At 41.9% G+C, this 103,847-nt stretch overlaps 2 protein-coding genes and 1 non-coding gene across 4 annotated transcripts; 1 reads left to right on the plus strand and 2 right to left on the minus strand.

Annotated features, from left to right (window-relative positions):
* The first annotated feature begins 336 nt into the window (after positions 1-336).
* On the plus strand, positions 337-50,762 carry IGSF22 (immunoglobulin superfamily member 22). Its single transcript, XM_048484575.1, has 24 exons — positions 337-489; positions 1,519-1,593; positions 2,087-2,224; positions 2,567-2,698; positions 2,915-3,051; positions 6,479-6,578; positions 8,471-8,510; positions 15,348-15,525; positions 16,169-16,282; positions 16,932-17,094; positions 17,544-17,816; positions 18,683-18,967; positions 19,848-19,888; positions 20,576-20,717; positions 25,458-25,754; positions 26,918-27,220; positions 35,741-35,914; positions 37,903-38,031; positions 39,091-39,387; positions 42,031-42,119; positions 43,721-43,913; positions 45,882-46,181; positions 48,460-48,786; positions 50,471-50,762. Exons 3-24 carry the CDS (start codon positions 2,119-2,121, stop codon positions 50,536-50,538), a joined length of 3,888 nt encoding a protein of 1,295 aa, XP_048340532.1. The 5' UTR covers positions 337-489; positions 1,519-1,593; positions 2,087-2,118; the 3' UTR covers positions 50,539-50,762.
* A 9,256-nt stretch (positions 50,763-60,018) lies between these two features.
* On the minus strand, positions 60,019-87,420 carry TMEM86A (transmembrane protein 86A). Of its 2 annotated transcripts, none has more exons than XM_048487022.1 (3): positions 87,254-87,420; positions 69,895-70,159; positions 60,019-64,722 (listed from the first exon to the last, which is right to left on the minus strand). In XM_048487022.1, exons 1-3 carry the CDS (start codon positions 87,272-87,274, stop codon positions 64,295-64,297), a joined length of 714 nt encoding a protein of 237 aa, XP_048342979.1. In that variant the 5' UTR covers positions 87,275-87,420; the 3' UTR covers positions 60,019-64,294. The 2 variants fall into 2 exon arrangements, with proteins under 2 accessions (XP_048342979.1, XP_048342977.1); XM_048487020.1 differs by lacking the exon at positions 87,254-87,420 and adding an exon at positions 79,295-79,368.
* LOC125427606 lies at positions 77,154-77,260 on the minus strand. The gene has a single exon (XR_007243723.1). It is a non-coding gene; the product is annotated as a U6 spliceosomal RNA (small nuclear RNA).
* Positions 87,421-103,847: the final 16,427 nt, after the last annotated feature.

Raw genomic sequence — 103,847 nt, forward strand, 5'->3', positions numbered from 1 at the left:
ACACGATGCTGAATTTATTATTGTGGGAAGAAAAATAGGTTAGAATCCATATGAACGTATACTTCAGCGAATGTAGGTTTTACTAAATTCACATTATGAATTAGGAAAAACAAAAACACTTTTAGTGTTTTGTCGAACAATCTAAAATCGTACACCATGTCTTTTATGAGATAGTGTGCTTTAATTAAACTTTCATTAGTTGTGGGTTTTGCTGTTTGGTCCTCTTGCCCTTAAGAGTTTGTCATCTTAGTCTAAGTGCTGAAGATGTAGAAATGGATGTAATCACATAGCCCACTAGGGACTAGTGTGTATTTAAAGCATGAACTAAACAGAGCCATGTTTGATATATGTTGAAGGACCCAGCTGTCTTCACAAGAGTGCCAAAACACTTAAGACAGTTCACATCTACTATTGGAGTTGGGATTCATGATCCAGAAACTACTATTTTGTAACAGAGACAACCAACACCCCTGGTAGCTAAAAGAAAAGGTACAGTTCATAATTTTTCATCTTTCCTTGATAAATATAACAAGTTTCAGAAGTTATATGCTTAGTTTTTTTAAAAAAATGTTTTCTTCACATGTTTTATATATATGTAGTAATCAGTTCATTCTAATAGGTGGGTAACTGTAAAAATGTCCCACATTTTGAATAAATAAGAATTTTATTGGACTGCCACCAGAACTCTGGAAGACTTCTTCAACAGGACCCAGAACTAATGATCCAGAAACTTCTTTAATGTAAGAGTCTTGGAAACCAGAAGAAAGGGCACAGTTTACAGTAATTAATTATTGCTTGTGATATTTAAATTAGGGACATAATATGAACAGGGTTTTTTTAATATGTTTTCTTCAGGGTATTTATAATGAGTGGCATAATGTTGATTTTAATAGATGGGTAAACATGTCCAAATAATCAGTGTTTTGAATAAATTATCAATCTATTGAGTTATGTTAGGCCTCTCAACATGCAGGATTAGCTGGGGAATTCCATGCAAAGTTCGTTATCAGTTGCCCCATCATATAGTGAGTTGAAACTTCTACCTTTAAGAGCCCCATTGGCACAGAAACCCTTCCCTTGCCACTTGGAAGGTGGTAAAGTAGGAACGTATTTTAGAAATGTTACATAAAGAAACAGGGCTGTGATGTGGAAAGCATCATAGAACTTCTTAAAATACTATGTTTTGTGACTGCCACTGGGCATTGCACTTTATTCAGGTACTAAATGTTAATTAATAATTGTATTGTCAAAGGCTTTCACAGCCGGATTCAACTGGTTGTGGTGGGTTTTCCGGGCTGTGTGGCCGTGGTCTGGTGGATCTTGTTCCTAACATTTTGCCTGCATCTGTGGCTGGCATCTTCAGAGGTGTATCACAGAGGGAAGTGATACCCACCACAACCAGTTAATTAATAATTGGTTGCCATCAAGTCCCAACTGACTCATGGTGACCCCAGGACCATGGTGTTTTCAAGGCAAGAGAGGAACAGAAGTGATTTGTTTTTTTCTTTCACTACATAGCAACCCCACTCTTCCTTGATGGTCTTCCGGCAAAGGAATAACTGTGGCTGATCCTGATTAGATTGGGCTATTCAGGTGGGTATCAAATGTTACTGATAGAATATACTAATATGACTACCAGCAGAAGGAGGTATTATGTGTGGTTGCAAGGATACTGTCTAGATATCTTTTTGCACAGAGACACATTGCCCCTACACATGTAGGATCTATCAATGAGGACAAGGGTCACTGTGCTTTTGTTTAGTGTTCTACCATTCTCTCATGTAGAGAAAACTAATAGATTATACAGAAGAAAGTTAAATACATTGAAAGTCATTAAGGCAGGGGTTAAACTGCACTCTATTCCTACTGATATCATTAATTCAGAATTGAGCTTGCACTTGCCAGTTTTGTTCCATTTCTTCATATGCTGTATATGGGTTCTGGCTTAGCCACTCAGGGATGAGTCAAAATGTTGAGTGCTACTTTTAAGTACATTCAAACATAATAGTATGAAAAGTAGAAAGATGGGAATGGACATTTCAATTCCTCTGATAGTTTAAAATAACTGAGATTTTTATTTACACAGATCATAAACGCAGAAAGCCCAAGTGTGTCATTATGGCAACTGAGGTCATTCAGATGGAAACAAAATTCCAGCAGCATCAATCCTTTGAGATGTCCAAATCAGTGGAACACACATCTCAGACCACCAAAATTGTAGGAGGCAAGTATTTTTGATGACAGTTGCCAGAAACTCAGTCTGTTAGTTCTGATCTCGCAAAAGGTAGTAAAACTGAGGGCCAAACTACACATTACATTGGAGATCTCTGCTTGATCCTCTGACATGTAGCCTAACTATGGGGGTGGGGGTGATTTGATGGGGGCTGTGCTTCTAATAAAAGGGATTTAACTACCATACTATTTAACCAATAGTTTTCCAAATAATTTAGTGAAGTTCACCAAATAATTTAGTGAAATGGTTAACAATACCATGTTTACTTTTGAAATCTGTTGTAAAATCTGGTCAATTAGTTTTATATGACTAATACATGGGTTTTGGTTACAGAGGAGATGGTTTCTAAGGAATCTTCTTCTGTTGTGGAGTCCTTCAGCATGGTCACCCTCTCATTTGAGATCCCTCCAGGAGAGAGCATCCCAGAATTTTTGGAGAAACCTCGTCCACTAACAGCTCCTGAAGGTAAGTGGCATCCTGATAATCACTTCATCACCAAGAAAACAAATATTGTTTCAACACCAAAACTGAAAAGAAAAATGATATGTGAATGCCAGAAAGCAGCTGTAAGAATGATTGGCTGAGCAAATGAAATAATTAATTTGGAATATAATGGGTAGTATGTCATTAAATAAAATATTTTTTAAAATTCATTGGATAATTTTCCTCATTTACTGACAGGAGACAAAGCTGTATTTCGAGCCAAAGTTCAAGGCAATCCGAAACCTAACGTAACATGGAAAAGGGAAAGTGGGATCCCAATAAAAGAAGGATCAAAGATGTTTTTCGACAGCATTAATAAGGAGTATGTCCTAAAGGTAATTTGTATGAGTAGCCGTTTAAAATCATTTCATTTGCTTATCTCCTTCTTAGTGTATACTGCAGTATTCCTTCAGCAGTGATCTTCAACAATGCAGTTTGCAATAGTATTTATGGTGACCAAAACACCGGTGAGATGCAGTAAACACATAACACATGAAGCTGCCTTATACTGAATCAGGCCATTGGTCCTTCAAGGTCAATATTGTCTATTCAGACTGGCAGTGGTTCTCCAGGATTTCCAGAAGAGGTATTTCACATCACCCACCACTGGATCCATTTAACTGGAGATGCCAGGGACTGAACCTGGGACTTTCTGCTTGCCAAGGTGGAGGCTCTGCTACTGAGCCACAGGCAAAATGTATGCTGTCTTATAAGACTAACACTTTAATTTTAGAGCCACTGTCTTTATTGATGAATCTCAGCATGATGTAAGTATGACAGATTACACTGCATTTAGATGTCATAACAAGCTGCAATTAAGCTGTCCTCAGGTATGAACACACCTTGTTTTCTGCATTCATAACTCTCTGCAGTTTTGAAACACAGATGCTAGACTTTCCAATGTGATCAAGCTCTAATTCACGATGACATCCAAAAATGAGGTTGTCTTCATTTGAACATCACAGTGAACTGGAACCTTATCAAACTGGCAATTTCTGCATTGAATTCTACACACAAAAGGGAAGAAGGCATAAGAGTACAACAAATAAGCTTTGTCAGTGCCTGCTTGTAGTTTAATTGCAGCTTGTCATGGCAGCAAGATTCTGCCACCATAATTTATTTTCTAGCAATGTTGACAGTGCTCAATCTAGAGGAAGGATGTCGGATGGCCCTACAATTGTTTTGTGACAATCACATTCAATACTTTTTTGAGAAGGCTACAGGGCAAGGACCCTGAGCTGGATGACCCAGGCAAGCCTAATCTCAACAGATCTCAGAAGTTAAGCAGAGTTGGCTCTGATTAGTACTTGGATGGGAGAATGCCAAGGAAGTTCAGGATCGCTACCCTGAAGCAGGCAATGGCAAGCCACCTCTACATTTTTCTTGCTTTGGAAGCCCTATGGGGTCTCCAGTGGACTGCAACTTGACAGGATTTTTCATTCATCATCAAGTAAGAGATATGGCTTGGTAACCATTCACTCTCTCCCTACTTTTCCCCTCATAATCTGGGCACTACATTAATTTATTTGTTAAAATATTTGAATCTTACTTCTGCCCAGAGAAGTTTCAAGTTGTTGTTTGTTGTGCAGACCCCCAAAAGAACTCTGGCAAATACCAAAGCAATATAATGAAACATTCCAGAAAGAATAATATTCCAAGACATCAGAATATTCTTACTCTTTTTCCAGTGCTCCTGAACAAGTTATTTTTAGAAGCTTCCTGAAAACCAGTTGATCAGGGGTCTCCCTGACATTCTTAGGTAAACTGCTCCAAAAATTGGGTCTACAACCAAAAAAAGCCCATGACTAATTGACTGCAGTTTTAATCGGCCTGTGGAAAAAATAAAAAGATGAAATTGGGAAAAAAGCAGTGTTGTTTCACAGATCATCCAGTTTAATATTTATTTATTTATTATATTTATTATTTAGATTTCTATACTGCCCTATCCCCAAGGGGCTCCGGGCTTCATTCATGTATGCCTTCTACATTATAAATAATTTTAATCCACTATCTCGACTGCACAACTAATTTTTCGCCTCAAGATATTTTTAATCCAGCTTTCCCCAGAGCTGCTTACTATATACCTAATCTTCAGATATAGTTATATCTTAGGTTGCTTCCACATGGCAACAATTCTCAATGGAGCTCTCAGGCCCCTTCCACACATGCAGAATAATGCACTTTCAATCCACTTTCATTGCACTTTGCAGGCTGGATTTTACTGTGAGGAATGGCAAAATCCACTTGCAAACAATTGTGAAAGTGGATTGAAAGTGCATTATTCTGCACCCCTTATTCTGAAGGGGCCTCATTGCCTCTGTATTCACAGCAGCAGCAGCAACCAAGCAAGCACATTGCCATCTACTCCACACTTCACTTGTCCCAGCGTGCCCATGGCTGTCATTCCCCCTGGTGCCACCAGAGGACCTTTTCAGGATTTCAAAAATCTGTAATTGGCATATCAGTATAGCATTAAGCCACAGTGATTGATTACTGATTTTTAAGGCTCACCTTTGGTAGTGTACTTTTTGCTGCATTGGAAATTAATTGACTTTGAAGGATTCCATTTCTAGTAAAGACTTTTTCTGTTTGTAGGTGTGTTTAATTGGATAAACCTTTAGAGAATGCTTGGGTTGGACGTGGGATGTTACTTGCTAAGTATGTAGTAATTACATTGTCAAAAACATTCACATCTGGAATCAACTGGCTGTTTTGGGTTTTCCAGGTTGTCTGGTTATGGTAGTTTGTGCTCTTAACATTTCTCCCACATCTATGACTGGCATCTTCAGAGGCATGTCACAGTGAGATCTATTTCTCTCCATGGCACAGTGTGGAGTGATATACCCAACCATAAATCACTCCACAGTGTGCCACAGAGAGAAACACATCTCACTGTGACATGCCTCTGAAGATACCAGCCATAGATGAGGGTGAAACATTAGGAGTAAAAACCACCAGATCATAGCCATACAACCTGGAAAACCCACAACAGTCAGTATGATGTAGTAGTAGTAGTAGCAGTAGTAGTAGCAGTAGTAGTAGTAGTAGTAGTAGTAGTAGTAGTAGTAGTAGTAGTAACAACCTTTATTGGGATATTCATTATACCATTGTGAATTCATATCAACTTTAAATATTTAAAATGAATAAAAGATTAGTATTAAAAGAGACTAAAATTATACATAGTTAATTAAAACAATTTACAAGTTTCGGTAGAAAGAGAAACTTTGAAGGATTTCATTTTTAGAGCTTCCATCAGTCTGTTTTTCTCACTAAGGGTCTGTTTTTCTCACTAAGGAATTCCTTTCAGGGACAAAACAGACCTTGTAATGCAAAATCTATGAATGGATTCCCTGCCTTTTAAAAATTAATTTAAATGGCAACTATGGCCCTGATCAGAGCTTCAATAGATAAGAAGGGGGTTAACTCTTTTCACTACATTGTTGCAGTGCACTGCATCTGCATCCCCTCTTCAAATTATTATTTGCCCCATATGGGACTTCATCCTTTGTTTGTGGGGTAAATAATCACCCTGCAGATTCTGATTGGAAAAATGGTGCAAAAGAAAGACTTAACCCTAATTTTCCCTATGCCAGAGCTCTAATTCAAATCATGCCAGCGCAATTTTATACTTAAAAAATACAAAGTTGCTCACAACTGCTGATTTGACTTTCAGGCATCAGAAATATAATACAAGTAGGAAAGTTATGTTGGCTGCATGACGTCTGTAAGCATTGTTTGCTTGGTTTTGCTCTTCCTGTGCAGTTAGAGAATGTCACCTCAGATGATGCAGACAATTACAAGTGTGTTGTTTCCAATCCCCATGCTGACATCATCTACACTGTGTCTCTGAATGTAGCTGAAGGTAAGCACCAAACAAGACTTTGGAGAAGTAATCACCCTGCACAATCAAAAGGCTCCCTGGACTTAAAAAACAGGGAAACCCTACAATAGCAATGTAACAATGAATTCATTTTTCTGGCACAACACTGCGACAAAACAAAAAAGGGGGCAGATCCCTAATAAAAATGTAGATAAAAGAGAAAACAAGACTAAGGCCGTTTCCGCATGGCCTCTAAGCGCCCCCACGCCGGCAAGAACTCTGCCGGCGTGGGGGTGGAGGCCCGTTCGCACACAAGCCGCATAGCGGTAGCGCTTTGGCCCAGCAGAGAGAACCATCGGCAGGAGAGGCGGCTCCGCATCGGACGCCTCTTCCCCTTCCCTCTCATTACCTCAGTCAGCCTATGCGGTTGTCCTGCGCTGGCCTCCTAATTTTGCCTCCTTTGCCCTCCGACCTCCAGAGGGTCGGAGGACAGCGTAGGAGAGGGACTTAGGAGGCCAGCAGGACGCACGACAGGGACGAGGGAAGCGGGAGAGGGAAGGGGAAACAGCGTGGCGGTTCCTGGCGGTGCTGTTCGCGACCGCGCTGGGCTGAAGATCGCTGTCCTCAAAACAACCTTTAAAGCTGGTTGTTTTTTAGGCGCCCTGGACGCCGCCTCTGAGGGAGGGGAAGGGCAGCACAGGTCGGCGCTTTGCTTTATATTTCAGCAGCGCCGGCTGCGCTTGTGCTTAACAGCGGCCTAGGGCGGCGCTTTTATCGCCTCAAGCCGCCGTTTTTGGCCCATGCGGAAACGGCCTCAGAAAGAAAAATAAAGTACTAAAAGTAGTCCAAGAATCTATGCAATTGATACCACAAGTAAGAGACTGCCAGGAGTTTAGACTATGGTTTGCTGTGATTGTTTTGAGAGTAATGTTTATCTATTCATTTGAAACATTTATTAGCTGTGCTTCTACTGTGCTGCACTCAAAGTGATTTGCAACATTGACTGCGCCCAACCGCAGCTCTCCCTGCTCACTCTCAGCCTTTGGGAGGCTCGGACAGGAAAAGACAGTTCACTTTGTTGAGGGGGAATGGCTCACCACTTCCCTCTTGGGTCCACTTTCTGGAACATTGCATGCACAAGCCCCAACTCAAAAACAATAGTTATAAAACACATCAGAAACATCAAAATCTCAATTAGGACTACCAATTAATTAAAATTAATAAACATTAAATTACCCAAGTGCAGTTCTAAATGAAACTATCTTCAGCTGCCTCCTGAAGATCGAAAGTGAAAAAACCAGGCATATTTCCCAAAATTGTGAGGCCGTCTCATGTACCCTCTCGTGCCTGTGGCCAAGGCGAGCACAAAAACCAGTGTGGTGCAGTGGTTAGAGTTTCAGGCTAAAATCTGGAAGACCCATGAAAGCTCACTGGGTGACTTCAGTTCCCAATAATGGAAAAAGGCCAGTGGCATGTCTTGGGGGCAGGGGGTCTTGCGACCCAGGCAACACTCGCCTCGGTCACAAGGGGAGCACATTCAGCCGCCTCTTTCCCCCCTGCAACTCTACACACCTGACTCTGCTCACACAGCCCACCACCTCCCAAAGACAGTCACCTTACCATTGACACACACACACCCTAGTTGTAATACTATGCAGGCTGTCCTTGCAGCTTGTTTTTAAGGCTCTCTGGTGAGTTAGAAAAAAAGCAGCAACATGCTTACCGGATTGCTACAGCAGCCCCAACTCCGGCCACCATCTTGGAATTACCATATATACTCAAGTATAAGTCGAGGGGGGCTTTTTCAGTATTAAAAATGTGCTGAAAAAGTTGGCTTATACTCGAGTATATATGGTACTCCCTTTTACTTTTTACTCCCTTTAGAATTTAGGTGGTCTATGTTAATTATGTATTAATTTTTTTTCATTTTTTAGGTCAAGAAAAGTTGGACTTCAAAAAAATGTTGAAAAAAAGGTGAGGTTCTTCTTTCCATTACTGTGCAGTTTTCCTCTAGAAGGCTTCACTACAGACATTCCCATTACCATGTTCCAGTGTAATTGTTAGTAAGATGTTGAATTGATGCAGAGTAAGCAGGAAGTAGTAAGCAAGAAGACTGGAAGATGGCCAATGTCACACCAATCTTTGAGAAAGGATCTAGGGGGGACCCAGGAAATTACAGGCCAGTCAGTTTGACATCTGTTCCTGGTAAATTAGTAGAATCTATCATTAAAGATAACATTATAAAACATGTAGAAAAGCAAGACCTGCTGAGAAAGAGTCAGCATGGCTTTTGCAGAGGCAAATCCTGTCTTACAAACTTACTAGAGTTCTTTGAGGGTGTAAACAGGCATGTGGATAAGGGGGAACCAGTGGACATTGTCTACTTGGATTTGACAAAGTTCCTCACCAGAGACTGTTGAGAAAACTCAGCAATCAAGAAATAAGAGGGGAAGTCCTCCTATGGATTAAAAACTGGTTGAGAAACAGGAAGCAAAGAGTGGGTGTAAATGGGAAATTCTCACAATGGAGAGATGTAAGGAGTGGTGTCCCCCAAGGATCCGTTTTGGGACCAGTGCTCTTTAACCTATTCATAAATGACCTGGAAGTAGGGGTGGGTAGCGTGGTGGCCAAGTTTGCAGATACCAATTATGTAGGGGGGTGAGAACCACAAAGGATTGTGAAGAGCTCCAAGCGGACCTTGATAAATTAGGTGAGTGGGCTAAGAAATGGCAAATGCAGTTCAATGTAGCAAAATGTAAAGTGATGCACATAGGGGCAAAAAATCCAAACTTCACATACACGCTACAGGGGTCAGTGCTATCAGTCACAGACCAGGAAAGGGATTTAGGCGTCTTAGTTGATAGTTCCATGGGAATGTCAACTCAATGCATGGCAGCTGTGAAAAAGGCAAACTCTATGCTGGAGATAATTAAGAAAGGAATTGATAATAAAACCGCAAATATTGTCATGCCTTTATATAAAACCGTGGTGTAACCACACTTGGAGTACTGTGTCCAGTTCTGGTCGCCACATCTCAAAAAGGATATCGAAGAGATAGAAAAAGTGCAGAGAAGGGCAACAAGGATGATTGAGGGACTGGAGCACCTTCCTTATGAGGAGAGGCTGCAGCGTTTGGGACTCTTTAGTTTGGAGAGGAGACGTCTGAGGGGGGATATGATTAAAGTCTATAAAATTATGCATGGGATAGAAAATGTTGACAGAGAGACATTTTTCTTTCTTTCTCACAATACTAGAACCAGGGGCATACCACAAAAATGCTGGAGGGAAGTAAATTAGGACTAATAAAAGTGAAAACACTTCTTCACGGAACGCGGTGGATTGGTGTTTGGAATATGCTGCCACGGGAGGTGGTGATGGCCACTAACCTGGATAGCTTTAAAAGGGGCTTGGACAGATTTATGGAGGAGAAGTCGATCTCTGGCTACCAATCTTGATTCTTCTTGATCTGAGGTTGCAAATGCCTTAGCAGACCAGGTGCTCGGGAACAACAGCAGCAGAAGGCCATTGCTTTCATCTCCTGCATGTGAGCTCCCAAAGGCACCTGGTGGGCCACTGCAAGTAGCAGAGAACTGGACTAGATGGACTCTGGTCTGATCCAGCAGGCTCTTTCTTATGTTCTTAAGTTCTTATGAGATGGATTGACTCTGCAAAGGAAGCCACAGCTGTCAGTTTGCAAGACCTGAGCAAGGTTGATGATATGACATTTTGAAGGACATTAATTCATAGGGCCACCATGAGTCAGAAGCGACTTGCTGGCATTTAATATATATACAAGCAGGAGCTGTTAGTGTTCTTACAGAAGACTTATCAATGTGTGGGTAAGACTACAAGAGTTAATCACAACCATTAATGAGGAATCAAACAATACATGAGTCAATTTTACCTATTTGCTGTTTCAAATGGTTTTCCTATCTCCCAGCTTTCCAACATGGATTACAAAGTAGTATCCAGAAGATCATACAATGGTTCACTGTACTTTTCTCCTATAGTGTCTCAGTCTCTATGATAAAAGTTATAGCCCATAAATACTCATACAGACCCCTAATGCAGCAAATAACATCTACTGAGTCCATTTTGAGTCAGAAATATTGCACTCAAAAGACTGAAGCCCCTCTCCTTCCACACTATGGTCCCAGTTTGAATCTGTGTCCTGCGTACTTGGGAAATGAGCTCCTTCTTACCTGATGTCTGACTGTCTCAGTCAAAATTAGATCAGGGAAACCAAGCACTGAATATTACAAATTGTAATATGTAGTTTGACCCTGAGACAATGGAGTTATAAGCAGACGATTCTATATAGAACTCAATAGGTGTGGTGGGGAACAGGGAGAGGCAAGAACTAAGAATCATAGAGTTAGGAGAGGCCATACAAGCCATCTAGTCCAGCCCCCTGCTCAATGTAGGTTCTGCCCAGAGCATCCCTGAGAACTGTTTCTCCAGTTGCTGCTTCAAGACTGCCAGTGAGGGGGAGCTCACCACCTCCCTAGGTAGCCAATTCCACTGTTGAACAACTCTTACTATTAAAAAAATGTTTCCCATTATTGCAAGTTTTGTCCTACTCCTCTAAGTGCACCCCTTCAAATAATTAAAGAGAGCAATCATATTCCCCCTCAACCTCCTCTTCTGCAGACTAAACATACTCAAGTCCTTCAGCCTTTCCTCATAGGGCTTGGTCTCCAGGCCTCTAATCATCCTTGTCACTCTCCTTTGTACCCACTCCATTCTATCCACATCCTTTTTGAAGTGAGGTCTCCAGAACTGCACACAGTACTTCATGTGTGACCTGACTAATGCAGTGTGCAGTGGGACAGTAATATCTTGCAATTTGGTTGTTATGCCATGTGGGCTGGAGTTGATACACCCCAAGATTGCATTAGCCTTTTTTGTCCCTGCATCATACTGGCTGCTCATATTTAACTGATGGTCCACTCATATCCCAAGATCTTGCAACCCAGAAGTGTATCCCCCATCCAGTATGCATGTTCCTCGTTTTTGTTATCCAGATGCAGAACTCAGCACTTATCTTTGTTGAATTGCATCTTGTTCACATTCACCCACCTTTCCAGTGTGTTTAGATCTCGTTGAATTCTATCTCTAACTTCTGGTGTATTCACTGTTCCCAATTTGGTGTTTTCTGCAAATTTCATGAGTAATCCCTCCATACCTTCATCTAGGTAATTTAAAAAAATTGAAAAGTAGCAGCCACCAAACTGATCCCTGTAGCAACCCACTGGACACCTCCCTCCATTAAGATGGCATGCCATTGACAACTATTCTTTGGGAGCAGTTCTCCAACCCGTTCCCTATCCACCTAAGTATCATATAGTCCAGTCCACAGTCTTCTAGTTTATCCATCAGAATACATGAAGAACTCTGCCAAAAGCTTTATTGAAATCCAAGTCAAAAGTTTTATTGAAATCTAGCATTACTCAATCCAGTAAACCTGACAGTGTATCAAAGAAGGGAAAAAGGTTGGTGTGGCAGGACCTATTGGGGACAAATCCAAGATATCTAGGCAACTTCAACACTAGCTGTAACACAAACCTAATGTGGGGGGGGGGGGGAAGGAAAGGGATTCCCCTTTCACACGTTCCAAGCCCCAGGGAGTTATTCCCTCATGAATTATTCCTTATTGACCTTAAGGATCTCCCTAATAATAACCACCAGAGCCTGTATCGCCTTACAGTTCCACAACAAAAGGTTTTATTTAAAACAGCAACGTCAAAGATTTGTATTGTCGAAGGCTTTCACGGCCGGAATCACTTGGGTGCTGTGTGGTTTCCGGGCTGTATGGCCGTGTTCTAGCAGCATTCTCTCCTGACGTTTCGCCTGCATCTGTGGCTGGCATCTTCAGAGGATCTGATGTTGGAAAAGCAAGTGGAGTATATATCTGTCCAGGGTGTGTGGGGAGTGTCCAGGGTGTGTGGGGAAACCTTGTCTGTGAGTAACAAAGGCGGCAACCAGGTCAATAGTTGAGGGCATCTGAATAGAAGTGTGAGTAACAATGAAGACTATAGCCTGGGAGTAACCCTGTAGATAGCAAGGTCACTGGTGGGAGCATCTGAATAGAAGTATCCTGGCCTTTGTTTCTTTTGTCTATGGTCATCCTGTGTTTGTGTGGAGCTGGTTTGACACAGTCTTGACCCTAGTATTTTTTCAACACTGGGCAGCTGCCCTGTCTTATTTTCAGAGCTTCTTCCCTTCCTGTTAAAATTGTCCATGTGCTTATGTATTTCAATTGCTTCTTTGTGTAGTATGACGGAGTGGTTTTCAGAGTGGTCCAGAATTCTGTTTTTTCAAATAATATTTTATGTCCAGGTTGGTTTATCAAGTGTGTTCTGCTATTGCTGATTTTTCTGGCTGAAATAGTCTGCAGTGCCTTCTCGTGTCTTTTGATAATGCGGTTCAGGCGCTTCTCATGCTTGGTGGTTCCTAAGTGTAGACCTTGTCCACAGCCAGCTGGTATGAGTAGACTCCTGCAGTGGCTAGAGGATCCCTCTATCCTTTGGTTGAACGTGAAGCATCTGTTGAATTTTCTTTAGTGCGGGTCTGTAGATTGTTTGTAGGTTGTGCTTCTTCATCAGTTTTCCCATGCGATCAGTGGTTCCCTTGGATGTATGGTAAGAACACTTTCCCTCTAGATGGCTCTTCTTATCTCTTGTTCATGTGCTTGTTCTTGGTCTTGCAGCCCCCTTCTGATTTCTGTATTAGGAGTAACCATTAGCCTGTAGAGCCCTGTTTAGTGGATTCAATTCATCTCTTGTGGTAGAGGTGAGGTTCACAGACCTTGCTGTTTGCTGATGTGTACCAAGCTTTTATGGTGCTCCTTTTTTGCCCTGGATGGTGATTGGAGTTTTTGTGTAGATATCTGTCTGTGTGAGTAGGTTTTCTGTATACTGTGTGTCCCAATTGCTGGTTTGGTTTGCGGATGACTAAAACATCTAAAAATAAAATACCATTTTATTGGTATTGAATCACCTAAACAGATGAATTGAATCACCTAAACAGGGCTCTACAGGCTAATGGTTACTCTAATACAGAAATCAGAAGGGCTAAAAAAGCACTTCGGCTAGAACAAGCCATGAACAAAGATAAAGACATCTAGAGGGAAGGGTGTTCTTACCATACATCAAGGGAACCACTGATCGTGACAGGGAAAACTTCGATGAAGAAGCACAACCTACAAACAATCTACAGACCCACTAAGAAAATTCAACATTACTGCTCAGCAAAGGATAAGAGGGATCCTCTAGCCACTGCAGTGAGCTCCACGATACCATGCAGCTGTGGACAAGTCTACATAGGAACCACCAAACGCGAGCGACAGACACGTGACAGAAACACGAAAAGGCACTGCAAGTATCATTTCCAGCCAGAAAATCAGCAATAGCAGAACACATGATGTAAAACCAACCTGGACATAGAATATTAATTGAAAAAAACAGAAATTTGGACCACTTCTGAAAAGCCACTACTGGCCAGACTACACAGAGAAGCAATTGAAATCCATAAGCACATGGACAATTTCCAACAAGTGAAGGAAGAAACTCTGGAAATGAACAGAACTTGGCTGCCAGTGTTGAAAAATACTTTTCAGGGTCACACTGTGTCAAACCAGCTCCACACAAACACAGGATGACCATAGACAAAAGAAACAAAGGCCAGGATACTTCTATTCAGATGCTCCCACCAGTGACCTTGCTATCTACAGGGTTACTCCCAGGCTATAGTCTTCATTGTTACTCTTCACACTTCTATTCAGATGCCCCTCAACTATTGACCTGGTTGCCAGCCTTTGTTACTCACCAGACAAGGTTTCCCTCACACACCCTGGACACTCCCCACACACCCTGTGACAGATATATACTCCACTTGCTTTTCCAACATCAGATCCTCTGAATATACTCAGCCACAGATGCAGGCTAAACGGCCAGGAGAGAGAATGTTGCTAGAACAATGCCATACAGTCTGAAACCATACCACAGCACCCAACGTCAAAGATTTCTTTGGCAGGGTTGAGGAACACATAAACAAAAAAAAAGAACAGAAGTATGTATTGACATTCAGACAGTTTGTTTAGGCTGTCAGATGGTCCTGTGACCAACAGTGAAATGTTTGAGTCCCTGCCTAGAATCCCCGTGCATTCTTAGGGTCACCCTAATTTTATATTTTCAGCAGCTCTGACAGGTTTTCGGGCTTAGACTCCTTTTCTGGAGACTCCCCTACTCCTAACTTCCCAGAGCAAAGACCCTCTGCAGCACTCTAGCTGCCTCTTTTTTTTTCTCCCAGGCAATTCCCCCCAGCCAATCAGGACTGGGCAGGACTTAACTATTTCAGTGCAGTTTCTCACTGGAAATCACTTCTCAAATATGGGCATTTGTCACTAGCCATCTCTTAAACCACGTGGACCGGGGCTGGACAGCTCTGCCTGTCTATAAAATATGAGAAAGCACAATAGTTAGTAAAATCTTGAACCTAAAAACTGCCAAGAAAATTGGATCCCAGATTACCCGGAGCCCAAAGCCCAACTAAATGGAACTTGAACACATCCTAAGCCACACAGGTCAGAGCATTTTTAAAAGAAGGGAAAGATGAAAAAATATAAGTATCTAGAAAGTAAAGCACAGTGCACTGGAAATAAGTCATCTTTAGGTATTTAAACAAGTTGAATGATCATAGGTCCTCCTTTGAGCCCTGGACATTTTATTTTTGTGAGAATGCTGGAAATTATAAGAACTCCTCTCAGCTTAACAAATTCATGGAAACAGCCAGTTCATCTCACACATGCAGGGGGCCACCAGCACCAAAGAAAAAAGAGAAGAGGGTAGTTGATGAGAAAGAAATGTTGGAGATCCTCTCCAAAGTACCCAAGAAGGATTTCGAGAAAGTCTGCATGGAATATGGGTTCACAGATTTCCGAGGGCTCCTTAAAAAATTGAAGGAGATGAAGAAAAAAGTAGAAGTTGAGGTAAGTGATGCCATCAAACTCCAAAGTGCTGGGTCAAGATATGTCTGTTTCTGAGTACATCATAAAATATTTCAACTGCATTGCAGTATTTTTCTTCAAATTACGCAGTGACAGTGGGTTGGATCCCACCAGCTTTTCTGGTGAGTAAAAAGGAAGCAGGTTTCCTCTTTGATCACCAAAAAGATGGGAATTATGTCAAACTGAATGAAAAAGATGGCTGGATTCAATACAAAATTATCTAGTGTTGCAGTATTATTCACATAGCAAGCAGGAAATGATTGTTTTGAATTTACATTGGAACAAATAACACAGATCAGTGTATACATAGCTGGAATGTAGAGCTTGGTTGAAGGGCAAAAATCAATAAGAATATAACATTCTTATATATAACATTTTTTACAACCTGAAAACAAAGAAATGTTTAGTTATAAAGAGCTGTGAGGGATCTGCTGGGCTACAAACTATGGGTTGGATCCAGATATGCCCTTGTTTCCACTAGAAATGAAGACACATTTTGCTATTTCCCCCCTCTCATGAATAATAAACAAATCAAAAGCAGAGTTTTTAAGAAATAACAAAACAAAGTTGGGATGTGGCAAATTATGTAGAATTCTGGTTTGTTCTTAACTAATTGATATTACAGGCGGTACGAATTCTGAAACCCCTGGAAGATGTTTCTGTTAAAGTGGATGCTACAGCAATATTTGATACTATCTTGGAACTCAGAGACCCCAATACTAAGCTGATATGGTCAAAGGTAATCTTTATTTCAGTTTCAAATAATAAAGCTGATATCCGGAATCAAAGGCTAACTGCCATAGGTTTTAATCATATTGCCGATGTTGGCTTCCATAGTTGTCTCAAGCCATTCTAATTCAATCGGACTTAAAAGAGGAATACCACGACAGTCATAAGGTGGCACAGTAGTATATACAGAACATAAACATAGCAATACAAATTTTAACACTCATTTCTTTTGCTACTTTTGGGGAATTTTTTCCAAAGTTTCACTGTCATTTGTTTATTTGCCCTTGTGCTGCTATCCATAAATTCATTATTCAAGCAACATTCACTGCTTTTCAGCCCTTTACTGTCATCGCTGTCTGGGCCTATATATGATTATCACTTGGGACTTTCTTATATAGTGTTGCCTTGCATATCTGAATGAGTTGTCACACATCTAATGACACAAAGAGAAATCTCATGTTACCTGAGTCACCTCAAAAAGAATACTTCTCAATGTAGTCATTTCATACATTCAAGTGCCAGGCAGTGCATGCTGAGCAATCAAATTATGCCTGTGCTTATGGAAATCTACATTTAGATACTACCACTCCCAGTTTATATGCCCAGTTTTATGCCATCTCTGTGTTCTTGCTAAGATGTCCTTTTTTTTTCTTTTACAGGGCGATGAACCTTTGCGTATTCAGTATTCTCTTGGGAAGTACGACACAAAACAGATGGGCACCAAGTATATGCTCTACATCACTAATGTGAATGAAAGTGACATGGGAACATACAATGTTTTCGTAGGTGACACAAAGCTCTCAGCACAACTGAAAGTAATAGGTAAATTTGTTTTTTAATTATAGACGAAAAAGAAAGATAAGCATTATCAGTTAGATCCAATTACTCTCTTTTGTTAGTTACATCCAGTGATTCTCTTCCTCCCTGTCTTCTTCCAGTGAAGGAATAATTCATAATTAATTATGATTCAAATAGTCCCTTCCACCACATTGGATCCAATAACTATTTTGCTAAGCCTTTGTTTGACTCCATTGGAAGAAGCTGAAGGAGGAAGACTTATCAGAGGGGCCATTACATCCACTTCTTCCATATCTTCAACATGTGCAAGTCTTATTAGTTCTGATATACTATCATTTCTAGAACTACACCAATTAGCTCGCCTTTGTAGATCTACACAGGAGCTCATGTTCCAATCCACACTGTAGATATTTTCCCACTTCTAAGGACAAATATAAAGAGTGAAGATTGTTGTTTGTCTCATATTTTAATAGATGAGCCCTTGAGGTTTTTAGCAGACTTGCAGCCTTTGAAAATAACTGAGAGGCAGACTGCTATATTTGAGATTCGCCTGTCAAAGAAGGTGCCCAATTTCACCTGGAAATTCAATGGGAAGGAGCTGAAGCGGGATGACAAGTATGAGATCATCTCATCAGAAGATGGGTTAACTCACACATTGAAAATTAAGGATGCACGCCCAAGTGACGTGGGTGAAATCAGTGCTGAAGCTGGACAAATGGTAACAAAGGCTGCACTTTCCATCCAACGTGAGTAATGCTGAAGGTGTACGGGTATCTCATTGCCTGTGCTACTCAAATTTAAAGCAAGTAACGTAAAGCGCTCAGCCACAGAAATTAAGCGTGACTTTCCGGCCACTGTCCCTCTTTAGTCACAAGTTCCTTTACTGTCAGATTCAATGCTAGCTAAGGAAAAATTACATTGAAGTCAATGGGTGTAACTCTGCATCAAAAAGAACTATACACACTCTGAGAACCATCTGCTCTCATATGAATAGAATAGAATTAGGATCAAAGTGGAGTATTCTAGGGTGGGGGGAGAGATGGTCCAGCACATTGCGGATGAAGTTACAATTCTACTTAGTTCTTTTTGTTGAAAAGATTATAGAAACATAGATTTACAATGTTTTAAATTAATAATAAAATAAATATCTAATCTACTTTTTGCTTTATAAATTCAGTATTATTACCTAGATCAAATTTTAAAATGTGGGAGCAGTACCAAAACGAAATTTAGTAAATACATCTAGCACATAAGAAAAGAATTCGTGCTTGGTTGTTGACTATAACACAAAAAGCAAACAAAAGCAGTGGGTTGAGGAAGCCATGTCATTTGCACAATCTAGATTTGATACATTTCAACAAATGATAGAATTATCATTGTTGATTATATGGGTTAATAGTGAAGTACAAGGAGACTTAATTCTATTTTTCAGTTCTATTTTTCTGAACACTGCTGAGAATGAGAAGTGTTCTGTTTGCAGTACTTACAGACCCATCTGGAGGGGTGGGGGGATGAAAGTACTTGGGGGAGAGGTGTGGCATTGCACTGGCGCATTTCCAAAAGTTGCTATTGGACAAACTCTACATAACCAATCTCTGTCCCTTCTCTCAAGGCACTCCGATTAAGTTTGTCAGGAATTTGAAAAATGTCCGAGTCAAGGAAAGGGGCAAAGCTTGCCTGGACTGTGAGCTGACTGCTAAAGATGTTACTTTGAAATGGATGAAGAATGGGAAAGTGATTGAGAGATCTAGCAAATATAACATGACCCATGAAGGGAAGATGGCAGAGCTGATTATTGATAATACTGAACTGAATGACTCAGGAGAATACATGGTAGTTGCTATGCAAGAAAATGACCCCACAGAGTACTACAGCAATTGCAATGTAACTGTGGATGGTAAGGTTGACCAAAGCAATGTGCTGAAATATGAAATGAAACAGTGGCACTGGAAGAGGGTCTCTGGTTCTAAGTTGTTAGGATGCAAGTGGCAGAATGGGGAGGAGATTGGCATCATGTTGATTTTAGTTTCCAGCCAGATGTGGCTTCTGTTTATTAAGGACTGAATCATGTGAACATTATGCACTATATAATCTGGAATAAAGTATAGCTGTTAGTTGAAGTGCAAAGCTATAGTTAAAACACTAGACATAAAATGGATGAGCTTAACTCAATGGTATCTCTTTTCCCACACACAAACCTTGTAAGGGAAAATGCAGAAAATGACTACTCTGAGCTGCTTGGAGGATCGTGGGGGAAATGTAATAAAGAGGATGAAAAGATTTACTAGCCCACTATAATACACTTAGTCACTTATTTCAGTTATATTGCTACTATCCAGAAAGGGGGAAATTGTTGTAGTTGCTATATAATTGACTATATAATTGCTATATAATTGACATTGCATAACTACTCTTGTCTGAGAAAGCAGCCATGCATAGTCATGTATCCACAAATACAGGATGAACACTACCCATGCTAAGCCTATAAAGTGGGAGAAGCACTGAAATCTGATTTTAAAAAGACCCTCAACCTGAGATTGTATTTGTAATAGAATTTCAAACCCTATTTGCAAGTTCAAGTATACCTTATTATTCTCAAATCCAATGATGCCATACTTGGTTTCAACAGTATGTTTCAACAGCCTTCATCCCCTGCGCTAATTAAGAGTATTTCCACCCTCTCCAGAGTATTCGCTACCGTGAAAAGTGGGTACGTCAGGATGCCCGAGCTCCAAACATAGAGACCGTCCAGCAGAGCTTTGTATTGGTTCACCGATGAGAAGTGCAGGAAGGTGTGTGGTTAAAGGATGGTAAAGAGGTAAGCAATTTATTTTGCTGTCAAAAGAACTCATATGTATGAACCTTATCACTAGTGTGGCTGACCTTTTGTAGAGTCAATATGTGAAGAAAAATATAGCAGCCATTTGAGCATGAAACTGAGAACAGGTTGGAGGTGAAATTATGAAGTTCATGACTTAGCTTTTTCAGACACTGACAATTGTAGGCCATTTGTGGTATAGAATTATAGAGTTGGAAGGGACTTTCTAGGGCTTTGATCTTTTGGTTGAATGCAGGAAACTAAACAAGCATATGGTTGTCCTGGCGCTAGTTTGAAAAAAAAACTCCCCCTGTGAGGATTAACCCCAATGTACTCCCCCCGAGCACTTTTATTATTAAGTCAAGCTACCCGGTGCCTGCCTGCAACAGCATCCTATCATCTTATGTACCATTGACATTATTTCATTGCATTTGAAGACTGTGCAAAGTACTCGTTTCACATTGCCTTTGTTTTTAAAGAGGAAAATAGTAGTGCCGTTAAAAGACTGTACAGGAAAGGTTTCGCCAAACATCAATTATCTATATTTATTAATTATTAACCAATAGGCCAACTCTTTGAAGTGGCTTGGTCATAAACTTGACTCCTTTTCCCACTAAGGACCCTTGAAGCTTCCCGCTCTTATGATTATATCTTTTAGAACAATTTTGTTTTCAACCTTTCCTTCAGATAACAGATATGAGAGGAATCCAGATTGTCAAACAGGGTGCAGTCCATAAACTGATCATTGACAAGATGGGAGAACAGTTTGAAGGGAAGTACACCTTCAGAGCTAAAGGAGCTGACAGCGAGGCTACGGTCAGCATTGCAGGTACAGCACAGAGTTTTCACCTTCGAACTCCTTGTCAAGAACCCTTGCTCCAAGGAAGTTCACAGAAGGGGCAGTTACTACACATACTACAAAACCCCAAGTTTTGAATCCCCACATCTCAGTCTAGGTAGCTGCCACCAGTCTCTTTAACTACCAAAACAGCCAGAAGCCAAGGGGCAGACTTTTAACCTTCCTGGGATTAAACTCAAGAAATTCACCACTGCAAGGCAAGCCACTTGCAAAGTGAGTTTCACAAGAAAACAGTTAACTTGGTAGCAGAGGCTAGCATCCCAGTGATTAAGGCAACGCTGAATGCACTGAGCTGTACCCCTGTGGGGATGTATGGCTGCATTCCGGGTGTGTGGCAAGGGAGCATTCTGGGGGGCGTTCCCAGGGTGGGCAGGGGCAGGCAAGATGCACCAGTGCACTGGATCGCCTTCTGGCAATTGCTACTCTGCTTGGTAGCCAGAACCACTCCTATATTGAGTCATTTTTTTGTGTTAAGCCATAGGCCATACACAATAACAAAAACATTAAAACCCTGAATTACAAAATATTACAGTTTAGATCTTGCATTTAAAATCAACATTTTTTTCTTCCTAATAAAACCTGCTAAGGACATAAAAGAAGCAAGTTTAAAAGTTATGAGGGGAAATACATCAGCCATCAAATATGCATAAGCTACCAGGGGAGAAGAGTGTACTTTACGACGCAGGGTAAGCCACAATTTTTTGGGTCATGTGTGGGGCGTAGGAAAATTCCCCTGACCTGCCCCTTCCTGACTTCGTGTATGCCTGTGGCTCAGGACTCATTGACGCCCCCCCACACACACACATTTACGTTACAAACCGAAAGGCAGGTTGGAGAATCAGAGTTAGCATGCCCTGGTGAGGGGGAACTCTACATTTCCCAAGAGTCTCCTGGGAAATGTAGTTCCCACCAGGGCCTCTTGAAGCCTGGAAGGGAACAGGCCCTGTTCTCCAGCCTGCTCAGTTTCTAACGTAAGTGTGTGTGGGGGGGGTGCTGCAGGAAGGAGTGTGCCATGGGGCGGGTGTGTGTGAAAAAGCCAGTTGCACTCTGGCCCAGCTATGCCTTTGGCCGTCGAAAAGCATAATTTCTCTTCCTCCGATCCTTGAACCTGCATTAAAATATCAGCCAAGATATTTGCGGCCCGAAGAGTGTGAGTATAAAAAGGGCAATATAAAATGTAATGAGGAAGATTTTCAATTTGTCTCATTTCAAATTAACATAATTGCAATTCTATTGGGTGTCTACAGAATCTTCCCAACATATATTCAGTTTGAAAAGTCTGGAAGTGCACAGTACCTTCCTTAATGAGGGAGAAAAGGTCAGTCGATAAATAGGGAATCAAATGATCAGTTATTTCCTGAGAGATAGACTTAGAGGATGCATGAGAAGTAATTAACTGCTCCCTTGGGGCCATGACTTCACCTGTACACAATGCTAGTTCAGGCCCTTTCGGCACAGCAAATTCTGAGCAGGTTACAGCCAGGATTAATGAACCTGGCATAGCCCCAGACCCTTTGCATGGCTGGCTGTCCCATAGACAGCTATACACAACAACAAAAACATTAAAACCCTGAATTACAAAATATTACAGTTTAGATCTTGCATTTTAAAAAACTATCTGTTTTACTCCGTTTACTCTGTTCTTGGATGCCTGGAGAAGAGAGCCTGCATTTCCACACTCCCTTAACTTAATTGCCTAGCAGAGATAAGAATAATTCTATGCATGTCTTCACCACAATTACAGGCTCCTCCTTTTGATGTTTAGGCTCTTTGTAAAGGTAATAATAGAATATAGGGATTTATCTTTGAGAGAGAAGTGTTCAATGATGCATCTCCTTAGAAACCGGAACACCAACAACAACAACAACACCCCCAGCCAAAACCAATCCAGGCCAAGGTACTGAACTAAGATTGAAGTTTCCTGAAGTCAGAGACACCATAAGAATATAATTAAAGTGATTTATTATAATTGTGCAAAGAATATGAATTTAAAAAGTGAGTAGTGAGCATAAAAATAAAATCTAATTCAAAACTCTAATTCAAAATGACTAATTACACAGTAATAGTATTGGTTCAGTTTTCAGAGTCCACTCCTCTCCAGGAGCAATGAGGTCAGCAAGAACCACCCACATTACAAGAAAGGAACAGAATCAGGGTCCAAGGTCCATGATTAGGAATCAAGGAACAAAACCAAAATGAAAGCTCTGGTCAATATGTTCAGGGTTGGCAGGATCTTATTTGGTCAGTCAGTCAGAGATGTACATTCACCAGGTAACCCTGTTACTAGCCATGTGACCAAGAGGGGTCTGAAGACTTTGATGGCATGATGACTAGACTCATCTGCAGGAACTTTGGCAAATGGTCCAGGTTTAAATTCAGACCTGGCTACCAGCCTTCAGTTGCATAAAGAGCATCTGTTCCATGGCCTTTATCCACTTTGCCACTTCCAGATATGTAAAGTGAGAATTTGTACATACCAGTACTGGGAAAAAAGTGATCCAAATAAACATAGAATTTTTTCAAGCTGCATAAATTAAGCACCTTTGCATCTGTGCTTCGTGATATAATCTGCTTCTATGGACTCAGAGTTAGTACTGTACTAGACAATGAAACAGTATCCTCTGACCATTGGAAGTTCTGTTCAAATATTCCTTTGGCTGCTGAGAATTTACCAGTTTTAACCTGATATGGTTCACTGATTTTCAAGCTTATCTGTACTGCCTCCAGGGCTGCAGTCTTGATTGTTGTTACCGGTATTTTAAAAAAAAATTATGATGAAACATAACATTCTTACTGAAATACTGAAGGTTACATCAGTATCAATTTCAGCACTTGTGTTGGAGCATACTATGTACATAGGATGCACACAGCCAGGGTAAAGAATTCATAATTTGGGGGGGGGGGGGGCAGTGCTGCAGCTTGGCTTGCTTTCTCTTTCTCCAAAGAGCAGAACTAGAGCTAATGGACAGAAATTACAAAAATTAGCTAAAGATTAGGATAAACTTCCTAACTGTAGAACAGACTATGTATTGTCGAAGGCTTTCACGGCCGGAATCACTTGGGTGCTGTGTGGTTTCCGGGCTGAATGGCCATATTCTAGCAGCATTCTCTCCCTGATGTTTCAGCCTTGCATCTGTGGCTGGCATCTTCAAGAGTGATCTGGATGTTGGGAAAGCAAGTGGAGCATATATATCTGTTGGAGTGTCCAGGGTGGGTGGAGAAACATCATCTCAGAGTAACAAAGAAGGCAAACTAGGATCAATAGTTGAGGGGTATCTGAATGGAAGTATGAGTAACAAATGAAGACTATAGCATGGGAGCAGTCAATGGAGATAGCTTAAGGTCACTGGTTTGGGGAGCATCTGAATAGAAGCTATCCTGGCCTTTGTTTCTTTTGGTCTATGAGGTCATCCTGGTGTTTTGAATAATGTGGAGCTGGTTAGACACTGTCTTGACTCTAGTATTTTTTCAACACTGGCAGCCAAGTTCTGTTCATTTTCATAGTTTCTTCCTTCCTGTTAAAAAAATTGTCCATGTTAGCTTATGGATTTCAATTGCTTCTCTGTGTAGTCTGACAGTAGTGGCTTGGTCAGAGTGGTCCAGAATTTCTGTTTTTTCAAATAATATTCTACATGTCCCAGGTGTTGGTTTATCATGTGTTCTTGGCTATTGCTGATTTTTTCTGGCTGGAAATAGTCTGCAGTGCCTTTCGTGGTTCTTTTGATACGTGTCTGCTGGGCCAAGTGCCAGGTTCCTTTCTTATGTAGACTTTGTCTCACAGCTGTACAATGGTATGCAATAGACTCCTGCAGTAGCTAAAGGATCCCTCTTATCCTTTGCTGAACGTAGCATCTGTTGAATTTTCTTAGTGGGTCTGTAGATTGTTTGTAGGTTGTGCTTCTTCATCAGTTTTCCTATGCGATCAGTGGTTCCCTTGATGTATGGTAAGAACACTTTCCCTCTAGATGTCTCTTTATCTTTGTTCATGTGGCTTGTTCATGGTCTTGCAGCCCTTCTGACTGATTGCAGCCCTTCTGACAGTAGAACAGACTGTCTTGGAAGATGATAGACTCTTTAAGATCTTTACATATAGGCTTTATGACCATGTTTCAGGGATACTGTAGCTATACATTCTTGCAGTGAACAAGGGATTGGAACAGATTACCACCAAGGTATCTTTCACTTCCACCATTCTTAAAATATGTGAGTAATACTAACCTGGGATGAAGCCTTATTCTTTGTTAATGCATTATTTATTATTTATTCATCGTATGGCTTGCACTTCTCATATACATATGCTTTAAAAGCATTTATACACTAAATCTTGAAACCAATTCTGAAAAACTATTGTATTATTTAGGCGGACTTAATAAAATACAGTGACTAAAAACATTACACAGACAACATTGCCTGAATTAATGCATGAAACATTGCAAGTCAATTGAAATTACCTATACCATATTTATACACACTCGAAATTTTTGCCAACATCATATTAACAACAAAGAACCTTTATTGGCATAACAACATTATATACACAGATCCACTTAATATTAAACACAGGGTTCCACTGGAAATGGAAAATATGATCAAATGGATTTAAGCTTTCATAGGTGATGACCACACAATCAGGCATACACACACATGAACAATTCCACTCTGTGTTTGGGACTGCTGTTTTCAGACGTTTTTCCCAACTTTTCTCTTAAGATCCTCCTGTTATTGATCCATCCATTCTGGAAGCTTTTGCTGCACATCCAGTGACAGTGAAAGCCAAGCAGACAGCCTACATCAAGGTTCCTTTCAAGGCCAAGCCACTGCCCAAAGTTACCTGGTTCAAGGATGGTATTGAGGTGACTGAAGAAGAGAAGGTAGTGATGGAAAGAACCAATGACCATGCGCTACTCACAATCAAGGACTGTGTGAGGGAAGACAGTGGGAGCATCATGTTAAAACTGAAAAGTGATTGCGGAACAGCCTTTGCTCAGTTGCATCTCAATGTTGTTGGTAGGTCCTGGAAAAATCCTTTGCAGTAATTCTGTGTCAACCTAATAAAGACAGACATTTTATTAAACTAATGCTCTGTAAACAAAAGCTGTCTCTGGTGCTCTGTTTATGCTCATGTGCTTGGAAATATTTCCTAAAGTGCTCAACAGGGCTTATTCCAGATAAGTGTCCATAGAACTGCTTATTTAATTCATGTCTGCAACACTGACCTTGGTGTATTTCATTTCATTTCACTACATTTCATTTCACTATTAATCACTCTACAGAATTAATCACATTTTCTGTTCACTTTCACGAGCTTCTCTGAGAGTTGCATATCAGATCTTGAAGTAGTTAGTTGCAGAGTCATTGAGTGACCATGTTTGGAGGACATTCTAAAGAAACTGTGTCTTACTTTTATCTACTAGTAGGCTGGATTAAATGTTATGCTGGTATATGTCGGGAAGTTATATTTGCTGGTTGTTGTCTGTGCATGCAACATTAACTGTGATGTCATCCTAGAGCTACATGCATAGCTATTTAGGTTTGTCTATGATACTGAATGTATAATACTCTGCATAGGAAAGTTACAGGAGAAATTATTAATGGGCGATGGGATTAGAGAAAAGTGTTTTGTTAAAGGAAATAGAGTTTGCAAATGTAGTTTATACCAAAGTTCCACACAGATGTTATGAAGAACAATGAAATCCTAGTTTATAGTCAAGAGGACAGTCCATACTTACCTATAAGTGTGAACATATTGGGCAACCCATGGAGTGAGAGAAGTACCATGGTTTGTCTTTACATCTAACAGCCTGGAAGAATCAATAGCTTAAAAATTAGTTTTGGCAAAATGCTGCATTATTCTGTTCTGTGAGAACAAAACTGTGACTCAAATTAGAAGTTAGCTTGCAATGACATTAATGCCGATTCAGTCACCATTAACACTTGAGACTAAAAAGCTGATTTATCCATCTGCTGATTGCATGTGAGCCCACCCTTTCTATGAAGAGCTCAGGGTGGCATACAAGATTCACCTCTGTTTGGTAATATCCCTATGAGCATCAGACTGAGCATCAGACTGAGAGTTTGTCATGGGCCCATTGAATGATTACTTGATTCTGAGTGGTCTACTTACCAGGCCTAATTATGATCACTTTCCTATTTATCTCCCTGTGCTTCAGACATACCAAAACCACCACAAGGAAAAGTGGAGTTCCTGGAGAAATCAGGAAAGTGTGTCAAAATGAAATGGAAAGCACCCAAAGACAATGGAGGCAAGCAAGTGACTCACTTTATCATTGAAAGAAGAATATCTGGGAAGAAATCTTGGATCAAAATTGGAGAAATTGACAGCAAACACACCACATTTGCTACAGATAAGGTAGAAGAAGGAAAGGCCTATCAGTTCCGAATCCTGGCTGTTAATTCTGAGGGTCTGAGTGAGCCGCTGGAAACAGAAGAAATTTTTGCTGGTGATCCTATTGGTAAGCACCTGAGCATGTTATGAACAGCTGTCCATGTGGTTCTGTTATCATAAACTAAATTTCCAAAACTCCTGTTAATAATGTACCCTGATTTCATTCTGAGTAGAAAAAACTAGCTAACACCTTCCTCCTACTGTGTGAAAAATATTATAAAGCATTTAGGTATGGCAATAGAAGTAGACAAGCCTTTATTGGCATTCCAAGTTATAATAAAACAATTGTCCATAAAAGACAGATGAATACATCAAACATTCAAAGTCTTATCAATAGTGAAGTCCAAATGAACTCATCAAAAGTGCCATTCCTATATACTTCTTTACAGACCAGACTGAAGACTTATCAACAGAACCTAAGTATCATAATAACATACAGTATTAAAATTTTACTATAAAACACAGAGTTTGTTGGGGTGGCATCAAATACAGAATAAGGGATAGGGGACAAGGAAATGGGTGAATAATTGATCTGACTCTAATAGGTTGCCACAGCCTTCAATTGTTATACCATCTGGCAATCGATAATAAAACTATGACATCTTTCTATAAGTCACCCACAGGTTATTTGACTTTGGATGACTATGAACCTATAGGTTACTGGCAGAGGTAGGCACTGTATACCAGTAGCAAATAGTTAATGTAACCAACGTTATTGTTGTTATGATGCTAGCAATCTAATGCTTAATAACCATCTAGAGTTGCGTCTATAATCTTTAAAAGATATTTTGCTATGCTTTTGCAAAAGTAAGAATCAAGATTATCTAAGATTAAAGGAATCCTAAGAGCATCAGTTAAATGATTGTACAGGAGTGAAGTAATGATGGGTTGGGTCATTCTGATCTTGGCAAATCTTGCACAATGAAACAAAGTGTGCTCCAGTGTCTCAACTTCTGCCTTTAAGGAGCATAGAGGGCATTAAATTGAAACGGGCCAAGGTTATTGCTCTTCTGTGCCTTGGATTGGTAAGCCAGAAAAGATAGTTGACTGTATGTCCTTGTTCAAGAGGGATAAGCAGATTTAGAGGAGAGCATGTTTTCCTCGCTTCAGCTATCATGTTCCAGTACTCATGTTCCAGCAGCCTGATTTTCAGGCAATTATAGGCCTCCGATAGAGTGAAAGAGTAAAATTACTCTAATGGGAGGCCGATAGTGCTAATTTTTTCTTCCACCAACATCATCTGAGAATTACCAAATCAGAGAGCATCGAGTGGATTAAACTAGAATGATCGTGTGAAAAATGGATGTGCAGCCAATATTTGATAGTTCTCACCCAAGCCATTGTGATATGGGATATTTGCCCAAGTTCTAAGCATAGGGCTGCATATGGGGCACAGATGGGTAGGCCCATGATTTTGTAAAAAAAACGGGACTGAGATCTATTTAAGATTTTGTTCGCCACTTCAATCCAGATAGGTGCTCCATAAAGGAGCTTGGTTCCACATTTGGCATTGAAAACTTTCAACGCTGACGGTACATACTGATGGCCCGATTTGTGGAAAAAGCACAAAATTGCTGAAGCGCTGTTATTGGCTGCATAGTTTCCTGTGTACTGCCCAATTAAGATTACTTGTAAGAGTAATGCCCAGATATTGAAACTGTTTGACTTGCTCTATAGGTTTCTTGTTGATAGTCCATACCTGTCTAGAGAATTGTCTGGTAAACACCAATATTTTAGATTTCCCATAATTGATTTCCAATTCATTTGACTTGCAGTATTCCACACAGTGATTCAGAAGGCGGGTGAGGCCAACCTTGGTGCATGAGAGAAGAGCAGTGTCGTCTGCATAAAGCAAGACAGGGACATGTTTAGAGCAGTTTCGGTGCATGTCCGTTGACCTTTAGAAGAATAGGCACTAAATCACTGAGAAAGTTGTTAAACAATATAGGGGCCAGTATGCAGCCTTGTTTGACTCCCCTAGTAGTAGGGATGTTGTTAGATGCGTTAGGAGGGGCCCATTCGGGGCACCTCTGATTTTACAGCTAGTGCCAGTGTACAATTGTTTTATTAAAAACAATAATCTAGGGTCAATGTTCAGGACAGAGAGTTTGCTCCAGAGTAGTTCTCTTGAAACTGAGTCAAATGCCCCTTTTAAATCTAAAAAAGCAACAAAAAGTTTATGGTTGGCATGAATTGTATATTTATTGGCTAGGTGTGATAAATCAGATAAATGATCAAGGGTTGATTTATTTTTAGAGAAGCCAATTTGTTCCGGACCAATTACTCCTGTTTGTCTGATCCACTCCTCAAGTTTCAGGTATAAAAATTTGGCATATAATTTGCCTGTGACTGAAAGGAGACTGATAGGGCGGTAACTCGAAGGTTTGGTAGTGTCTCCCTTTTTGTATATGGGGACAATTATAGCTGTTAACCACTCGCTCGGTATAAGGCCTGTGTTGTTAACATAAGTGAATAGTGAGGCCAAAAGTGTCGCCCACCATCCTGGAGAAGATTTAAATATTTCAGGTATTATATCGTTGGGGCCAGGGGCTTTGCCTCTTTTTAAACCATTAATTAAATTGATTACTCAGCTGAAGCTGGGGCGGGAACGGGTTCACAGTAGTACCCACAATGAAAAGGTTGGAAAAATAACTGTGCCAGTGAGCTAGAGAAATATGTGAGGCGTGCCATAGGTTGAGGTACTTCTATGTACCAGCTGCCAGAACTGTTGGATGTTATTAGTTATAGTGGCCTGGTATAGTCGGTTCCATTGATATTCAGTGTAGTTCGTATGTTTCAGTTGAACTACAAGTTGGAACTTTCTTTTTAATTGAGTGATGTTGCTGAGTAGCTCCTCATCCCCCGTACTGCAGTATCTTCTATAAAGTGCACGAATTATATTATTATGTTCGATGCAATAATGGTCAAACCATGTTGTATTGTGTTTGGAGGCCTTAGGTTTGGGCAAGGAAATTGATTGTAAATTTTGCACTAAGACAAGAATTAGTTGTTCAAATTGACATATTCCCAGTTCTGGGGAAGCAGCCCTTATTATATCCTCTTTTAATTTAGTTATCATAGGAGAGCCAAGCAGAGCCTCTGAGGCGGCTGCTACCTGCGGTGACCATGTTAACTTATAGAGCTTGGGTGTAAAAGAAGGGTCCTCACCAGCCCCAACCTTATTTGAAAAGGTTAAGAGTTAGTGGTAGATGATCACTGAGTAATAGGTCTCCAATACTAAAAGAAGTAACAAACTGATATAAATAGGGTGACATTAAAATATAATCAATCACACTCGAACCCATGGAGTTAACCAGGGTAAAACTATCTGTATTTCTATGATGTTTAAGCCCATTCAACCGTAGTTTATTAAATTTAATAGCAAATTTGATTAGCTGGATTCCAGCAGAGTTCACATGCGGATCTTTGGAAATCCGGAGGGCAGGACATAGGAGAAGCTGTACAGAGTCATCCTCAAGGTTGAGCTGAGCCAAAGTTATGGATAGTTCCACACCAACCCTTCGGAGCCCTTCGGGGATCGGGCGGTATATAAATTTAAGAAATAAAATAAAAATAAATAGAAATAAAACCCTGGCATTAAAGTCTCCTGTCAAAATTATCTCCATAAGCGGATGATTGTTTTCCAGGTTCTCAATAAATGATGATCAACTGCTCCAAGTATTGGATAAGGAGACTCGTGATAGACTGGGAGAGATATAGAAGTTTACTATGATCATAGTCAGATCTTCCCCCGCTGTCAAAATCGCATGGGCAAGAGGTGGACAGGAGCCCAAAGTGGATTTAATACTGTTGATAACAAGCAGTGCGAGACCACCCTCATAGCAGCCAAATTTGGATACTCTAGTAGCTGGAAGGGAATATTGGTGGTAGCCTTTTAGGAATAAATTTGTGTTAGACCAGGTTTCTTGTAGAGCTATAAACTTAAATCTACTTAAATAAGAGGTAAAATCACGGTTCCTGCTTTTGTTGTTCCATCCTGCGATGTTCCAGGAGATAAGGGAGGCAACTTCCCTTCCCTGGCGTCAGTCCGCAGGAGTGATTTCTTCAATGGGTATGGCAATATTATTTGAGAAAAAAAATGAAGTTGGACTTTCCAAGATAAATTCTGGGGGATTCACAGTCCTAGAGGTCTAAATGTAGGCACTTGTTCAATTGCTACTCTCCAGTCTTTTTCCTTTGAGAGCCTCTTGAACTACAACTATTTTAGGTTTGTCAGTATTTCCAATTAATCCTTCATCTATACAGTAGGAACCAAAACTGGCTAGCATATGCTTCAACCCTACATATGTATATGATAATACCATATCATCTGTGTAGAGTAGATTTTTTAAAATTAATTTTATTAAGTTTGTTAAAACATGAAATAAACAATAAGAAAAAAATTACATATTGTAAATAACCTTTCAGATCTGTCTAAATTCAATTATTCTACTGAATACATGTCTATTAAATAAAGAAAATGAAAGAGAAAAGACAGAGAGCAAAAACAATAGAAATAAGTGAAAGTGTGACAGAAGATAGGTAGTTAAATAGAAAATATTAGATTCTAAATCCTTATTTTCTTCCATAAGAAGATGAAGAGAAGTAATCAATTATTCAATCATCAAAGGTATCAATCTTTATAAACTATATACTAAACTGAACATTTTAGCCTATGAGAATTACATTTAACATAAATTTTTCCTTAATTAACTCAAAAGTCAACCATTCTGAGTTCATAGCTGAAAGAAATAGAATTTATACATTATCGTCCATATATATCTTTCAAGTCTTTTCAAACTTTTCAGGGTTGTCCCTCAGCAACCAAGTTAATCTGTTAATTTCCATTATATGCATCATCTTCTCCTCCTACTCTTCAACCCTCTGTGTAGAGTAGAATTGAAAGATCGCATTATTTAAGAATGGGTGCATAATAAATGGGGTCTGAAACATGTTTGACGATGTCATTAATGTACTGATTTAATACATAGGGAGATGAGAGAATTTTGTTGAACACCTTGAAAGGTGGGAAGAGAATCTGTAGTCTGGCCTTCCAAACTACATCTAATTTTTAACTTCAATACCTTGATAAGAACTAATCAGAAGCCATAACAAATTCCTTCAGTTTCTGCCACAGTCTGGTTCTAGAAATACTATCAAAAGCCAAGCACAATCCATGAAGGCTATATATAGATGATTATTTACAGAAGAAGCAAATTTCTTTGTCAAGGGAGATAAAAACCAGACAATGGTCAACCACAGAGTATACTTGATGAAACCTACCTTGTTCTTTCCTCAAGATTTCTGATTCTTCCATCCATTCTTCCAATTTTAAACTTAAATAAGCATCATATAATTTTCCAGTGACAGACAGAAGGGTATTTGGACAATAATTCTGACTCTTATCTATTCCATTTATTCTTAAAAATAGGAACCATCAGACCTTTCTTCCAGATAGAAGGAAATACACCCTGTGTTATTTGTCAGAAAATAATGGGCCAGGATCACACCCCACCATTTTAGATTTGATTGTAGTAGAGTAGATCTGTTGGAACTCCATATAGGGCAAGCTAGAGAATATCACACAGAACAGCAGTGGAAAGACGCTTGCATAGCATGGCTCCTTTTTTATCCTCACATCACATGTGAAGAAGGGAGAGGTGGACAAAAGTCCTGGGGCTGGCTTTTTGCCCCCACAAAAAGAGGAATGAGACTGCCAGCTGTTGTACTGCCCCAGGTATTCATCCGTTTGCCCAGGATTCTGCTTCTCAGCTCTCCCCTTTGCTGTACCCAGGATACTCATAGTGTATCCACTATGCCTGCCCCACCACCATACTAAGATCAGCATAGACTTTTAGGCACTAGCTGTGCTGTGGGAGAATGTGAAACCCAAAGCATGCTTCTGACGGAAGCATACTCCCAGACTGGAAAGCTGCCTAAGGCAGGAAGTTGCAAGAGGTGGGCTGGGAACTGAGCAGAGTGGCAGGGAACAGTCATAGTCATGCACCCCTGTCTCCCTGTTGAATTAGCACTGGCATGAAAGCAGAGACATGTGCAGCAGTGGCAAACAGCAGAGGAACTGTGCTGGGCACAGCCATGTCTGTGGCAACCTGGCTGGTGACACAGTTCCAGCCTCACGGAGAGGGAATTTGCCTCAGTCGTCTTTCAAGGCCAATGCTGGTGTCATCTAAACTACATTAATCTGTAGAAGCACTCAGCAGTGGCTCATAATCACTCAGCTGCAGCTGCTGCAGTAGGCTTTGATTCCCTCTTTGGCAGTTCCCCTGAGAAATTTACTGGGATCCTTCCCTATTGCATGGTAGAGGCCATAGTAGAGGCAGTGGCTCAAGCCATTCCCACATGACTACAGTGCAAGGCATGGCTGTGGGGGGCAGCATTGCCAAGGTGGCACACAGCCTCATGCGAGGGAATGGGCAAGCAAGTTGGAATCTCAGTTCTTGCTTACCTATCAATGTGCTGTCGTCCCTTTGGGTTCAGCCTCCTGATGGTTTCTGCTCTGAGACATGTTAGCCACACAGTTTGGACATGGCTGTTTCTCTTTGGTGTTTGCACTGTGTGCTCTCCCAGTAGTTCTAAGTGCGCACCTTTTTCACCCACTACCAAAGTACCCCACAGCTCACTCTAAATCAGCACAGAGCTCTGGGACAGACCTGTGCCTCAAACCCTACCTAATGAGTTATGGAGCATCCTGGCTGGAGTTCTGTGGGGTGAGGCAGGGAGCTGATTGGCTGCTTGGACGAGGTTTGCCTACTGCAGGGGTCTGCAACCTGCGGCTCTGGAGCCTCATGTGGCTCTTTCAGCCATATACTGTGACTCCATGTGGCCTGGAGGTCGGAGGGTAGCTTGGGCTTGTCCCTCCAGCCCTCCAGACCAGAACTGGAAGGAAAGGTGAGTGGAGGGGCCAAACCAGAGGCAGCTCCGTGCGTGAGGGCACCTCTTTTTGCATCCCCTCCTCTCACCTCTCCTTCCAGCACTGTTCTGGAGGGCTGGAGGGACACGCCCATGCTGCCTTCCAACCCCTGCAGGTCGGAGGGTAGTGTGGGTGTGTCCCTCCAGAGCAGCCGCCATCCCCCCTCTGCCCCACAGGGCAGGCGGCTGCCTGCTCCATCGGGAAGAGGAAGTTTCCCTGCCTGGTGCCACTGCCTCCCGCAGTGCAAGAGGTGGCAGCACCAGGCAGCCCACCGCTGCCATCCCCCTTCTGCCCCATGGAGCAGGCTGCTGCCCGCTCCATTGGGCAGAGGGGGTTTCCCTGCCTGGCACTGCTCCCTTCCGCAGTGCAAGAGGTGGCAACACCGGGCAGGCCGCAGACACCATCCCCCCTCTGCCCCACAGAGCAGGCAGCTGCCTGCTCTGTCAGGCAGAGGGGGTTTCCCTGCCTGGTGCCTCCGCCTCCCAGCGCTGGAAGGAAGGGTGAGTGGAGGGGCCAAACCGGAGCCAGCTCCGTGTGGAGCCACTTCTCCGTCTTGGTAGATCTTCGGGGCCGTGGAAAATGGGTCCAAATTGATCTTTGGGTGGTAAAGGTTGCCAACGCCTGGCCTACTGCATGTGAGGGAGATGATTGGTTGTGTCTGTAGTCTATATTCTCTGCTCCTCCAGGCCTTTTGGGTGGAGCTGCACCAGTGCGAAGGGCGGGATGGGGGAACAATCATGTTTGCTGTTTGCACAGACATTTATGGCTGTGCATTGACGTTTGCCGCCATAACTTTCTGCCATTGATAGGGTTGTCCCTGGACTAAATCAGTTTAAGAAGCCAAATAACCACCCCCACCCCGGCCCTCTTACTTCCATGCTGGTGCAGAGCCTACGCCACCAGCCCACCAAAGGGCAGCTGCTGCAGGAGTACAACAGCAGCCATGAGCAGCAAGGTGGCATTTAGGCACTTCACCTACACAACTCCTACTTATACTGGTGTATCTCCAATAAATGACAGCATAACAACTAGACAGCTTCCTGAGCATTTTCAACCCCCATTTAGTACTATGCCACAAAAATGTCAGTCATCAAATTAATTAGTCAGTCCATCTATCAATAATTTATTATGGTCATGGGTCAGCAGATTAAAATGTGATTAATAGTGGTTATAAGTGTGGCTATAGGAATGGTTATAAGAGTGGTTATAAGAGTATTTACACAATCTTCTGTTAAACAATATAAAACAAGTATGCATCACTAAATCAACACTGTATCTCAGTAGACTCTGGCACCTACATAGAATCTGGCAACTCTTTGTGGGGTTTCAGATTCAAGGTTTGCAAGAAGAAAGGAGGTTACAATTCCTCTGATCTTCTCAGGGTTTTTTGGTTGGACGGGTATAATAAATACATGTCAAATATTATAGAAGGGGCAGTGCAGCAGCACATGTCCAGCTGTTTCAGGTTTCCCAATAGCTCAAGGGCATCAATATTTGTGAAGCAGTACACCATGGTGTCTTCCTCCCTTCTAACAAAGTGGATGAAAGAACATTGAGACTGACCAGAGTGAAAGCTATCCTGTTATCAGGGAATCAGTAAATTAGCTAAAGTATGCCAGTGTTATATTGTTTCATTCATGCCAAAACTCTTTTCAGATCCTCCAGGGCAGGCCACTCAACCTCAAGTTTCTGATGTCACCAAAGAAGCTGTCACTATAACTTGGAATCCTCCAGCACAAGATGGAGGCTCCCCAATAATGGGGTACATTGTGGAAAGAAGAAAGAAAGGCAGCAACCTGTGGGTTCCAGTGTCCAAAGAACTAGTTCAAGGTCCATTATTTATTTCCCCTTTTCCCTTGTATATAAGCAAAATGATGTAAAGTGAGAAATTGAGTTTTATTAAGATCATAATAGTCTCTTAAGTTCCATTCTGGCTTTTTATTGAGAACCATTCAACTGATGTTTTGAACCCGTTAGTAGTTGCTCTCTCTCCCATTAGCAATTCATGGGCATTTGTCTGACATGCCCCCCCCCCCCCCCATGTCTATGCTAGAGACATGCTAAGATCTCCTTAAATTCGTACTGAAAGTTTTAAAGAATTGGCCTGAGCTGAATGAAATGTCACTTTAATATTCAGCTGGTGGTGCTTGGTGTAATATACTGAGAGCACTTTCCTAGGATGTACATATTTGGCTTCAGACATTACAGATGATGGCATTTCTATATTCTGAGTTGCTCTTTAAATAAAATCATGACTGCTGTAATGTACATAATCTCTGGACTTCAGTAGTCAAACCTTACGCACATTTAAAGAATATTCTGCTTGTTAGCTTCTCCCTGGGTTGCGAGATATTGTGTGATGACTGTTCTCATCATAGTTCTATTATAGATTCAATCATGCAAAACATTTCCAAACCAGCACAAAGATTCTTGTAGGCCTCTAACTGCAATGGAAACACTCCATGCAGGCCTGCAGCTCTGCATATGAGGAGCTGGCCCAGAGGTTACAGCTTCAGGAAAGACACCTGCTATGCAGAAACCTCCTGCCATGGTGATGTAGCAACATGTAGACCTTTATTTAGTCTCCTGCAATTTGTGTTATGCTATGTGGATTATATTTTTAGGCTACATTGGCTTGAGAAATCAAAAAATCTTGTATAGTAGACTTTGACGTTCTGGTTATTTAAATATAAACATGTGATAAGTAGCAGCAGCAACAAAAGCTTCATTTTAAATAGCCTATTGCACTGCATTTCAAAATGATAACAATCCATTATTATTTTTAAAAACCCACTGCTGTTTTAAGGATATTACATCCAGCTTACATTCATTGACAACAACAAGTTTAGAAGGATTGCATTTGAAGTGTGATAGTTGGATTGGCTTTTGGCAAGAAACTTTAATTTCCTCTTTAAAAGCATCCATATTCAGTTAACCTTCTTTGAAATGCACAGAGCACTTTTAATCATTATTGATTTGCTTAAACAAACACCCACAAAAGGATTGGGTGACCAATTTATTACTCCTCAAAAAAACGATCTGCTCAGTTACAATATTAAATGTTTATATGGTAATAGAGAAAAATGGTATCTTAAATATAAAAATTAATATTCTCACAAGAACTAAACTGGAAGACCTGATAGCACAAGGGAGGGTATCAAATGTGTCAGAGAATTCAGAGAATTCATCCACAGCTGGTTCAAAATACTGTAATTAATCTGTAATTAATGCCATCACATCTTCAGTCACTGGCAGTATAGGTACAGTTTTGTCACTGAGCATGCTCGTGATTTTTCTTGCATAGTGACCATCTGTATCTAGTCAGTTGTACCACCATCCATTTTATCGCTTTCCCCATCAGTATGCAGGCCAATTTAATGAGGTGAAAGTGCACAAATATTCCCAAGTATGGCAGATTTCTCTGTGTGAAGCAGTTTTGTTGCCACCAGGGGGAAGCAAAAAGCTACAATGTGCCACTAGTACCAGAAAACATTTTGTCCCGATTGAGTACATTTTAAAGGATATGATCACTAGAAGGCGGGAAGGTGGCATGGCGTAACATGATCTTGTCAGATCTCAGAAAATAAGAACTTGGATTAGAGACTATCAAGGAAGGCTGTGCAGTGGAAGGCTGTGACAAGCCACCTCTGTTTCTCACTTGTCTTGAAAACCCCTGACTGGAGTTATCATCAGTCAGTTGTGACTTGACAGCGCTCACATGCATACCTATTAGCATGTGAATAGTATTATCTGCAAGAAAAATCTTTTCCTACTAGTTATTAAAATGGTGTACTTTTATAACCACTATCCCATTTTAGGTACTAAACACAAGGTGGATGGCTTGTTAGAAGACACAGAGTATGAGTTCCGTGTTATAGCTGTGAATCGGGCAGGGCCTGGACATCCCAGCAGCGCTTCAACCTCAGTTGTGGCAAAGGATCCCATCAGTATGTCTCTAATCTATTGCATTTGCTCACAAAACATTTATTTTCAGTCATAACAGCTGGCCTTGGCTCGTGGTTCCCAACATGATGTCCGTAGGAGCCATGACAGTTGATTCTTCCCCAAAGCATCTCTTCCCTAAAGCTAAGAACCAGTCCTGTGTCTTTTCTCTTCTTCGTTGCAATAGACAGTGATTCAGAGGAGCCCATGAGACATTCCTTCTAAGTCTTTAGAAAGCACCAGTTTGGAAACAATTGCCCCCACAAAATGTTGTGATGCCCCAGTCCCCTCCACAGCAGCCATTTTGTTGTGAAACCCAATAGCTGCTCTCAGAATTCCCAAAATGTCCAATAGTTCAACAAAGTTGGAAACCCCTGGCCTAGGAAGTTTTCAATAAAATAACAGCAAACCTAAAAAATGAATCCAGAACTATTCCTAGCATTGTCTAAAAATATTTCAGAATATAAATTTTATTGTTTAGGCAGAAAAATGGAATGAACAGGGGTTTTTTGCTTAGCTGAATTTTGTGTCCATTGCTCCCTACTGTCGGTTTCTATAACTGATTTCATGATACCATAACCAACTGAAATTCTGCATGGTATGTATGTGAGACCCTCCAAAAACATCAATGTCGCTTATGCAGAGGCAGGCAATGGCAAATGACCTCTGAACATCTCTTGCCTTTAAAACCTTACAAGGTCACATAAACTGGCTGCAACTGTTAGGCACTTTCCACACCCACTTTCTACCCCTGTGCTTTGATTCATAATTCATAATGTGCCAATTGTTCACAAATGTGAAATGGGGGGGGGGGCGGCTATAAGTTAAGTTTTACAGCTTTCATGTTGAATTACTATGGCTCCCAAGAATGAGTGGAGTGTTTGGGTTTGTTTGATGGGGGGGGGGGGGTGTTGTAAAAATACTTTTCCAAAAATTTAACTTGAAAAAAATGTTGCTGTTAAATTTTGCAGCAAGTCTAATTACACTATTGTACTGATAAATAGTTATTTGCAACCACTGCAAACTCTGCAGCTCAGTCTGATCTGGTTTATCTATGTTTTCAGAGCCTCCTGGACTAGTGAAGGGCTTACAAGTCACTGATTCTTCCAACTCAAGCATTTCATTGGCATGGCAACAGCCAGATGAAGGTGATGCACCTTCAGGATACATACTAGAGATGCGAGCTGAAGACACCAAGGAATGGTCCAAGTGCACCAAAATTCCAATTTCTGGTACCAGCTACACTGTTGGAGGCTTGCAGGAAAGGCAGAAATATTTCTTCCGGATTCGAGCAGTGAATGAAGCTGGTGTAGGAGAACCGATTGAATTAAAGGAAGGAGTTCTGGCCATGCCCCCTCCAGGTAATGGTTTAGTGCAGATTACAGTTTAACTGTAACTATGTCTGCCCTGCAGAGCTATATTCTCCCTTTGGGCAAGATGGGAGAAACACTGACAAGCAGATCAGTGCTGAATAAAGCTGTCTACAGCCACCTCCCTCAGAGTGCTGTGAAGTCTCCTTCTTTGGAAGTTTTTAAAGACAGGCTCGATGGCCATCTGTCAGGAGTGCTTTGATTGTGTGTTCCCGCATTGCAGGGGGTTGGACTTGATGGCCCTTGGGGTCTCTTCCAACTCTGTGATTCTATGATTCCAAGAATATAGGGTGGGTGCATATCACAAAGTAAATTCATCAAGATGGAAGTATGCTGATATGCACCTAAAACAGATTCAGCTACAGGCATTGCCTTCATATGTTTACTGCAAATGTAGACAGGACTGGCAGTATAGGGCAATGATGGCGAACCCTTTTGAGACCGAGTGCTCAAATTGCAACCCAAAACCCACTTATTTATTGCAAACTGCCAACGTGGCAATTTAACCTGAATACTGAGGTTTTAGTTTAGAAAAAACGGTTGGCTCCGAGGTGTGCGTTACTCAGGAGTAAGCTTGGTGGTAGTTGGTGGCTTTGCTTTGAAGCAACCTTGCATCTCTTCCAACGGGTGAATCATGACTCTAGGAGGGTTTACTCAGAAGCAAGCCCCATTGCCAGCAACCGAGCTTACTCCCAGGTAAAGGATTGCACTTTTGTTCTTTGCATGAAAATCAGTGGGGTTTAACAGCACTTAACAGGGTTACCTGCACTGCTTCCCCAAAACTTGGTCTTAGGTTTAATGCTAATAATCAAGCCCAGTGGCCCAGGCTAGCCTAGATGTGGGGGGGGGGGCACTCTGTTTGTGCGTGCCCACAGAGAGGGCTCTGAGTGCCACCTCTGGCACCCATGCCATAGGTTCGCCACCACTGGTATAGGGTTTTGGGGTTTGTTTGTTTTGTAGAATTGCTTTTAATATTTTCATGTGAGAAAGGCCTAAAATTCTCAGGGTGGGAGGAGAAAAATGCAGACGCAAACTTAGCTTTGAATTGTAATGAACTTTTTCTGTCTATCACAAAATCCCACCCAGTAGGTGAAACTGTTTCTGATACAAAATAGGGCCGAAGAAAGAGGTGTGATTTAGGAATAAAACAAGGGCTCAACATTTTAGAGTGTGACTGATAACGTATCACTGATTTGTCTTTTGGGATCATTTTGCCTCCTTGTCCACATTATTTGTATGCATTTGTTTTTACACCAGCCAATGGACTCCTTCTCTTGGCAGACACCAGTTTCTTACTCTTGCTAATGTTATTGATATTTAGATGATACAAATAACTTTATATAATTCTGCTGTTGTGTATTCTAAATGCAGGGTATTTTTTTTTTTAAAAATCAATTAATTGTAAACTCTGTAAGATTGGCTAGGGCCAGGCTAAGTAATGGTGAGTTCCCAAGACCATGATGTGGGCTCCATTGCTGAGCAGATACAAGACCTTTTACATCAACTTCATCATGTTTGCCACCCACCTTTGAGATAAGGAACTGGGAAGCTAAAATTGGAAACAAAATAGCTGCCCCCGCTCCTGCCAAAAAAAGCCAGAATTGTTTTGATCATTTTGTCGCACTCTTCTTGCTAAGGCCAAAAGTAGCAGAAAACACCTGTTGCTCAGTCGCAGTCAAACTAAACACAATTGTGGGGAAGTGCTTTAAAAAACTTTAGCACAGCTATATGGAAGGGAAACTCTAAGCTGGAGAAGTAACATTTATTTTATTGGCATCTTAAAAAAACAATCTGCAGTCACTACTGAGGCTGTCAAGGAAGCTGGTCCAGGAGAAGTTCCATATCTGCATGCTAAAAAAATTGTCTTCCCCAAACTGGTCTTCTCTCTGCAAGAGAAAAGATTTGAACTTGGTATTTTTTCCACTGAGGGCGAGAAAGCAACCTTGTGATGTCAATTTTGCTGAACCGGGCAATCTGCAAAGATATGTTTCCCCGCATCATTTTGTCTGTTGTGTGCCAAAACTTCCATCAAGTTCAAAGTCCCCCACCCCCACCCAGCTGCATTCAAGTGTAAATAAACTGACAGGAGAAATTTAATGTCTCAAATCAAATCTGGCTCTTTGCTGTTTGAACAGTTTCCAGACTCCCATGTCAACTAATGGATTATATATAGGGTCGGATCATTCTTCCTCTTGGGTACAATTAATACACACTAAGTACCCTGAAATAACTACTGCTGCCCACATGAGCAAGAATAATCCATATTTAAGAAAGATGTCCTGAACACACATCATATGTTTTAAACAACAGCTGATTATTCCTCAAGAGCATCTCTTTCTTGCCAGCACCTCTTGCCAGCTCAAATATTCTTTGATACTTCAGTCAATCACTTCATTTCCATAGTGATTGCAACCACTTGTCATAATGGCTGAGATAATGAATTACAGTACTGCTAGCCTAAAGTAACACTATTTGATAAGAAATGTACGTTTTATCGCTGCTTTTCTTTCTAATGTTTAACTACTTATCCTTTGGAGCTGAAAGGATACAACAGTTGGGGCAAACCTTCTAACAGATGGTTTTGATTGTTTTTCTTTCCCTCTCTCTTTGTTGTTGGGCTGGTTAATCTTTTAGCTCCACCGAAGTTTGATCTGATGGCTAGACTGAAGAGTCACATGGTAGTTCGTGCAGGGACTGCCCTCTGTATTCATGCCTCTTTTACTGTAAGCCATCTTTTAATTATTTATGAGTGTCTCTAAAGTTTATAAGGCTTCCCCATAGGGGAAGTTTATAAGTTTGCTTGCAGTTATCATTTTGTAACCTTCTCTTTCCTTTGTGACTTTCATTTCACTCATATATAAGGCTTGAATTGCCACTGGGCTGAGGGAGACGGGCAAACATGAGATCCTCATTTCACTCTATACTGGTCCAGTCAGCCTAGCTGATCATAGGAGGATGCTCTCATCCTGAGCTAGATTTGTGCAGAAGCTGAGTAAGCTACAGTTTGAGGCTTCAGATTATGAAGGGCATAAAATTACTAGATTTTAAGTTTTGCCGATTATTTTTGGTAATGCTGTGGGGCCTTTTAAACTTGACATAGCATGGGACCTCAGCATGTGTAAATTTAGCCCTGCTTTATCTTCAACAAAGCCAAAGCCTACATGTAACACTAGTTGCTCACATTCATCTCTTGTTTGCTTATGCTTTCCTGCACATCTCCCCACACACACACCTTTACTATCAATAAATAGATTTATCCTGCAAGTTTTGGGGAGCAAAAATCTGTGTTTTGCTTATACTGTTCCATATATCCTGGCACACTGATATTGCTATATCAGTAATAATGACAAATAATTTCTTATTAATTACTGACCATTCCAAATAATTTTTGATAGTTTTGAACTTATTGAACTGAAGCTGGTTTCTCAGTAAGGTTCTTCCTGTTATTCTGCTTTTGTTCGTCACCTCATCTGTGGATGTCAGGCACTACTCTGAGCATTGTTGCGATGAGTAGCTATGGAAGCACAGAATGCCATGCATGGCTAACTGTTGAGTCTAGTTTGTGAAAAGGGGGCTCAGGCTGGACAGGGAATGCAGAGTACTCACAAGACTGCCCTAGTATGTGGACAGATTGCTTATTTAAGTATGTACTTAGTACATAGGCAGAATTAGAACCTTCGTAGGCATATGAGAAACTCCCCCAACTTGAAATAATTACTAGGAGAAATACAGCATTTTGCTCACGCAGGATTAAAGTAATCACAATAATGCACAGTAATGCTGATTGGGATGCCAGACTAATAAGAGCTTTGTAAGCCCCATAATCTCCTCTTCTTTCCTCAGATCCATGCCATGGAACTGTATCCGTGGGCTCAAGCAATTCCATTGATAGGATCATGTTTGCTGGGGATTCATTAATATTCTCCAGGCTACTTTGGACTTTTTGGGGTGGTCATCAGAGTTATGTGGGATTTGCTGTGTGTGATTTTACTATTCCTGATGATCACAGAAGCATGGAGTTCAGAGGAAAACCTGGCAAATGGCTCCCTTTTTTGTCATGATCTCAAAAGTCACCTCCTCTTTATAGAATTACAGTTGCCAGATCACAATTCACTTTAAAACAGCTGTTTTTAATAAGAGACACATCAGCCATGACTCTTCCCATCTATTGGTTTTGTCCATCCCTTCCCCAGCCAGCTGTAGCAAGCGTGATTCCAAGTGTGATGCACAGAGCAGGTGGAGGGAGAGGCAGATGAGAGAACCAGGGAAAGAATAGGTGGAATAAGTTACAGTTTCTTCTTTTGACAATTTATGTTTCTTGCAGGGCTCCCCTCCACCAACTGTGGTGTGGCAAAAGGATGGGATTCCCACAAGGGGAAGGGAGAGCATCACCAAAGGCAAGAACCACTCCCAGTTCCTCATCCACAGCACCAAACGCTTTGATACTGGACTCTACCGTATCGTGCTCAGCAATGACTATGGGGAAACCTCCCATGATATCCACGTGCAAATAGCAGGTACAGGAGGGTACCCTAAAGGCTTGGGATTAGACAAAATTGTGAAACTGAGACTGTGTTCCCTTTCTACCTACCCATACAGTTCTGTTTACATGAACAGAACCCCTCTGCTTATTTGGGGAAGTTGTTTGAACTTCTGAATTGATATTGGAACACCAAACTGGTGGCAAAGAGGACTCTTGAAATAGGGGAATATCTGCATAAGAGGCGACCATTTTTTATTTTGTAGGATAAGAGTCTCCTCTTAGAAGTCATGCATGATGATACATAAGCATGAAGTCAGGAAGCTGATAAGACTGAGGTGTATGTGGTACCATTTCTGGAATGTATGTGCTGTTTTTCACCCCCTTTTTGTTTATGAGCTTCATTTGATACCTAGACTTTTAAACTCTGAAACAAAGTAGATGTTCTACTGTCTTTCTCTCTTGTCATATTTTGTCTTTTAAATTTCGCCCTGGAGAGGTGAAAATCTTTGAAACATATTTCAAGCTAAGAGAAGTGCTACTGAGCAAAGTAGGACTTCTGCATTTAGACTGCATGATAAACCACGGTTAGTACAAACCATACTGAATAAGCCAGGTACAATCATTGTTTGGGATTCCAGTTTAGCACCCACTAAAAATCATAATTTGTTGGGCAGCTTGGACTCAGACATCATACTAACTTGGAATTGAACTTTGATTTTTAAACTCTGATTTATTGTACCATCTGGACACAGCCTGTGTCTCCTAAATATAACTTGGCTAATAGCTTGAAAAAGATACCTTGAACTGGCATTATTTTTAATGTCTAGAAAATATAAATATTATTTTGCAGATCGCTGTATTAAGAAGAAGAAGAGTTTGGATTTATATCCCCCTTTCTCTCCTGCAGGAGACTCAAAGGGGCTTACAATCTCCTTGCCCTTCCCCCCTCACAACAAACACCCTGTGAGGTAGGTGGGGTTGAGAGAGCTCAGAAGAGCTGTGACTAGCCCAAGGTCACCCAGCTGGCGTGTGTGGAAGTGCACAGGCTAATCTGAATTCCCCAGATAAGCCTCCTCAGCTCAGGCAGCAGAGCTGGGAATCAAACCCGGTTCCTTCAGATTAGATACACGAGCTCTTAACCTCCTATGCCACTGCTGCTCCCGTGATTACATATTACATGATTACAAGCTCATAAAATAATATCATGTGATGCTTTACTGGTACATAGGGTGTTAATTTTAATAAGTGCCAGTGTGGTATAGTTGTTAAGGTTTCAGACTAGGACCTGAAAACTCAGGTTCAAATCCCCACTTGTACCCAGAAACCTTTGCTGGGTGACCTTGGGTCAGGTACACACTCAGCCCTGACCTCAGCTATTGTTTGAATGGGAGACTGCCAAAAAATACCAAGGTCATGATGTGGAGGTGGGCATTGGCAAACCACCTTCCAACATCTCATCTTGAAAACCCTGTGGGGTCACCATAAGTCATCTGTGACTTGACAGCAAAAAAAAAAATCTGCTACTGTGTGCTGTTATTTTATGATGCAATGAAGACAGCATTTCAGCTAATGAACAATGTACATAGGTGACAATGAATCATGAATACTGACATCTGATAACTAGTGGAGATAACTCCATCATTATGAACATACAATTCAGACCATTGAGGTAATGAAGCTCAGTATTGTCTATTTTAGCTGCAGTTCTCCAAAATTCTTTCTCAACACCTCCTTCCTGAGTTCCTTTAACTGGAGATGCCAAGGATTGAAATTGGGATCTTCTGCATGTGCAGTAGATGCTCTGCCATTGAGGTATGGCCCTTCTCAATCTATTGATTGTTCCTCAATAAGAATCTGCAGTGTCATATAGGATCATTAGATCCCAGAAATATACGGAAAATAAAATGGACCAGTTAATCCTCCTAGTGAGAGATACTGCAAAAATGCTGGATGGCCACAAACAAAAATAAGCTCTGGCTCATACGTAGTGTTTCTGCCTTAGATTTTCCAAGGCCTCCTACTAACCTGAACCTGTATGAGGAGGTGCCTAACACTGTCTCTCTGACATGGGATCACTCTCCGGATATCAAAGAAGATGGAGGAGCTCATTATGTCATCCTGAAACGAGACACCAGTACTGCCACTTGGTTCACAGCAGCAGAGAAAGTTTACAGTAACAAGTACACTGTCACAGGTTTGCTTCCTGGCAGAAAATATTTCTTCCGGGTCTTTGCCCGCAATGATATTGGTGATAGTGATCCTCTAGATTCAAAGGATTCCTGGCATATCAATAAAGACAAAGGTAAGCATGTATTTTTCTATATTTTCATTTGTGACAAAGAGTGATTTTCCAGATTTATGTGTAGCTTGCAAGTCTGTCAAGGGTTCTCTCTACCTGGAAATCATCAAAGCCTTTCTATTGACTGGTTGTAATTTTATCTTGTTTTTCAGCCAGAAATCTTCAAAGAATCTTGCATCATTTAAATATAAAAGCAAATATAAACCAGAGCACAATTTAAAAGGGTTGGTAGAAGACTGTCCAGCTGCTATTTCAACTCTTTGTAGCATCATTGATGGTAGCTGGGCTCACTTGGCATGATGGAAGAGTCCTTGGCTATTATCTCTTCTTCCTTCAATCTTGCTGTTGGTAGCTACGAGGGAAAGACTGAGGGCTGGAGACATTATGCAGGGGTTAGGAAGGGGGTACATGCATTTGCTATGATGATAGGAATGGGGAGTTAGGAGAGAATCTAACATTGGGTGCCTGCTGATTTTTCCTTACAAAGTGACCATGAGACCACTTTTCTTCCCACTGCATTTTCTTCTGACTTTGATAGTGACTGGATAAAAGAGTCAAAGCCCCTGGTCTAAATGGTGTTTATTATTAAAAGAGAACATATACTAGTGGCCACTATTTTTAGCTTTTCTGTTTACCCATATTGATGAGACTGGCCATATCCCTAAGGATTGGGACACTGTTATTGTAGTTCCATTCTTTAAGAAGGGTAACAGAGAAGACCAATCAAATTATAGGCTAATCAGTTTATTAAATATCATTAGTATGTGAAGCACTTACAGGGAAACTGTTAGACTTGAAAAAAAAGAATGTCTTGGCTATTGAACAAGTTGGATTCAGAGCAGGAAAGTTTATGTTAGATCACTGCTTAACAGTCAGTACAACACCTAATTATGAAATAAGAGATAATACATCTCTCCATGCCACATTTATAGACCTCAAAGTTACATTTTGACATGGTTAGTGTATGGCTCATTTTTAGGACCACCATCTTCTTCATTTGTTCATCTCAAGCGAGCTCAGTCCAAGTTTCTTAGAACACACTTAAAAGTCCCTAAATGTGTGTCTAATTCCTGGATCAGACCCAAAACTGTTATGTTGAAAACTGAAGCTAGAATCTGTATTTTATGGATTTTTAAGTGGCTATTAGGCAGTATCAATCCTCAGGGATCATTTCCATTGATGATGCAAGGCAGCTTTCATTCTAGCTGGCAAACGGCTATCTTAAAAACTAGGCCTCTGTCCTCAAGCTCTTTCGGACCTTGGGCTAGAGTGGGTAAGATCAGAAGTCAAGCAAAGAGTAACTGACGCTGAGAGACCATTGGATTTATTGGTCTCTCCAGGCTTTATTTCTCTTGAGACTTTCAGATACAAAACATCCCTGGCAACTTTTTTATATTTCCTGGAATCCAATAATGCTAGAAGGGTATTTATGTTGACCAGAAGTAAGTCCTTGCCCTCTGCTATATTGGAATGAGAATATAAGTGAGTCCCTTATGATCAAAGACTCTGTGCCTGTCCAAAAAGAGAAATTGAACTGATTAAGCACATGTTTTTTAGCTGTGCTTTTTATAGTACAATTCATAATGAAACTATTGGACTATTATTAGAAGGGTTTTCTGGAATATCAAATATATCAAATGACACATGTAATTGCTAGATTTTGTACATAAGTTTGTAAATTTGGAAAAATTGCATGAAGTCTTTAATATTAAAAATGACAGAAATTTTAAATATTTTACTGTTCTTTTATTTTTTAACAAATTGCCATGATAAATTTGTTTTTAAATTAGTGCATTTAGTAATCACCACATGGTCTACATCGTCTGTATATATACACTTAAATTGTGAGTAGCGATGACCTGTATTTAATTTTTTTGTGACTGGTTGTTGACTGTAATAAAATAAAAGCAAGTATTGTAACTGTGTTTTGAGTTAAGCATATGATTCTATTTCCTAAAAACAAACCTCAGTTATTAAAGGAGGAAATTTCAGCATAGAATTGAGACACACAAAACTAAACATGTGTTTTCCTGGACTGAAGGATTTTAGAGCCAGTGTTGATCATATTCAGAGGTGGGATCCAACCAGTTCTCACCACTTCTCTAGAAGTGGTTACTAATTTTTTCTGAGTGCTGAGAAGGGGTTACTAAAGCAACCTCCCTGCCCAATAGGGACTGGAGGTGCGCGTGTGCGGCAGAACCACTGTTTGAATCCCACCACCATCGGAACCTGTTATTAAAATTTTTTGATCCCACCACTGATCATATTGTATCCTCAACAGAACTGTTCAGTGCCAAGATAAAGGAATACCATGAGCGGGACTGGTGCCACGCCCCTCGATTCATCAACCCACTGAAAAACCATGCAGTGCGCCGGGGCCATGACTGTACCATGAGTTGCGCTTTCTTGGGAAATCCCCGTCCCGTGGTTACGATATACAAGAGCAATGTCAACATCACAGCCAGTTCTAAATTCTGGTACAATTCAACAAGTGGTGTCTGCACACTGATGATCCCCGCATGCACTACCAAGGACAGTGGAGACTACTCCATCCTGATTGAGAATGAACTTGGGCAGGAAAAATGCAATTGCACTTTGACAGTGTATGGTAAGTTGAACTCTTTCTTGGCAGGGACTAAAGATATTAATACTAGACAATTGGTGTAACCATACTGAGCAAGAAACAACATTCTAAGTCAAGCAAGATGTGCACCTATATTGTAGTCAAAGAACTAATTCAACCCAAGTTGGCCCTTAATCATATTCGCCCAAAGGAAAATAGGGAGTAAGTCCTACTAGGGCAAGATAGTTCCAATTATACTGAGAAATTTGCTTTCAGTTTGTCTTGTGATTTGCAGGAGAAGAGGGTCACAGCAAAAAAAAAAATAGCAGTGGAATGGGAAGAAAAAATGTTTTGTTCAATTTTACTGGCCCTGAACATTTCACAGCCTATTCATATCCTAATTTTTTTTTACCCCAGTTGTCAACCAGAAAGAAGCCATCCACCCTATTATTCTTGGAGGCACTGCATGCGTCACACATTTTCTTCCTGCAAGGAACAGAACACAAGCTATATAAACTTGACCATATATGATGACAACCTGCAAATATACATTTCATTGTACAAGGCCATGCTGTGAAGCCATGACTTGGTACTGTTTCCCAGCACATGTACATTCTGGTGCACATAAGCAGTTGTTACTTATTTATGCATCTATTTATTCACTATCAATTTGTATGACCTTTTGACAGAGTGACAGAGGCAACAGAGACAGATCCCTGTCCCAATTTATGATTTACAGACTTCAATTTTAACATTGGCAGAGGCAACAGGGAAGGAAGAGGGAAGCCAGATACCAACATAAACATTCTGTAACAGTCGCACCCTCCCAAATTCATTGACTTCAATGGGTTCAGAAGGGTGTAATTGCATGGAATTGCACTGCTAGCTTTTGTTTCAGTTGCATATCAAGATTGAAGCCTTTGCAGAAAAGGTGTGGCTTGAAAGAAGAGACAAATGGCACAGCATAGATGTTTCTGGAAACAGTCCTAGGTGTCAGAGGACTGCCTCCAGTTCTCTCCTACTCTCTTTTTTATCCTGCTGATTTGTATTCTTCTGCCCTGTCTTCCCTGTTCACCATATAACCGGCTTCAAGGCATGTGTTAGTCCTTTTTTAATGAAATTTGAGAATGATGTTTCTAGGCACAGCTTATAAACTGATACAGCCCCAGTAGTGACAGTTTATATTTGACTGTATCCTAAAAGCCATTAAAGGTTTCAGTTCAATCTACCCTATACCAAACCAGCTCTCAACTGTGTGTCTCCAACCTATTGCATTATCTGTTAAATTTATATCTCACCCTTCCTCCTTCATGGAGGTCTAGATGGGGTACATGAGATTCCCAGAAAGTCTTTTGCACAGGCATGGACCAGACCTACTAAGCTTCAGCCAGGTAACTGTGTCACATGTTCTCCAGCCATAGCCTGGGACCTGTTTACATGGTGATAATCTTGGTGTGCCAGAGCAATCTGCCTTCTGGTTTTAAGAGATAGAAGGATGACTTCATGGTGAGTCACTAAATAATAACAGCTTCAGTCAGCCAAGATATCCTGAAATAACTGCAATCATTTGAAGCACATGCAGTGATGTGGGTGTTTCTGTGTTGTTCAGACCTTAACACACATACCCTGCCTTGGAATCTAGTCCTAGCAACCCTAGGTAGAATTTACCATGAGCTCAATAGTAAACAGCAGTATCGTATATTAACATTTTATCATTTCTCTCCTGTAGATAAAGACGATAAGAGCCTCCTGGATTCAGTGACTGAAAGCTTGCAGAAGTCAAAGCATATCATGTGAGCAGCACCTAGCGAAACCTTAATTTTGCTTAAGCACTATAACTAGTGTGCCACCTGTAGCAATTATATTACATAAGAAAAGATGGTGGTGATTACCACTTTGTATTTTTCTTAGGGATAGCTGATATGTAGTTTTCTTCCAGAGCTTTGTGATGACTGAAGGGTAAGAACCAGAATTTTGTTAATCCCAGCAGAACCTTCAAAATAAAGAGATGCTGTATCTGAGTTTTTGTTGGTCTTTTAATTTTTGTGCTGTCCTTTCTCTTCCACCAAAATCCTATACTTTATAATCCATTCAGCAAAAACTTCGGAGGTGGTGTTTTATTATTCAGCACCAGTGTGCCAAGGCCAGAACAAATGGCCACTCCCACCCACCGAGTAGCCCTTTGCTCAAGAGCAAACTACCCTTTCAGTGAAATCCTGTGGCTCTCATTCAGAACGGAGAGAGGCTAGAGATGCCGGCTGCATCTAAATGAGGAACAAATGAATAAAGCTCAACAAGCAATGGATTTCAAAGAGTGGTTGCAACAGATGCCAGATTTTGTGTGACTTTTATTCTGTTTGAATAAAATTTCTTCAACATTTATAGGAAATATCAGCCTTCAATAACCCCATTGCTAATTTGCCCTAGCTGCTTTTCTGGTTATTCGCCCATTTATTTTATTGAGATACTGACTTCTTACAAATTCAAACAGCCATGTAAATCCATTCGCAGTTCTGTTATGATTTTTTAAAATCTAGCAATTTAAAACATTTCAGAGATCGCTTTTGATCTCCAATTCTTCATCAGTGTATTTAATGGATTTTTCCCATACTGCCTTAGCCACTCCTCCACAATACTGAGGTTTGAATTTTATTATTCTGTTCCTCTAATGGCAGTGTTTTTCCCTAATGCAAGGAGATTTCCTCCAGTGGAACATAAGCCTTCTGGTGGGGGAAACTATGCCATTAGCTGGGTGGAATCTTAACATCCAGCAGCAAAGCTTTTAAACTGTGCTTTCTCTATAGCATTTTGCTGAATTTGGAACTCAGTCCATGAAAGAAGGACAGTCTCAACTGGCAATCCTATAGCTTTTACTAGTGAAGACCTGCATAAATCCTCCAATACTCAGTGAGAAAGATATTATAGACACCCAGATCTGCTTGACTCACAAAAAGGTAGGCTGAAAAAACTGGAAACATGAGCATATCTGATATGTGGGCTGAGTTCAGTGAAATTCTTGGCATCATTAATCTGTGATTTCTAAGTGAATTCTCTGAGAATTATAGCCATTACTTTTAAGACCATAAGGTTGCAATCTTAACCACTTATTACAGTTATCCCACTAAAACTCCACTGGAAATTAGGGTCACACCAACCTGTGAATTATTTTCGAAATGTTTAGTACTTGTCCAGTGTAAGGTCAAGGGCTGAACTTGCCTCTCTTGTACCCTATTTACCATTTTGTGCATACCTAGAAAAATATTTCAGGCCAGGACTAGGAAGAAGGTTGTCATGGAAACATATGAACTGGAGAATCAGAGCAACTGTACATCTTGTTTCCTTCATACTTTTCATAGTCAGATTGAACATTAGGCTAAAGTTAAAAGACTGTTGTGCTGTCATCGTGGCATTGGCATAGCCTTCAGTATTAAAGTCTAGGGATCATTTTCAGTTCAGTTTGACAGATGTATGCAATAGAGCAGCAGTATCAGCCTATAGTTCTCATATCTTTCCATATCTGTGAGTTGGACTGGAGTACATAGAGGTCTCTGGATTTGTTATTTTATTTACTTCATTTATATTCTGCCTTTTTCCCCAACTGGAACTCAAAACAGCTTAGTTAATTCTTCTCTCTTCCAAATTATCCTCCCAACGTCCCTCTGAAGTAGGTTAGGCTGAGAATATGTGACTGACCTAAAGTCATTCAGGTAGCTTCCCTGGCAGAGTGAGGATTTGATTCTGAATCATCCCAATCATGACACCACACTGGCTCTACTGGATCCTAAGAGTGGGGTTTGATTGCACAGGTGGGTCTACACAGTCCTGTTCACATTTAAAAATATGAACCGTGTAAAGGGGTCATGATAGTTGATTGTGCAGAATATCTTTAAAATTCATTGGAAATGTCAATCATTGCGCCACTAACAGTACAGAAATCTGCTTTCATAGCTTGCATCAAGCATCCAAACTATGCAGCAGAAGGCTTTGAATTAGGGTTTATCCAGAAAATAAAAGCCCCTGGCCCAGATCAATTAAAGTTGAAGCAGCATTAACATTTTGAAACATCACAGATTTTGCTGGGAAAATGTAGAACAACCACAATATTATGATGGACTTACATAACAGTTGGATTTCTTCTGCCATTGATTTTTAGCCACAGCTAATAACAAAATGCACAACACATATTTGCTTTTTGGACAGTGACCTTTTTATTATCATGATGATATATATTTATCTGTATTTTTGGTTTTTTACATTACAAAGAAGAATGTACACAACCAAACATTCTCTAAACTGGAATTTAAGTAAAAAACTGAATATGAGAAAAAAGAATACAACTTTTGCATTGTGTTTGCCTCTGAGTTTCTGTTAGTTTACATTTTACTGCAGCTATTTGAGTTCTGCGCTCAACATAAACATTTTTAAAATTGTTTTAATATATGCTGCTTGGAGCTCATACAAAGGGTTTATTTCATGGCAATAAAGTTTAGAAAACTTTGTAAGTTAGTAAAATATGAATTTGTTACTTCCTGAATTAATTTGATATCAGTAACAGTGCCAATTTACCTCTCAAGTCAGCATTTTAATAGGAATAGTGCTCTGGAAAAAATGATACAAATGTTATCTTGCACACAAAGGATTTTATGCACCATCAACATAAACTTATACCATCACCATAAATAGCAAAGACTAGCAGAATCTCCATTATCCAAAACTGCCAGTTAGTCACTAAGCTGTCCCCTAGCACATATAGCTCTGTTGTCATTGTAATCCTATGCTCAACAACTAGAGTTTGTTTGTTTTTTAATTAAAATGTTACAATTTAAAGACTGCAGATACTTGGGGGGGGTACTGAGATGAGAAGAATGTACCAATGGTTCTAGTGGTCCTCTATGACATCATAAGACAGTGTTTCTCAAACTCAGCCCCACTCTAACCGTACTCTACTTCCCATCCTACTACCCTCTACAGTTCAAGTTGAAGCCATTTTTCCATCAGGTGCCAACATAGAGGCTATGTAGAGTAGAGCACTAATACTCCACATAGAATTAGCATCAGGACATCTCAGATTCATACTAAAAATAGCCAGTCACATAAGGAAAGGGAGGCTATGCTATCAGAGGCGTAGCTCCAAGGGGAGGCGTGACGCACCGGGCGCGGGCCCCAGTGGGGGTGGCGAGGGCATTCAGGGGGCATTCCAGGTCGGGATGGGGGGCGTTCCGGGGCGGGACAGGGGCGGAGGATGTACCGGTTTACCGGATGCTTTTCCCTCTTGCTATGCCTCTGTATGCTGTGGCTAGAAGCACCCCCAAGGTTCCTACCATTCTGTGGCTGGTTTCCATAGTTAGCATAGCAGGCTTACTGGCTGCCACCAGATCTGATATACTTCGCAAACTTGTACCACAATCTGAGAACCAATTTATAAGCCTTACAGCCCCATCCAAAGAGGGGAGGAATCATGCTGCAAATTTGGTGCACACTTGTGCTGGTGGATTTGCCTTCCCGGATACTTATCCCAGCAGAGAGGCAGAAATGCCAATGGCCATCACTGAGTCCCATGGTGCTCAGACTTAGCACCAAGCACTGAGTTGGTGCAACAGAAGCATGGCAGGAGTGGTCCTGAGGATGTAGCTGATGTTACTTAGCTTTCACCCCAGGTTTACAGCAGATATGCCATGGCCGCAGCTCTTGGACTTATACTACCTTTCAGCTGGCATGAAGTCCATTGAACCCAATGGAGGGTCCTCTGGTGGCATGGGTTTTTTCTTTGTTTTTTGCCTTCTCATGCCACTGGAAAGCCCTCTTGGTAGTGGTAGGGTGGAACCATTGTGGTGCCACCCGCGTCCCAACTCCAGGGCTCTGGATGGGCTGTAATAGTCCAGTGGAGAAACATCATTCTTTATAACGTTTTCCAGAAGTAATGTTTCTTTCCCAAACATTTTCCACAGAGTTGCTATGTTATCATAAGAACAATTGAATCTGGTCAACAATTTCTTTGTGAAGGTTTGCTGCAGGTTGGTTCTGCTGAGTTAAAATTCTTTTGATCAATATTGAATTTGCAGGGAAATTACCAGAGTTTCACTATAACTTTTGTTGCGCTGCCATGGAAGATAATATTGCTGCTACACTTTGACAAATGGATTAAATGCATGAAGATGTGAATGAGCTTATGTGGTATTTGGTTACCATGATTGCCAGGTGCTGGTTCAGATCCTTTGCCCCTGCTACTTTTGGGCACAGGCCAATGAACTTTAACTGTACATTGAAAGGTTTATTCAGACGTTACATTTTTATGTGTACATGGTTAAAAAGTTACATATGGGAGAATGAAGTGTGAATGCAACTTATACACTTTTGCATGAATACTTATCAAAGTCAGGACTGGCTGCTGCTCCCTGAAAGGTGCACACTTATTGAGAAATCTGGGCTTGTTGTTGTACACAAGAGCTCTGAAATCACTTTGACATTAACAGATCTACAGTATGCTTTTCTGGGTTGGACTTTTGATTAATCTACTGACACAAAATGTGAACTTATTTTCACCATCACTAGGGACTCCAGTGTTACTGTTCTTAGCACATTTGCAGTGTCTATGATTGTGCTAGTTCAACATGGCAGCAATGCACAACCATGCAAACAGGGCCAAGATGTGCACTTCACTGATTCCATTGGACATGTTTTAATGGAAAAGTCTGACTTTGAATCTGTGGCTCTGCTGGAAAGCTATTGACAAATGGCTGTTGTGGCTTTTCCAGGCTGTGGGATCATGATCAGTGCCATGAAGAGAAACATGCCTCTGAAGGTGCAGGCAGGCGAAAAGTTGGGAGCAAAAACTACCAGACACTGCCATACAGCCCCCCAAAAAACCCACAACAGTCAGTTGATTCCAGCAGTGAAAGCCTTTGACAATACATCTGCTGATGAATACTGACTATTCGATTCACAAAAGAATCTTGTCTGAAGATTCTTTTTTTGAAGAGTCTTTGTCTGAAACAAGGTGGTATTCATAGATACTGCTTTAAAATGTGATTGTTCAAGCATTCATAAATGATTAACATTGCAGTGGAGTATATAATAACAGTGTCTCTGTATTGCTTCTCATTTTGAAGGGATGGGAACATATGAATGGTTCCTCCCACCATTCCAGGGAGGTAGGCAGGCAGACATGGTTATTACTTCATTCTTGATGATAGAGGGAAAGATGTGGAAAGCTAGATTGTCAGCTGGTGTAACCCTGCACAGGCCCTGAACTTCAATGACTTTATTTAGCTACACTGTGTGGATCATGTGATCCAATCCAGAAAGGGGAATCTGCATGCAGCGACAGCCTGTACGCATCTGATGTGAATGCAGTTGGATCTGCACGTGCATGCTTGTCCACACTGTGATGCTCAAGTCTCATTAAACCTGGGCTTTTGATATGCCTTTCCCTCTTACTGTACATCTAGTTGCTCATGATCAGTATCTGCGTTGTTTAATCTGCTCAAGGCAACAAGTATGGAAGGCAATGGAGGTCATTTTGCCTGACTTTAGCCAAGGGCACACTTCACACATGCCACCAACCATAGTTCAGCACTGTGAGAAGCATCCTGATGTTTTACCCTTCCTCACCCCTCAGCAAATCACTGTTTCTTTCCATCCAAACCAGAAACTATGGGGGTTTTTGGTTCTTCTCAACAAACCGTGATTCCTAATCAGGATTAAACCAGATTTTGGAATCCTGGTTAAGCACGAATAACAGAAAAGGTTTATCATTCAGATATAATAACATATTGTGGTTTGCTGCAAAAGCAGAAGGCTCTCATTACTGAGCTGTGCACCAAAGGAGGGGCATGAGGATTCCCCCAGGCTTGTTCAGATAACAGTAAGCCACAGCTTGTCATCATACTTTAACCATGTCCCTTTTTTTACCCTCCCCTAAGACCAAGTAACACAGCCATGACCACCCCCACCCCCACCCCCAAATAACCGCTTAAGGAATAAATTGTGCTCATATTAATGGCGTGAGATGGAGAAAAGTATGCCCTTTGTTCTGGCAATTTTAAAGATGATTTAAAAAAATTATTATTACATGGTTTCTTGGGCAATTTTTTGCCACCATGGTTTCATTTATATTGTTCTTACTCCACCAGGGTTCCATTCCAAAGCTCCCTGCTGGTTGCAGTGGCCTGTGCACTACTAGGGAGGAGACATCTAGGGCTGAAAGCACTGTCAGTGCCTACAGTGTTGACCTGTTGATAGAATGGCCATTATGTAGGGCAGAAGCACCATATGCACACTCTAAATACTGAACGCGTTTCCCTCCACAACCCATGCTGTGCCTTTTTATGTGTTAAGACAAAATCTAACCCATAAACTCTTGATTCTACAGCCTGAGATTAATAAAATATATTTAATGACTTTATTTCAGCAGCCTACATAAAATAGCTTCTCTAGAGCTGAAGAAAGCTAACCCATGCCAAAGAAGGATAGAAACCACAGAACTATAAAAAGTGTAAAAAGTAATGTGCAAAACAAATACTTTAATATTTTTCCTCTCAGGAATAAAACAATATTTAAACAGCAGTAACACAAGAAAACAAGAAACAGTCATATTTATTAAGATTGTACATACTTTAAAGCTAGGATTCAATTTGCCAACTGGCACTAATGTTCAGTGGAATTATACTAGCTCATGATGAAAATATAGTGGGATAATGCCCTCTGTTATACTGGTTCTTTTCCAAAGTAAAAAAGCACACTCTTGTTCAGTTACTCACTGAGAAGTCCTATTTATTTTTCATTTGTTTATATCATTCCTCTCTGCATAGTTAAAGGCAGCTTTTAAACAAATTTTAAAAGGAATTACACCCAAGCCATGTTTTTTTTCCCACAGAGATGGAGCATGTGGACTTCCTCCATTGCTGGTGCAGTTGTCAATGTAGCAACAGGCTTCCATAGGGCAGGTTTCCTTGGATTGTCTCTGCCCCAGTGCCAGGCAGCAGCCACCTCCACCAGCATTGATGTCTTTAGCCAGGGATTTTTTTTGGATTTTTTAAAAAATGGTACTTGACCTTAGGAGAGTTTAACTGTTTCAGACTGTGCTAACCATGGTGGACAAAAAGCCTTCATAGATCAAGCCAAATGACAACACAAATGTGAAACTATCAAGGAGGCAAATATATGTGCATAGAAAAGTGTTGTTTTAACAGACATTGTAGAATCAGACTGCCAGTCTCAACGCACCATCTCCTGCAAGCTTTAGTGAGCTCTGCTTACAGCAGAAGAAATAAACTTAAGTACTATCCTCCCAAAAAAAAGTAAATGAGACTTTTTAGCAATCTCCATACTCAGATTGCTTAGGTTCTTAATACAAAGCAAAAGTTGCAGAGTATATTTCCCCTAAAGTGCAGGTAGAAAGAAGGGCAAAGCAGACCCTTTGGTTCTGCAATAGGAGCAGAGTCCATGGTGAAGACAGAAGATAAGCAAAATGCCAGCTGGCTAAAACCTCAATATAAGTTCCCTATAGCAGATCACAATTCCACTCATAAATGAAATAAAGCAATGTCCCTACATTATTTTAAATCAGGCCTTCCATTCAGCCCCATCAGACTATCCCACTGCTAGTGTTTCCCCCCATTTTCTGTTTTTCTCCTCTTTTCCTCTAGCTCAGGGGTCAGCAACCTTTACCACCCAAAGAGCCATTGGGACCAATTTTCCACAGCCCCAAAGATCTACCAAGCCGGAGTGGTTCGGCCCCTCCACTCACCTTTCCTTCCAGCACTGGGAGGCAGAGGCGTTGGGCAGGGAAACCCCCTCTGCCCAATGGGAAAGGCAGCTGCCTGCTCCATGGGGCAGAGGGGGGATGGCGTCTGCAGCCTGCCTGGTGCCACCTCCTCTCGCGCTGCGGGAGGCAGTGACGCCGGGCAGGGAAACCCCCTCTGCCTGCTCCGTGGGGCAGGGGGGGATGGCAGCTGCAGGGATGGCAGAGGGGGGATGGTGGCTGCTCTGAAGAGACACGCCCACACTACCCTCCAACCTCCAGGCCCCGAAGTAAAAGGCTGAAAGAGCCGCATGCAGCTCCGCATGCAGCTCCAATTAACAAAAGTATAGAATACCAAATGCACACAGTAAAAACAATTACTTCTTTTTACACTTGAAACACTCTGTACACTCCGTAGCAGACTAGAGGATTGTACTATCACATCCTGTTTCTCAGTTTGATCTGGCATTTTTAGTCTTAGGAACCTAAAAAAAGAAAAAAAATCGAGCAACATAAATACTTACAAGTGGTTGACTTCAAATATCCCATTTGATTTCTCTGCTGCTTTTCAAATACTTATAATAAAGGATGATGTTTTTGTTTCGCCTTCATGAGGGGAAAGGATTTAAACACGGGGCCGCTGCCGCTTGACATGGTGATCAAAAACCGAGAAAAGCAGATGTTTGGAGAAAAATATCATTGTAAACAGGAAAAATATCAGAGAATTTGTTCTGACATACATAGTAAATGTAATGTCATGCACAATGGTGTACAGAAAAGTAAAATGTTTTATCACCATGAGCGGTTGTTTTTGAGACAATCTGCTGTAAGTATAAAGATTTATTTTGAAAACCAACGCTTTTGAAAACCAGTGGAGCCCATTGGTCATTATCTGCATATGCAGGGGAAGACATCTTTGCCAATTTTACCCTCCCTCTGCAGACTTCTAATCCACCCTGTCCCCCTCCTTGTCCGCCAGGAATAATATTTCAGAGAGTGTTTGGGCTGCAGCAAGAGAGGGGAAGTGGCAAGTTTCTACTCCACAGGCTAAAATCCTTCAAATCCAAATCAGCAGCTTCAAATGTTTAATGTATTGATTTTCAATTATGGAACCAGTGCCAAAAGTTGGAGGGGGAAATAAAAACTGGTACTATTTTTTGTTTGTAATGGCACCAATTTCATGACAGACAGAAATTCAAGAGGTAAATTTCTACATTCTCAAACTCCTGGGACATCTATCAACAAAATTTCTCACAACTGCACAGGGAGGAAAAACATCTACACCAATGACTGAACAAGAAAACAATGGGATTAAAATCTATTTAGCATGTTGATAATAGTGGGGAATTTGAAGAACTTTCCAAAGAAAGAGTTCTTAGAGTAGAACATGCTTGAGTCTCCAATTGTGGCTCAAGCGATATCTCAAGCAGTGTTAACTGAGACTGCATGCAATCACTTGTTACTCAGCTGTGACTGAACAGAAACTTTTTCCTAGTGTTACTTCCCATTTTTTAAACATTCCAGACATCTCCATATTTGGTTATACTATTTTTATTCCAAACTAACAATCTGAAACACACTGTGCCAAACTGAAGAGGGAAATAGTGGGCTCTAGAAGAAAAATTGCAGGAGGCCACATCTTCTTGAAGAGAATGTACATGACTCAGCAAGGGATATTTCATATGAGGGTCTTGCTTTAGTTGGTTGTGGGAAAGTAAAAGCTGCATTTGACCAGGATGTCCATTTGCATCAGAAAAGCATCTCACCCTTTCTCTGTGCATTAACAATAATCAGATATCTACATAATCAGTATAAGAAAGATTTAATGGAAATGCTCTAATCTAAGAAAACAACTTAATGCCTAACAACAATCATACAGCAGTTCAGAAAGGGATGAAATTACTTTGCTAAATAACCTTTTCTGAATCATGAGAATAAAAATCAAACTGACCATTACAACTAGAGTTCTGGTTTCACATATATGTAAATAAATTATTTTTTCTGCAGCTGATGAAAAGTCTGATTAAATTTTGCAGCCCTGACCCGGTTCAGCACAGAACAGAAAACTCTTACAAAGGCTCAAGTACAATTCTTAATAAACTCAAGTAGATCCATACTACAATCCACATGTAGTCTGACTCACTTCATCTCTACTATCGCATGTGTGAGCATAGCGTACCACAGCAGGGATGCTAGGAGATTATTCATTCCCTAACTTGGGTTCTAGCACAGAACTGCACCTAATTGGAGCTCATGCAGGCACATCATAGTAAATTTTCAGCTATGAATGTACGTGCCTGTGTATGTGAAAGGGGTGAAAGGCAGCCCATCAGAATCCAAGAACGTCTCAGTGTAACAAGGCATCCTTCAGCCATGTTTTCACCAACAAGAAGAATAGAGGGGGGAAAGATCTTCCTGTTCTGTTTCACTTTCTAGGCAAGTGGGCTGATCATGAGTCAGTGTCAGAGTATAACTGGAGGGACCTGGGTTCAGATTCTCAATCTGGCATGAAGCTCACTGAGTGAGCCAGTCACTACCAGTCTCTTGACAACTTTGCTGCAAGGTTAAAGTAGGGTTGCCAGGTCTCATCCCACCAGGAATCATCATTGCTTGCTGCTACTTTGAGCAACAGTAGAAGGAAAAAACAACCAGTGTTGTGTATGGTATGACATCCCTTCCAGGGGAAATCCAAAAGTGACACCATGTCACTTCAGGAATTGCCAGTTTTACCATGGAATTTCTGGCAGTTCCTAGAGTGAAGTGACATCATAGACATACACTGCCAATGCTTCCCATGTTCTCACTCTCAAAGTTCCCCACTGGTTGCTAGGCAAAAATGGGTGATGATATATTGCTAAAATGGATGATGGTATATGTGCTTTCCCAAGCTCTTGGAAGAAAGGCATTAAAATGTCACCAATAGATAGATTAGCTCCAATTAGCACTTTCAGATGTAGAGCAAAAAAAAAGTATATGCCACCCTTGCTGATCTAAAGCTGATCTGCTTTTCTACTCTATCATAAGTTCAGGCAGTAAATAATTCTAACCTTTTTCTATCTTCAGGCTTTTAGAAAGGTATGCATTACTCTGGGAATATTTGCACTACACATTTTAATTAGTCTTACAGTCATCCCTTTTGGGAACTACAGGTTGGATTCTAAGTAGTGTAAACAGAGTCATGCTAAAGCTACTTTCCTGCCTCCTCACTGCAACCTTGAAATGGTGCGCTCTCTCTCTCCCCTCTGCAGCTGGACAAGCTATTCTGTTGGAGGAGCTATAGCCTCTTTGCTCCAAAATCTAGGTTGGGAGCGCGGTCTAGGGAACAATAATGGGTATTTCTCAGCATCTTCAGTATAGGTCCATAATGTAGACTTGGCCAGTCAGGGTTTTCTCAGTTGGCTGCCGGCATATTTTCATAGGGAATCGTTACAAATCAAAACACCTAGCCAGTCTGGACTGTGGAAATTATGAGACCATCCCATAGCTAAATAGGCCTAGGTATGGTCTAAGTCAGTGGTGGTGAACCTATGGCACAGGTGCCAGAGGTGGCACTCAGAGCCCTCTTTGTGGGCACGCTCGCCATTGCCCCAGTTTGGGCACTCAGCAGTGGCATAGTGTCAAGGGGACAAGGAGTGCCCAACGCACTGGGTGTGTGCCCCTGTGGGGGCATGGCAAAGGCGTTCCAGGGGTGTGACAGGGATGTTTTGGGGTGTTCCAGGGTAGGGGGCAGACAGGGGCGTGGCGGGGGTGCAGGGCGCACACATGCCCCAGACTCAGTTTTCCTTTGCTTCGCCCCTGGCACTCAGTCTCCAAAAGGTTCACCATACTGGTCTAAGTCATGTTTCTCTCCTCCATTTAATCCTCACAACAACTCTGTGAGAAAGGTTTAGCTTAGTATGTTTGACTGGCCCAAGGTGACCCAGCAAGCTTGCATGGCAGAGTATGGATTCAAACTTGGGTCTCCCAGATCCCTGTCTGACAGTTTAACCACTGTACCACACTGGCTTTGCACCTAGCAATTAAAACAAGAAAGACACTATATAGTCTGTGGGAGTATACAAACCAGATGCGCAGATGTGGCACTGTTTAAAAAGTGGCTTTCGAAGACTAAAGTGATGCTTCTTCAATTTTTACAGGCAGATAAAAACTTAAACTCCATGGCTGATTTGCAGACAAGTGCAGAATCCCCAAAAAATATAACAGTGTCAGGACTACGTTCAGGAAGGAAATGAACATTTAAATTATTTCCATTTACAAGATAAGGGAACCCAGGAAATTGTATTGGAATTATTACCTCTGGAGCATCCAGCCAAGTCCTGTGGATAACCAATGGGTCATGCACCCAAGTCTTCACACTGACTGCTGCAGTGCAGGTCAGCCCACCTAATTTTCAACCCAATTAAAAAAAACCTGGGAAGCCACAGACAAGCACATTTCCCAAGTTGCATTTCCTTCCCAGTCTCCTGCAGAGTGGTTCAGTTCAGTGCTGCCCAAGGAAAATGAATGAATAGCTTGGGAGAGTAGCATATTGATTTGTCTTTCAGCACTTTGGTGATAGGCTATAAAATGTAGGTGTGATCCCTGCATTGCAGCTGTGGGTATGAAGGCACCCACAGTCTCTACAGCTCTGTGGTGGGGAAGTAACAAAATATTTATGTGCATGTACAGACAGATATAGGAACACAAGCAGATATATGTAGAAGCCCATCAGCTTCCTTTGAAATTAATATTGTTCCCTGATAATCCATCAAACCTATAGCAGAACTAATGACTTCTTAATAATACTTACACGTCCAAAATATAGGCTAGTTCACAGTGACCAGAGCACCTGTTGCTTAATGTGCATTACTGCCAATGCTTTATTTTACAATGCATCAACTTTGTTTTGGATTTTGCAGATGGGGAGAAGAGAAGACAATTCCAATACCATCATTCATCCAAGAGATAACAGTAGGCTTGACAAGCAGGTCATTGCCACAGAAGATAAATTCAGCCAGCAAAGCAGCTGGGTATTAGACATTGAAATGCTCCAGCATAGGGAACATTTTCCAGTTCAATCTTCTCATATTCTAGTCTGAGATTTTGCATACTAGAACCTGCCTATTGCAAAACCCTTTCATTTCCCATTCTTTCTCCCAAGCCTGAGAAGATTGTTGCATTTTGTTGTGCTGTTAAGTCTGCAGAACTACAGATGTTCCACAGCATTCACATTCAGAACAAAAAAAAGGCTTTTAACAACCTATAAATAAATGGTTGCATGAATCTGGAATTCAGACTGGTTGATCCAGGGATGGCAAAAGTTTTACTATCCACACAATTCTCAGAAGTGCTCCAGCATCCTTACATGATTCAAGCTAGGGGAAGGGGGGGTGTTCTTTGTGTATACAAACAATTATTTCACAGTTGTACTATAATGCACGCAAAATGGGAGCTTGGTCAGACATGAACTGGCACATCCAGTGCCAAAGGCAAGCCTGTTAAAACCCAAAGTACAGCCTCCATCTGTTGTTGTTGTTGTTGTTGTTCTACTTTGCCGAAATGAGCCTTCTCCATTTTGGAATGTTAAGCACTAGCTTCAACATTATACAAATACAATGAAGTATCACACAGGCCTCCCAAAGCTTCCAAGACAGAACATGTTGCTAGTAGGTCTGGTAATCTACATTTCCAGTGTGGCATCCACAATCCAGCCAACCAGTTGAACATCAAAGACAATGCAATCATCATTTCACCTAGAGAGACGATAATCTCCCTCATGATGAATATGGTTACAGTATCCCAGTAGAGTCGGAAAGTCTGTGGGCATCATGTCTACTTCCTCTTTTGAAAGATTTCTTCATCCCTGCTCTCCACAGCAGAAAGAGCAATGAGCATTTGAGCGGCATAGTAAGTAGCCATAATGATGACCCGAGAGTATGGCACAGGAAAGCAAAACTTGTTGACTGCAATGGTCAGATCTGAGACCATGAAAAGCACGGAGCCAATGCAAGCAGAGAGCTTGGTCCAAGTCCAAAGGTCATTGCACAACTGCATACCAGCCATGGCCCGCCAGCCCATGAAGCCTATCAAGGCAACGTAGACAGCTACCAGATAGGTAAATGGCCCTGAGAGGTAGGAATATAGGAAGGTGTAGCCAAAGCTGGACACCAGGGCAATTGCCAGGCCCGCTTTTAGGTCCAAAGGCTTCATCCCAAATGCAGAGGAATACAGGATGTGTGTGATAGCAAACATCAACAAACCTGAGGGGAAAGGAATCAGAAAAATGTGATCAAAATGGTTAATGACTACCAGAAGTAATGCCAGGAACACTGACAGCAAGCTTGAAAAGGCTGTTATATCAAAAGGTCAAGGTGAGAAGAATATTACATATTAGCAATGCAAGTAGCATTGTTTAGATTCTCTGTTAAAAGTAATGTATTAATGATATCTGTGGAGAAATGCCCTCAACCTTAGAATTCACTCCAGTTATTGTGACTATGTTCTATGCCTGCACAGGATCCCAGCTGCAAACTCATAGCTGGATGAAATGAGGGGGTTGGGGGAAAGCGCCATCAGGTGCAATCACAGAGTATTTGACAATAGTTGACTGAAGCAGCACAATGGTTTGCCACCCTATACCAGTGGTAGGATTCTAATTATTTTACCACTAGTTGGCCCTCCCACCACACGCCCTCCCACTGCCCACTGGAACTCAGGAACCGCAGAAGGTGAGGCCCCCACTCGTTTCCTCTTTTTAAGCATATTTTAGATGTGGGGGCGGGGCTCCGCAACCGGCGGGGGGGGGCGCCCAAAAGAGGTTTTGTCCCTGGGCGCCATTTCCCCTCCATATGGCTCTGCTGGGGAGCGCCCAGGGCATTTGTCCCCAGATGTCCCCATTATATCTATGCGACTGCCAGGGACAACCCAGAGAACTACAGTACTGCTGAACTTTAAATTACTGCAACTTCAAGAGAAGTTAGCATGCCCAAATTAAACATCATTTGGGATAATTGCTGACAGTGGGGAAAGGGGACTGTATTTTAATTTTTTTCCTCCCTTGCTCAGTCTGAATGCTTGAATAGAACATATGTATTCTTTTCATTCATTTATTAACTTGAATGTTCTAGGCTTGATCTCTGGAAATGCACCATCCCTATTCAGCCTTGTTATATGAAGTATGGTAATAGGGAGAGGCAGTAAGTAAGCTTATCATCCTTTGATAGCTTGAAACTGTGAAGTTGTGCTAGACTGCCCCCATGGTAATTTATAGGAGTGAAACAGACAAGCATGGCGACTCGGTGGAACCTCTTAACAGCAATGCGGGTACAGAATGCTAGACATGCAACTCCATTTAACAGGAGATACTCTCAGAGGGTCTTAGGTGGCAATGAGAGTTTCCCAGTTTGTTCTGGGCACCCACAAGGAGCAAGGGGAAGATGTGGCATTATCAAATGAAGACTTGGGATGGCCACAGGGTTTTCCAACCTCCTGGGGACCAACCCAAAACAGCAGGAGAGGTTGCAAGTATCTACCTAACAATCTCCATTTCATATTAAATAGCTAGTATAGAAGTAATTTTCACTTTCAGAATTCTGAAATAAAATATTAAGATCAAATGAGAGAACTGTGATCACTCATTTCTCTATTTTCATTGTCAGATATAATTAACACATAGTAAGGACGGATGAAAAGTTCTAAACCAGAAACACAAATATAGACTTTGTGCAATTTAAAATCAGGGGCTAGCCTACAACAAATGCTTTTACTGGCATGTTAAGCATTCTTTGACTAGCATAAGCTTTTACTCATGGTACTTATTAGTATGCCCATTAAAAAAGACATAGGTGTATAATCTCACAGTTAGATACTTATTTGTTCCTTTTTTCTCTCCCTATTTCATTGCAAATGCACATGCAATTGCCTATTGCCCGCAGGAGCAATACAGTTTTAGTATTTTAGTGAAAATTGTTTCTCAGGGCCTGTTGTCAAATTACATCGCCATTTCCACAAAGAAAAGCAGCTTTGGCAGTGTGATTTGGGATGGAAAGGGAGAGTCACAGGATACTTAACTCTTTCCCCATGTGCTGTTTCACTACTCTTCTTGAGCACCGTTTCCTCCCATAGAAACATACCCAACCATAGTGGCCATCTTCTGGGGCACTTTTTTGAGTGCCATTATCATCTGAGGCTAGATGGGTGGAAATCCAAGAAAGGGCCTTCTTGGCTGTGGCACCAAAATTATTTAATTCCCTTCACAAGGGGATTCATCTGTTCCCCTTTATTATTGTCCTCCACAAGCAGATGAAGATTGTTTTGTTTGGTACTCATTCATGTGTCTTGTTTAATTATTTGAGTCATTATTGTTTAATTGTTATTTTAGGCACTAAGGACTTCAAAAGCTTGTTTTAATGTTTTTGTTTGTTTATCACCTTGGAGACCATAAGTTGGGTGAAAAGGCAGCAGAAAAATATTTTAAATAAGTTAATACACCCAACCACACACCCCAGCTTTCCCCACACAAACATGGGATTCCAAATGCATGTTTGCTTCAGTTTCATCACTTACTGCTGTTCTGTAACATGTGGACCACAATTCATGGTCTTAGCCCTGGCTGTTCTCACAATCTCACCCACAACAATGTACATGACCTTCCAAATTGCGAGAAATATTTTAAGCTAAGCAAAACCACACCTAAAATAAAAGTCTTTCTATTGATTTCACTGATTAGAGTTTGATTATTTGCAGAATTTCCACTTGGAAAAGAGATGAGGCAGTTCGTCCCGATTTTGAGGGCTCCACACGATTGCTTTTTTGGGCACAACTCACTGTATCTATACAATGAGTCTCTGGATGTATATATTATCTCGGAAAGCCAAAAGATAGATCCCTTTCCTATAAAAACAAAGTTATTTTATAACAGTCTTACTTTTTATAAGGTATAAAAGTAGTAGAAACAATACATTCTCTTGAAAATGAAATGGACTGCATTTGGACCTGTGACCTTCCTATGAATTGTGCTCCTCAGTGAAATGTCTTTGGCCCCCACAATAAAATTTGAAATGGTGGTATTGATTCATCAGCTACTACTTATCAAATACAACATCCATAGAAACTATAGATTGATGGGCTTTTTTAGAGGAAGTAGGAGTGGGAAGAGGATGAAATAGTCTTCACTTTTCAGCTCTTCTGAAATTTTCTGACCATATTTTCTGATGTGAGCCGCAGCAGCAAATACAACACATTTTAGATAATTGAATCAGTTGGAAAGGGAAAATCAGTGGCCAAAGCTTTGAGAAGTGTTAATGAGACCCTTACAAACAAGTCTGGTACTAAAATGACTGTGAAGAGATTTTTAGAAACTGAATTTGCAAGCATTTTTTACATTTCAAAAACAAATTATGAAACATAGATAAACAAAGGGTTGGATCCAGCAGCTTTTTTGATGGGGAAACAGGAACGAAGGATTGTCCAAAAATGGCTACACTGAAAATTGTGGGACCTGCATTTACAAAAACTGTTTGGGATAGGGGCTGTAGAATTGTGTAATATTGAAATGAAAAGGGGACTGAATGGGAAAGCTGACTTGATCCAACCCATCATTGTTGCCATACAGAAAGCATATGTTCTTAAGTTTTCATCCTCATCCTCATCACAGCTTGCCAAACAAATCCTGCTTTGGAAAATAAGTAGTCCTTGATGTACCAGCACATCTAGCACTACTGTGCTAAATGCTTACCCTAACATCCTTTCCTTCTTTTGCCCACAGGGTGAATCTTTTCTTGGACAGGGTATGAAGAAGATTTTCTTCTCTTTTTATCTTTGAATCATGCTACACCTGGGACTCCATGTCACAGTCTCTCTTCTTTCAGAGGAAGAAGAAGAAAGCTTCAGGCTCCAAACAGGAAGAAATTGCAGTGTGACATAAGATAGTTACTGATTCTCTAGGGACATCAGCACAGAGATTTCTCTGGTAGTAAATGCCCCAACTTGGTACAATCAGGCGGCCACAGCTTCAGCTTTCATTCTTTTCAAAAAACCCTAAAAGGAGTAATTTTAGAGACACCACTGCCTGTGGCTTGAAGACTTGGGTTGGAGACAGACAACAGATTTATAGAGAGCTGAGATTTATAGAAAGCTTTATAGAGAGCAGAGAGCAAACAACAGATTCATAGAGAACTGAACAGATTTATAGACGGCTGGAGAGAGACAACAGATTTATAGACAGCTGATTGATGCTACTGCTTGGTCCATTCTGAGACAGTAGTGGGATTAGATGATACAGATGACAAAAAAATACCACCAGAAAAGGGCTTATAGTATTTCTTCTCTCTCCAATAGTGTTAAATGGAATTCACATTGTGATACTATAGGACTGTTAAGGCTGGCATTGAGGGTTGGCTCAGCCAAGGGCCCATCACCAGTTACACATTCTCAGTTTAACTTACCTCACAGAGTTGTTGTGAAAACAAAACAGCAGAGAGGAGAATGACGAAGCCCTTTTGATCACATTGTGGAAAAACGCAGGTTATAAATGAAGTAAATAAATAAATAAATACAGGTGAAGATGTCAGATGATAAAGGGTGGGTGGGTCAGTGGGTGGGAAGGAAAGAATGCAGCACAGAAAGGTGAGGATGTGGAGGTTTCCAGGGCAAAGTAACACAAATACTGTGGGGAAGGGGATAGAGGGGGGGATAAGGTGTCACCCCCAAGTTCTTGCAGGTTCCTCATCATACTATTGGGCCCACCCCCACAGTCAGCCAAGTACAATTTGATAAATAAGCAATGTATGTAGTATGGGGTTCAGTTGTAACTCCAAGAGATTTCCAGTCCCCAACATGGAAGTTTTTAACCCTAGCATTGACTCTTTGGTGCACTCCTTTTAAAACAGACTGTGGGACTATGAGGGACATGCAAGTGTGATGATATATTTCCTACCACCATAGATGCAAGCAGAGGGGAAGAGAAGAGAACTGTGGTGGAGGAGGTAATGAACACTGTGCCCAGGGGCCCATGAAGTTTGTCAGTACTGTTCCTCCACCGGCAGCAGGGCATACAAAAAGAGATAGAAAACAGAACAAATTACAGGGCAAGGGAAGAGAATGAGATTTGGGAATGCCAGTCTCAATAGTGGGTCTGTGTCTGCCCTAACATTCTTTCTCTTCACAAGTTTCGCAATGCATTTTAATGCTTCAGCAATCTACAAAGCTGGCTATTTTGTTCATATATGCACTAGTTCAACATGCCCAAATCTTCTAGTCACCTGGCACTCATGCATACGCCATGATACCCTTTCTCTACCCATCACCACCACCTCTTGTTGCCTTTCCAGTCAAGCTGTTGTGCAACCGTCCATGTTATTTCTATGCTCAGTCTTTTAAAAGGTACTGCATGGTATGCAAAGCATGACTTTAGCAACAGGAATATCACTGACCATGAACAAAGTAGCCTTGTTCTTGCCAGATGAGAAAGGCATCTCCTAGAGCTGAGAATATCAGGCCGGCTAAGATCCTACAAGCACTGCGATGGGCCGTCAGGAAATTGATCCCATGAGCCAGCAGGAAGACCCACAGGCAGAAGATAGGCAGACACTTGATGAGAGCACTGAACCAGGAAGGGCTGGAAGTCGGCAGCCAGAGGACGAAATAAACACAAGTGGCTTTGAAAAAGGGCACAAGCTTAGGCCCTTCACTCTTCACCTAAAAGGGAAAAAAAGGGGGTTGTAAAAAGGTTTTTAAAAATCCATCTAATCAGCAGAGGTCCCGCAGAGACTGTAAACAACTTTCCCCAATTGTTCCTCTTGAATTTAAAAGCTCACTTCCCCTTTCGCTCAAGAATCCCGCTGACTACCAGAAATCACAAGAACAAAGGAGACTTGAACTTTACCACACTTTTTCAATGCCATCAACCGTACAATCTAGGAACTTTTCTGAACTTCCATGCCAAAAAGAAGGGCTTAAAGAGATTTTCATTTATTCCCTGTAAAGCACAAAAGCCCTGGAAATCAATCTTGCTCATTATATGGATTTTCAAAGAGTAAAATTGTTCGAGGCAGTTTTGATGTCAAGGGGAAAAAATACAAACCATGGGTATTCTGAAGAATACTGATTTCTGAAGAACACACTTATACTGCTTCTCTTTTTTTTATTGTGAACTTACTTCAAGAACCTACTGCCAAGTGCATGTTTTAAATGCAGAAAGCTTTAATTCCTGGTAACTTCAAATTTTTAAAAGGATATAAGGTAGATAGGTGAGGAGAGGTTTCTGCCGAAGACCTTGGAGAACTACTGCAAACTACAACAGACAGTCCAGAGTTAGATGTACAAAGATTGCTTCATATGCCCAAAGAAGACACATGAATGATTTTCATACCATTGGGCACTCACATTCACTGTCCAGATGTGTATCAGAAAGGTGCTGGGCTGATTCATACAAGTATTTATACAGACTATATTTTTTCACAGGTACGTCATCAAAAAACAGGGGATCATCTTACATTCACATAAAAATTGGAGTTATGTCCATCTTCCTTTTGAGTAAATATGGTAAATGGCAGCCATCTACAATAACTACAATAATAGAAATTAGAGCTGGAACTGTATCTACAAAGCGTAATATACTTGTCCATCTGATCACTATACTTAGAATCAGGAAGGCTACTGTTGAAGGCTTTCACAGTCAGATTCAACAGGCTCTTGTGGGTTTTCTGGGCTGTGTGGCCATGGTCTGGTGAATCACTCCCTGGACTGAAAAACCTCACCCGCAATACAATACTATCAACCACACCTTTACATAATAAGTTCCATCCAAACACTTACTGATTGGTTCCCCACCCAGGGACATGGACAATATATACCTCGAACATTTCCTTCTCTCTGGACACAGTGTGTAACAGACTTCCCTCTGTGATATACTTCTGAAGATGCCAGCCACAGATGCGAGTGAAATGTTAGGAACAGTGAGCCCTTTGGGGAAGGGAAATGTGAGCCCTTTGGGGAAGGGCGGTATAGAAATTTAATAAAATAAATAAACAAACAAACAAACAAAATCTACCAGACCACGGCCACATAGCCCGGAAAACCCACAACAACCAATCTGAAGGCAAACAGTGAACTGAAGGCAAACAGTGAACTGGCCCTTATAGCAGTCTCCATCACTTTGAAAAGCCTATAGCACTAAGGATTGGCCACACACTGTGTTTTCTGACCCTTTAAATCTTCATGCTTTGTTCAGGAATCCACACTTGTCCTGCCTGCTTTTGATGCAAATTAAGGGAAAGCAGAGGGATTCTACACTTTTTCTGGTTGTGCTTTTTGCATTTTTGTCAATTTCCATTCAATTGGTCTTTAGTGTGGGGTTTCTTCATCCACTGTTACTTTATTCTGCTCATTTCTGAGTATCACTGCAATGTCAAGCTAACATACACACAAACACCTTCTCACAAATGCCTGTTGTTTCTTGGTAAGACCCTACCACCCCACCCCATTCATCCACCCTCCCCTCCAAACTGACTATCAATGATACACAAAATATTCCCAGCTTAATTTAAAAAAATTACAACAGTGTTATTTCACTGATGTTGACATCAAACTTCTCACAGTTAAAGAGTACATCTGCCCTTTCCGCCCCCACCCCCCAAAACAGGGTTTTTGGTGGTCCTATTTGGTCTTCTCCAAAAAGTTGGATAAATGTTTTGAAACCCCGGCAGAGTTTGCAGTCAGAGAGGGGGGTTTGGATGACTCTCAGTCATGTCTCTGCTGGTGGTATTTGTAAAGGTTTTTGCAAGCATCAGTCCTCACTTCTTGTAGATCAGACTTTCACTGCCATGTCTTTAGCCATTACACACACAAAAATTAAAAGTGGTGATAACTCTTAAAGAAGAAGAAAAAATGTCAGTTTGAAAAGGTGGTGGATGAATTTCAGAGGTTTCCGTTTGGAGCCAAGACTGTAAGTTTCATAGGAAAACCCTCCACTGGGGAGTGATAGTGACCACTTTGGGGCTGCAACCTATGATCTTGTCACAGGGGAAACAAGCGGGAGGGGGGAGGCGGGAAAGGCTTGCCTGGTAGGGAGCAGCTGGAGGGAGGAATCTGGAGCAGGGCCAGCTGGGCACCCCTGCTGGCAGCTGGAGCCTGCATGGAGGATGGTGTGGAGGGCTCACAGGGCAACGGTGTGGACAGGCCCTGCAGCTTGCCGGGCTGCCAGGGCTGTGTGCACCGCCCTGGAGTGCCTTGTGAATGGCTGCTGCTTCCCATTCCCTCTCCGGCATCTGCTCAGCTTGTGCCCCCGCCACCTTGGAGCTCCTCAGACAGCAGACAGCACACCATGCCCACCAGCACACAAGCCCCCCCCCCAAAAAACAGTTTATATAGCATCCTGCACCCACTATATTTGTTCTGTGCAGAATCCACCAGGGATACTATGGTTGATAATATCTCGGCCACTGAGAGATCCAGTAGAACTAGTAGGATCACATTCCCCTTGTCTAATTCTTGGTACAGATCATCAACCAAGGTGACAAAAGCAGTCTTTGTTCCAAATCTGATCAGACAGCACATGTGAGGAGCAGCCAGCATTATCTGCATGCAGCCCTTCTTTTAAAAAACCTTAGTAAGAAAATGTTAGAAGGGAGGGCGAAGCTGCCATGCAGACTCAGACTTTCATGAACTGTGCGTCCAGCCCCTTTCTTCTCCCCTTCTAATCTGGGCCTTGTACAAGTAACTCCACTTGCTGGATCTGGCATGCACCATTTAAAACCATAATTATTTTATTAAAGTTTTATTTTTTATTATTTTATTAAATTCTTATACCACCCCCCTCCCCTTTCAGATAATTCTCCATCCAGTTTAGTCGGGGGGAAGGGTTCAGCCCTTGGCAGAGTAGACTTACTTATATCCCACTGAGGTAAATGACAACCATATTTTGGAATGAAGTTAAGGGACTATATTCTAGATACTGAGAAGATATCCAACAAACAATATTCTAAATGCATATTCCTGCTTAGATGTGATTTATGTCAATTAAAACTCAATTTATTGCAGATGTATGAAAATCTAAAATCTCCTAAAAGAATGCAGCCACTGCCATGTGGTGATCACTTCTAATAAACAACACAAAGTCTAGGGAAAGGTATAGTACTTGTTAAACCAGTACAAATTGCATGCTAAGAATGGCTACTACATCTGTGGCAAGGGCACACAATTCCTTTGCCAATTATGTGAAGACATTGTTGAAGAAGAAATTCAATTTGCACTTGTAAGTGCTGTACATCAAGAGCATGTGCATCAGACAACCAAGGGTGGAATAATGGCCAGAGAACAGGACTTGAACTGTGGGTGCTTTGGTTCAAATTCATATTCAGCGATGACATTTTCAAGAGCAGCCATGTACAAGAGTATGTTTGCTTCCTCTCACACTGTTCTGTGGTTTGAAGACACCCCTAAGTTCTTAACTTTTCTTTTTAGAGAGGATGAGACGACCTTGTGATGGAAACACAATTCAGAAGCAGGGATAAATATACTGTTCTGACTAATCTGTGCTGAACCTCTTTCTTCCTCACAAACGTAAGTGGGACTATTATGGGTATCAACATCTATTAAGTTTGGTGAACAGAGGTAATTTTTGTTTTACCTGAACATTACTTGAGAACTGCTTTACTCTACAAATGCTTTATTGAAAGTTTTCCAGCTGATTAGGTGACAGGGTAAATCATTCCCACCTCTATGAAATGTAGGCAAGTTCTTAGTCCACAACTCCCTCTATGAGGTCCTTGCTCCCTTGTTCATAAAAAATACCCTTTTAGTACAATTCAGAGCCTCACTGCTCAGCTGACCGTAGTAGTAGAGTTGGCAGCCAGTACTGCTTGACTTTTTAAAGAGCAAAGCATGGTTATTTGCCAGGGGAATAAAATTAAATCCTTGGCAATAAGCCCTTGAAATCCTTTGAATGCATTGCTGTTTCAGTTTATTTGGCATGAAAAACTGGCACTTCAGTGGAGGTGCAACCCGCAGGGAGAATTAATCAAACTTGCATTAGAATGCCAGGGGAAAGGGAGTGAGAATTCCTTCATAGCTGTGCACTATAAAAAGTCCCTAAGATGATTTTTATATCCAAGAACTTTAATGAAAAGCCTATTCAGAACATTATTAAGATACCATTTAATTAGCTTGATGGAATGATTTGGGGATCTAGTTAAAAGGCATAAAGGATACTTAGAAACAAAGAGAGGCAGAGTATCTGTGGTTAAATATTCAGTCATTGATTTCTGCTGCTGCATAGATAGCATTTGACAAAACAGTCCCAGAAGGGTAGGAAAATTACAGAGTATAGTAACAAAGACTAACAACTTTTATTTCACTATGAGCTTTTCCGCTCTAGTTCCTAGCTCCACAAAGATTGATACTGAAATTCCAGTGGAGAAACGCTGCTGGACCAGGAGCTAGAACTCTGTGGCCGTTCCCTATTCTCCAGTTACCAATCATATGCTGGCATTCATACCAAAAACCATTAACAGGATGACTCTGGTAGCGGGAAGACCTATAAGAAGGGAAACAATATAATTCCACTTTCCGAACTTCTCAAACAATAACATTTCCCTTTCTCATAGGGGTACAACTATGTTCACAACACATAAATAGAAGGTACCTACAATCCCTCTGAATGAAACAAAATGAAACAATGAAACTAAAGACTTGCTGAGAGGACCCCACCATTACCACTACTTCTTACTAGTAGTGAGTTCACCACCTGGCTTTCATTTGGGAGACAGTTCCGCCTCTCATTGGCATTCCCCACAACTACTAGATTCCATTTCACTCTAGCTAGAGGATGCTGAAGGGTGCCTTAACAACGGTATAATCTGCTCCTCAAACAACTGTAGAGTGGATGGTGACAATCACTTTTCCCCGGCTTCAGCTGTCCCCATGTTTTTTCTGTGCATTTCAATTAGGGGGAAAAATTATTCTGATATATCAATGATATTGTCTGGTACTTGCTTTTGAAAATACAACAAATATAATGGCTACCATGTGAGCATGTATGCTGATATAAGCAATTTCAACTCATACTGTTTAAATATAATCACAAAGGATTTAACCTAGCTGAATTTTCCTATGCCCTGATTTAGCCACTCTTATAAAAGGAGCTAAGATAGCTTGAAAATGTTGTTCAGCATGAGTCAGTGTTGAAACCTTAATTTCATGGCACGTGATGTTTCATAAAATTGTATTATAACAGATACGTATTGCTAACATCCAAGTTCCATTTATTAACTATTATAAGAGTACAGGCATCTCACACAGAAAATTTAACCCACAATTAAAATATGAATGGAATGAAGGCTAAAGTCTGAAACCTGATTCTCAGCATTCCTTTGAGCATCAACAGAATTGAAGATTGTATGGTGTACAATGCATGTGGTCAGCAATACTTTAAAGTTATTCAGTAGTAGTGAATATGGTACTGGAACAATTAGTGTGTACCAAGTGGGGGACTTGCAAGGACTTACAGTGGGCATCTTATTCCCTTCCCCCACTGTTTCGTCTTTTTCTTCCCTGAAAGCCCCCATAGCCTCTCCCTTTTTCCTGCCTCCTATTCTCTTCCCCAACCAGCAGCAAACTTACCTATATCTGCCTCTATATGTTCAGTTTTCCCTTCTTTCATATCCCCAAAAAACTATGGCCCAATTGCATGGTGCAGGCCACTGGGCTGGGCCCAGTTGCACAGTGAGGAACCTCCACAACTCCTTTTTCCTTTCATCATTTATGACATACCGTACAATTTTTAAAATTTACAATCCAAATTAAGCTGATTATCGTTTGTACAAATAAAACTTTGGCTGCAGACCAGGGCTGCTTCCATACAGGGTTTTCCCCCTGTGTAGATGAATAGCATGCACCAACATTTTTAAGAAGCTTCCAACTGTCACTGAGTTTATTCTGAGAATGAGACTTGTGAGGTTCCTGAAGCTCCTTTAATCCAACAGAATGAAGGAAATGTGGAGTGATTGCAGCCAAATCATCCAAGTGAAAGGCGAGCCTGCAGCCTGTCTGAGAAGGGGCAGCACTGCATGGGGTGTACAAAAACAATTCAGTAAAATTTGGATTCAGGTATACTGGCTCCAACATTTTTTTAAAAACCTGGATATTCCTGAACCCTCATATCTGGAATATCCAGATTCCTTTAAAAAAAAAACACCCTGCATCCATTAGATCAAATTTTTACTTTTATCCCCTGTCTCCCCCTCTCCATCCCTTCACTTCCCTTGAGTCCAGCAGCTGTAGTGATCACCTTCGACACCTATGTGAAGCCTGAGGGTGGCAGTAGCGGGCAGTGCAGATTACCTCTGAGTCACCTGTGGAGCCCAGAGGTAGCAGTGGTGGTTGAGTTCTGCTGGTTGGCCTGCAGGGAAGTAAGAGTGGGAGAGAGGGAGGGAGGGAGGAGGGGGATTCCTGTACTCTTTTTATTTTGTTTTAAATGGCAGCAGGGCTGAAACAGCCTGAAAAGTGCCAAAAAAAAATCAGAATTGTTCGAAATCTGCTTCTCTACTCCCTTTAAATCACCTGAAATATTTTTTCAGGAGGAAAAAATGCCTCTCAACATTGTATTGGTATTGGGGGTGGGTTTACTTTGGCTTTGCTGAACCTAAAAGTTATATGCTCTGAGACATAAAAATAGTTTTTGACTTGTAATACTAAAAATATGGAACACTTCACAAATGTGTGTGTCATTCTTGTGCAGGGGCCATGCTAACCTTCTCTGATTTGTTCCAATTAACAGGAACAAAAAGATGCCATGCTTTGAAGGAAGGAAAGACGAGTAGGGAGAGTCTTAGCCTGACCTTAGGTGGCATGATTGGACAGAGCTATGAATGCTCCCCGTCTCCTTAAAGAGCACAGGGTCCTCTATGCTATAGGATAACTATGGCCACAAATATTTTACATGTTGGCTGTTTTACTACCAGGTGCATAATGTGAAAAAATAGCTGAATATGGCATCTTCAGAATCTCAAACTTGCAATTACCTTTTCCAGCAGAACAAAACATCTTAGTGATTGTTACAGGTTCTGGAAAAAGCTTGAGCAAATTTTCTCTCTTAAAAATATGAAGCTGATATCCATAACTTTTGACAAACAGCTAATTACAGATGTCTCATATTGGTCTAATGATTTTGATTGACAGGGGGTTTGAAAAGAATTCTGCAGTTTACCTGAAGGTGGTAGCAGGCATAACTGGGGGAGGGGGAAGGCAGGAGCCCCAGGTGCGACTCATATGGGTCATGTGAGGATCACATTCAGTCACCTGCCCCCCTCCTCCTCCCCTCAACTTCAATAAAAATAAGCAGTGATATCAAATAATATTAAATGACCATCCAGTATCCTGTTTTATTTTGGGGTTTTTTTAATTTTTGCACATTACATAAATACTGGCATAGAAGTAAGATCTGTACAGCTGTCCTCCCACATAATATATGGAATCTATTATCTAGCAATGTTATACCCTGGGGGGAAAAACTGGACATTTCATCCTAATGCATTTTTTGCAATTTTTCAAGCAGAAATTTTGAGGGAAAACACTGCAAAGAAACTTCTTTAAGTAAAATGCTTCTTAAAGTTTGTCAGTGCGCTTCCCTGGCTAAGGGAGGGTGGGGGGTCTTGGCTCTCCCAAATCCTAATCCTACTCTTCTGCACAGGTATATCATCCAGTCCTAAAAAGCTGTTGAGCTAATTTTAGCTGCTTTATCCAAAGGGAAAAATGCCAGTTGCATACAGCTGAATTCATGATGAAAATACTTTGCTTTCTTTCTTATACAGCTTTTGCTGTTGTTGAAGAGGAAAGTAGGTTGGACCAGTATCTTGGAGACCCAGTTTCAAATTCCCACTCTGCCATAAAGGAGGGTAAAATGGGGCAGGGAGAACTGGGTATGCTACTCTGAACAACTTGTATTTTTGAGCTGATATTATGATACAGTTATCTGAAAAATGTGTATCACCTGTTTGGGGGGCACAATTTGAGAGCTTGCCCATTTTCTGCAGATACGCCTCCAGGTGGCGGTTGAGAGTGGAAGTTAGGAAGGATCAAGGAGGATCCTGACATACAGCTCCTAGGAAAGGGGGGGGGGGAGTCCCTATCAAGTGTTAAAGAATTAAAATTGGGACCTGCATGTTTCTGCCACCACATAATTTTTTTGTCAAATAAGGTTATACCTGTTTATCTAAGGAGTGACAGCCAAGTGATCTCTCTTCACAGTTACAAACATCTTTCTGTAGAATAAAACGGCTACATTTTCTGTGACAAACTATCTATTAAATTTAGTTAAATGAAGGGTCACTGAGGCCAGGATCAGACTGAGCACAGAGGCAATCCAGATCTAGCTTTATACTGTTGGCTCCACCCCCACCCCAAAGACTGATTTTGGGAGAAATATTGCACAATGTCAGCCTGATCCCTGATCCAGACTGCTAGCAAATTCCCAGCAAGAACCAACTCAGTGAACAAATGATAGTTTAGTTTCACTTGCCCTATTTCACAATATCACAAACATGAAACACTGAATATTAAATTCTCCAAGACAAGCCTTTTGGGGGTTCTGTCTGTTTTGTCATATGAAAACTATGAGGAATTAAAGCAGAGCCTTCTTGGGTTATTCATGTATTCTCTTTTATTTTAGAGATTCATATGCTGCCTTTCCACTAACAATCTCCCTGATGACTTCCTTAAAAAATTAAAACAATAAAAGGTAAGTCTGACCAAAGCAACTTTAATAAGAAATAAAACCCACAAAATTCCTTTAACTATATCTCCCTATAACCTGAAAATACAAGAGGTTTCACTTACGGTAGTACCATAAGAACAGTAAAGTGAATGCCAGATGAATGTTTTCATAGAACACACACTCCAATATGGATGCCATGGTGGAGAAGGCTGTTTCAGATGGTGACCCCATTTAACTTCCAGATGTGGGGTGCCTGAAGCGAGGCCTCCTCTTACAATCTTGGTATATAGATACTTTCAAGGTGACCCTTCAGATCTCCTGATTCCAGGGAATTTAGGGGTTTAGATGAAACCATTACTTTGAATTCTACTCAAAAATAAAAGCCAGTGGTTTTTCAACTCTAGCAACATAGCAAATCTGTTTACAACCTTGCTGCCACATACTGAACCAATGCACACAAAAAAACAGTGTGTCTAGTCCCATGGATACTTGTGATTATATTAATATAGAAAATCAACATACACTATGTTTTACAGTGGCGGGGAAGGATGGGACATGGGTAGCAAGGAAGGAACATGCATAAGATACACTGCATGCGCTTATTTATTTATTTATTTATTTATTTATTTATTAGATTTATATACCGCCCGATCCCCGAAGGGCTCCGGGTGGTAAACAACATTGTCTAAGCATCAAACAGGAGCAATCGTACAAAATATAAATATATAGGCTCCATCCCATAAAATGACTTAAAACTCATAAAAACAGCGAAACAGTAATACATAAATAAACAGATAGAGGCGTCCAACCCCAATTTAAAACCTACCCCAGAGGAAAAGGGGGGGGAGGGTGGTGGGGCTCCTCAATAAAAGGAGCCCTGATATAACTGCACCGAAACACGGAGCAACGAAGAGCGACAAGGGGGCACCATATCAGCGGCTGGACACTTCAAAGGCCCGGTGGAACAACACGGTCTTACAGGCCCTGCGGAACTCACCCAGGTCCCGCAGGGCCCGGACTGCTGGAGGAAGGGTGTTCCACCAGGCCAGAGCCAGTGCCGTAAAAGTCCTGGCCCGCATGGAGGCCAGCCGCATCATAGAGGGGCCGGGGACCACCAGCAAATTGGCCTCTGCAGAACGCAGAGGTCGAGTTGGGACGTATGGGGTGATGCGGTCCCGCAGGTACGAGGGTCCCAGGCCGCGCAAGGCCTTAAAGGTCAACACCCACACCTTGAAAATGATTCGGAATTCAACCGGGAGCCAATGCAGCTGACATAACACAGGCTGGATGTGTTCTCTGAAGGCGCCTCCTGTGAGCAGACGTGCTGCCGCATGCTGGACCAGTTTTAGCTTCCGAATCAAGCGCAAGGGAAGGCCTGCGTAGAGCGAGTTACAATAGTCCAGCCTGGAGGTGACCGTTGCATGGATCACAGTGGCTAGATCCGTTTGGGAGAGGAAGGGAGCCAACCGCCGGGCCTGTCGGAGATGGAAAAATGCAGTCCGGGTTATATGGGCCACCTGGGTCTCCATGGAGAGAGACGAATCCAGGTGGACCCCCAGACTGCGGACGGAGGAGGTCGGCGCCAATGAGACCCCCTCCCACATTAAAGCTTAGGCTTTAATTCTACTGGGGATCAAGAGACAACCAGCTCATCACATAATAAATATGGACTAAAGACCCCAACATTCACCATGCGTGAACATGAGTGGCCAGGGAAAAATTAACCAAGTATGTTTTAATAAAACTGACAGAGCAAATGTATGGTAGAAAACATTTCCATATGACAAGCAGTTGATCTGAATTCTCTGATGTAGCTAGGGGACATGAGGGGTTGGAGCTCTGGGTACCATTTCTTGGGGGCGCATTTATAGCTGTGCTCCCCTACATAACTGCATCCTGGTCTGAAACTCCTTGAGGAGTTCAGGACAGGCATGCAGTTGAAGGCCAGCGAGCGGGGCTTGCCCTGCCTGCAATCTCCATGTGGAGATCAGGAGTGGGGCCAGAAGGCATGGGGCCACCTGACCTCCACATGACACTAGGGGCAGCTAGGCTTGCCCATTCCCAATCTCCACGTGGAGATTGTGGGTGGGACAAGCCCCTGCTTTCTGGCCTTCAACTGTGCCTTTGTCCTGGCGGGGGCACAGATGTGGGGGTGTCTGGCACATGTTAGCCCTAGGTGCCTTTTTAAGTAGCTACAACCCTGTCTGTATTCATTAAGGTGTAAACGTTACCATCAGGATCACCAGAGGTCTTCCATATGGTAAAATGGTGAATATTAACATATTACTTACTGACTTTAGCTTCTGGTAGATCTAGCATGAATTCTGAAAAAGACTGTGAAAACTAAAAATAGCAGCTCTGCTCTGTTACTAACAAAAATTATGCATCTTTTAAAGATTTCAGCAAGTTCTTCCTTTCTGGTGACGACAGAAAGTCTGTGAATTTGCCTTCATGGAAGCTACATCCTTTCTCAATAATCTATTTTAAAGCATTACTAGATTGGCCTCTCACAGTGTGTATATATATATACTTGGAAACTGAAGGAAAGAGGCAAATTGCACTGCTAGTTTCAAAAACATCAACAAAACCAAAGGGATAAAGATAAGAAGCAGGTTTTCTATTCAAGTTAATTCTAGAATATAAATCTGGGACTGTTTGCCCACTGCTGGAGAAAGTGGTGGGTCAGAAGTATTCCCTATTGCTTTGCTCCAAATTTATCTCCAGGCTAGCAGCATGAACCAAGCTTCTTCTCAGTTTTCTAATTTAAAATAACATGAAGTCAAAAGTTGGGTCATCTGGCAGTCTTGGTATCAGCTTCCCTAAGATTATCCATTTAAGAAAGAAAGAAAGAAAGAAAGAAAGAAAGAAAGAAAGAAAGAAAGAAAGAAAGAAAGAAAGAAAGAAAGAAAGAAAGAGAGAGAGAGAGAGAGAGAGAGAGAGAGAGAGAGAGAGAAAGAAAGAAAGAAAGAAAGAAAGAAAGAAAGAAAGAAAGAAAGAAAGAAAGAAAGAAAGAAAGAAAGAAAGAAAGAAAGAAAGAAAGAAAGAAAGAAAGAAAGAAAGAAAGGTACATTTTAGAACCAATTACACAAATGCTCTCGAGCTTGAGGGATGTTATGTCACAAGTGCTACAGAGCAGGTATAGTCCACAGCCATTGGTACAGTTTTTCCATCCAATATAAGCATTGCATCAATATGCCAATTGGAAATTTTTAAAAATCATCAAAAAGAATGGCAGGTAGGAGGGAGGAACATGGCTTTCATGAGAAAGTTGAAAATGGAGTGGGGGAGGGAGGGAGGGACTTTTGGAAAGTTGATTTCCATCAAGCAGTTCCAGGATATGTGTGGATTAACAGTCAGTTCCAGGATATGTGTGGATTAACAGTGGATTAACAGGTAAAAAGCTGTAGGGGAATGCGTCTGCCCCTCTTTTCTAATTAGGGATGCATTTGCTTGAAGAAGAAGGGAGCTGTTTCACCCCCTTCCCCCTGGCCATTTCCCCACTGAGAAATTATAGCCGAATACAACCAGGTTTCAAAAGAAACAGCACCTTTTCATTGCAGTTTCTCCCTCCCCACTGCAGCGTGTGTCTAGTGAAGACCTCTATGTCTATCATGGTTTCAAGCAATGCAACACTCCCCACAATCGCACAATTGAATGCACAATCTGCTAAGTGGCACTGTTCTTCCTGGTTCTGATTGGCTGTTGCAGTGTGTTGGGGCAGGATTTTTTTAAAAAAAACTTTTTTTGCGCAGCTACGTCATCACACACATGCGTAGATAGAATTTCCCCGCTTTCGCACTAAGCTACGTGTTTATGTGCAACTTTGATTTTTTCGGCACTCTTTACAGCAGCTGCACTGGCACAAACGTCTAATTTCAGTTTACAGTTGGCACAGATATCACATTCCACACATTCCACATGTTTCAACGTAGCCGCCACCAGTGCGAAACAAAAGGGGGGGGGGGCTGTGCATGCATTGCACAGAGCCCATTGTGCTCTGGTTGGCTGGAAGGCTCCGCGTCACTCCCTACGGCGGGAAAATAAAACCTAAATTCTGTTCCCTGATCCTCCACACTGATCCTGCTTCGGCACGTGTTTTTTTAAAAGGTGCTCTTCCATGAAGGTTCTTTAAAAAACATATGGTAAGGGGGAGAGGGAGCGCCAGAACCGGGATGAATCCATGTTCGGCAGTTAAGCAGTGGGGAGTTCTTGCTGAAACCTTGATATTTTGCGTGAGTATCACGCGATCAATTGACCGTGGGGAATCGACCTCTGTCTATTAGTTCATACAGGTCCTGTGATCCTGGGAATCAATCCTCTGGGTATTAGAAGGATTCTTGGGGGAGGAAAACATGTCAAAAATCTGTGTTTCTCCACTGGTGGCTCTTCTGTATCCAATGGTAGGCATTTGGAATAATTAAATTAAATGATTCATCATGTCAACAGGTTTACAGTCTTTAAAAAGGACACTTTAACCCAGTTAGTCAAAGCTGCTTGTCAACATGAAGGTTATATGGAATGACTGCTTGGAAGAGGAGTGATATCTATGCTTGTGAAATCTTCTCTGTCATCCAAGGGGAAGAGCTAATTTCAGCCTTCTTCAAAAGGAAGATAGGACTTCAAGATGCCTGTATGGCTGCTTGGGGAAGAGATTATACCTTCCAGAGATCATATCACCCTCACAATAAGTTACTACAATTACGAGGGACAGGCCTAGTTGTTCCTTAAATTATTGTAGATATGGATGAATGGATAGCTCTTTTCTCTTTTGACCATCTCCTCAAAATTATGGCTACCCAGACATTAGTTCAGAAAATAAATTAATAGAGTTAATTAATTAATAGGTGCAGATATAGTTTGGCTATCACATAACCCAGCTTTGTAATCTTAAAGCTCCTGCTTAATTATAGAATTTTTAAGTCTAAATAAAGTTTAACCTAAAGGTTGAACTGGTGTCACAACCTATGCTGAGGAAGATTGAATTAGCTTCATGATGGTCGCTCTCTTTCAGAAATGGATTTAGGGCCAGTCCCAATCAAGGCTTGGTACAGGTTTTATAAAGCTCTGAATAATGATCGTCTGTGGTTGTGTCCAAATAGTGGTTTTGTCACATTTCATTTTTTTTAATCACTTCTTGCCCTGGGACTAATCTTTACATTTCCAAAATGCATTCAGGAAGTCTCCTTAAAGTTTCTTGCAGAAAACTTTTATGGAAGGAGCAAAAAGTACTATAGAAGTGGAAGGGTAACCCTACTAACCACCAGTAAAGAGGTTTGAGCATTTGTGTGATCACAGTTAACAGAAAAGTAGTACATGGCATACTTTGGAATCAATAGTCTTTGAAACCATTCAGCATGGCCTTTTTCTGGTTCTCGCTTTCCCTTAAACACCACATAAAACCTATATATTTCTCCCTTTCCAATTATACATTAAAGAAATAATATCACTATAGCTACATGAGATTAGATTGATGTACCTCTGTGCATTCCCCTCTTGCATTTTTTTGTGGGGGGGGGGAGCATTTTTGGCCATCCATCCCCTCTCTTCCCCCTGCAGCAGTGAGGAACCAGAGGAGCACTGCCTGCCACCTCCTCCCCCCACTGTCTCAAGCTGCCATCTTCACTGAGGTCAGTGGGTGCAGAATTGAGTTGGGCTGCCACAGCAAGACTCGGTGGCTCTGTGGGGCCATGACCGAGAGTGCACTCCTCGCTTGTGCTGCCTTCCTCTTGGCGCTGGCTATACACCACTTAGGCACTGCTTGAGAAGAGAGAGCCAACCTAGTCCTCTCCGGCCAAGAACTCTCCTGCTTCATGTCTCTGCCTTGAGTTAGACATGACATGCCAACTCAGGCTGTGTGAGATTGGTGTGCACGTACCAAGGGGCATACCAAGCACTTTCTGCAGGCCACACAGCAGATCGCAGCCTGCAGCTCAGCTGCCACCACTGCCAAGGCCAGGGCACACAGCAATCTGACCTGCTTGGCCAGGGCACAGTGGCTCTGGCTGGGGAATGGAGCACAGTGGTTGCAGCAACAAGAGGCACTTGGGGACAACCTCCCCCACAGAAAGGCCATTCACACTCCTGGAGCCTGCCTCCTCAATGGCCTGGCCAAGTGTTTCCCCTCAGTGGCCCAGGGAAGGTGGTTGCCACTCAGGAGCCCACTATCATGGCCATCCATCCCCCTCTCCCTGAACCGGAGGTTCCTCTAGCTTGCCCCCATCAGAGCCTGGACCAAGACCTGGGTGCTCATCAAGATCAGGAGAGAGGGAAAGAAGAAAGAGAAAAGGAAATAAGGAATGAAAGAGAATTGGGGGGAGTGAAAAGAAAGAAAAATAAATCGAGACAGGAGTTGAGATTGCACAGATAAAGGAAATTAGATGAAGGAAAGAAAAATTAAAAGGAGAAAAGGGAGAAAGAAAGGTGGGGAAAAGAAAGCCAGAAAATCCTGGGTTGGAGCCACTGCCATGCGAATGGCCAGGCAGGAGGAGGCACTTCATTTGCCTCCTTTCCAGCACATCATCCACAGTCAGGGGGAATCTGCCTCCTGTGTCCGTTGCAGGAAGGCCCCTTTTTTCTTTTTCTTTTTAATTTTGTGGATTGCATCTGAGTAGCTATGCAGGTGCAACTGGTCAGATTGTGGGACGATTGGCATGGCTATGGGAATTCATGTCACATGTCCAATGTACTGCAGGAAATTAAAAAGAGAGAGAGGCATATTCGTGCAAAGGCATGAAAGCAGCCCAAATTGTTTCTGTGGCCTCCAATTGCTGCCTGCACAGCATGCACGTCATGGGAAAACAGGAAAATGGGTTCCTTTATCACAACTGCAACCCATTATACACTTGCTGTGCGGAATTGACATTAATCACTGATTTCCATTGCTGCCGATGCTACAGTTTTGTGAAGCTTTACTTTAAATTGGAACTCCATCATGGCTGGAAAGGCTGGAGAAAATGAAGGTAAACTGGGGGCCAATTAAGTTCTCACCACAACTTTAGGAGGCAGGTGAAGCAAGCTAAGATGACCCAATATGCTGCTTGGGTGATCAGGATTGGAATCCACTGCTCTGCTTCTAATTTGGATTTGAACCAGTCATCCCGCCCCTTCAACTTTATGTCCACTACATCACACTGAACAGAACTTACAGCAATGACTGCACTCTAAATGCCTGTCTTTCTTTTAAGCTGAGGAGACCCCACAAGCAAAATTACATCTTCATTTAATCATTCCTATATTCTTTGTAGCTTAACTACTGGCTTTCCGGTAAGGATTTTTTAAAAAAAACTTTGGAGAGGGCGAAGGGAATAATGAAGAGTCAAAGGAAAAAAAGGAAGCCAAGACCATAACGTCTTCATATTGTAGTTACTCGATCCCTGCAAGGGGACACCCATTGGAGTTAGAAATCTGTAATTTTATTTACAGATGGCTTACACATAAATGGGTCGCTCGCAACACACGTAAGCATATTGGCAGCAATGCCAAAGTGTTCGCAGTTCTTGAGCAATAGGAGCGCAGGGAAAGGGGGGTGGGGAAGATGCTGGAGAAAGAGATGGACGGACTGTGACCTCTTGCTCCCCTCCCCCGTCTTCTCCATCAATCAGTGTCTGCCTAGCAGCCGGCGAGCCCCAGGAAGGGAAATCAACAAAGTCACGCTTCCTAGTCACATGTCCAATGTTTTCATTTTATTGACTTTCGCAGGCGTTTTTTTTTCCTTGCCATGTTTAAGCAGCAATCCGACCGGGATATCTCTTCCCACCGCTACGTTTCTCTCCCAACCGGGGCGGGGCGGGGAGAGAAGAGTTGGGGGAAGAGAAGGGCGGTGGGGGGTACAGGCTGCTACAGATGCGGGGAAAAACCCTACTCGAGCTGTCAATCTATATTTGATGGGGACTACAGGGTTCAGCAATCCGAATACGATGCTCTTGTTCGCCAAAACAAGGATCCCGGGCAATGACAAAGCCGTCTCAAATATATTTAAGATTCCCCTTCTTTAGCTCATTTTTGCAATCCCCCCTCCCGCAGATTTTTTTTCTTTCTGCAAGTTTTATTCTTGCAATTACTTAAAAGCTGATCGAACTCACCACAGTCACCGGCGACACCATATTGGTCGAAAAGCTTTCTCTCTGCAGTCCTCCGCCTTTGTTTATATAGCGAGGACTGACTCGAGGTATCTCAAGCTCCCCTTTAAATAGGATCAGAGTGTATCTATTTTTCTCAATGCCGATTGTTTTTTCTGTTCTTTTTTAGAACGCCGTGACGTCACAATAGCCGGAGCGAATGTGCAAGAAGAAGACCTTTGGGGGCGGCACTTCAGCCAATATTGCCCCACCCCTCTGCTTTCCTCTAATGAATCACGACTTGCTTGGAGAGTAGACCTTTATCGAAACGGGAGGGGAGAAGAGAGAGCTGCCGGATTGCAAAACCCGCCTCCCACTAACAGAAGCTGCTTTCCTTTCTCAGTTGTACAATGCAGGAGGATCTCACCTGCTCTTACTGCCTTATCCGCTGACTCCAAATTTCTAGGATCATCCTTTCAGTGACAGTATTTGCCATACTAAGTTCCCATCACACACACAGAGCATAATGAACAAATATAAAAAGGAACCTGCACACATTGTCAAAGGCTTTCACGGCCGGAATCACTGGGGTGCTGTGTGGTTTCCAGGCTGTATGGCCGTGTTCTAGCAGCGTTCTCTCCTGACGTTTCGCCTGCATCTGTGGCTGGCATCTTCAGAGATCCTCTGAAGATGCCAGCCACAGATGCAGGCGCAACGTCAGGAGAGAATGCTGTTAGAACACGGCCATACAGCCCGGAAACCACACAGCACCCCCAACCTGCATACAGTTTGTCAAGTGCAACACTCTTAAGTATTGTAAGGGGGGGGGATTACCCACCATGTACTTGCATTAATCGGTATTCATATCAAAGAAAATCCCAGAATAAATTTAGGAGTACAAGGGTAATAATATAGGAGTACAAGGGTAATAATGACCCAGAATCTCTCCAGATCATATGCATGTTTACTTAGAAATAAATCCCTCAAAGGTCTGTGGGTTTACTCCCAAGAATGATGTCTTCCTGTTGCTACAGTAACAGTTATACTAGCTCCATGACAGCCCAGTTTTTCTGCAAATTCTCCGCATCTGTTCACTCACAGTATTTGTGTAGTATGTTTTCATGTTGTCCCAGAACTGGGTTTACAGCATACTTTTCCATTTGGAAATGACACAATAAGGTTGCATAAAGGTTGCCATCCCATATATGCTTAGGGCACAAGTCCAACTGAACCCAATCATCAGAATTTTTATGCAACTGTCTGTGCAGGTCTGCAGCCAAAACTGTGACCTTAAAAACATGAGAGCATCTTTGAATGACAATGAAGGCTTCCCGATGAGATTTTAACTGCAATTTTAGGCAGGGTGTTTTAACTGTTTCATGGCTGATGTTAACTATCCAGCAAAATTTGTCACCTTATCTTCTAACTTCCTATTATGCCTTGGCAAATGCCAAAATATGAATTTAATTATTCTCTTTTCCAGTCCCAAGAGCTGCACTGACAGCATTATGTCAGAAGATCTGGAAGACTTGCACATGGCCAAAGGAATGGAAAAGATCAGTTTCCATTCCACTACCAAAAAAAGGTGACTCCAGAGACTGCACAACTATAGAATAATTGCCCTAATCCCCCATGCCAACAAGATATTTTTGAAGATCATACAGAAGCGCTTGGGCAACATCTTTGAGTGAGAACTTCCTAATGTCCAAGCTGGATTCTGCAAGGGCAGAGGAACCAGGGATCGCAAACCTGAGATGGATTATGGAAAAGGCAAGGGAGTACCAGAAGAAGCTCTACTTATGCAACTGTCTGTGCAGGTCTGCACAGGAGCAGCAGGTTAAGAACTCGTGTATCTAATCTGAAGGAACCGGGTTTGATTCTCTGCTCTGCCGCCTGAGCTGTGGAGGCTTATCTGGGGAATTCAGATTAGCCAGTACACTCCCACACACACCAGCTGGGTGACCTTGGGCTAGTCACAGCTTCTCAGAGTTCTCTCACCCCTCACAGGGTGTTTGTTGTGAGGGGGGAAGGGCAAGGAGATTGTAAGCCCCTTTGAGTCTCCTACAAGAGAGAAAGGGGGGATATAAATCCTCCACCACCACCTCCTCCTCCTCTTCTTCTTCCTCTTCTTCCACTTTTGCTTCATTGATTACACCAAGGCTTTTTATTGTGTTGAGCACAAGCTCTGGGACTCACTGAGAGGTAGGAGTGTCTATACACATAATCAGATTGATCAAGTCACTCTATGACAACCAAGAAGCCACAGTGTGAACCAGGTATGGGGACACAGACCGTTTCAAGATCAAAAAGGGCACTAGACAAGGATGCATCCTCTCTCCTTTTCTGTTCAACCTCTTTGCAGAAGTGATCATGAGGAAGCTGGACTTAAACATTGGGGAGAAAATCGGCAGAAGAACCATCAACAACCTGAAATATGCAGATAACACAACCTTACTGGCTGAGAGTGAGAAGGACCTGAAGAAACTGGTATTGAAACTAAAGAAGAAAGCAAAAAGATGGGACTTCACCTAACATCAAAAAGACCAAGATCATGACCACTGCCAACAACGTCCATATTAAAATCAACAATGTAGAAAGAGAAGTGGTTGACAGCTTCATTTTCCTTGGATCCATCTTAATGGCGGCTTGACAGCAGAGCTCAGGTGATGTTTAGCCCTTAGGTATGGACCAACTATGGAAGTGCAAAGATGTCTCAGTCACCACTAAACAAAGACTGATAACAGCCATCATGTTCTCAATCATGACATATGGTTGTGAGACATGAACACTGTCAAAAACAGATGGAAGAAAAGTGGATGCCTTTCAGCTATGGTGTTGGAGAAGACTTTTATGAATCCCATGGACAGCTAGAGTCCTGGAGCATATTAACCCAGAGATGTCCCTGGAAGGCAAGATCACTAGACAGAAGCTGACCTACTTCGGACATGTGATGAGGGCAAATTCACTGGAAAAAGAGATGCTACTTGGAATGGTCAGTGGTAAACGGAAACAGGGTAGGCCAATGACTCGTTGGTTGGAAACCATTAAGAGGGACATGGGCATGAACATCAACCAATTGAAAAAAGTTGGGGCAAACAGGGAAGCATGGAGGGGAGTGGTTTACAGAGTATCCAAGAGTCAGACATGACGAAATGGATAAAGAAGAAGAATTCTCTTTTTTTCAATTGTCTAAGCTGGCAGCTTCTTGTAACGCAACTTGGCGTGATCAGTACAGAAGTATGTAGATGGGTTGAAACTATTATTGTAGAGATTTAGAATTTTTCATAATTAGGAATGTAACATAATTACATTTGTTGTGGTACTTCCTGCATTTCGTGGCCTCTTGATTCTGCCTCCCCCACCACCCCCGTATAAAAATCTTTCTTGTGAGAAACTACTAACTTCATCTACAGAAGGGTGCCTGTGCCAATGAAAAGCCTAGGCAATGAAAATTTGTAAGATTTTGAACAAGTAAACATCTACCCAATTCTTCAATACTTTGATTAATTGTGTAGGGAACGGTTAAAACTACTTCTTGACTTCAGCAATTACTTCAGGTATCTTTGTTACAAATTCTCATCCGAACTAAACTGTGTTCTTAGTTCTGACACCATTTTACTTAGTCAAGATCAATTACAGCCTTGCAGTATGGTAGCACTTAGATCTGTGCTCAGCCCTGACCTGGGCATTCCAGGCTAGCCTGATTTTGTCAGATCTTGAAAGCTAAGCAAGGTCTGCCCTGGTTAGTATTTGGATGGAAGATTACACAGAGACAGGGATGGCAAACCACCTCTCCATGTCTCTTATCCTGAAAACCCTACAGCATCCCCAAAATTCAGCTCTTCACAGCGCTTTCCACCAAAACCACTATCTATACCTCCTATGGAAATTCATCACTTTCTGAAAGCTTGAAAACTTGTTTGAGCTGGTGGCTGCTAAGGGATTCTTATAAAGCAGAGTAAGATACCTGTGGCACCATGAAGTCTAACATATTTATTGTGGCTTAACTGAGCCCACTAACAGCAGATTCAAACTCCTGAAAGTTTATCCTACATTTTTTTTAAGTCTGACAAGTATCACAGTCTCTTATTTTTGCCTCAAAACATGTACACAGCTAACATGTGGAATGGGATCCTTACTTGTAGCCATTTCATTTATTCTTAATTGGCTATCATACCTATGTTTTAATTCATTGGTAGGTGGCTTGCAGGGGTGCAAGATAAGTTCCACTTTTAGCATATTCATATATACTAATTTTGTGGTCCTTTGTGTTTGAAGAAGGTGGACAATGGGATCATAGCTTACTCAAATCCCTCTAAGTCAAGTATGATGTAACGGTTGGAGCAGCAGTGGCATAGGAGGTTAAGAGCTCGTGTATCTAATCTGGAGGAACCAGGTTTGATTCTCCGCTCTGCTGCCTGTGCTGTGGAGCAGGGGCGTAACAAGGCAGCCCTGGGAAAACTGTAGCCCTGGGCAAAACCTGAGTTGGATCCCCCCCCCCCATGGGCGGCCACTCCACCATGACCAAAACATTTTTTGCACCAGGACATTGGTGCCTGAAGGGGGTACATTTTTAGACATATCAGCACCACAATTTCAGCATATCATCAGGAGACTGTCCTTATGCTACTCCCCAAGTTTGGTGAGGTTTGGTTCAAGGAGTCTAAAGTTATGGACTCCCAAAGGGGGTGCCCCATCCCCCATTGTTTCCAATGGGAGCTAATAGGAGATGGGGGCTATAGTTTTGAGGGTCCATAACTTTGGCCCCCCTGAACCAAACTGCACCAAGCTTGGGGGGTGCCATCATCTCCAGATGATACCCTGAAATTTTGGTGCCGATACATCCAAAAATGCACCCCCTGCAGGAACATACTAGAAATTTGCCCAAGAATCTTTGTTCTGCATTGAGTTTTCTGCATTGCTGTCAATGGGGGTTGCAGGCTGTGGGGGGCACATTTCTGAAGGCGCAGTCTCAAAACTTTCAGGGTCTCATCAGGAGACTGCCCTAATGATACTCCCCAAGTTTGGTGCAGTTTGGTTCAGGGGGGCCAAAGTTATGGACCCTCAAAACTATACCATCTCCTATTAGCTCCCATTGGAAACAATGGGGGACAGGGGCACCCCCTTTGGGAGTCCATAACTTTGGACTCCCTGAACCAAACCTCACCAAACTTGGGAGGTAGTATAAGGACAGTCTCCTGATGATACGCTGAAATTTTGGTGCCGCTAGCCTAAAATGGAAAACCACTAAAATACCCAAAAACGAACCCAGCATTTTGATGCCCCCCACAAGGTGATGCCCTGGGCAGCTGCCCACCTTGCCCAATGGGCATTATGCCAGTGCTGTGGAGGCTTATCTGGGGAATTCAGATTAGCCTGTACACTCCCACACACGCCAGCTGGGTGACCTTGGGCTAGTCACAGCTTCTCAGAGCTCTCTCAGCCCCACCTACCTCACAGGGTGTTTGTTGTGAGGGGGGAAGGGCAAGGAGATTGTAAAGCCCCTTTGAGTCTCCTACAGGAGAGATAGGGGGGATATAAATCCAAACTCTTCTTCTTCTTCTTCTTCTTCTTGGATGAGAAGTGGCGAGATGCAAGTTCAAATCCCCACTCCAGCCATGAAATGCAGCGTATGAGCTTGGGCCAGTCACTGTCTAGGTCACTGTGTGGTTTGGTCAAAGAGAGCCTATTGGTACCTGACTTTCAAGAGAGAATCCCCACACTGCCTATCAGTGTCTGGCTGGCATGCTGAGCCCATTGGTGTGTACCGTTCTTTTGGGATTCTTTGTGGGAACTGTGAGATTTAATTGGGCATCTGTCTTCCTTCCTTCTATATGATCTTCTCCTGAGCCTTTAGTGCTATGACTGTTACACTAGTTAAAATTCTTAAAATTCAGTCAAATGCAAACAGAAATGTCATTATTAATATGATAGTAAAAGGAATATCAGGAAAAAAGAATATAGTTGGTTTGTGAACGTAAATCTGGAAGGCAGTCAAAACAAGGATCAGAATTTTAACATGCTTCTTTTTGATGAGCCTGAACACATTTTTAATCGGAAACTGCAACTGCTCAGCAGACATTTGTGCTTTCATTAAGATAAATATGGAAGATTCTCCTGGTCTGAATTTCATGCCATGTATTTTAGAATACTGGAATTTCATGCCATGTATTTTAGAATACTGAATTAAAAGTTCATGGGGAACCCTCTATGGTTGTTTCACTCCCAGCTCAGTGGCTCATAGAATTATAAGCAAGAATTCTGAACCATCTCTGGAGGAAATCTAAAACCTTTTGCATCCATCACCAGCACAGCAATAATATTAGTGCTGGTTATGCCTTAATAAAGATTGATTGAATTATTGAATAGTGCTGGTACATAACTGTGTGGTCCTTATTCCAAATATAACTTTAAAATAGCACACAAGGGCAGTGAGGACACTTGTGTAGCTGAGAGGGATTAGAACAGGGATCCTTCCAGGTCTTCTTGTATACTGTTCAATGGTCTTCATGTCAATCAGAGCCATAGAGGCTGGTACAAGCTTTGGATTACCCAACATGACAAGCAAGACAGGACTATACCCTTTTCCACAGAAAGAAGTAAATGCGGTCATGCATGCTGAGACGGAAGTCACAACAGCATGTCTCCACACTTTAAAGTAGTGCAGATTCTCTGATAGCATTTATAATGCTATTTAAGCGCCAGTTTTGTCCAAATAATTATTTCCTGCACTAGTAAACATAGATCTTTGGAAAAATAGTATTTATATTGCCCTGGATGGCTAGTAGCAATACTTATTTATTTATTTATTTATTTATACTTTGGGCTTCTAGACCGCCCCATCCCCGAGGGGCTCTGGGCGGTGTACAGCAGATAATAAATACAATTTTAAAACATCATAAATAGGCTAAAACTTATAAAAGCAGCGAAAACTAGCTAAACATTAGCATTTAAATGTAAAATAAATATAGGCATAGGTGTAGGTGGCGCCCGGTGCCTAATATTAAATTCTTCCACCCCCAGGGAGAACGGTAGAGTCTAGGATAGATGTTATAGGCCCAGATGTAGAGGCCGGTAGCGAAGGGCCAGCGAAAGGGAGACTAGCCAGCCGGAGAGGGACCCAGCCGGAAGGGGCCAGCGGAAGGGGGCACCATCAGCGGCTGGACTCTCCAAAGGCTCGGGCGAACAGCTCTAAAGTCTTTGCAGGCCCTCTTGGAACTCACCAAGGTCCCGCAGGGCCCGAACAGCTGGTGGGAGAGCGTTCCACACCAGGGGCCGGAGCCAGGGCTGCTAAAGGCCCTGGCCCGTGTGGAGGCCAGCCGCGATCATCGAGGGCGGGGACCACCAGTAGAATTGGCCTCTACGAGCCGAACGAAGAGGCTCGTGTGGGAACATATGGGAGTGATGCTGGTCTCGGCGAAGATACGAGGGTCCCAGGCCGCCAGTAAGGCCTTAAAGGTCAACACCAACACCTCTGAAAAACGATCCGGAACTCTACTGGGAGCCAATGTAGTCGGTAGCACAGGCTGAATATGAAATCCCAACTGGCGCTGCCTGTGAGCAGGCAGAAGCGCCGCCCGCTATAAGTTGGACCAGTTTCAATCTCCGGATCGAAAGCGCAAGGGAAGGCCAGCGTAGAGCGAATTACAATAGTCTAGCTCTGGAGGTTGACCGTTGCGTGGATCACAGTGGCTAGGTCCGCTTAGGAGAGGAAGGGGCCAGCCGCCGGGCCTGTGACGGTAAGGTGGAAAAAAGGCAACCCGGGTTATATGGGCCACCTGGGTCTCCATAGAAAGAGACGCAGATCCAGGTGGACTCCCCAGGTTACGCTTACATGAGGGGGGCTTGCGGCGCCAGTACCGTGACCCCTCCCACACCGGGCGGTATTGAAAAGTCCCGCCCTCCCTCGTGGCCAAGCCAAAGGATCTCCGTCTTCGATGGATTCAGCTTTAACCTGCTCTGTCGCAACTAACCAGCAACTGCCTCCAGACAATGTAGCCAGAGCCGCAGGGAAGCGGCGGCTGCTCCACCTCCATCGACAGAATGAGCTGGAGTGTCATCCATACTGATGACAGACTTCAGCCCAAAACTCCGTACCAGCTGAGCAAGGGGTCGCATTACATAGATGTTAAATAATAGCGGGGATAATAGCGCCCCCTGGGGGGTACTACACCGAAGAAAGCGGCAGCACTTCTGGGAGGCTTGATCAGCGCCTCACTTCTGCTGATTCCGGCCCCGGAGAAACGGTAGAACAATCCATTGAAGGACCATGCCCCGTGCTCCGGAGGCGGCCAGGGCCCGGTGGGTCAAAAGGTCATGATCGCACCATATCAAACGCTTTCACGCGTAAAGATCTAACAATACCAGCAGCACCCGATCCACTTCGGTCAAGCTGCTTATACTGAGTGTATCTGTGACGGTGATGAGAGCAGTCTCCGTCCCATGCCCAGCACGGAAGCCGGACTGGAAGGGGTCGAAAGCCGATGCGTAATCCAGAAAGCCTTGGAGCTGCTCCAGCACCACTCTCTCAATTACCTTCTGCAGAAACGAAAGATTCGAGACGGGGCAGTAATTGGCCAGATCCCTCGGATCTAAAGATGGTCTTTTTAAGAGTGGGTGGACCACTGCCTCCTTCAACCCATCCGGGAAGACTCCTTGCTCAAGGGAGCCATTGATTATACTCAACAGATGGGGTCGTAGCTCCTCCCGGCAAGTTTTTACAAGCCAGGAGGGGCACGGATCCAGAAGGACAGAGTAGTAGGTCTAACAGCAGCTAAGGCCCTGTCAACAGCTGACTTCAGAGAGCAGGGAAAACTGGGCCATGCAAAGGGCCTGAAGACGGACAAGGGAGCCTCCAGTTCACTCAATTGTATCCAACGTGGGAGGGAAGGTCACTGGCGGAGCCGACGCGACCTTATCCGCAAAAAAGCTCATAAATGCCCACTCACAGCTAGTGCTCAATTGGGAATTTGAAGAAGAACCCTCCGATAAGGAGGTTAAAGACCGAATTATACGAAAACAATTGTGCCGGGCTGAGAGCTATTGGCGGATGCGCGAGAGGAGGAGAAGAAAGTTCTCAGCCGGCTTCGCCAAATTACGCCGCCATCTCATAAAAGGCTTTCATAAAGCGTCCATATAAGATGTTGGCAAGCAGCTTCGTCACGCGAGATTTCCTCCATATTCGCTCTAGGCGTCTAAGCGCCTGGTTCATACGGGCGTAACTCCTCTGTGTTACCATGGAGCACGCCGAGAGCGGGGCATAGAGGCCGCCGGGGAGCCGCGAACTCGATGGCATCAGAGAGCCGGGAATTCCAGTCCTCTACCTGCTCATCGAGTGTGCCGGCGGGTTCAGGGTCCCGCAGAGCATTCAGGAAACCAAGTGGATCCATAAGTCTCCGCGGGCGGGCATAAATCAGCCCGTCGCCTAGACAGGGGCGGTGGGGCATGTCCATCTGGACCGACAGGGCGTAATGGTCGGACCATGGCACTCTGTTGACAGAGGACACGACCAAATCAATCCCCGACCCAAAGACCAAATCCAGAGTGTGCCCGGCCTCGTGAGTGGGGCCCGAATTTACTAAGGAGAGGCCTAGCGTCGCCATGGATGACACTAGGTCCGTCCGCCGTACTTACTTTTGTCTATAGTTGTGCCCGCCATTTTCCTCTCTGCAGCAGCACAGAGTCTACTGCACAGGGAAGAAAACGTTGAGAATTGGAAGTGGGGGAAATGGTAAGCGCTAAGACCCCAGGGGTGCGTTCCACCATGAAGAAGGTCCAAGAAGATTTGGCGATTTAATCACACATCTCCTAAGTTCTTTCGGTGGAAAAGGGCATAGCAAACTCTATTTTTTTTTACGAAAAAGGAAGATACTTTTTTTTTTTTAGAAAAGGTTGGTGATAGAAGGATGAGCTTAGACTTCTTGCAGGAGCTTGTTGTGCCCTATTCCATTACAACCCTTTCAGCTGTGTAAGGATAGAGGTGGCTTTGAGCTGGGAAGCCAAAGAAAAAGAGTTATTTGCGTTAGAATGCTTTTACTTCCACATGTGCATGAAGAAAAGGCTCCTTTTATAACTGTAGACTTGGCTGGCTTTAAACTGGTCTTTCAAGGTCTAGTCAAAGCACATGCACACCAGCATCCACTAACTCCCTGCCTTAGGGGAAAAGTGTCTAATCATCATCATTTGTATAACTAATTGAATTGTTATGATGCTTTCTTTGAAATCAAATCTAATCCTCATCCTTTATGACTGTCCTCTGGAAAGTGCCAGTTGCACTATGCAAAATAATACAATCTGAGCTTTTGATGTCCCTTGCACTTCTTTGTACTTTTTCTGTTCCAGGAAATCCTAGTAACCTGCAATAAATCTGCTAGGACTGAGATTTCTTGGCAAATCATTGTATTTCTGTAGGAACAAACTGCAGTGTGTTCCTTTTACACTTCTTTGCACTGGGCTTATTAGTAGAAGTAGTAGTATTAGTATTATTTTGGCATTGTAAGGACTTTCCCAGCTGACTTAGCAGCTTTTGTGACACATTTTTCTTCCCTGTCACCAAAGAATACTGCTATTGTTCAGTTGTGCATTACTGAAAATAGAGAGCTGGGCTTTTCTGGGGAAGTCTTCCCTGATTTTTCTCATGATTACATCAATGAAGCATCCAACTGTCCCTCTGGGAATATTACATTTACATACAAAAAGAAAGCTGATATTTTGGGGTTTGACAAAAGATTTGTACCTTCTTATAGGTTGTTTTCTGTAGAAACAAAGAACTGTGGCACCATTGCAAAGTTTCAGAAAAGTCTCTATCCCACTCTATTTCCCATGAGCGTAGCAGACTCTACCAACTCTGACACACAGGTTGTGTTGGTAGCTGGCAAGAAGCACTTTCCTTGACCTGTGCTACACCACAACTAATGAGAACATACTGCTTTGACAACAGAAAGTCAGAAGAGATGATTACATGTTATTATGGAAATGTGATCACTGGGTGCACAAGATATTACATTTGACCTCCACGGGGATGACAAAAATATTAGTGTTTTAGATGTCATGGTCATAAGGGAGTGCCAACTCTATGCAAATCTTTATTTAGAAAACCAAGAGACAAAAACTCTCTCTTGAGATGTGATAGTTATCACCCCAAAGGGAGGCCTCCATTCTTAAGCACAATTTAGCTTGTAGGGGTTATCAAACTCACATACTACAGTCTGGCTATTTAAAAGCCTTGGTATCCGATGGGAAGAAATTACTCATGAACAAGGGAAGAACTGGTAGGGATCATATTATACATAATCATTTGTAAAAACTGGAATTTGCTAGAGAATATTCCTTTATGCAACAAGAACAAGAACCTGGCACTAATCCTTCTCAGGGTCATTTTGCCTGTGGAAATTGTAATTCTTGTAAATTAACAGGTAGTATAAAATGCTTTACCAACCCTTTAGCTAAGAAGCTATATATATACTAAATGATTTCACAAAATGCAACTCTGCATGAGTTATATACATCTTCTAGTGCCCCTGTAATAAGCTTTATGTTGGAAAAACAAGCAGCAATGTAAACACACCTATAGCAGAACACAAAAGCAATATTAAATTCAACTTGTGCGCCTCACGAGCTGTCTTGCAAACAATCATGTTTTCTCTGCTTTTTTAAATTTTGGGCTGTGCAAAAAATAACTTGTAAAATGAAAGGTTGGTATTGAAAAAAAAAAGGTGGGATTGTTAGACTCCAGACACGGTTACCTAAACGGTTAAATTTATATCTGGAATTGCATCAGCTTCTGTAATTAGACCCTGGTATATAGAAGGGTCTTTCCATTGGCAACTTGCTGCTGAACTTATACTTTTCTTTGAAACACCACTACAAGATTAACAGGTTGGTAAATATTTATTTAGGCACAAATAAGATTCTTTAAATTTGAGCCAAAACCTTTCAGGTTGCTGCACAGTTTTATCTTATCTTTCTCACTTACAATAACTCTTTTTTCCCCTCCTCGTGCAATCTCAAGGATCAACAAGCTCTAGCAGTTTTGAATATGGTTCAACCTGTATTCTGACTTTTAATATGTTTTGTGTGTATAATTTTAACTAAATAACTATTTTTATAAATTCAGTAATGTAATTGCGTATTATATACCACATGTTTCCCTGAAAAAAATATTTTGGTTTCTTAGCTGAATAATAAAAAATAGTTTTACTTATTTTGCACCATCAGCCTTGACCTTACTTTTTATCTCTTCTAACAGAAACTTAAACATTCCTGATACTGAACCAAAACCTGAACATAAAGAGAGAGCCAGTGTGATGTAGTGGTTAAGAGCAGGTGGACTCTAATCTGGAGAAGCAGGTTTGATTCTCCACTTTCCATATGAGTAGCAGATTCTTATCTGGTGAACAGATTTGTTTCCCCACATCTCTATTCCTGCTGGGTTATCTTGGGCTAGTCACAGTTCTTTGGAATTCTCAGTTTCACCTACTTCGTCTGCTGTGGGGCGAGATTGGGAAGGATTTTGAAAGCCACTCTGAATCTCCTAGCAGCAGAAAAAGGCAGAGTATAAATCCAAATTCTTCTTCTACATTGCCACATAATTTGCACTAGATCAAAATGGATGCTATATCTTTTTTTATGTGACATTTGAATGTTTGGTAAATCACAGGTTGCACAGAACTTCAATGAGATACATGGCCCAATCCATGTTGGGGAGGGCAAAGCGCCTCCTAGGTGCGGTGGGGGCTTGTGCCAGGGACCTCTCTGGGGTGCTTACTCTGGCAGAGTGGCAAAAACAGCAGTAGGCAGACACCCCTCTGGGACATCCAAAAGTGGTGCTGGGTGCCACATCAGCCCATCCCATCAGTGCAGTAGCGGGTGGGCCGGAGGCATTCCTGGGAATGGAGCCAACTGTAGCCGACTTCCACACAGCCTTTAGAGCCAGGAATGCCACAGACTAGGTCTCAGAGTTACGCCACCCAAAAGGCTGATGTAACTCCATTCAGCCATATAAAGGACTTTCAGGCAGCCAGGGTTTGTTTTGCTTTTTGGATGCACCCCCTGTGCCGCTTGAAGATTCTTTGGAGGCAGCAACAACAGTGCAGCGGTGGAACTGTCCCCGGCTGCAGTGGCCTCTGGGTTGGGCTGACAGCAGTGGCGTAGTACCAAGGGGGAGGGGTGTGTGCACCAGTGCAGGTGCGTGGCAGGGGTGTGGTGTGGGGGGGGTGAGTGGGGGATTGGCAGGGTGCAAGGCGCACACATGCCCCAGGCACAGTTCCCCCTTGCTATGGCTCTGGCTGACAGTTCCAAATAATGCTGGCTAGTTACAAGGCAAGGAATTTTTTCTAAAATCAGATTAGCAGACAAAAGTGTGGAAGTATTACAGTTCACCAGAGTTAAGGTGACTTAACCTGGTTGTGAAGCATAGCTCAGCTTATAGCTGGTATTCTTACAGAACAGCCAGCAATAATGTGAGGATGGCAAATCTGTTACATATTGAATATAGTATGCATCACAGGGTTCTAACATTAAACAAGGCACAGATTTGCCAGCACAAGTGCTTCACAGTTTAGTTGCAGTGTTCCCTGGTATTTGGAAACCTACCACCAAAGTAGGAACCAGAACTGAAATGAGAAACATTAAATATTTAATGTCATATGTTGCCAAGTCTGAAAATTCCAAACTGAGGGATAAATAAAAAGCAATGCATAATTGATGAGATCTCAGTATGATACTCTTGGCCAGATGAGAGTGCCAGCTTGCAGGTGAGGCCTGGAGCTCTCCTGAAATACAACTGATCTCCAGACTACTCACAGCATTTCCTATGGTGCAAATTACTGTTCTTGAGTGCAGATTATATGGCATTATAGCTTGCTGAGGTCCCTCCACTCTCCAAATCCCACCTTCCCAGTCTCTATCCCCAAATCTCCAGGAATTTCCCAACTTGGAGTTGGCAACTGAAAGTTTGAAAAGAGATCGCTGGTTGAAGGTAGTGCTATTTGTTCCAGCAGTATTTTGTCATTGCTTCTCCAACATCTACTAATTGCACTAAAGTAACTGATACGTCAAATACTGCAGTGATGGAAATGGAGACCAGGAATTGTAGTAGTGGTGTACAGTAAATGATTGGAAACCAAAGGTGAAAAACTGTAATGTACAGAATCACCTGAAAGGTGATCACACTACAAATGTATGAACATTTATATGGAAAAAATAAGAAACTATGCTACGCTAGCATGAAGTTTCAGATGTGAAGTACTCCCAAAAATATCTGACAAAGGGAGCCTTGACTCTCAAAAGCTCATACCTGAAAAACCTTGTTTGTCTCTAAGTTCTTACTGGACTTGAATCTAGCTGTTACTGTGCAGACCAACATGGCTACCCTCTGAAATGATCAGTAGATGCTCATGCTCATTTAACTAGAAAAAAGTTTGCATCCAGTGGCACCTTTAAGATCAACATAGTTTTATTCCTGGTATAAACTTTGTGTGCATGCACACTTCTTCAGATACACTGAAACAGAAGTCACCAACCATGTAGGTAGAGGGTGGGGAGGGTGTTGCCTCGAAAAGTTAGATAGGGTCACTATGCACAGGTAGCTGAGTGTGAAGTAAGACTGGATTAACAGACGGTGAAATTTTGCTTAACACCTTCCCACCCTTTACTTATATGTAATGATTGGTGACTTTTGTTTCACTGTATCTGAAGAAGTCTCCACGCAAATGAAAGCTTATACCAAGAATAAAACTCTGATGGTGCCACTGGACTCTTAAAGGTGCCACTGGACTCAATCTTTTTTCTGCAGCTTCAGACCAGCATGGTTACCACCTGAATCTATCTGCATTCAGATAGGTTCAGCAAACTGAACTCTTAGCCCAAATCTTATTATTTTATTCCTTTTAGCCTATCCGGAAGTCCTGTTTTGGAATTATAAAGGATTCAGCCAGTTCTAATACACACTGAGATGGTAAACCAGTGTCTGAGCCTGCTGAAGGGAACTCACATGGCTGCATGGTGTACATTCTGTCCACATAATGAACAGGATAGCAAGAAGAAAAGTTCTAGCCTAACCACCCCCCTGACGTCTAGGTTTTTATACACCAGGAATTTGCTTGCATGTCAGTCATGTGAGCCTCCTCTTGCATGCTGAATTGATATGGTGAACTTGACCTCAGAACTAGGGCAAGGCAGAAGAACAGGAGCTGAATTTAAATTTATTTATTTATTTATTTATTATTCCACTTTTATACCGCCCGCCCTCATCTAGCCCAAAATTGAATGCATCTGACCAAATGAGTAGATGACATCAGCACTGAAATTGTTACTCATGAATAGGAACATTCTGCATTGATTGTAGTCTCCAGACAGGGACCAAAATATCCATTACTGAAATTGAATCAATAATAAATCTGTTTTCATGCTACCAGGCTTATGAAATTGTTGCTGTGGATGATATTAATGCCAATAGACTTCATACCTGGATGTCTAATCTTGTTAGGGCTAAATGGCATTAAAGAACCTGAATATCAGTATGTGGCTAATAATTCCAGGCAGTTTTCTGGAAACTGGGGTGCGAGGGAGTGGAGTAATAGGTGTGTGTGGTGTCATTCCCTGCCTTGATTTGAAAAAGTCAGAATGTCAGGCTTTGTTTTTGCTAATACAAGGAACAGGAGGAGGAACCAAATGTACTTCAAAGAGAAATAATGTATATTATAGCAGGAGCATGATTATGCCTACAGATAATTCCTGGCATCTAGAACAAGCAAGCTTGAAGCAAAGTAGGGTACAGTTTCCAAAGGACAGTAATACAAAGAGTTCAGAAACAGTGTTAGTGTTGACATGTCCAATGTTTATCATAGCAATTGCCTGGTTTACTTGCTCAATGCTTTCTCTGGATGTGGTAAATTATCTAGAGTAAAACATGTATGATTTTTACTTTGTCTATCCCAGGCATTCCCAATATTTTTTAAAAACATTGTTATTTTTCAACATGTATTAAACAGATCAGAAAAGAAATAGTAAAAGAAAAGAAATAGTAAAAGCTACAGCATAGAACATATTTATCCACCATTATATTAAGTACATATTACAAAATGGATCTCAAAGTGGCATTTTCTGATTACTAGAGAGACTATAAAATCTTATAATCTTTGTCATTTGTTTGTTCCAAAGTATTTTTACTACACCAATTATTGTAGCTATTATTAATTTCAAATGCTTGAATTATCTTACATTTACATGATCAATTCAGATACATGGATTTTAAGACTAAATATATCAGATGGTGGAGGCTAAACATTTTTTTAGAAGCTATCCACTACCTAAGTTCCCAATCAGTTTTCATGAACTTTATAAACTATTCTTCATGTGGAAATAGGATGAGCTCTGCTTGCAGCTGGGGTGTAGTTGCCTCCCTCCTTTCTCACATGTTTTGACAACTTCTCTATTTCCCTTTTACCATTTTAAACATGTTATTTAAAATAATCCCCATAATGCATTATAGCTATTTCAATTTGTCAACGACCAATCACTAAATCTTTGATTCACAGTGAATTTTGTTTTCACAACCTTTCACTCCTCAGTTTTTCTGTTTCCACTGGTTTCCCTCCCCCAAATTTTCTCTCTGACC

This window comes from Sphaerodactylus townsendi, linkage group LG02 (genome assembly GCF_021028975.2).
Source record: "Sphaerodactylus townsendi isolate TG3544 linkage group LG02, MPM_Stown_v2.3, whole genome shotgun sequence".
Taxonomy (NCBI): domain Eukaryota; kingdom Metazoa; phylum Chordata; class Lepidosauria; order Squamata; family Sphaerodactylidae; genus Sphaerodactylus; species Sphaerodactylus townsendi.

Bases quoted from the DNA above. Each gene is read 5' to 3' on its own strand.
- IGSF22 (XM_048484575.1), top strand. From the start codon at position 2,119: ATGGCAACTGAGGTCATTCAGATGGAAACAAAATTCCAGCAGCATCAA. The intron at 25,755-26,917 runs GTAGGTCCTGGA...CCTGTGCTTCAG, and splicing joins GTTGCATCTCAATGTTGTTG to ACATACCAAAACCACCACAA. The intron at 43,914-45,881 runs GTACAGGAGGGT...TTTCTGCCTTAG, and splicing joins TATCCACGTGCAAATAGCAG to ATTTTCCAAGGCCTCCTACT.
- TMEM86A (XM_048487020.1), bottom strand. From the start codon at position 79,342: ATGAAAACATTCATCTGGCATTCACTTTACTGTTCTTATGGTACTACC. The intron at 70,160-79,294 runs GTAAGTGAAACC...TTTCCCTTTTAG, and splicing joins ACTGTTCTTATGGTACTACC to GTGAAGAGTGAAGGGCCTAA. The intron at 64,723-69,894 runs GTCAGTGATATT...CTTTCCCCTCAG, and splicing joins ACAAGGCTACTTTGTTCATG to GTTTGTTGATGTTTGCTATC.